The sequence below is a fragment of the Phyllobates terribilis genome, unplaced genomic scaffold (genome assembly GCF_046119375.1).
Source record: "Phyllobates terribilis strain yellow unplaced genomic scaffold, ASM4611937v1 Scaffold_8__6_contigs__length_399053987, whole genome shotgun sequence".
NCBI lineage: Eukaryota > Metazoa > Chordata > Amphibia > Anura > Dendrobatidae > Phyllobates > Phyllobates terribilis.
The window spans coordinates 300,318,122-300,462,300 of NW_027362768.1; the positions used below are offsets into that span (position 1 = coordinate 300,318,122).

The window sequence follows — 144,179 nt, forward strand, 5'->3', positions numbered from 1 at the left end:
CCATGAGGCATGTTTCACTGGTGTACCTGCAGCTGTGATGAATCCTCTAGACTTCCACAAGAGTCCAAAATCATTGCAAATTCCATGTCCATACCTAGAATCGGTATATATGTTTGCTGTTGTTCCAGCTGCCAGGTGGCAGGCTTCTGTGAGAGCTACAAGTTCAGCTTCTTGTGCAGACATGTATGGTGGTAGAGCTTCAGCCTTGAGGACTGTTAGGTCTGTTGTGACAGCATATCCCGTATGGAACTTCCCTTGAGTGTCTGCGAAACGGGATCTATCAGTCCATAGATGCAAGGCAGGGTGTGCGAGCGGATGTGCCACCATATTCTCTGGAGCAGAAGTCTCTTCCTGCAAAATTTTTATACAATCATGAGGTTCCACCAATGGACCTTCACCCTGTTCATCTTCCCCCCTAGAAGGTGGAAGCAAAGTGGCAGGGTTGATAGTCAGACATCTGGTAAATGTTATATTGGAGAGCAACAATAGGGAACACTGCAGCCGCAGGTGTCTTTGGTTGGTTAGATGTTTCGGAGATGTTTGTTGCAGAACAGCCGAGAGACCATGGCCAGCCTGTATAACTAGATCATGTCCAAGGACGATATCAGCTGACTTGTCAAGGAGGATGTGAGCAGCGTGGACCGCCTTAAGGCACGTGGGGGCAGTTCGAGCGACAGGGTCCAGGCGGGCTGAGTAGTAGCCTAAAGGCCGATACTTATGATCATAGCGTTGTGCTAGAACTCCAGAGGCATGACCTTCCGATTCAGAGACAAAGAGGTGAAATGGCTGAGTATAGTCTGGTAAGCCCAAGGCCGGGGCAGAGACAACAGCCTGTTTAAGGCGGTCAAAACATAGTCTGCGTTGGTGAGAGACACGTGGATCTTCAGCATGAAGCCAGACGGAGCCTTCGTCCTTAAGACAGTCATACAGGGGTTGCATAAGCTTTGAGGCATCCGGGATCCATTGCCTGCAGTAAGTGATGAGGCCAAGGAAAGTCTGCATAGCGGAGTAGGTGGTTGGGAAGGTGATATCCATGATGGCTTGTTTTCTTTCTTCAGTCAGATGTCTAGCACCTTGTGATATACAATGTCCGAGAAAAATGACCTTGGGCAGACACCATTGGACTTTGCCTTTCGAGACCTTACAGTTAGCTGAGTGAAGAAACCAGAGAAGGGATGTTGACATCTCTGGCAAATTCTCTTCAGTGCCGCAGAGTAAAAGATCATCCACATATTGTAGAAGAGTGACCTGAGGGTTCTCTTGAACCCATGGCTCCAGAATAGACTTCATAGAATGAATGAATTGGTTAGGAGAGTTCTGGGCTCCTTGTGGAGTCCTGGTCCATGTAAGCTGTGCTCCTTGAAAGGTAAAGGCAAAAAGAAACCACGAATCTTCATGCAAGGGTATACTGAAGAAGGCGTTGGCCAGATCTAACACTGTAAACAAGGTGGCCGTTGGAGGCACCTGAGACAAGAGGGTGTTTGGGTTGGGTACCACTGGAGTTTCTAAAATGGTAGCTGCATTGACGGCTCTGAGATCCTGAACCAACCGGTATCTTGGAGGCTCTCCCGGAGCGGTTTTCTTCTTTACAGGAAAGAGTGGTGTATTGCATGGAGATACACATCTAACAAGGACTCCTGACTCCAGGAGGGAAGCGATTTGGGTACCCAAGCTTTGTTCTTGTGCCGCCTTGAGGGGGTATTGTGGCAACCGTGGGTACCTGTGTCCAGGCTTGAGGTGTACTTGGACCGGGGGAACCTGCAGGAGGCCAACGTCCTCTGGCCCGCTGGACCACAGAGAGTGAGGGAACTGTGAGGTATCAAGAAGAGTGTGAGGTTGTATGGTCATCATCATGAGAGGGAAGGCTTTGAGAACGCAGCGATCTTCAGTCCCTTGTTCGGAATGAGGATCTCGCAGAAGAAGCTCCATACCATGGCTTCCGAAGGTAATAGTTGCCTTCATCCGCTCTAAGAGATCGGCTCCCAACAAATTAACGGGGCAAGTTTCTGAGACCAAGAATCTTGTGAGTACTCCAGTGAATGGTCCTGCAGACACAGGGACTGTGAGTGGGGAGGAAGTATGTTGGCCTTCCACCCCAACACAGGTGAGGGTATCCGGTGATAGGGATACCGAGGGAGGGAGCTGTGTGGAAGAAATGACAGATGTGGCCGCCCCAGTGTCCACCAGGAACTTTAATGGTTGATGGTCCACCTGTAAAGTGACAGTCCCACAGGCGGCCGTGGGGTGTGTAGCCGGGAAAGTGGACACTGGTTGACCGGGCCGTCATTGGCGTGGGTGAGATGGTTCACGGGAAGGTCCATGGTTGTGTGGACCGTCATGAAACGAGCGGTCATGGTACTGTCTGCGGGTTGGACAGTCTCTGAGAATGTGATTAGGGCTACCACATTCCCAACACAGTATGCGTCCTTCAGAATCACGAGATTGTCTCTTGTCTCTAGGTGGCCCCCTGTCATTTCTTCTGTCTTGTTTTCTATATGTGGGAGGAGTATCATCACCTGTGCCTTTAACCATTACCCACTTGATTCCATGTTGGTTGCCAGGGGGTGGGTAGCTTTCTTGAGCTTGATATACCATGGCAGGAGCGGCTTTCTTCTTTGGCTTAGTATCCTTTTCCATTTTTAGCATGGCTTTTTGGAAAGCTTTGACAATGTCCACCGCGTCGTTAAAAGAAGAAGAACGGATCTCGGGGCGTACCCTCAGAACCTCATCTCTGAGGGCGTCTTGTAGGCCATCTACTAGGGCCTGAACCAACAGGGCGGCCTGCGTCTTGACGTGAGGACTGTATCCGAGATCCTCAAAATGCATGCTGAGTCTTGCAGCATATCTTTCCACAGATTCATCAGGGTCTTGTTGAACATCTTGTACAGACCCAGCTTGATCTGACAAGCGATCCTGAGCCCAGACTTTTAACTGTTTCATGTATTCTAGGCCGGATTCATACGTACTAAGGGATCCTGCTTTTGTGGAATCCATGGCCTTTTCGATAGTAGGCAAGAAATATTCCTTGGCCTTCACAGATGTGATACCTGCCAAATCAGCCCAGGTTGCACCATAAATGGCTCTGGTTGTGTCCAAGCGTCTAGCATACTGCATGGGAGATTTATCGGGATCAGGAAGCTTTGAGACCAGAGTGTCTACTTGTACTGGGGTAAAGGGTTGATATTTGATCATCCCTAAAGGTCCAGGAACTTGTTGAGGACCGGGCAGCGTCGCATGTTCCTTGGTGGTGTTTGGGGTGGCAGTTAGGGAGGATTCTTCAGGCAACAGAACCGCATTAGGTATCGGTGTTGGGGAGGAGGTTGCCACTAGTAGCTTAAGGGCCAAAGGCATAGCAGCATGAACTGCTGGACTACGGACACATACAATGCGTATTGAGTCCAATCCATGGGGGAGAGTCTCCATGCCTTCCTTGAGGGCTAGTACGTGTTCCTCCATGCACGGCCCGAGTGGGTAGCCGAAAATTCCAGAAGATATAAGTGGTATCGCTAAAGTGCGTCTGGGCATATCCTGATGACTCAATTTTCCTGCATGAAGGAGTACTGAACGGATGGTAGATGTGAGAGTGGAACGTGACTCTTCGGGGTTCTGGGGGTCATAAATAGGACCCACTGCATGTATGATAACATCAGCGGGCAGTCTACCCGCACGGGTGACTAAGGTCTGGCCTTTTGAAAGCTCTCCGTTTTCGGCTAAGTGAGCCTGGCATTCTGCAGCCAGAGTGGAACCAGCAGCAAGGGCAATTTTACGAGCCAATCCTCCAACATGGCTCATACGGGTGTTTGCAGGGTTGACTATGGCCCCCACCCGATGTGTAAGGATGTCACCATAGCCTATTGACAGAGTAACAGGGCGTCCTGATGGGTCTACTAGATTCCGGGAGCGGCAGGGGTCCCAGACTTCTGAGGGGCTGGGGGGTGGTGTTCTTTCAGCAGTTGCTTGGAGCAAGGGCCGGAGTATGGGTAATGGATGTGGGGTGGAGGATGCCATAGGAGACGTATGGGATAAAGGGGGGGGCTGGAGTATCTTGAGCCCATCCCTCATCTGGCTCCGTATCGTCTTGAGTAACAGTATGTTGGCGGAGGGAGAGCAGTCTGGCCTGAAATTCTGAGGAGTTGAGGAGGATATCCCCAGGATTATGGGCGACCCCTATGGGGAACAGAGGGAGCGCCTCAGCATCGTGGACTGGAGCAGAGGGTATCACATTAGTTTCAGATGGGTGCTCTGGGACTGCGGGCTTTTCCACCCGTGCTGGCGGCTGGTAATAAGCACCGGACGGATCTAGTAGTGGATATAGGCCGGATTGGGGCTTTCCGGGCCTCCCACAACAAGTAAAAGGTGTAGTAAGATGGCCGTTGGAGGGAGGAGTTGGAGTGGGAGTGGAATTGTTCTTGGAGGCAGGAAAAGGTGTAGTAAGATGGCCGTTGGAGGGAGGAGTTGGAGTGGGAGTGGGATTGCTCTTGGAGGCAGGCTGGGCATCGTGCCATAGGCGGCCCGCCCCACAGACACAGCAGAACTCCGCCCAGGGCGGGTTCTGCTCTCCACACATACGACACGTCCATCCTTCTGATGATTTGGCGTCGGCGCCATTATAGGGTGGTGGCTGAGGGCTCGGTGTAGTGACAGGCATCAACGGGGTTACGGCCAATTTAGGGTCACATAACAAATCACATTCTGCAGCTTTCATGTATCCGAACAAAGGCTCGGCATTCTCTGTCCCCCCCGCACCATCTACTTCTTTCCAGCCCTCAACCTTTAACTCATTCGCTACTCTAAGATGTGCTTGAGCCTGGTGCAGGAGTCCTTGATCACTCAACATCCCTTTATTTTGTATAACGTATTCTTTCCACACTGAAGGCTGGAGTCTGCCCGTACTGGGTAGCCTTATCATTTTATACAAATTCCTAACATTCTTAACAGCCTTCTTGCCTTCCCGTGATTCTACTAATTGGATGACTCCCACTGCACCATCCGGCAATTTGTGAAGCCTTTCAGATTTGAACATACGCAACATTTTCTTATAGAATGCAATGATCTGTCGCGACTCAGATCACTGGTGCAGCCAACAGGTTGCCACCGGTCAGTGTAGAGCACTCCTCAATACACTGGTGAGATAGAGAGACACCTCAATCTATCTCCTTTCCTAATCTTGAATGGCGACTTTACAGTGCGACTCACCACGGCACCCTGATTACAGGTCACCACCCGTCAGTGTAGAGCACACCTCAATACACTGATGAGATAGAGAGACACCTCAATCTATCTCCTTTCCTAACCGTCAGTGTAGAGCACACCTCAATACACTGATGAGATAGAGAGACACCTCAATCTATCTCCTTTCCTAACCTTGACTTTACAGCAGTCTCTGTGGTAGACGAAGAGCACTCCTCAATTCGTCACAGATTCTTTCTCCCTTACACTTCAATTCAAGGATGGCTTGGAATCGACTATCAGTCACGGGAGGCAACTATCTAAGAAAAGTACAGTGACCGGGGGAGGAGGAGGTGGTGTGCACACGAGAACGCGCAGGCATGCGACGTCACTCGGTCTCACAGTTGCTGGTTCAGGACGTGGTGCGGGACGCCCAAGGTCTCACCACTCGACCGGTCACCCACCCAGATCCAACCTGACAATCCCACAGGAACCGCTGCGGCTGACACACAGGCAAGTGAAACATATAAAATATATCTCAACTTACCGTGTTCAATGGAGGTTGATCAGGCCTCAAATTCAGCCGCCGCGGTCACCACCAGGGAAGTCAGCAATATGGGTCCGAGAGGGCGGCGTACCGCTAGCCACGCCCCACGTTGGGCACCATTTGTCGGGGTCGTAGCGACATTCCACTCGTCCTCCAGTCACTCCAAATTAAGGCTATGAGCATGGGTCAACCATTCAAAGAATGAGTCAGACAACAAGCTGGTTCAAACTCAGAGCATGCTCAGAAGGCTACTGGCAAGCCACGATCTCAGCAATGTTCTGTCTTTATTTCCGCATGCACAAACTTAAATACACTACGTAATGGGGGGGGGGAAAGAGAGTGTTCGGGGCGGGGTAAGCCATAAATGTCTAGTATCCAGCCACTCCTGATTGGTCCACGACTCCTTAACTCAGTCTCTGGGCAGACAACAGTCAGTTGATGTTTTGGTTTCATTTCTCTGAAACAGGTGCTTGGCTGATACTGGCGCCATCTTAGCATAAGTTTCGATCTAAGTAACACGTAGCAAGGAAAGCTTATTGTTATAAGACACAAAATGGTGGTTAGTACATAAGCAAAGCGTATAAAAGTATAAAAGTATAAAAGTGGAAAAATATATATTCTTTCTTACCCTGACAAAGGTAAAATTTAATTCAAATTCCTATGACCTGCATACCCATATAGATGTCTTAGGAAGGTTAATCCTACCGATAGATTTCCTTTAAGTGAGCCTGTCAGCAGTTTTGTCAGGTGGATGGTTGTATTACCATGAAAATGAACTTTACACTAGAATTTGTGTCCACTGGACATTTTCTTACGGAGTCTGGGGCTCTCTGCACTGAACGTCCCCAACTCCTCCTCTCTGATTTTGAGCTACAGCTGTAGCAGTCTCCTGGTCCCCAGACCTCATGTCATACCTTACTTAATGAGCAGCAACAACTTGTCATAAAGCATGAAAATTAGATGTCACGTTTAAATGGAAAGAGCAGATATGATTTAAAGGGGTTGTCTATTGCTCGATAGAGGGTGGTGCGCTCCTGCTTGATTCACAGTTTTGTCCAGCGGCATTGTTGTGACACTTGTCAGAGCTGTGCACTCTCCGATGCTGTAAGAAGTAAAAAGAGAGAAAATGCTCCCTTTGTGAATCGGCAACCGCATAGGAAAGGGTCCAAGTAAGTATTGCTCACCTTTACTTGTTGTGCTGGACGGCACTACTATAGGGCACAAAATAGAGAGTTCTTCTGATCAACTGCCGCACCGACCATGAGCTCCCCACCCTCACCAGGCAGGAGCTGCACCGCTGTACGGAATAAGCACACTCTTGGAGGAGGTGTATGACGGATGGCTTCCCCGATCAGCTGCTGCACTGACCGTCAGCTCCCCACCCTCACTGGGCAGGAGCTGCACCGCTGTACTGATTAAGTACACTCTTGGAGGAGGTGTGTAACACAGGTGCCGGAATGCAACGCACAGAGACTCGAGCCGGAAGCAGTCAGGGGTTTATATAACCTCTTTATAGATATAACAATTATTTTAAAGGGGTTAGTAACAATGGAATTAACAATAACTTGGAATAACAATAAGAGATGTTTTCAGTAAATAACAGTAAAGTTCTTTGCAAAAATGTGATGCACCCAGTTGTGGGAGTCACCAAGTGAGTTCTTTCTCTATGTATATGGCCTTAATGGGGTCACCAGTTCTTCACGCTAGGCCGCAAGTCTCTACCGGATATAGTCAATCAGATCCCTTTTAGCCTCTTACGCACCAACCGGCCCCCTCCCAACCTGAAGTCCTAATCCCAACTGTCCCCGATACCGTAGGTGAAAGTTGGAAGTGACGGCCCTGTTCAGTTGCGCTGATCCTCTGCTGCTGCTGGCGCATCTCTCCTGTCGTGGTCCTCTCTCAGCTCTTCTCGGCTTGACCATTGGCGGTAGTCTCTCAGGCTTGGGGCAAGGGGGTCCAGAACTCAGCTCTTGAAAGGCGACGTTGGATCCTGAAAACCTGATCAATGCAAAACACGAGTCCTGGCTCTGGCCAACATGCATAGATCTCGGGGCTCTTCTGTGTGGGGTCTGGACCCTATCAGGATGTGTCCGGCACTTAGGCAATGCAGGCCTCCAGCTGAGGCCTGTCGCACTGGGCTCTGCGGTACCTCTGGAGCACATCTGCTCTGCACTGCAGCCTGGCGCCAAATCCTGACGTATCTTGGCATGCTGGACTTTTATATCTAGGAAATCCTTCCTGGAGGTCACCTGATCAGGCATCTGAATTTGCTCCCCCTTCAACTGTTCTAGCACAACTTGGTTCTGCTTGATTTCACCTGACCAGCAGATGGCCAACTTTCCTCACCACCGGCACATCCTGCAAGAGTTCTCCTGACGGTTCATTGCCTTCTACTACAAGTGTATGACGGATGGCTTCCCTGATTAGCTGCCGCACTGACCGCCGGTTTCACACCTTCCTGGGCAGGACCTAGAGATACAATTCAGGAGGAAAAAGGAAAAAGAAGGGAACGGATATGTTCTGGACGCTGTAATGGAGGACTCCATTGCAGCGCCAGGAACATATCCTCCCCCTTCTTTTTACTTTTTCTTACTGAGATCCTCTAAGAAGAGGCATCTTTTCCTTTGCAGAATCAGAGGAGCACATGGTCACTCTTGCCTTAGAACAGCACTTACAAACTTATGGAAAGAGCTTGTTAGTGCTGCAATTTTTACCTTAGAAACCAACAAATCCACCATCAATGTAGTCTAAGCTAGGCATTGAGCTATAAAATTAAAGTCCCTACGTTCTTACAAGTAGTTTTCAATTTTACCCATTAAAGATTAACCTGAGAAAAACCCTTTACACTCACCTTGCGTCTTTTGAAACTTCCCTGTTCACATATACACGGTCTCCAGGTGGTCTTTTCTTATTGGGCCATACCAATGGCATGTCATGTTTTAACATGTGATAACAGCATCTGAACACTGACCTTAGAAGTGATGGGTCATTCATGCTGATAGAACCACTGCAGGAACTGATTGGTTTTCTATGGCTACATGTTACTTATGACACGTCATTGCTACAGTATGAATGTTATTCTAGGTTTTTTTTAGAAAACTGTAAAAAAAATCCTTTAACACAAATTCCATGCATTCATATATGTAAACATATGTAAACATTACAAAGACATTGAGCATCATTCTATTACTGTGTATTTTTCCCAAACTTATGATAAAAATTTTTTTTTTTACAGATCAGGGATTTTTAATTGAGATTTTTTGCAAAGTTAATAGTTCAATTCCAAGACAAGAACGATATGAGATGATATTTTAGTGGTTGGTTTTGCACTCGTACAGTAGTAAAGTCAGTAGCAGTTATGAGCACAATATGCAGTTACTATTTCATGACAGAGAACCACAATTACTCTGCCGTAAAAGAGTTTTCTCATAAAAATGTTGACGGTCAAAATATTTTATATGGGAAATGACAAAACAGGTTTATTTAGCGGGATGCCACTACACCTGGATCAAAGGAGCAAAAGTGATATTTGAAGATTCAGTAAATCAGGTCAGAAAATGTTCAGAAAAGAAGCAATTTCTGCAATAGTATTGTCCTTTTCATATGCCCCTTTGTTTGAGAACACTACTTTATAAAGCCGTGGTCAACCTACATATTAGAAAGTACTCTTGAGCTAAGCACTATATGAATAACATTATAGGGACACAGTTTTGAGGGCACGGACAGATGGCGCTGCTGCCGAAGCTCTGTCCACTAGCGGCAGGCCAATGGCTGGACAATTGTGAAACAAAATTAGAAGTGCTGAGGAGGTAAGGGGAGAAATGTCACCAACACTATGTTGACTCCATAACTGTAGAGTCCAGATGTCCTCTAATATTAACATCCCGCCGGGAACAGCATGGCTGAGGAGTTGCATGCAGACTTACATCACCAAGCACAATGCCGAGCGTCGGATGGAGTGGTGCAAAGCCGCCACCAATGGACTCTGGAGGAGACGTGTTCTGTGCAGTGACGGATCACACTTCTCTATCTGGCGTCTGATAAAAGGGTCGGGGTTTGGTGAATGACAGGAGAACGTTACCAGCCCAACTGCATTGTGCTATTTATAAAGTTTGGTAGAGGACGGTGCTGTGAGGTTATTTTTCAAGGTTTGGCCTAGGCCACTTAGTTCTAGTGAAGAGAAATCTTAATGTTTCAGCATACTAAAACATTTTGGATAATTGTAGCTTTCTACTTTGTAGGAACAGTTTGGACAAGGCCCTTTTCTGTTACAGCATAAATGTACCCTTGGCAAAAAATCAAGGTTCATAAAGGCGTGTTTGGGTGAAATTGTTGTGAAGACTATGACACAGAACCCTCAATCCTATCGAACACCGTTGGGGTGAACTAGAATGGAGATTGCAAGTCAGACCCTCTCAGCCAACACCAGTGCCTGACCTCACAAATGCTCTTCTGTGTCTCAAAGTCACCTCCGAAAATCTTGCAAAAAGCCTTCCTAGAAGAGTGAAAGCTGTTGTAACTGCAAAATGGGAACCAACTCCATATTATAGTCTATAGAATTAGAATTGGATGTCATAAAAGGTCATCTAGATTGTCCCAATGGGGACAGTGCCGATAATGTCTGTAAAGCCCTATGGAATTAATGGCGCTATATAAATGAGTAAAATAAATAAATAAAAAAATGTAGTTGTAATGCTCAGGTGTCCTAACACTTTTGTACATATGGTGTATATCTAGCATGTCTCTAGTCATACCAAATGCGCGCTCAAAACAGTGTCCTTTTGCCACATGTTTGCCTTGTATATATTCCTTCTGTTATTGTACCTTTTTATTTTTCACAAAAGGTGTCAATGGCACACTTGTGCAACTGTATAGGAATCTATTTGCTCAGGTTGAGGGATATACATTCAGCAGCATCACTCTTCAAACATGCACTTTGAACATAAGCCCTGAATGTAATGTGAACCTAACGTACGGCAAAGACAAGAGCTGCGTGCACTGGAGTGTTTGTCACTGGAAAGCCGAAGTGATCAAAGAAAAATCAACTGATACTTTACAAGGGCAATTTTAATTTCATTTACTTAATTTTATATTAACAACATACATAGGGGACAATACCTTTAAATATAGGAACTGTTTCATTAAATAGTAATAATAGTTTGAATAGCATCAAGCTAGAGCTATATTATGGAATTTTCTTTTCCTAAACCTTTGGGCCATGTCGTAATAGGAGTCCTTCATTACTGTATATTAGAGCTTGGGTCCACCAGAGGATTAGCTTTAGCCTGGGTCTACCAGAGGAATAGCTTTAGCCTGGGTCCACCACAGGATTAGCTTTAGCCTGGGTCCACCAGAGGATTAGCATTAGCCTGGGTCCACCAGAGGATTAGCTTTAACCTGGGTCCACCACAGGATTAGCTTTAGCCTGGGTCCACCACAGGATTAGCTTTAGCCTGGGTCCACCAGAGGATTAGCTTTAGCCTGGGTCCACAACAGGATTAGCTTTAGCCTGGGTCCACCAGAGAATTAGCTTTAGCCTTGGTCCACCAGAGCATTAGTTTTAGCCTGAGTCCACCACAGGATTAGCTTTAGCCTGGGTCCATCAGAGGACTAGCTTTAGCCTGGGTCCACCAGAGGATGAGCTTTAGCCTGAGTCCACCAGAGGATTAGCTTTAGCCTGGATCCACCAGAGGATTAACTTTAGCCTGAGTCCACCACAGGATTAGCTTTAACCTGGGTCCATCAGAGGACTAGCTTTAGCCTGGGTCCACCAGAGGATTAGCTTTAGCCTGTGTCCACCAGAGGATTAGCTTTAGCCTGGATCCACCAGAGGATTAGCTTTAGCCTGGATCCACCAGAGGATTAGCTTTAGCCTGAGTCCACCACAGGATTAGCTTTAACCTGGGTCCACCAGAGGATTAGCATTAGCCTGGGTCCACCAGAGGATTAGCTTTAACCTGGGTCCACCACAGGATTAGCTTTAGCCTGGGTCCACCACAGGATTAGCTTTAGCCTGGGTCCACCAGAGGATTAGCTTTAGCCTGGGTCCACAACAGGATTAGCTTTAGCCTGGGTCCACCAGAGAATTAGCTTTAGCCTTGGTCCACCAGAGCATTAGTTTTAGCCTGAGTCCACCACAGGATTAGCTTTAGCCTGGGTCCATCAGAGGACTAGCTTTAGCCTGGGTCCACCAGAGGATGAGCTTTAGCCTGAGTCCACCAGAGGATTAGCTTTAGCCTGGATCCACCAGAGGATTAGCTTTAGCCTGAGTCCACCACAGGATTAGCTTTAACCTGGGTCCATCAGAGGACTAGCTTTAGCCTGGGTCCACCAGAGGATTAGCTTTAGCCTGTGTCCACCAGAGGATTAGCTTTAGCCTGGATCCACCAGAGGATTAGCTTTAGCCTGAATCCACCAGAGGATTAGCTTTAGCCTGAGTCCACCACAGGATTAGCTTTAACCTGGGTCCATCAGAGGACTAGCTTTAGCCTGGGTCCACCAGAGGATTAGCTTTAGCCTGTGTCCACCAGAGGATTAGCTTTAGCCTGGATCCACCAGAGGATTATCTTAGCCTGAGTCCACCACAGGATTAGCTTTAGCCTGGGTCCATCAGAGGACTAGCTTTAGCCTGGGTCCACCAGAGGACTAGATTTATCCTGGATCCACCAGAGGACTAGCTTTAGTCTGGGTCTACCACAGGATTAGCTTTAGCTAATCCAGGAAGTTTGATATCATTAGTCTCTACTTTTGTAGCTAAATTTATTCTAAAGGGTATGCATAAATGCTGCTATACACACTTATTAGACATCAGTTGCATAACTCTTCCCTCCCTCGGAGCCATAAAGAGATCTTGATTATTAATACGTGTATTTTTTCAACAGGGGCCGTTCGAGGATGCTTCACAGAGATGTTCTTTTAATAAAGGGAGTTGATGTATTAATAGCAGAGGTGAACAATTTGATTTGAGCTGACCTGGTCCGACTGCCATCCTCTTGCCTTGAGACATCATGATGTTGCCTATTGACTAAGCCTCACGCGATGTCATGATGCATATCTTGCCATGACGTCACATGGACTGCCAAATGCCAGAGGCCCAGTATGCTGGCTGAATAAGTGAAGACTGGCAGCCGCAGAGGACTGGATGCTGAACTTTCCTTCCCCTGATAAAGCTGGCTTGACGAGCGATACGCGTGGGGTTTCTCCACTGACATTCCTCTAGACTGCTTTGGATTCCATATTATGGGTTTGATATATTGAATACTATAGAATTAATCAAAGTTTAGTTGTTCAGGTTTATCTTTAACCATTATGCCATATTTCTTTTTTTATGGGCTATATATTGTGATTTATGTGCCTTAGTGTATTTATGCATTGTTTTTGTATGCTTTTGCATATATATGATATATAGGTATTCACATTTTATTTGCATTAATGTTTGCACTTTAATATGAGCATATATTTGCACCTTGCTAAAAGGGGTTGTCTGCTCTAAAATGAAGAGTCTGCAGTCACTCTGTGTGACTGCTGAATTGTGAATCTTCCCAGGGCACAATGTGCTGGGAGGATTCCCTGTTGTCTGCCCCGAGAACAGCAGTCAAGTATGCAATATGTATACTCCCGAGCAGAACCCGTCTAGTGGGCGCGGCCTCGCTCAATGCAAGTGTATTAAGTGAGACTGCGCCCACTAGATGGGTTCTGCCCAGGAATATGCATATCCTGGGGCAGACAATGCCCAATTCTTGCAGAGCACAGTGCCTGCACTGGGAGGATCCACAAGTCTGCAGTCACACAAGTGACTGCAGACTTTTGATTTTAGACTAGACAGCCCCTTTAATATCTTGCACTACTCTCCTATCAAACCCAAGATAGAAACAAAATGAACAATACACTATATGTGAATGTCCAAAGGTGACTGTTAAATAAAAAATACTTTCTTTATGTCTTCAAGAGGACTCTTTTCATAAAGAGAATATCCAAGCTGTAAATGTACTTCCTGAATGGATTCCCAAACTGTTCGATATAAATTGATAGGAAAAAGGAACAGCACTCAGTGCCAGGCAGCTGCTGCTGCCAAGGCAAGTGTGACATGCAGAAGTAGTGCTGTTGCAGAGTGTGACATACAGAAGTAGTGCTGTTGCAGAGAGTGACATGCAGAAGTAGTGCTGTTGCAGAGTGTGACATGCAGAAGTAGTGCTGTTGCAGAGTGTGACATGCAGAAGTAGTGCTGTTGCTTTAAAAGCATCCAGCAACTATTAGAAGTAACACAAGCACAGGAGACAGGAAGTGTTGTGCTCCAGAAGCATCCAGCAACTAGAGGGGTTAACACAGTCACAGGAGAAGGGGAGTGTTTTAGCAGAGCCACAGGGGGATTGTGGGGAAGTTGTTTACTGTCTGGCTGGAGCCAAAGAGGAAGGTGGTGTGTGTGTAGCACCCTGAGGATTCGGCTGCTACAGGGGTATTGCACCTCAACCCAGAGGTGTGATATTCCACTCCCGGGTAAGGATGGAGTGTGGATCTGAGCTCGGTAGGCTGCATGCACTACACACATCCCATTTCCGAGGAGCAGACCAACGGTACTCCCACTTAGAAATGTGCAGGTACGACCGAGTCTGTTCCTGGCTGGAGTGGGAGGGGGGTGGAACATCCCAAGTAGTGTAGGGGCAGATAGGGGGAGCAGCCTGGGTAAAGATAGGAGCTCATTGGGTGCTGGTCACCTGAGCTCACACATAGAGGGTGTATATAAGGTGGGCACCATCAAAGAACAGGGTCAGTCAGTCTTTGCAGAGGAGTCAGTCTGCCACAATCGGTCAGTCTGTCAGAGTCAGGAAGAGGAGCAGAGAAGCCCCAGAGAGAGAGAGAGGAGAAAGCAAGAAAGACCCAGAGGGGGAAACAGAAAAGGAACTCTGAGAACCCAAAGTCCATCAGCGGGTGAAGAGTTGGCAAAAGGGTACCGGATCCCAAACTGGTGGGGGCAAAAGCACACCCTAGCCAGAGACCGGAGGCCGTGGGCAGCGTCTGCCGCGGCCACCCACCACATCCACCCCGAAGGCATACCACGTGGAGGGTCAGGGAACCCAAGGCCAAGGGTCTCCCAACAGAAGGCCCGAGGGAGCTGGACCTAGGTGGATCACTAGTGGGGACGGCCAGAGGAAAGGACAGAAGGAGAGCTCAGGGTCACGCTCCGGACTTGTTTGGGGGTTTGCTGAATCCAGGACCTGGTGGACGCAGCACGGCTCGGGTGGTCACTTGAAGCTGGAGTGACCGGAACATCAGCAGTGAGTAAATACCCTAAACTGCACAACCCGACTCTGTCTTCCTTTCACATCTATGCTGCACCACCACAACCCCCATCCTCTGCACCTGACCCCCTGAGGCTATACCCCACCCGTTGGGGGTTATACCACCAAAAGCTGCACCTACACCATCAGCCTCAGCGGACCCTGCTGCAGCGGCGGCCATAGTGACCGCAATACAACGGGTGGCGTAGTCGACAATAAAGAACTTAATAACATCTGTAGGACTGCCACATACAACTGAGTTTGACACCCTGGGCACGGACCGGGTCACAGCCACTCGGAAGACTACAACTCCCATCTGATCCGGCTCCGGATATTCCCCCTAAAGAATATGGCCCAGGGGGCGCGTCAACTTTGGCGTAGTCGGCAGGATTACGTGCCCGCAACAACCGGGTACTGCGTGCCTGAAGAAAAGTTCACCGTTACCTTAAAAAGAAGTCTCCTGCCGGTTCCGGAGGGTCCCCGCCATCGGGCCCCATCACAGGTCGTTTCCCGCCGGTTGTCCGCCATTTGCAGCTTTTTCCCGCCATCCATGGAGTTTCCCGCCACTGGGAGACGATTCCCGCCATTTCTGAAGATTTCCCGCCTTGGAAGAGCGGACGCCATTATGGGCGTGCTAGAGGGTGGCAAGAGGCCACCTCCCATCGTGGGCCAGGACCGAAAATGGCGCCAAAAGTGGAAACCGCCCCCACCAACAGAGACTGTGATGCTAGAGGTGTCTGTCAGCGTGAAAGAACTGCCCCTGGAGCTGACAATCACCAAGTGGCCCCGGGACCGCCCTCGAAGGGGGAGGACTGAGAAGGAGAGAACAAAGATGGGTGTCGCTTGGAGGAGTCTGGAGCGAGCGCACCCGGAGGCAAGAAGCCTGGAGAAGAGTATCGGAGGAGCTTACCCGGAGATGGCGAGAAAGCAGAGCAGCACCGGCCCGCTGGCCAGGAGCCTGCTGGAGACAACTGAAGGAGAGCAGAGCAGCACCGACCCGTTGGTCAGGAGCCTGCTGGAAACAACGACCCCACTAGGCCTAGTGGAGGTCCTAGCACATCTCCCCCGAGACCGGGAGTGTGCACAGACCGCTCTGGAGGGCCTCGCAAGGAGGATGGCCCGAGTGCAGCGAGAGACGTTGGCAGAGTGGAGCCGTGAGATGGCCCAGCAGACCGAGACCTGTCAGCGGAGCACGCCACCCAAGACGAGGAGACAGACCGCCTCTGAGGATGGCGCAGGAGGACTGAAGGCCGGAGACGGCGCCGAGAAGGGAGCCGAACGAGTGGAGGCAGGTAAAGGGGACGTCTATACCCCAAACCGGGAAACCGCGTACCTGCCCCAGCTCCCCGTCGCAGAGCCCGAAGTCTATCCTGCCGTGCCCGTCGCTGCAACGTCACCGCCGCAGACTAGGCCTCAAACGGGAGCCGCGACCCCTGTGACGTCACACGCCTCGACCCCGAGCGTGACCAAGCAGGAAGTACCACCAGCCTGGTCGCAAGGCCTAGTACCCCCGGGCGCCGCAATACCAACAGCGCCCCCTACCTCCGCAGAGCCCCCGGCCTGGTCGCAGGGCCAAGTAGCCCAGGGCGCCGCCGTCCTTACGGTGCCCTTCACCTTCCAGATACCCCAGGCCTGGCCGCAAGGCCCGGGCAACCCGGGCGCCACCACCACCGCGCCCATAAAACCTAAAGTGCCGCATCTGGGAGAAGATCTGTTTGCCCAGCATACGTGCCCGAACGGGTCTGAAGCTAAAGGTAACCACAAAGAAAGAGCAGGAGGACGTCGTCGTTAAGTACAGCAGAGTACAAGCTGTATATAGTTGCCCGTCGGGGCACCGTGAACTGTTACTGCTGCTATCATAGTCCCCGTTGGGACCAGCATGTGTGAACTGTTACCCGTAATTCCCTAAATCCCACTGGCCGAGGACTGAGAGCGGCCACTACCCCTGTATATAGTTGCGCGTCCTAAAGCGCCCCCTACCGGTTTTATAGGAAAACCATTTGTCTAGAGAGACTGTCGCACTTTACCCGGTCACAAGTTGCACAGTGACCGGAGGAGGAGCCAGAGGCGACGAGAAAGTTTTATATGAAAAGTTTTATTAATATATATATATATGATGTTTTATATGTTTATGCAAAAATTTGTATGTTTTTGGTGTTTTGTTCTTACAGCCCGAGGACGTGCTGTGATTTACCAGGGGGGAATGTAGCACCCTGAGGATTCGGCTGCTACAGGGGTATTGCACCTCAACCCAGAGGTGTGATATTCCACTCCCGGGTAAGGATGGAGTGTGGATCTGAGCTCGGTAGGCTGCATGCACTACACACATCCCATTTCCGAGGAGCAGACCAACGGTACTCCCACTTAGAAATGTGCAGGTATGACCGAGTCTGTTCCTGGCTGGAGTGGGAGGGGGGTGGAACATCCCAAGTAGTGTAGGGGCAGATAGGGGGAGCAGCCTGGGTAAAGATAGGAGCTCATTGGGTGCTGGTCACCTGAGCTCACACATAGAGGGTGTATATAAGGTGGGCACCATCAAAGAACAGGGTCAGTCAGTCTTTGCAGAGGAGTCAGTCTGCCACAATCGGTCAGTCTGTCAGAGTCAGGAAGAGGAGCAGAGAAGCCCCAGAGAGAGAGAGAGGAGAAAGCAAGAAAGACCCAGAGGGGGAAACAGAAAAGGAACTCTGAGAACCCAAAGTCCATCAGCGGGTGAAGAGTTGGCAAAAGGGTACCGGATCCCAAACTGGTGGGGGCAAAAGCACACCCTAGCCAGAGACCGGAGGCCGTGGGCAGCGTCTGCCACGGCCACCCACCACATCCACCCCGAAGGCATACCACGTGGAGGGTCAGGGAACCCAAGGCCAAGGGTCTCCCAACAGAAGGCCCGAGGGAGCTGGACCTAGGTGGATCACTAGTGGGGACGGCCAGAGGAAAGGACAGAAGGAGAGCTCAGGGTCACGCTCCGGACTTGTTTGGGGGTTTGCTGAATCCAGGACCTGGTGGACGCAGCACGGCTCGGGTGGTCACTTGAAGCTGGAGTGACCGGAACATCAGCAGTGAGTAAATACCCTAAACTGCACAACCCGACTCTGTCTTCCTTTCACATCTATGCTGCACCACCACAACCCCCATCCTCTGCACCTGACCCCCTGAGGCTATACCCCACCCGTTGGGGGTTATACCACCAAAAGCTGCACCTACACCATCAGCCTCAGCGGACCCTGCTGCAGCGGCGGCCATAGTGACCGCAATACAACGGGTGGCGTAGTCGACAATAAAGAACTTAATAACATCTGTAGGACTGCCACATACAACTGAGTTTGACACCCTGGGCACGGACCGGGTCACAGCCACTCGGAAGACTACAACTCCCATCTGATCCGGCTCCGGATATTCCCCCTAAAGAATATGGCCCAGGGGGCGCGTCATGTGTGTTCTGTATCTGACAGAAGCGCCCCTGCTAGTGAAAAGGATTCAAGTCAGCAGTGAAGCTAAGCACAGGTCAGGTAGAGTTCCTGAACTAGCAGTGCAGAGTATTGTCAGGCAGAAGGATAAGGACTGTAAGAAATGGTGTCACAGGGATTATCTCCCTCAGCAAACCCTCCCCCCTCCTCCATCTCACTGTGCTGCAAAGAATGCTGTGTTCATTAATGTGCCTTTGCATTATAACTGTGCTGTCCTGTACTACTGAGAAGACTGTAAACTGCTGTGCTGCTAAGGAAACTGTACTGTTTGTCACTGGAGCCTGTTTCTCATAAGACTTAATTTGCACTGGCTGTGCAGCTTCTTATTAAATGCTACTGTTCTACCATTTATGAGGACTCTTGACAAGTGTGTTTGGTCAGTAAGTGAAACTACATACGTGTCTGTGCCTGAGGGTCAATACCCCTGTGTGCCTGAGAGAAGCTGCAGCATAAGGTCTATGGTCGCCCTAAGTAACGGTTCCCCCAGGATTCCAAAGAATTAATGTAACCTGTCTCGTCCCTATCTGAACCTAGCAGCGTCTGTGTAACACAAGTAGAATGCATAAAATTTGAGTGCACTAAAATGCTGAAAGTTCCATGTAATACAATCATGATATAAAATACTAGAGGAACCGTACATGCCATATCGTAAGTGGAGCAATTGCAGAGGTAGATGACTAAATAGGAAATTGATTGAAAGGGAATGCAGTGCCAAGAAATATCTCAATGGTCTACTAATCTTTATGCCCATTTCTATAAACACATAGAATAACATATTGAAGAGATATAGAAATATGAAATAAAAGACTAATAAACAAATAGAAAGGTTTTAGAAGACTGGTGGCATTTTAGAAACTTTTTGCCAAGTGATGGTATAATAACTGACTCATTAAATCAGTTGGAGTTTGGATGCTTTAATTGTAAAACATAATATAACAAGGTATCTGTTCTAGTTCACAGAAGATGGGACTTTGATCAAAGGCTTTCTTTTGCTTGCCATTTTTGAGTCAAAAAGCTAATTTTATTTTCTCTTGTAATTGCGAGCTGTATTAGGGTACATGCACATGTTGTCTTTTAGACGCTGGTGCACTCACCGAATTTTGACTGGCACAGCCGCTTCAGAAGAAGACCGTACGTTGTTTTCCTGAAGTGACTTTTCCAGCGGTTTCGCCATCGTTCTTGCAGAAACTCCATTCTTGCAGAGTATAGAGAGCAGGTGGCTTCCAAGTGAAAGCCGCCCGGAGAATGAGAAAATCACTTCTTTTAATCATTTCAGGGTTTACGAACCAATAAGTGGTTAAAAGACGCTATATAAGATGGAACATGTGCACAGCAATGTCGTCTTGACATTGCTGTGCATTATGTCAATTTATGGGTTGCTTTTGCTGTGCTTTTTCAGGCGGATACCCATAGGCTATGTGCAAACATTTTTTTTTCATTTTTGTAGCAGAAACTGAGTGGACACTCTCCAAATTTCAAAAACCTTGCGTTTCCAATCAATTTCTGCTCTGAAACCTCAGCAAAAAGACTCCTTGTGCACACACCCTTACTGTTTGGTTTTTTTTTGCATTTGTCTGAATCAGCACTGCAGGAATAGATTTAAATAGATTGACACATCTTTCTTATTTAAGGGGTTGTCCAGTCTCAAGCTACAAGTTTGCAGTCACTCTATGGGATTGCAGACTTGTGATTACTCACATCGCGTACATTGCACACTGTGAGGATTCCCAAGTGCCGGCGCCAGGAGTGTCAGGCGCATGATTGCAAGAATGTGATTTTCATACATGCAGTCATGTGCCGACTAGATGGGTGCTGCCTCTCTCATTGCAAGTGTATTGAGCAAGGTCAGATACAGTCTAGTCTGAGTGTGGCTGGAAGTATACCAGCTCCCGGCCCCGGCACTGGAGAATCCTCACAGAGAGCAGTGCGCGTCATGTGAGGATTCACAGTCTACAGTCACATAGGGTGAATGCAGACTTGTATCTTGAATAAATTCCCGTGATGTTGCCTTATATATCCCTAAATATATTATATTTTTTAATTTATCAGGTAACCAGATTATATCATTATCACTATATTCATGGTTTATAAATCTCTATTTCACTATGCCAAATTTCAGAGCGGTCATATAGACATAGGAGTATTAGTGGAGGTCTGCATTTTTGGAACTTTACTAAGACCCCCAAGGAAGAAATCACAGGTACAGTACAATCTCTGGCATATGGCTTCAAGTGGATATATCACCAAATTTAACAATACAAATTGCATGCATTATTGCATAAATATGTTAGACCTCTTGAGACTCTTTTACTTACTTAAAAAAAATCCAAATCAAAATGAGTCTATAATTCTTTATAATTATTTTTTTAATTATAAACTCATGTGTCGCCTATCTAGCCTGATTGATAGCTCTTCAGTGTTTCTCTTCCTGCTGCTGAGGTCTCACACTGCTCAGCACAAGCTGCAGCTGTCAGTCAGGCTGGGTGGGTGAGTAGAGATTGAATACACTAGGCCTCATGAGCTCTCTCACACTATAGCTGAACTCGTAAAAGGCACATTCGAATATCCGGATTATAGATTTATTCTGAAACGGATTTTCAAAGTAAATACACCATCCTCATCAGATTTAAGAGATCGATTTACTGATGTATGCAGTTTGTATTGTGAAATCTAGTAATAGATCGCCTTTATGAAACTATAATTTCTCAGTCTTGTTCCTTAAGACTCTCAAATATGGCACTGTCCACCACAATCTCCAAGTGTGTGCGATAGAGCAGGATAATTTCTTTGAACGTTCTGTGGTTGTTTTCCAGCAGCAAAATTATGGAAAATAGATGTAAGGCTTTATAAGTGATGTGCAGGATAGCAGTGAGAAGACAACAGCAGAACAGGGCTGCAGCATAGCTGCTTCAGGTGAATGTAGTCATCAGTATTTGTAAGCCAAAACCAGCTGAAATTTTCTGCCTTAAAAGTTCTGGTCCCCATTATTTTCAATGGGGTTCAGGTTCTGGTTCAAGTTCGGGGACAGTTCTGGTACCCTAACCAAACTTTGGAATAAAGTTTAGATGGGGTACCAAAACCTGAAGAAAAGGTATAATAGAAACAAGTCACCAATTCTGCATTTATCATCCACTCCTGGTTTTGGCTCCCACTCAGGGCCTGCTCTAGGTTTTTGTGGGCCCTGGGCGAAAGAGTCTCAGTGGTCCCTTTAACACATACCATGATTCATGATGCAAAGATACCATAGAGAAATATATATATATAGAACAATGCAAAGATTTCACTTACTACATTACATGAGCGATATCTATAGTAAATTCTACTATAGCTCAGAAACCGGCAAATTCTCTCAACGCACAGTGCAGACTGGACAGTATAGTCCTCCATACAGTATTATGGGCCCCATATATTGCTCCATACAGAATAATGGACCCCATAAACCGCTCCATGCAGAATACAGGTCCCCATATAATGCTTCATACAGGATACTGGCCCCCTTATACAGTAATGCTCCATACAGAATAGTGACCCCCACATAATGCCCCATGCAGGATATCACCTCTCCCCCACCATACAATGCCCCATTCAGGATGTCACCTCTCTCCCCCATATAATGCCCAATGCAGGATGTCACCTTCCCCCCCAATATAATGCCCAATGCAGGATGTCACCTCCCCCCCATATAATGCACTATGTAGGATGCCAAAACTCCCCCCATATAATTCCTCATGCAGGATGTCACCTCCCCCCATATAATGCCCCATGCAGGATGTCACCTCTCCCCCCTCATATAATGCCCCATGCAGAATTTCACCACTTCCACCTATATAATGCCCCATGCAGGATGTCACCTCCCCCCCATAAAATTCCCCATGCAGGATGTCAACTCTCCCCCCCATATAATGCCTCATGCAGGATGTCACCACTCCCGCCCATATAATGCCCCATGCAGGATGTCACCTCTCCCTCCATATAATGCCCATGCTGGATGTCACCCCCCCATATAATGCCCCATGCAGGATGTTACCTCTCCCCCCCATATAATTCCCCATGCAGGATGTCACCTCTCCCTCCCATATAATGCCCCATGCAGGATGTCACCTCTCCCCCTATATAATGGCCCATGCAGGATGTCACCTCTCCCCCCATATAATGCCCCATGCAGGATGTCACCTCTCCCCCCATATAATGCCCCATGCAGGATGTCACCTCTCCCCCCATATAATGCTCCATGCAGGAAATCACCTCTCCCCCCCATATAATGCCTCATGCAGGATGACACTTGCTCTCCCACCCATATACTGCCCCACGCAGGATGTCTCCTCTCCCCCCATATATTGCCCCATGCAGGATGTCACCTCTCCCCCCATATAATGCCTCATGCAGGATGTCACCACTCCCGCCCATATAATGCCCCATGCAGGATGTCACCTCTCCCTCCATATAATGCCCCATGCAGGATGTCACCCCCCCATATAATGCCCCATGCAGGATGTCACCTCTCCCCCCCATATAATTCCCTATGCAGGATGTCACCTCTCCCTCCCATATAATGCCCCATGCAGGATGTCACCTCTCCCCCTATATAATGGCCCATGCAGGATGTCACCTCTCCCCCCATATAATGCCCCATGCAGGATGTCACCTCTCCCCCCATATAATGCCCCATGCAGGATGTCACCTCTCCCCCCATATAATGCCCCATGCAGGATGTCACCTCTCCCCCCATATAATGCTCCATGCAGGAAATCACCTCTCCCCCCCATATAATGCCTCATGCAGGATGACACTTGCTCTCCCACCCATATACTGCCCCATGCAGGATGTCTCCTCTCCCCCCCATATATTGCCCCATGCAGGATGTCACCTCTCCCCCCATATAATACCCCATGCAGGATGTCACCTCTCTCCCCGATATAATGCCCCATGCAGGATGTCACCACTCCCCCCGATAAAATGCTCCATGCAGGATGTCACCTCTTCCCCCATATAATGCTCCATGCAGGATGTCACTTGTTCTCCCCACCATATACTGAATCATGCAGGATGTCAACTCTCCCCCCATATAATGCCCCATGCAGGATGTCACTTGGTCTCCCCCCCATATACTGCCCCATGCAGGATGTCACCTCTCCCCCCATATAATGCCCCATGCAGGAATTCACCTCTCCCCCCATATAATGCCTCATGCAGGATGTCACTTGCTCACCCCCATATACTGCTCCATGTAGAATGTCACCTCTCCCCCCCATAAAATGCCCCAATGCATGATGTCACTTGTTCTCCTCCCCCCCATATAATGCTCCATGCAGGATGTCACCTCTCCCCCCATATAATGCCCTATGCAGGATGTCACCTCTCCCCCCCGTATAATGCCCTATGCAGGATGTCTCCTCTTCCCCCATATAATGCTCCATGCAGGATGTCACTTGTTCTCCCCACCATATACTGAATCATGCAGGATGTCAACTCTCCCCCCATATAATGCCCCATGCAGGATGTCACCTCCCCCCCCATATAATGCCCCATGCAGGATGTCACCTCCCCCCCATATAATGCCCCATGCAGGATGTCACCTCTCCCCCCATATAATGCTCCATGCAGGAAATCACCTCTCCCTCCCATATAATGCCTCATGCAGGATGACACTTGCTCTCCCACCCATATACTGCCCCACGCAGGATGTCTCCTCTCCCCCCCATATATTGCCCCATGCAGGATGTCACCTCTCCCCCCATATAATACCCCATGCAGGATGTCACCTCTCTCCCCGATATAATGCTCCATGCAGGATGTCACCTCTTCCCCCATATAATGCCCCATGCAGGATGTCACCTCTTCCCCCATATAATGCCCCATGCAGGAAATCACCTCTCCCCCCCCATATAATGCCTCATGCAGGATGTCACTTGCTCTCCCCCCATATACTGCTCCATGTAGAATGTCACCTCTCCCCCCCATAAAATGCCCCAATACATGATGTCACTTGTTCTCCTCCCCCCCATATAATGCTCCATGCAGGATGTCACCTCTCCCCCCATATAATGCCCTATGCAGGATGTCACCTCTCCCCCCCGTATAATGCCCTATGCAGGATGTCTCCTCTCCCCCCATATAATGCCCCATGTAGGATGTCACTTGCTCTCCCCCCCGTATACTGCCCCATGCAGGACGTCACATCTTCCCCCCATATAATGCCCCATGCAGAATGCCACTTGTTCCCCCCCCCATATAATGCACCATGCAGGATGTCACCTCTCCCCCCATATAATACCCCATGCAAGATGTGACTTGATCCCCCCCATATAATACCCCATTCAGGATGTCACCCCCCCCATATTATGCCCCATGCAGTATATCACCTCTTCCCCCCCATATAATGCCTCATGCAGGATGTCACTTGTACTCCCCCCATATACTGCCCCATGCAGGATGTCACCCCCCCATATAATGCCCTATGCAGGATGTCACCTCTCCCCGCCATAAAATGCCCCATGCAGGATAGCACCCCCCCCATATAATGCCCCATGCAGGATGTCACCTTTTCCCCCCATATAATGCCCCATGCAGGATGCCACATCTCCTCCCCATATAATGCCCCATGCAGTTTGTCACCCCTCCCTACCATATAATGCCCCATGCAGGATAGCACCTCTCTCCCCCATATAATGCCCCATGCAGGATGTCACATCTCCTCCCCATATAATGCCCCATTCAGTTTGTCACCCCTCCCCACCATATAATGCCCCATGCAAGTTGTCACCCCCCCATATAATGTCCCATGCAGGATGTTAACTCTCCCCCCATAGAATGCCCCATGCAGGATGTCAGCTCCCCCCTCCCATATAATGCCCCATGCAGGATGTCACCTCTCCCCCCCATATACAGTACAGACCAAAAGTTTGGACACACCTTCTCATTTAAAGATTTTTCTGTATTTTCATGACTATGAAAATTGTACATTCACATTGAAGGCATCAAAACTATGAATTAACACGTGGAATTATATACTTAACAAAAAAGTGTGAAACAACTGAAAATATCTCTTATATTCTAGGTTCTTCAAAGTAGCCACCTTTTGCTTTGATGACTGCTTTGCACACTCTTGGCATTCTCTTCATGAGCTTCAAGAGGTAGTCACCGAAAATGGTCTTCCAACAATCTTGAAGGAGTTCCCAGAGATGCTTAGCACTTGTTGGCCATTTTGCCTTCACTCTGCGGGCCAGCTCACCCCAAACCATCTTGATTGGGTTCAGGTCTCGTGACTGTGGAGGACAGGTCATCTGGTGTAGCACCCCATCACTCTCCTTCTTGGTTAAATAGCCCTTACACAGCCTGGAGGTGTGTTTGGGGTCACTGTCCTGTTGAAAAATAAATGATGGTCTAACTAAACGCAAACCGGATGGAATAGCATGCCGCTGCAAGATGCTGTGGTAGCCATGCTGGTTCAGTATGCCTTCAATTTTGAATAAATCCCCAACAGTGTCACCAGCAAAGCACCCCCACACCATCACACCTCCTCCTCCATGCTTCACGGTGGGAACCAGGCATGTAGAGTCCATCCGTTCACCTTTTCTGCGTCGCACAAAGACACGGTGGTTGGAACCAAATATCTCAAATTTGGACTCATCAGACCAAAGCACAGATTTCCACTGGTCTAATGTCCATTCCTTGTGTTCTTTAGCCCAAACAAGTCTCTTCTGCTTGTTGCCTGTCCTTAGCAGTGGTTTCCTAGCAGCTATTTTACCATGAAGGCCTGCTGCACAAAGTCTCCTCTTAACAGTTGTTGTAGAGATTTGTCTGCTGCTAGAACTCTGTGTGACATTGACCTGGTCTCTAATCTGAGCTGCTGTTAACCTGCGATTTCTGAGGCTGGTGACTCGGATAAACTTATCCTCAGAAGCAGAGGTAACTCTTGGTCTTCCTTTCTTGGGGTGGTCCTCATGTGAGCCAGTTTCTTTGTAGCGCTTGATGGTTTTTGCAACTGTACTTGGGGACACTTTCAAAGTTTTCCCAATTTTTCGGACTGACTGACCTTCATTTCTTAAAGTAATGATGGCCACTCTTTTTTCTTTACTTAGCTGCTTTTTTCTTGCCATAATACAAATTCTAACAGTCTATTCAGTAGGACTATCAGCTGGGTATCCACCAGACTTCTGCCCAACACAACGGATGGTCCCAATCACATTTATAAGGCAAGAAATCCCACTTATTAAACCTGACAGGGCACACCTGTGAAGTGAAGACCATTTCCGGTGACTACCTCTTGAAGCTCATCAAGAGAATGCCAAGAGTGTGCAAAGCAGTCATCAAAGCAAAAGGTGGCTACTTTGAATAACCTAGAATATAAGACATATTTTCAGTTGTTTCATACTTTTTTGTTAAGTATATAATTCCACATGTGTTAATTCATAGTTTTGATGCCTTCAGTGTGAATGTACAATTTTCAAAGTCATGAAAATACAGAAAAATCTGTAAATGAGAAGGTGTGCCCAAACTTTTGGTCTGTACTGTAATGCCTCCTGCAGGATGTCACTTGTTCTCCCCCCTTATACTGCCCCATGCAGGATGTCACCTCCCCTCCCCATATAATGCCCCATGCAGGATGTCACTTCTTCTCCCCCTCATATAATGCAGCATGCAGGATGTCACCTCCCCCCCATATAATGCCCCATGCAGGATATCACCCCCATAACCCCATGCAGGATGTCTCATTTCCCCCCATACACTGCCCCATGCCGGATGTCACCCCTCCCCACCATATAATGCCCCATGCAGGATATCACCCACCTTATAATGCCCCATGCAGGATGTCACTTGTTCCCCCCACCCATATAATGCCCCATGTAGGATGCCACCTCACCCCCCCCCATATAATGCCCCATGCAGGGTGTCACCTCTTCCCCCCATATAATGGCCCATGCAGGATGTCACCTCCCACCCCACATAATGCCTCATGCAAGATGTCACCCCCCCTTATAATGCCCCTTGCAGGATGTCACCTCTAACCCATATAATGCCCCATGCAGGATGTCACCTCTTCCCCCATAAAATACCCCAAGCAGGATGTCACCCCTCCCCACCATATAATGCCCCATCCAGAATGTCACCTCTACCCCCATATAATGCCCCATGCAGGATGTCACCTCTCCCCCATATAATGCCCCATGCAGGATGTCACCTCTCCCCCCCATATAATTCCCCATGCAGGATGTCACCCCCCCTATAATGCCCCATGCAGGATGTTACCTCTCCCCCTCATATAATGCCCCATGAAGGATGTCACCTCTCCTCCCATATAATGCCCCATGCAGGATGTCACTTGTCCCCCCCATATAAGGCCCCATGCAGAATGTCACCTCTCCCCCCCATATAATGCCCCATCCAGAATGTCACCTCTCCCCCCCATATAATGCCCCATGAAGGATGTCACCTCTCCCCCCCATATAATGCCCCATGCAGGATGTCACCTCTCTCCCCATATAATGCCCCATTCAGGATGTCACCCCTTCCCACCATATAATTCCCCATCCAAAATGTCACCTCTCCCCCCCATATAATGCCCCATGCAGGATGTCACCTCTCCCCCCATATAATGCCCCATGCAGGATGTCACCTCTCCTCCCATATAATGCCCCATGCAGGATGTCATCTCTCCCCCCCATATAATGCCTTATGCAGGATGTCACCTCTCCCCATATAATGCCCCAAGCAGAATATCCCCCCCATATAATGCCTCATGCTGGATGTCACTTCTCCCCCCGATATAATGCCCCATGCAGGATGTCACCTCTCCCCCCCATATAATGCTCCATGCAGGATGTCACCTCTCCCCCCATATAGTGCCCCATGCAGGATGTCACCTCTCACCCCCATATAATGCCCCATGCAGGATGTCACTGGGTCTCCCCCACATATACTGACCCATGCAGGATGTCACCCCCCCATAAAATGCCCCATGCAGTATGTCACTTGTTCTCCCCAAATAATGCCCTATGCAGGATATCACCTCTCCCCCCATATAATGCCCCATGCAGGATGTCACCTCCCCCCCATATAATGCCCCATGCAGGATGTCACCTCTCCTCCCATATAATACCCCATGCAGGATGTCACCTCTCCCCCACATATACTGCCCCACGCAAGATGTCCCCTCTCCCCCCATATAATGCCTCATGCAGGATGTCACCCCTCCCCACCATATAATGCCCCATCCAGAATGTCACCTCTTCCCCCCATATAATGCCCCATGCAAGATGTCACTTGTTCTCCCCCCCCATATACTAAACCATGCAGGATGTCACCTCTCCCCCCATATAATGCCTCATGCAGGATGTCACTTGGTCCCACCCCATACACTGCCCCATGCAGGATGTCACTTGTTCTCCCTCCCCCATATAATGTCCCTTGCAGTATAGCACCTCTCCCCCCCAAATAATGCCCCATGCAGAATGTCGCCTCCCCCCATATAATGCCCCATGCAGTATAGCACCTCTCTCCCCATATAATGCCCATGCAGGATGTCACCTCTACCCCCATATAATGCCCCATGCAGGATGTCACTTGTCCCCCCCATATAATGCCCCATGCAGTATGTCAGCTCTCCCCCCATTTAATGCCCCATGTAGGATGTCATCTTTCCCCCCATTATAATGCCCCATGCAGGATATCACCTCTCCCCACCATATAATGCCCCATGCAGGATGTCACCTCTCCCCCATATAATGCCCCATGCAGGATGTTAGCTCTCCCCCCCATATAATGCTCCATGCAGGATGTCACTTCTCCCCCCTATATAATGCCCCATGCACAATGTCACTTGTTCTCCCCCAATATACTGCCCCATGCAGGATGTCACCTCCCCCCCAAATATAATGCCCCATGCAGGATGTCACCTCCCCCCATATAATACCCCTTGCAGGATGTCACCTCTCCCCCCCATATAATGCCCCATGCAGGATGTCACTTGGTCTCTCCCTCATATACTGCCCCATGCAGGATGTCACCCCCACATTAAAATGCCCCATGCAGTATGTCACTTGTTCTCCTCCCCATATAATGCCCTATGCAGGATATCACCTCTCCCCCCCATATAATGCCCTATGCAGGATATCACCTCTCCCCCCCATATAATTCCCCATGCAGGATGTCACCTCTCCCCCCATATAATGCCCCATGCAGGATGTCACCTCTCCCCCCATATAATGCCCCATGCAGGATGTCACTTGGTCTCCCCCCCATATACTGACCCATGCAGAATGTCACCCCCCCCATAAAATGCCCCATGCAGTATGTCACTTGTTCTCCTCCCCATATAATGCCCTATGCAGGATATCACCTTCCCCCCATATAATGCCCCATGCAGGATGTCACCTCTCCCCCCATATAATGCCCCATGCAGTATGTCTCATCTCCCCCCATATAATGGCCCATGCAGGATGTCACCTCTCCTCCCATATAATACCCCATGCAGGATGTCACCTCTCCCCCACATATACTGCCCCACGCAAGATGTCCCCTCTCCCCCCATATAATGCCTCTTGCAGGATGTCACCCCTCCCCACCATATAATGCCCCATGCAGAATGTCGCCTCCCCCCATATAATGCCCCATGCAGGATGTCACCTCTTCCCCCATATAATGCCCCATGCAGAATGGCACTCCCCCCCCATATAATGCCCCATGCAGGATGTCACCTCTCCCCCCATATAATGCCCCATGCAGGATGTCTCTTGTTCTCCCCCCCATATACTGAACCATGCAGGATGTCACCTCTCCCCCCATATAATGCCTCATGCAGGAAGTCACTTCGTCTCCCCCCATATACTGCCCTATGCAGGATGTCACTTGTTCCCCCCCATATAATGCCCCATGCAGTATAGCACCTCTCCCCCCCATATAATGCCCATGCAGGATGTCACCTCTACCCCCATATAATGCCCCATGCAGGATGTCCTTTGCCCCCCCATATAATGCCCCATGCAGTATGTCAGCTCTCCCCCCATTTAACGCCCCATGCAGGATGTCATCTTTCCCCCCATTATAATGCCCCATGCAGGATATCACCTCTCCCCACCATATAATGCCCCATGCAGGATGTCACCTCTCCCCCCATATAATACCCCATGCAGGATGTCACCTCTCCCCCCCATATAATGCCCCATGCAGGATGTCACTTGTTCTGCCCCACATATACTGCCCCACGCAGGATGTCACCTCCCCCCCATATAATGCCCCATGCAGGATGTCACCTCTCTCCCCATATAATGCCCCATGCAGGATGTCACCTCTCCCCCCCATATAATGCCCCATGCAGGATGTCACTTGTTCTCCCCCACATATACTGCCCCACGCAGGATGTCACCTCCCCCCCATATAATGCCCCATGCAAGATGTCACCTCTCCCCCCCCGATATAATGCCCCAATGCTGGATGTTACTTGTTCTCCCCTCCATATAATGCCTCATGCAGGATGTCACTTGTTCTCCCCCCATATAATGCCCCATGCAGGATGTCACTTGTTCTCCCCCCCATATAATGCCCCATGCAGGATAGCACTTCTCCCCCCATATAATGCCCCATGCAGGATGTCTCCACTCCCCCATATAATGCCCCATGCAGGATGTCACCTCTCCCCCTTTAAAATGCCCCATGCAGGATGTCACCTCTCCCCCCATATAATGCCCCATGCAGGATGTCTCCTCTCCCCCATATAATGCCCCATGCAGGATGTCACCTCTCCCCCCCATATAATGCCTCATGCAGGATGTCACATGTTCTCCCCCCCTATACTGTCCCATGCAGGATGTCACTTGTTCCCCTCCATATAATGCCCCATGCAGTATAGCACCTCTCCCCCCCATATAATGCCCATGCAGGATGTCACCTCTACCTCCATATAATGCCCCATGCAGGATGTCACTTGTCCCCCCCCATATAATGCCCCATGCAGGATGTCACATCTCCCCCCATTTAATGCCCCATGCAGGATGTCACCTTTCCCCCCATTATAATGCCCCATGCAGGATGTCACTTCTCCCCCATATAATGCCCCATGCAGGATGTCACTTCTCCCCCCTATATAATGCCCCATGCACAATGTCACTTGTTCTCCCCCCATATACTGCCCCATGCAGGATGTCACCTCCCCCCAAATATAATGCCCCATGCAGGATGTCACCTCTCCCCCCATACAACACCCCATGCAGGATGTCACCTCTCCCCCCCCATATAATGCCCCATGCAGGATGTCACTTGTTCTCCCCCACATATACTGCCCCACACAGGATGTCACCTCCCCCCCATATAATGCCCCATGCAGGATGTCACTTCTCCCCCCATGTAATGCCCCATGCAGGATGTCACCTCTCCCCCCGATATAATGCCCCATGCAGGATGTTAGTTGTTCTCCCCTCCATATAATGCCTCATGCAGGATGTCACTTGTTCTCCCCCCATATGCTGCCCTATGCAGGATGTCACTTCTTCTCCCCCCATATAATGCCCCATGCAGGATAGCACCTCTCTCCCCATATAATGCCCCATGCAGCATGTCACCTCTCCCCTTTTAAAATGCCCCATGCAGGATGTCTCCTCTCCCCCCTTATGATGCCCCATGCAGGATGTCTCCTCTCCCCCCATATAATGCCTCATGCAGGATGTCACATGTTCTCCCCTCCATATACTGCCCCATGCAGGATGTCACCTCCCCCCCATATAATGCCCCATGCAGGATGTCACTCATTCTCCCCCCCATATAATGCCCCATGCAGGATGTCACCCCTCCCATATAATGCCCCATGCAGGATGTCACCTCTCTCCCCCATATAATGCCCCATGCAGGATATCACCCCCCCATATAATACCCCATGCAGGATTTCACATATCCCCCCATATAATGCCCCATGCAGGATGTCAACTCTCCCCACCATATAATGCCCCATGCAGGATGGCAAATCTCCCCCCCATATAATGCCCCATCCAGGATGTCACCCCCCCACATAATGCCCCATGCAGGATGTCACCCCCCTTATAGTGCCCCATGCAGTATGTCACCCCTCCCCGCATCTGATGCCCCTTGCAGGATGTCACCTTTCTCCCCCATATAATGCCCCATGCAGGATGTCACATCTCCCCCTCCATATAATGCCCCATGCAGGATGTCACCCCTCCCCACCGTATAATGCCCCATATGCAGGATGTCACATCTCCCCCCCATATAATGCCCCTTCCAGGATGTCACCTCCTCCCCCCACATAATGCCCCATGCAGGATGTCACCCCCCACATAATGCCCCATGCAGGATGTCACTTCTCCCCCCATAAAATGCCCCATTCAGGATGTCACCTCTCACCCCCATATAATGCCCCATGCAGGATGTCACCTCTCCTCCCCCTATATAATGCCCCATGCAGGATATCACCTTCCCCCCATATAATTCCCCATGCACGATGTCACCTCTCCCCCCATATAATGCTCCATGCAGGATATCACCTCTCCCCCCCATATAATGCCCCATGCAGGATGTCACCTCTCACTCCCATATAATGTCCCATGCAGGATGTCACCTCTCCCCCCCATATAATGCCCCATGCAGAATGTCATCTCTCCCCCCATATAATGCCCCATGCAGGATGTCACCTCTCCCCCCATATAATGCCCCATGAAGGATGTCACCTCTCCCCCCCATATAATGCCCCATGCAGGATGTCACTTGTTTTCCCCCCATATAATGCCCCATGCAGGATGTCACCCCCCCCATATAATGCCCAATGCAAGATGTCACCCCCCCCCCCCCCATATAATGCCCCATGCACTGGGCCGGCTCCAGGTTTTTGTGGGCCCCGGGCGAAAGAGTCTCTGTGTGCCCCCTTAACACATACCACGCTTCATGATGCACAGATATAGCAGAGAAATATATATATATATAGTACAAGGCCAAAGATTTCACTTCTTACATTACATCACCAATATCTGTTGTAAATTCCACAACAGCTCAGGAACCGGTGAATCGCTCCATACATAATAATGGCCCCCATAAAATGCTCCATACAGGATACTGGCCCCCATATTATGCTCTGTACAGGATACTGGCCCCCTTATGCACAGGATACTGGCCCCCTTATAATGCTCCATACAGAATACTGGCTTCAAAATAATGACTCATGCAGGCTGTTCCCCCCACATAATGCCCCATGTAGTCTGTTCCCCCACATAATGCCCCATGCAGGGTGTTCCCCCCCAACATAATGCCCCATGTAGGCTGTTCCCCCCACATAATGCCCCATGCAGGATGTCACTCCCTCTTATAATGCCCCATGCAGGATGTCTTCCCTCATTTTATGTCCCATGCAGGATGTCACCTCTCCCCCTATATAATGCCCCATGCAGGATGTCACCTCTCCCCCCCATATAATGCCCCATGCAGGATGTCACCTCCCCCCATATAATGTCCCATGCAGGATGTCACCTCTTCCCCCATATAATGCCCCATGCAGGATGTCACCCCCACATATAATGCCCCATGAAGGATGTCACCTCTCCCCCCCATATAATGCCCCATGCAGGATGTTACTTGTTTCCCCCCCCCCATATAATTTCCCATGCAGGATGTCATCACCCCCTCCATATAATGTCCCATGCTTCCATACATATAAAAAAAAGTCAGATACTAACCTTGCTTCTCACCAGCTGCTGGTGCTCCAGACCCCTCACCTGCGTTGCGCAGTGTAAAGACTTTACCGCGCCTTCCGATCTGAGACGTCACAGTGTAGCAGCCGCGGAAGAGACAGGACCTGCTGCGGAGGCACAGGGAGAGATAAGCATTGTGCCGGCTGCCGGGGCCCTGAGCAAGCGAGGGGGGGGGGTGGCGGGCACTGGCACCGCACCGATAACGGGTCCCATAGTGCGCAGGGGTGCCCGACGGCGAGTGGGCCCCCCCGCCTGCTCAGGGCCCCGGCACTTGCCCGGGTGCACCAGGTGCTGACACTAGGCCTGCTACAACTCCTGAGAATAAATACTGACCGAATACTGACCAAACACTGATAGTGGAGCCGTGGCCTAAAGTATCAGTTCAGCATTTCAAATTCTCTCGACTGCCACCTAAGACTAAGTTAAAATGGATGTATTTTAGAGACAGAAAACACTGACAGGTTTTTCAAGAGGAATCCACTTAAAGGTATGCGCACATGTCACCTTCTAAACGCCGGCGTACCTGCATGGGTTTTGAAGCAGAAGACACTCACATCAGGAAAACGCTGGCAGTGTTTTTCTTTGAACGTTTTCTTTGTCGCCTGTGTAGCTGTTTTTGCAAGGGCTTTGCTATCGACATCTTTTTTTTATTTTCCATATCAAATACTGAAGAATGATCAGGTCACTTCTTTGGGCCACTTCAAGGACTTCAAAGCCTGAAGTGTTTAAAAGAAATGAAAAAAAATGGAACATATGCACAGCAAGTTATTTTGATATTGCAGTACATATGTGCATTTTTATTTTTTTAGCACTTTTTCAGGGTTAAAGGCAGATTCCACCTGAAAAACATGCTGTTTGCATATACTTTTAGGAGACACTCTTTTTTCCTTCAACATCCTTCTCAAAAATATCTGTGTGAACTCATCCTTATTGAGTATTTTGAGTATTTTCAGGATTAGACAAGAAGGACCCATTAGGCTATGTTCACACAGAGTCTGGCAAAACCAATGACTTTTTCAAGTTGGAATCGCTTCAGGGAACACGCCCTTATTGCAGAGTTTTTGGGAAAGTTATTCTTTTCCTGAAGCTTTTTTTGAAGCAGTTTTGAAGAAAGTGCTTTTTTTTTAACAGCCTTTTAATTTGACAGTGCCTAGTTTGGAGCAGATTTTGTCATGGTCCCTTACAAAGAAGCGTCATGGCCTTTTTTTCCTAATGGGCATTTTTCAAAACCTCTTCATGAAAAAATAAACCTTCCAAAAACTATATATGAATAGCCTAGTGGATTTTCCATAGAAGTGAATAAAAAGTTTTCCATGTTTTTTTAGGAGGATTTTAGAACAGATCTGTTTCAAATAATTAGTCAAAAGAACTGTGAGGACATAGCAGTATTTGGTCAGTATTGTTTCTCGGTATTCGTAAGCCAAAACCAGGAGTGGGTCAAAAATGCAAAATTGGTGACTTGTTTCTATTATACCTTTTTTCTTATTGTTCCTCACCTAGTTTTGGCTTCCAAATACTGAGGAAAAATACTGACCAAATACTGATAGTGGGGCCGTAGACTTAGGGTGTGTTACATACACGTCTTTAAGATGCCGGTGGAACTGCTGAGTTTTTCAAGGTGAAAACGTTTCAGGAAAACATTGGTGGTCATTTTCCTTAAAGCAAACCTGTCACCAAGTTTGACCGATATGAAATACGGCCACCACCTTTCAGCCCTCATTTACAGCATTCTATAATGCTGTATATAAGCCCCCGATCCGACCTGCAAGACAAGAAAATGAGCTTTTATTATACTCCCCTGGGGGGCGGTACAGTCCAATGGGTGTCACTCATCCTGGTTCGGCGCCTCCCTTCTTCTTTCGATGTCGTCCTCCTTCTTGCTTCATGTGGATGACGCATCCCTACATGATCCACACAGGATCCCCTGCATCGCTCCCCCTGCGCAAGCGTTCTACGTCTGCGCTGATGAGGGCGAAACAAAGTACTGCAGTGCGCATGCACCGGGAAAGGTCAAAGAGAACCGCCGCATGCGCACAGCAGTACTTTGCTCTGCCCTCATCAGCACAGAGAAGTAGTACGCCTGCGCAGGAGAGCGATGCCAGGGACACTGTGTGGATGACATAGGGACGCGTCATCCACATGAAGCAAGAAGGAGGATGGCATCGAAAGAAGAAGGGAGGTGCCAGACCAGGACGAGCGACACCCATTGGACCGGACCGCCCCCCAGGTGAGTATAATTAAAGCTCTTTTCCTTGTCTTGCAAGTCGGGTTGGGGGCTTATATTCAGCATTATAGAATGCTGTATATGAGGGCTGAGAGGTGGTGGCCATATCTCATATCGATCAAACCTGGTGACGGGTTCCCTTTAAGCATCTTCACCGGCGTCTATTCTGTCATTTTTCCGGTGGCTTTGCTCTATACATTCAAGTTTGTAGAGAAGGCAGCTTCCAAGCAAAGTGGCCCAACGAACGAACACGTTATTTCTTTTGACCGCTTCAATGTTTTCGAACCCTAAACCAGTTAAAAGAAGTGACAAAAGACGGAACATGTGCACTATGTTCATTTTTTACGGCGCTTTTTCAGGCGGATTTCAGGTGGAACCTACCTAAAAAAAGTTGCCGTGTGCACATTTCCTAGTAGGGACGTTTGCTATTGCAGAACATAGGACAGGTTACATTTTCTGGGAGCCTCATAATATGCATTTTTTACCACCCAAAAGACCTCGTTGAGGAGCAGATTAAAATGAAGTCACGGGTCTAAGTTGTGACCGTAGATGGCGAAAATAACAAAGATCTACTTTTTCGTAAAATATTTTAATATTAAAAGTCATTGTACATGTGCTTTATAAACCAGTTGCATAAAATAGACCAGTTATATGAAAGCTTTGCGTCTTTTAAGGCTCTATCACAGTAATTGTATCTGCTGTTACTGTTTCCCCTCATAAAAATAGTGCAAATTGTAAAAATACATAATTGGAAAAAAAAAAGGTTAGTTCGGTACAGGTCCCTGTGGATCTCTTGCAGGAGGAGTGGTGGAGGTTTAACACGGGTCTTTATAAATCTATTACAGATGCCGAGGTTCACAAAAAATACTTTGTCGTTGGAAGAGTTGTAGATCTGTGGCAGGTGTGATTGGACGTTTAGAACAAGTCCTTGAAGATCTCTCAGAGATTTTGGTGGAGATTTCGCACAAGTCTTTTTTTTTTTTTTTTTAGTTGCAATTGAATATATAGTAATAATGTATGTAAAGTCTCTGTATATATCCTTATCAACTTCTTGTAGACTTGTGTGCAGACTCTGTACAAGTCCTTGCCAATCTCTCGCGGATGTCGTTGAAGACTTTGAAGTCTATTTCAGCTCTAGATGGAATTTTATCAATATAAATCCTTGTAGATCTCTTGCAGGAGTGGATGGAGACTAATTTCTCCTTCCGTTTTCCTTATAATTTGCCAGTACTGCACATGCTCTGTCACTACTTGTCTAAGGTCCGTCATCTTTTGGAGAAGTTTAGCAAAGAGCTGAGAGGAGTCCGGGTGGTTCAACTTGAGCTGCAGTTCAAGGGATTGTAGTAAAGTGTCCTGAATATCTTCTATGGGCTTCACATTCACTAACCCAGGGCGATCTGTGTGAAGAAGAAGATAAAAAGCAATTAATCCAAGGTAAATGGTCTAATATTGATATTTGTGGCCATAAAAAAGTCATTATGCTGTACTGTAAAGGCAATAAAAGTGTCATGGAAAACAATGAAACCATTCACACCATCCATATACACAAGTACACAAGTGATAATCACATGAATTGGACTTAACCCCTTAACGCTACATGACGTATATATACACCACTATATCCAGTGTCGGACTGGGGGGGCCAAGAGCCCACCAGTAACCAACTCCAAAGTCCCACTTTTCAACTACATGCAAATGTGACATTATCCTCAATCACAAATTTATATAACAATGATCTGAGTAGATTGGTAAATGAATAAGATGCTATCTTTGTCTGTATATAGTGCCCAGTACTGCTCATACGAGGGTGATGGCCCACCAGAGGATTCTCCTGCTCTCCTGTGGGCCAGTCCAATCCTGACTGTATTTGCGAGATGAGTGGCAGGGGTGCAGAGCTCCTGACTAATCTTTAAGCCACCAGAACAATATTTTCTTTCCACCTAGACCTAGCCCTCATTCAGACATGTGATTTTTGTATACAATTGCTATCCATGTCTTTCACGGATAGCACTCGTACCTGTGATAGTCTATGGGGCCATTCACATGTTCAAATTTTTTCCTCGGACCGAAAATATTGGACACATGTCCGATTTTTATCCGAGAGTCGGATCAAAATTGGCAATGCAATTCAGTGGCTCAGTGAAAAAAAATCGGACCACACTCGGTCCACATCCGAATGCGGTCTGATTTTCACGGACTCTCAAAATGAAGAAGGTGGAGATTTTTTTTTTCATTTCTTCATGTACGAGAAAATCGGATGACACTCGGTCCAAACTCTGATCAAATTCTGCATCAGAATAATTTCTCCATTTTTCTCATACTCAAAAAAAATCGGACGTCTGAATGAGGCCTTATAATATACTCTTTTTTTAACTCAAAAGGCTTAGTATAATTTATGATACACTTAAATCATTCTGCTAAAATTAACAATCATGCTATTCACTAAAATTGTAAGTCTCCTTAAAAAAATTACCCATGGCTCCTAGTGTGCATAAATTAAAAGGAGTTGTCAATTTTTAAGGTCAAGTTTTTTTTCTTACTTAAATGTACCATGTGTATTTTGGGCTAAAAAAAATAATTTTTTAATTGGGTTTTATTAACTCCTTCACGATGCGGCCAATTTCCATTTTTGCATTTTCGTTTTTTTTCCTCTCTTTTTTTCCCAGAGTCATAACTTTTTTATTTTTCTGTCCACATAGACATATGACGGCTTTTTTTCGTGGGACTAGTTGTTCTTTTGAATGACACCATTAATTTTCTATATAATGTACTAAAAATGGGAAAAAATCCAAATGGGGAGAAATTATGAAAAAAAACAAGCAATTCTGACATTGTTTTTTGAGAACTATTTTTATAGTGTACATTTTATGGTAAAAATGACCTTGCAGTATGATTTTCCTCATCAATACAGTTATGGTGATACCAAACATATCCAGTTTTTTTATTATTTTAGTGGTGGACAAAAAAAAACAGAAATTTGAGAAAAAAAATGTTGGGGTTGTGTCGCAATTTTCTGAGACTCGTAATGTTTTTATTTTTCGGTTGATTTAGCTCGGTGATAGCTTGTTTTTTGCGGGGTAAGACAACGTTTTTATTGATAACATTTTGCGATACATATGACATTTTAATCGCTTATTGCAGCATTTTTGTGGTATTGCAGCAGCCACAAAATACCCTAATTTTTGCATTCTTGAATGTTTTTCATTTACGGTGTATACAGATCTAATCATTTTTAGATTTTGACTTTTCTGAAGGCAGTGATACCACATTTGTGTTTTTCATTCATTTATTTTTAATTAGGGCAAAGGGGCTGATTTAAACTTGTTTTTTGGATTTTTAAAATATTTTTTTAAATATATATTTTTTTACTTTTCACTGTTCTTATTAGTCCCCTTAGGGGACTTGAAGCTGCGATCGTCTAATTGCTTGTGCTATATCTAGAAATTCCACAGGATTGCTGCATATAGTAAAAATCACAATCTCCTTTGAAGCCAGGCCACAGGTTGGGTTTCAAGGAAGCTCTATAATGACAAGCATGGAGGTCGTCTACAGACTCCTTGCTATCATAGCAATCCATTGGCGATCACGTCACGGGCGCGGAGATGGAAGCATAGAATAACACCCCCCATGCCGTCGCACTTGTTAATGCCACTGTCAGAGTTTGACAGTGGCATTTACCAAGTTAACATTCAGGGGCAGAGCACCACTCCACCAGTGATTGTTAGTGGCAGGTCCTGGCTGTAATAAGCAGCCATCACCTGCTGAGTATGGGGCGGGTTCCATACTCATTAAAGGGATTGTCCACTTCTGGGGATATTTTTTTTTACTAACAGTGAATGTTCTCTTTAACAGAATAGATTCGGCCCAGATTGTTCTCAAACAGATGGAACCAGTTAAGCAATTATGTCCTGCAGCCGAGTTTCCCAACCTGTGACTCTGGGGCCATATGTAGCTATCCGGCCCCATAGCATGTGGCTCGCCAGCTGTTGGCAGCCGCAGATACTATTGTGCACTAGCATTAATAGAACTTGGCACCAGGGTCAAAACCATATCACTGGCACTTAACATTGGCGTTAAAGTCATCAATTGACTTTTTCCATATTTAGTTTTAGGTGCGGCTCTACACTGTGTACAGTCGACTCACGACCTACAAAAATGTCTCTAACCTACAGCACGAAATTTGACCAATATAAGTGGCATCTCGCCAATTAAATGAATCGTCATATTACATTGGATCAACGAGAGCAACATAGGAGAAATTTATCAAGGCTTTTGTATCAGGTTTTGGGTCATCAAAAATTGCAAATTTGGTATTTTGGGGCAAGAAAGTGCGACTTTTGGGGATTTTTGTGCTGCTTTCAGATTTATAAATTGCAACTCGTGCAAAGGGTGTGCCAAATTTATCAGAAATCAAGTGATCCTTTGATAAATTTGGAGAAAATAAACGTATTTTTGATGCGTGTATCTGGTGTTTATGTAGGCAGCTGTATTATCCGATTTTGGACATCTGTAAGATCATTAGTATCACTTAACTCTTTACTGTTGCGCTTCTATGAATTCTAAAATCACCTATCATTAAAAAAATAATCACTTCTTTGGCAGCTGTATATGTATTCGCTGTACAGCAGCTAGAATCAGTATGTCGAATCTGCATATACAGAGACATTTTCTGTTCCCCATACTTGTATCTGTTAATATTCCATTTTTTCCCAATGGCTTCCTCTTGGTATGAAGCATAGTTGTGTTTGCTCTGAGCTGATTATAAATGCCCCCTCCTATCTTTTGCTTCCATTCCCTTTTCTTTCTCATGTGGTTTTGTTAAAAAATTAAGAAACTGCAGCCGCATCCCCCTCCTATCTTTCAGCTTATCTTATTTTAAACATATTTCTTTAAACTGAGGAGCCTTTTTCCTAGAGGGCCAGCAGGCAAGAAGTGCTGGCCTACAAATTGCTGAAATGCTACACTTAAAGAGGACCAGTCACATGGTCAAAAGAGGTCAGCTTTTGCTCTTATTTTATTCTCGCTACTTGACTGAATATCCCGTTTTTTGTTTTACCTAAATCCGCTATACGGTTCCAGAGATATAGGCTTTTTTATTTAGGGGTGGTGCTCACAGGATCCTCGGGGGCATGTCTTTAGGCTGTTCTGCATAATTATCCTGTAAGCACCGCCCCCTTAGAAAAGACCAGAAGAATTAGCACTAAATAAAAACGCCCATATCTCTGGAACTGTATGTCGGATTTTAACAGAACAAAACCTGGAATACTCAGGGGAGTGGCGGCAATAAAATAAGAGGAAAAACTGGTCACTATTGATGTGGTGACAGGTCCTCTTGAAAGCAAAGCTGTCATCATATTTCACAATATAAACTGCATACATTATCGAACAGGTCTCTTAGACCTGATGATGCTGGTGTACTTTAATTTGAAAATCCATTTGAGAATAGCTGTACAATTCGGATACAAAAATGAGTCTAGCAGGACTAAAAATGCCCATTGTAATATCAAAAAGGGACATTTTAAGAAAGTATTATACAGCCATTCTGACATCGAATTTTAAAATAAATACATAAGACTCATCAGGTCTAAGAGATCAATAATGTATGTGTAGTTTGAAATCTGGAGACAGATCCGCTTCTGTATTACAAAATATATTAACTTGAATAATTAAGCAAGAATAACTAGATCCAGGGCCAGACAGAGACAGAGGAGGGTCCCTGTGTAAGACCAGCATGTGTGCCCCTTACAGTCCAATAGTTCATCATAATGCACCCATTTATGTGTTGCTTGGGAGTTGACCCCCTTACCTCTTTCCTTCTTGTTACATTACTGAGATAGAAGATCACAGTTGCCATTGATAAGATTCTATTTGGAGGTAAGGGGAAGGGAAGAGTTAGAGGCAGAGCTCCCGCCTCCTAACTACATAAAACCTTATAAGCACCAAATGTCATCTCCTATGTCGGTAATGTAAAAATCTGTCTTCACTGAACATATATTTTACCCATAAATTGAGAGTTTTGGAAATTAAAAATGTGTCTTGGCAGAGAATGAAGCAGATTTCTCTGATAAGATATATTACAAAATTGCTTATTCTCATGTGAACTATTGATATATGAAATAAAAATTGAAAAATGGTTCCTTTAAGCTAAAACTTATATAGCATGCTGGGTAGACATGCAGGTCCCCTTCGTGTTCCCCACACGTGGTCATATAAATTGTCCATTTTCATTAAAATATGAATGAAATATACTTCAAGTATTGTATGGCATGTAATAAAATGTTAATATTTTATAGTCTATAGCCTGAAAACACTCAACACTTCCTTCATCATCTACTTCTTCGTAGAGGAGTCTGGTTTGAACTTGCTGTTGTACGCTTTCTACACCTGAACAGAAGTACACCCAGTGAACTTATCCTGAAATGACTTTGCTTTCATCTGACGTTTACTAGATGGTTACACTTTAACAAATTCTCCTGAGCTACCTAACATTGATGTCATATCTCATAAAATCTACCAAGCACAGCTGGGAACCATGCCATGCACGCAAAACACCCACTGGCACAAAACAAGTCTTACCTCCGCTAAGTATGATGACAGCTACGAAAATGGCCAGGTCACTGTCATCCAATTCCAGAGCGTTAAATCTTATTGCAAATTCAAACTTGGGCTCCATAAATTCACCAAAGGGTTTCCGCAAGCTCTTGAGAAACTCTCGGGTCATGAATCCTTGGCCGTCGGCGATGAGAACCCCATCTTTATTCATGAGAGAGGCCAGCATTGTAAATATGATCTCATGGACACCATACTTTAGGAGAGTTACTTGGTCATTCAGGTCAAGATTGACAAATCCTGGAATGTTTTTGGCAAATTCAGTGATCTCCCGGACAGCTTCCACTGATCGAGATTGACATCTTTGGAAAATGCGAATGGCAACTTCCTTATTTTGCTCCATGTAAGGAGTCAAGTACTGGCTCTTGATTTGATCTTCTCCCATCATCAGTGAGTTCATATCATAGATCACCACAGGCTAAAAGAAGAAGCACAGACGTAAAAATGACTCTTGTGTCCACATAAATTAATCCACTACTATTTCCCACAGATATCTTCTGTTTAGTTATATTAATGTCTAAAGATGAGTGAACCCAAACTTAAATGTTCGGGGTTTTTACCGGACAGTTGGTGTCCGGTGTTAAACCCCGAACACGGACATCTCCTGGAAGTCCGTTGCAATGTTCAGAGTTCAGGGTGAAGTCCGGGACAGAAGAGTGAGAGAGAGATATGAAAAGTTTAGGTCCCCATTGTTTTCAATGGGGTTTGGGTTCTGGTTCAAGTTCGGGTACAGTTCTTGCACCCGAACCGAACTTTGAAATAAAGTTCGGGTCAGGTACCAGAATCCAAAATTCCACGGGTCCGCTCATCCCCATTAATGTCCTAATATTTATAGGATGGCCCATTTATGAAAACTGAGTATTGACAATGATTTGGAATGAATGTTTGTGTGAATCGTGGCCCCATGTAAAAGGCCCTTAATCCTGGATAACCCTTTTAAGGACTGAACTCATAGTTGCCGATTTATTAAGACTGGCGTTGCGCACCCCAGTCTTAAGGTATTGCCGGATTATGATATGCCAAATTCATTAAGAGGAGAATGCTACTTAAAGGGATTATCCAGGACTAAATAATTTTTTTACTACAAGCCTAAGAACTAACAAGCAGGTTGCTACCTACCTGCCCATTGTGCCTGGCGCTGATTTATGCAGGCACAGAGCTGTCCAAGACCTCTGCTGCTGGCAATTTTATGTCTTCCGCTGACATCACGCCGATAGAGCAGTGGCTTCTCATCCGTTCTGCTTTGTTGACAGGGTGTGACTTCTGGTGTCATGCTGATTGACAGTCGGCTCCCTGCTGCCTAGCTGCAGGGAGTCGGCTGTCAATTAGTATGACTTTGTCAGTCATGCATTGTCAGTAGCACCCCAGAAGAAGAGCTGCTTTGTTGACATAGAACAGCTGCATCGTTGGCAGGAGTGGTCGATGACAACTCTGAGCTGGCGCCGGGTAGAACAGAAAGGTATTTGCCCCATTAGCAACAACGTACGTATTAGTTTTTAGACCCATAGTAAAAAAAAATAATAATAATAGTCCTGGCCACCCAGAATTCGATGCATCTTCTCTGTGGCGTGTGCCTTCACTCGCCTCATATTCCGTTAAGTGACTGGAGTAGTATTTCTGGAGTAAGAAACAACAGAACTTTTACGGGCGGGTGCAGCCACGCCCCGACCCTATCTCAGTTCCTCCAATTTTGTTGCAACTGCTTCAAACTGTTGTAAAAACACCCAAAGTCGTAGAGTTGCACAAAAATGTTTCAAACTTTTCAAAGCATTTTACAACAGTTTTCTGGCGTAAAAGCTTTGATGAATCAGCCCCATAATTTATTATCATTTGGCTCTAGCCATGCAATGACCTTGGCTCTGCTTTGAACATATATCATAGTTTTTCAGATTTTCTACACATCTTAAACCGGATGCCCAAGATAGATAATGCATGGCCTTGTCTAAACTTATATCCTGTATATAATAATCTCAAACTTCCAAAACTTGTCACAGTTACTGTATATAAAAAGGAAACAACCTTCTGAAAATAATTCTGGATACGGCTAAAGCTACACGGCGACATGACATGGCAACTAATGAATTGCTATGGTGCTGCACTGCAAGCTGCGACCTCCTTGCAGGTCGTCTGCCATAGGCTTCAGTGCAACTTCCCGTGTCTTCCAGGCAATTTGGCCATTTTTTTAACAGAAAAATCACAACTCTAAAATAGTTGCATGACAGCAAATTGCAGACAAGTTGCACAAATGTGTTTTGTCGCGCGACTTTCCTGAGAATTGCTCTTGCGTGACAGGTCTCCGTGTAGCCCCAGCTACAACAGTAGAAAATACAATCATAGTAAATCATTTACACTCGTAACTCCCACTCACCGATTTATCTGTTGTCCTTCCTGTCAATATGGCTCTGGCCTTAGCTTTTGTTAAAGGGAAGGACTTGAGATATGAGTCATACAAGTGCTTGGCCAGGACTCGCTGATCAGCGCACTCTGGATTTAGCTGGTCAATGTCGCTGGAAATCTCAGCCAAAAGCTTCTCCTTCTCAGCTTGGGGCATCCGTCCAAACCTGATAGCTAAAAACAATTTTTTTTTCTGTTAATAGGAGTGAGATTATTATTAAACATTATGGAGAGTCACTGTATGGTGGTAAAACAAGAATGTGCTGTCATAAAACATGCCATAAATGCAGCTCAGCGTGTTTTTCACACAAAATCTCAAGCAAATAATGTTTATTATCGCTATATATTTATTGAACTTTGATGACCCCCATCTTAAAACTGTATGACAAATATAAGTAACTGATAAATGAGACATCTCACCATTTTATATATAAAATGTTTGGAAGAAAATACAATTTAAGCTTAGACATAACTCAATGAATATCTTTGGGATATATTTCAATATAACAAGTAGCCTTAGATATTGTTTTAAAAAGTCTGTGCAGTAAACTCAACAAATTGACAAAACTGATATTGGAGATTCTCAATGGGCTCCCTTGACTTTAATAAGGTTCTTTAGGGTTCTGATATTTTTGATGGCAAATAGATCGTTGCATTATTTTTGAAAATGTATTCTCAAGTTGTCTCTTGAGCAGCTCAGAGCTATGCAATTTCCTTGCTTCCTCATTTCTAGCAGAGTGGCTCTCTTCCTTAAGTGACAGTTCTGGTGAGTAGCAGAGCTATAGTATTAGTAGAACTATAAAGCTCAGCACAAGGTCTGCTGTAACACATTCTGCTATCAGTGGTTTGTTTTGAGTCTACACTATTTCTGTATTTACACATACAGATAACTGAGGATTTAAACAAGCACACAGCTCTGGACAGCCCAAGCCACGAGTGAGAGTCATGATTAAAAGATCTGCTTTGAAACCTGCGGGGCTGGCGATTTTGCAAGCTTTATAACAGCAGTTTGTCAGGAGCTAAGAGGGAGTAGGAAGGAGGTGAGTAGCTTACTGTTGTATAGAAATCAATTAGCTGGAGAGAGATGGATGGTATGTTAAGAGTTAAAGGGGTATTCCCATCTCCAAGATCCTATCCCAATATGTAGCAGGTGTAATAATAATAATATTAGAAAATAACTCCAATTAGAAATGTAGTATAGATTTTTTGATTCGATATGTCTCTTTCGTCATGCTCAGGCATTGAAGGACCTTAGGTATCCATGGTTACGTCCACTGATAAAGTCACAGTTAGTTAGCTATTAGTGGTCGTAACCGTGGATACCTAAGGTCCTGTACTGCCTGCACGTGAGGTAAGTGGCATAGCGAATAAAAAATACTATACTACATTTCTAATTGGAGGTATTTGCTAATATTATTATTATTACACCTACTACATATTGGGATAGGATCTTGGAGATGGGAATACTCCTTTAACCCTTCTCCTGTAACTAAACTACTGTTCACTCACATCCAGGGTTTGGGCAGGCACTAGTGGCCAGGCTCCACTGAAATCTTCTGTACACTATTAAAGATAAAAGCTCTCACTGCTGAAGAATGACAGCAGATAGAAAAAGCACATCAATTGCAAACTTGCTTATTTTCATGCTGTCTAACTAACTAAAGCAATTTAATAACTTGTGAATATACACTTTAACAGAAAAGCTGAAAGAAACCATGGCAAAATCCCCAAATAATTGAGAGAACAAAGCCTTTTTAATTGTGAAGAGAATATATTACGCAGAATAATGTTTATGTGATCCAGTCATTCTTTAACCACATAACTTAAGCAGAAGATCTCTCAAACTAAACCAGCGCAGATTAATTAGTTTCCAGTTTATATAAAATGTCACAAATTAGCTGAGCTACCTCCGCTTAAGACACAGGCATAATTTAGGGTGATTTCAATAGATATTCATTACTAGGCACACAATGATAATCAGAATAATTTGTCCCCGGTTGCAAATTTGGTTTATTACCAAAATTTGCAAACTTTCTGCTGTTTGTAATGAACCAACGAAACAAGAAAAGTTATAATAGCTCAACACAAATAATGTAGCAAGGTAGCAAGTAGTTACTTGCTACTCCTACCCACTACTGCAGTCTCAGAATTATTCAACCCCTTCAGTTCTTAGTAGAGCCCCTTTGGCTGTTATGACCTGCTGCAAACTTGATGCATAGTGAGACACCAGCTTCTGGCAGTGTTCAAAAAATTTTTTGGCCACTCCCTTATGGGCAATGACCTCCAGTTCACAATATCAGCAAGAGTATCAGGTGTCTGTCCCCCACAATCTAATGTTTGTGGCCTTTGTGATATATAGGCCATCAATTTTGTAGTCTGTGAAAACCCATTTAATATTTATTTTACAGTCTCCAAGAAGAGGACACCCCCTCTAAATTACACTTAAAATATAAAATAGCTCCTATTTGTACTGTGCTTTTTTATAGTATGGTTACGGCCTGTACATATATAAAGATGACTCTGTCCTGGATTTTGACTATTTTGATTCCAACATAGTATCTTCATTAAAGGAGTTGTTTGGGGACAATTATATTTTTTTTATCCTTTAGGACTAAAAATCATTTTTTGCATTTGGGCTTCATTAGAAATTTTACACTGTTTTGCTCTTTTTCTCCTTGCACATTCAACTTTGATGTGGTCTATGGTCATAAATCAGCTGAGAGAAGCTCAGATAAAAACAGATAAAAGATATACAAGCTCCCTGTCAGAATACATATAGAGCTCACTGATGGATACTCAGTTAACTCGTTCTGCAGCCAGCAATAGACAGTGCAACACAGAGGCTACAGAAGGCAAATGGTGCAAAATTCTTAATATTATGCAAATGAAAAAAAAAATGTTTTTTACTCTCCAAATCCATACAAAGGGTATATTCAAAAGTTATTAATTTGCTTTAGTTAGTTAGCATGAAAATAAGCAAGTTTGCAATTGATGTGCTTTTTCTATCTGCTGTCATTCTTCAGCAGTGAGAGCTTTTATCTTTCATAGTGTACAGCAGTTTTCAGTGGAGCCTGGCCACTAGTGCCTGCCCAAACCGTGGCTGAGAGTGAACAGTAGTTTAGTTACATTCCAGGAGAAGGGTTAACTCTTAACATACCATCCACCTCTCTCCAGCTAATTGATGAAAAATAACTGTTGTCCCTAAAGTTGCACAACCCCTTAAAGGTGTTGCCTACAGCAACCAATCAGATTACAATTTTTTATTTTTATAATGCAGATTGGAAAGCAGTGACCTTATTGGCTGCAACTGCTAATGATACCTCCTGAGTATTGCTGGTACCATAAATCGCCACATTTGTGAAGCAGACGCAATGGAACTGATATACCATCATCCTATTGTTTAGTAATATGACATTTCTTAACCTGAAATAATACGGATGACCTCTCCAAGATCTGTTAAACAAACAGGAAATGTTTCCCTTAAAGACAATATGAACTGCCAACCCGAAAATGTGATCTCCACAAATATGTCATGATTTATTGGTCATTTGACAACGTTGTTGCAATACCCACAGCAGAAAACAAGATTATTTTCCTACAGTTCAGGGTCGATGCCAGAAAAGCATCTCATGTGGGTCCTGGTATGATCTGTGGCATGTAGTAAACAAAATGCCGCGCTAAAACTGATCCCAGAGGCTGAAATCCAGACGAATTACCAGATATACATTATCCAATTTATTCCAATATAGGCATACAAGAATATTAGCCTTGTTTGAAGAGAACCATGTATACAATTTTGCATTAGTCTTCATTGATATGGGTGTATAGCACCCTCTGCCGACAAGCTTTTTGGAGATGGAAATTTCATTCTCCAGCAGGATTTGGCGCCTGTCCACACTGCCAAAAGTACCAATACCTGGTTTACACACAACAGTATCACTGTGCTTGATTGGCAGCAAACTCGCCTGACCTTAACCCCATAGAGAATCTATGGGGTTTTGTCAAGAGGAAGATGAGAGACACCAGATCCAACAATGCTGACGAGCTGAAGGCTGCTATCAAAGCAACCTGGGCTTCCATAACACCTCAGCAGTGCCACAGGCTGATCTCCTCCATGCCACGCCACATTGATGCAGTAATTGATGCTAAAGGAGCCCCGACCAAGTATTGAGGGCATTTACTGAACATACATTTCAGTAGGCCAACATTTCAGATTTTAAAAACATTATTCAAGCTGTTGTTATAAAGTATTCTAATTTACTGAGATAATGACTTTTGTGTTTTCATTGGCTGTAAGCCATAGTCACCAATATTAACAGAAATAAACACTTGAAATAGATCACTCTGTTTGTAATGACTCTATATAATATATGAGCTTCACTTTTTGTATTGAACTGAAATAAATTAACTTTTTGATATTTTAATTTTGTGAGATGCACCTGTACTAGGTACTTGAGGTCTTATTTATCATGGGCAATTTTTTGATATTACTAATCAGGAATGGACATACCATTGGTGCAACCTATGCAGTCGCACAGGTTCCTAAAAAGTAAGGGGGCTGCTACCACCTCCAAAACAGGTGGATTTGTGTCTTATGATGAGATATTGGACTGCAAATGGCTCATATACTGTTCTTGCACAGGGGCCTCTTCTGTCTGTGTCCGCCAATGTTACTAATTTTAGGCATTTATGAAGCTGTAGGTTCGGATCAGGAGACCCACGGTTAGTCCGGACATTGCAGTCTGTATATAGATCTTGAAATATGCCCATCTGAACAGGGAGTATAGGAGCTGCAGTCACTTTATATATACAGAGCAGCACTGCTATCAACCGACTGTGCAGGGAAATGTAACAGTCCCATTCAGATGAAGGACTGAAGTGTAGTTCCTTGAGTAAAAATAACAGATGAAAAGCAAGAAAATGTAAATTCCATAAAATCCATTATAAACAACATACTGTATATTAAAATAAATCGATCTATCTATCTATTTCCAAAGAAAAAAAGGCAGCACTACATATATAGTGGAAAAAATAGGACTTTATTAGCCCATCAAAATGGTGGCAACATCTATCTATTACCTATCTATTAACTATCCATATATCTATCTATCTATCTATCTATCTATCTGTCTATCTATCTATCTATCTATCCATATATCTATCTATCTAATATCTATCTATCATCTATCTATCTATCTATTATCTATCTATCTATCTATCTATCTCATGTCTATCTATTATCTATCATCTATCTAATATCTCTCTATCTATCTGATAGCTATCTATCTAATATCTATCTATCTATCTATCTATCTATCTATCTATCTCATGTCTATCTATTATCTATCATCTATCTAATATCTATCATCTATCTAATATCTATCATCTATCTAATATCTATCTACCTAATATCTATCATCTATCTATCTATCTATCTATCTATCAATCTATCAATCATCAATCTAATATCTTAATATCATCTATCTAATATCTATAATCTATCTATCTCATATCTATCTATCATCTATCTAATATCTCTCTATCTGATAGCTATCTATCTAATATCTATCTATCTATCTATCTATCTCATATCTATCTATTATCTATCAAATATCTATCTATCTCATATCTATCTATATTAATCTTTTATCTATTACTCTCTCTACTGTATGTATCCTTATTTTGTTATGCTTTCTATTATATCTTTATTAGTCTATGTCTATCTATAGCCTTATTTCATCTATTTATCTAATCTATCTATCTATCTATTTATCTATCGATCTATCTATCACTACAGGACACATTCTATGAAAGGCATTGAACTTATGGGTGAGGTTTATATGTATCTGAAGTTCACAAAAGTTTATCAGATGCCCCCTAGTGGTGAAATATTACTATTTTCCTAAAAAAATATGACTGCCAAAAAGTCAATTTGACCTCTTCATAAGGGTCTTGTGCAGGTCCAGAATTATTTCCGCGCTAACTAACTTTTTCTTTTCAAACTTTTCATTACAACTTTTTTATTAGCTACTGTAGCAAAGCTGGAAACATTATAAATTACCGCTATATGTCAAAATAGTCAGTACAAAGCAATATCGGTTTAGACATTTGTGTTCCTGTGTAAGATAACACATGGTACTGCACCCATTAAGAAAAAAACATTAACCTTTCAGTGAAGTCTGCTGGAATTTTTGCTGATACAAAGGGCAATTTAACCTGTACTTTTTTTTATCTGAGGTTATTTGTGTTCCTGGCATGATGTTAATGTGGAATGAATTTAAAACAAACCCATTAATACTAAATTACAGGTCTATTTATCAGCACATTTTTTTCTGGACTGGTCACACTGATTAGACACACGATGACTTTACTAGAGCTAACTCCATACGAAATGCAAACAGAAAATATTAATAACTGAAAAATTATTTATCAAGAGTCCACACCTGTTTGGTTTGCTTGAGAAATACATTCATCAGCATTTCCTCATTGGATTATATCAAATCTGACTTAAAGGGGTTTTCCAAGAATTGAAAAGAAAGGAGGAAATGGCTAAAAATAACAACAAAAAAAACTATACCTGTCTGATAAATCTGAAGCTCCAGCACACCCGCTCTTGTGCTTCCCACCCGTCTTTGTGTATCCTCCATCAGTGATAACATTCCCATCTACGCAAGTGACCGCTGCAGTTAATCAATGCCCTCAGCAGTGTACAATCCAAGAAAGCTGAGGCCAGCGAAGGGCTGCAGCAGTCATTAAGGTAGAAGAGGGCATCATCATTGCAGAAAGGTGAATTAAGATTGGTGTTAAGAAGAGAGGAGCGAACTTAAAAGTTCGGGGTTCGTACCCAACAATTAGTGTCCGGTGCTAATCGCCGAACACAGACTTCTCCCGGAAGTCTGTTGCAATGTTCTGAGTTCCGGGGAAAGTCCAGAAAGAGAGAGAGAGACAGATTTTCCAGCTCAAAAGTTCGGGTCCCCATTGTTTTCAATGGGGTTCGTGTTCTGGTATCCAAACCGAACTTTGGAATAAAGTTCCAGTCGGGTACCAGAACCCGAACTTCCACGGGTCCACTCATCCCTAAGCACAGGAGCACTGAGGCTGGATCACCATCGATTTATCAGGTCAATATGCAATAGGTTCTTTTGTCATTTTATGCCATTTCCTCAAGTTATTCCTTTTTTGTTCATTTGTCAGAAAAGACCTTTAAGACACAGAAATAATAGTAAGGGTTCCTGCAGTAAGGTCATTTTAATATATGATTGATATGTCAGAGGGATACAGAAATTTATAGGATATAATTTGTAATAGAATGTTAAAAATACCACTATTTTTAAAAGGGTTATGTGCCCCAGTTAGGGCTTATAAATGTTAAGAAGGGTAGTCCATCACAAAGGACCCACTCTATGTGCCAGGGAGGTGGTGGTGGGGGGTAAGAGTGGCTTTCACTTTAGCAGATCAGGCACATTTATCCATTCCAAGGTTGGGTCCATATATGTTTGGCTTTCAATTGCCATTTATATCTGCCATATAACAAAAACAGGTATACCGTAAGTGACCTCACCCTAAGGATGGGCATTTACTTAAGTAGCTTGAGACGTTTGGATAATTGTGGCTTCTCTCAACGATAACATCTAATTGCCGGCAAAATGGAAAGCTGAACTCCGCTTCTCTTAGGCTTCTTTCACACAGAGCATAACAGTTACATGTGGACACTTGGCTTCATGGAGCAAGTAATTTAATTTTATAGAATGCAGAATTTTGGAGGGATGGAAGGCTCCATATGACAATTACATGTACCCAGGGCAGGCACCAGCACCCGGCGAACCCAAGCAAATGCCCGGAGCTTACAGCACATGAGGGGACCACTTTGTCCAGATGTCAACTTGCAACATCGGTCAAATGTGTGCACTGCATGCATGGAGTTGATTAATGAGCTGAGTCTATACAGAGAGAGTGCTGACTGTGTTATACAGAAGACTCCTAAGAGTAATTGCTGTGAATGGACTTATCTCCAACCACAGCAATTCAGCATCTTAGATGCCTCTGCCAATTTTCCTAAAGCCCTTGGTTGTGAAGGAAGTCATTCTAAGAAGACTATTAAATTATGGAATTACTAATAATGCCAATTCTAATATCGTCTATTCACCAAGCTTTTATTATATTGCTGCAGAATTTACCCAAGGTTTGTCCATGTACCTCTATAGATTAAGCTATCGTAGTATTTACTAAGTATGAATGACTATTTTTTGTCCAAACAACTACATATGAACTGCACCACCACGATTCATTGGTTTTCTGTTACAGAAGGACAATGGGCAACCCTCAGCAGAATGTTCTTTAAGTCAGTCATTCAAAGGTCATTTATCTTCTAACTTTAAAGCTTTTAAAGGTGACAAAAGGGAGCGAGAGATCTGCTGCCGTAAAATAAATCCATAAAACGGTTGTGCACTGAGGTTTCTGACACCAGCCACGTGCATATAAAGCTGAGTTCACTCTAGCGTTATATCTTATGTATTTTTTATATATAAATAAAAGTTAACTTGCCCATACCGATTGCCAATAAGTCAATCTGTGCTCATTTAAAGGGAATGAGTTAAAGAGTAACTAAACTATCAGTTGTTTTTTTAATAACATCATCCAGTATGAAAAGTTATTAAACTTTGCAAATCACTTTATTAGACGATTTGTCTTCATTCCTGTAAAAAAATTGCATGCAAGTGGCTTCCAAACCTCTGCTTTTCCCCTACCTATTTGACTGCTTTCAGTTGCATTGATATCAGAACATACTTATTTGGAGTACAGATGATGGCAGTGATGGGTCAACACATCTGTCTGTCTCCTCCTCTGAGTGTTCTGCTTATCAGTATAATCTCCTGCAGCAGCTTATCCCCAGAATTAAGTAAACACAAGTGCTGAGCTGATCCATCACTGCCATCATCTGTACTCCAAATGAGTATATTCTAATATCAATGCAGTTAAAGGGAGGCAATTAGATTGGGGAAAAGCAGGGGGTTGGAAGCCAGTTACATTAAGTTTTTTTACAGAAATAAAGACAAATCCCCTAATAAAGTGCAAAGTTTCATAACTTTCTATGCTGATCAAAATTATTTAAAAAAAACAACTATTTTTAAAACTACATTCACCTCCAGCACCAACACCATTTCAGAGATGTCAGAGCAGGGTCTGCAAGCATTCGTGTGATATTTTTATGCATCGTTAGCACTGAAGCCAATCAGAGTCCAGTAAGAGGCAGCAGTGCTTTTATTTTATGTCAGGGGCGACAGCATTTTAATAGGGGCTGTCTAAGAAGCAGACAACTCCTCTAGGTTAAGTTCCCACGATTATTTTTTGGTGAGTTTTTGACGGTATGCATTTTCGCTGTCTAAAAAATTCAGCATCTTACAGTTTCAACAAAGTGGATGGGATTTATAGAAATCTCGCTCCCACTGTGCTTTTTTTTCACTCAGCGTAAACTGACCTGCGGTGCGTGTTTGAGATCCACAACATAGGAAAATCCACAGGTAAAAAACACAATCCACACATGACTGTATCAATAAAGCTTTTGTCAAAGCCAAACACCAGGAAGTATCAAAAACAAAGCATCCTAATTTAAAACATAATACACCAAAAAGAGACAAAAACTGTGATAAAAAACGTGTGTAAAAAAAATGTAAGTAACCTAAGCTAGCTAACAAGTGCAGAAAATCTGAAACATTAAAAGCTCACCAAATACACATCGTGGTAACGTAGCCTTAAGTGTCATCCCCCTAATTTTTTTTTTTTTTCAACAATTGAAAAAAATAAAAATATTAATGTTTTAATTTTTAAGAAAATATTTGCAAAAAATAAATAAATAATAGTATAAAATCTGAAAAAGTAGTTAAAAAGTTTTATTTTCAACTTTTAAGCACTAGGGGGAGCAGATGCTGAAATTTCGCATGAAAATCTAGTGCAGTGCTAGCTCACTTTATGACTGCAGTAAATGTGGGCGGGATCTGCTCGCATGTGTCTGACTCCTCCCCATCTGGGCATTTGCAAAAGGATAAGGGAGAATTAAAGGGGCTGTCCACTACTTTAGATTACCCCCCCCCAATGTATCCCCCCGGGCCCCTTAAGACTTTTTGTAAATACCTTCCGTTGCAGATAATGCCTGTGAGTGGCACTATCACTGGCCGCTCACAGGCATCACGTGACCCCCGGCTGGAGCCGGCTCTGACATCCGCCGATGTCATGACAAGTGTGGCAGCAGCCGGGGGTCTTTTTCTTCTTGGTTCCACGGTGGACGCTGGGCTGTGGGCAGGGTTATCCACCGCTTGACAACCGGCATCCACCGCGTGCTCTGCCTCTCCCCATTCATTGGGAAAGCACGCGGTGGATGCTGGGTGTGACGCGGGGGGGTAACCTCGCCCACAACCCAGCAGCCACCGCGGGGACCCCAGCACTGAGTCACACCTCACTTGTTTACAAGATCTAAAATATGATTTTATATTACGGTTTCCTATAATAAATGTCCTAGACTAAATTTATCAAAACAGAGAAGTAGGCCTCGTAGCTCATAGCAACCAATCACAAAGCAGCTTTTATATTTCAAACGTGGTGTAAAAAAATGAAAGTTTAGTTCTGACTGGTTGCCATTGGGAACAAGGCCTATCTTTCTGATGGACAGTTTAGGACCAATGCACTTGTAGCAAAGAATAGAAAAAAAACATGGGCAATAAGGGGAAAAATACAAGCCCTGACCATTATCACTGTGATAATATAATTGTTTATAAACCTGTTGACCAAGAAATCTAGAATTTGCTTGATTTAGCGCCCTATCTGTCATAGGCCTGAGGGGATGTATTGACATCTTCAGTCCTTGCTTGGCCTGTTTCATGTTTGCATTACTTCTCAAATGATGTTTTAAAAGCATTGTCCACTCAACAAGCCCAACCAGTTTCGCTTCTTGTCAGAACTATGAGATGAGATGAAGGAATGAGGTAATTCCTGCCAGCCTCCTCCTTTCTAGCAGGCCATTCTGGTGTGGGCTCTTACATAATGGCTCTGTTTTTTACGCCTTAGCAAGCCTTGTCACGGTCACATGCTGTTATGAACATGCACTCTGCGCTCCGGGAGGAACAAGTCCTCTCACAAATTATCAATTTAAACTTTTTAAAGTTAAACAAGAGAGAAAATTCCCAGAGCGGCAGACATGAAAGTTCAAGGTGAAAACTTTATGAAAAATTATGTACACGTACCTAACTCATTAAAAAGCATAATGTCCACGAACTCACATACTATCTACTCCTGCTAGTGGTATATATATATATATATATATATATATATATATATATATATATATAAATTTATGGCCAAAAAAAGTATATACAGTATTTATATTCCTATGAATATATATATAATATACAAATATATAGATATATACTTTTTTGTGCATATATAAATATATATATATATACAGATTTATATATATATATATACATATATATATATATATATATATATATATATATATATATATATATGCAAATAAATAGAGTATAGCAGCACAAAAGTTCAGTAAAAAAGGCGGTTTATTGCTTTCAAAACATGTGAGATATGGACAGCCCCATTTCTGCTTTTCTATTTTTCTATAGAGGTTATAAACATTTCTATAAAGATTGAAACATTGCTGTCTATGGCTCACATGTTTTGGAAGCAAAAAAAGCAACAACTTTGCACTGGATTTTTTTGGAGTGCTTGCCTTAATTTCCTTTTTTTTTGCATATATCTACTTTAATCTGCGCGTGTGCATATATACATATATATATATATATATACACTGTGTATGTATATATATATATATATATATATATGTATATATATATATATATATATATATATATATATATATATATACGCACATATTTTTGGAGTGCTGCCCTATTCTATTTTTCTTTCACGTATTTCTACTATACCATGTGTGCGTATACATATACATACTGTGTATATATATAAATATAATATAAATATACAGTATGTGTGTTTATATATATATATATATATATATATATATATATGCAAATTGCCTCTTCAGAGAAAAAGAGGACTTGTACTCTATAGCGCCACCTATTGGAAGTAGCAATCCTACAAGTCACAATCAACCCTTTAACACTTATTTTTTGGAGGGCTGATCTATTCTATTTTTTTTTTTGCACACTACTCTTATGGACTTGAGTTACCTTTTGTGGATACCGCTATGGATTCTTGCATCCATCCAGGTTGGATTTGTCTCTCATTATTTATTTTTATCATTATTTATGTTTCTATAAATGTGTGTATATATGTATAGTACTGAGCAACTAATCATCCAACTCACCATTATGTGACATCCCGACTGACAGACACTTCTGGAACCTGCAGTACTGACATTTGTTGCGACTTTTCTTGTGAATACGACAATTGAGCTCACACCGTTCATAAATTAACTTCAATCTTATTGTTCTTCTAAAGAATCCCTGTAGAGAGAAAGATTATGATTTTTAACATGTCCGTAAAAGAACAAGAAGGGTATGGTGTTTATTTTGCCTTTTGTTTTTTTTTGCTATATGTAGTTCATTATAAAACCCAGCAGCTTTGTACTTTGTATTTTCAATCAGTTTTTCACTTTTTCTGTAGATTCATGTTATTTTTTTTTTATCTTCCCCTGTACAGTGCAAAAATCAATTATTCTTTATGTGAAAAAAAATGTGTGCTATCTGTAATTTTTATGGATAGATCACAGACTCATTATAATAAAAGTGCCTTTCACACGTCCTATATTTTTGTGGACCGATTGTCCACAAAAAAAAACCAAAAACGGAGACATGTCTTACTTTGATCCATATTGCGGTTCAAATAGCTCACTGCAACTCAATATGAAGAACAATAAACCTACCTAATCGCTAGATGTACAGCAGATGTACATCAATATCTGGTGACCAAATTCCATTCGTTAGAATATTTTTTTTTTTTTTAAATAGCCGTGTCTAATTAACTAAACACTAAAAACAATTAAAGGATTTTTGCTTTTCAGCTGGAAAGTATTTTTCTGCTTTGTGCACAAATAGGAAGGTATATACCATTGTTAACCCAATATAATTATGAGCTTGTGGTCATATTTCACAATATTTTATTAGTTTATACGTGTTTCTTAGATGCAACACTGATTTTTTGTATTTTTTATTTCCTACAGCCAAGACTTTGTCTAGTGCAATCAACAGAGTAAACGAGCTGTATCTAATTTTCCAACTGTTTACAATGGAAAACTAAGCGAATTACATGAGGTCATCAGCCTAGGACCACACAAGCTTTAGCTTTGTTATTGGAAGAAGACAAAATTAAGTGACTGTGCTAATAAAGTACTGAATAATATGATGCAGGACACTAAAGGGATTTCACATCCAAATCTATTTATTTGCGAATGTAGCTCTTTCATAGACAAGTCCAGCAATACCTTTACATGGTCGGTCGCTTTTTCCGTTGCTGAGAAATCACCGATTGAATCAATATGCAAATGACTATGGTAGATCTGAAGCATCTATGCTGTGTCGCTTCAGGCAAAGGTGTAGTCAGTCAAGCAGTAGGAGGCGGCGCTGGGTGGGGTGTAGATCTGGAGTGACAGAGGCTTCAGATCTACCATAGCCATTTGTATATAAATTCAAAGGCTGGTTTCTCAGTAATGGAGCAACAGACTGGTTCTTTAATAAGTGACCATGTTAATATATAAGATCTCCAGTGTAAATTTACTTAGGTAACATGACTTTAAGGGATTCATGTTTATCACTATCATAGTTTTTATGACTATTAAAGTTTGGGCTAAACATTTCCCTAAAAGTTTTACTAAGCCCCACTGTCCTCTTTTAGGGTGCAGTCAAACAGCCGTATAAATTGGACCACAGTGCACGGACTGGCCAACGGCTCTCCGGACCAGAGCATGACATGTTGGGAGAGCTGCCGGACAGTCCGTGCACTGTGGTCCGATCTTGGTCTGATTTATACGGTCATCTGACTGTACCCTTAGTATGAAGGCGATGCCTGCGCTGGCCAAATCATGACAACCTGATAGGCAGCATAGGAAATACTACAAATGACAACCACTACAATCAGCAGCTGTAATATTTCCTATGTTGCCTGTTGGGTTCACATATGAATTTGTTGCTTTTTTCAACCTTATGCAGTTCAATGGATCAGAACTGATGCAAAAATTCATCCGATGTCCATCAGACTTTTTCAATATTTATTCCCAGGCACTTCTCTGGGGCTAGATTACAACTTTACATGAAACACTGTGATCAGGCCAAGAGACCGGCCCCTCTACCTGTCCGCCACAAAAACTGAGGCATCAAAAAGTTGGGAACGATCCCACTGCAAACAATGAAATCAGTTCCCCCATCAGTTTCCATTCTGAGTTTTATCTTAAAACATCGCAGCTCTAGTCATATGTGAACCCAGCCTTAGTGGCTCATTGCTACTTCTTTGTCGAGTGGCCAAGGCCAGCACAGGCTTCGGACGAGGCCAATATAATACATCATGGAAGTTTGGAATGGTTTCATTCAGATAAAGTAAAACTGTGTGTAGATGTGAAGCTCCATCAAACTGATCAAATGCAGAATTTTCATTTTTTTTCGGTTTCACTTTAACCAATTTGGCAAGTTTATCAACATTTTTGCCCATTATAACCAATCCCAGCTTTCTTTTTTTTTTTTTACCAAAGCAGTTTTAGAAGAAGTTTGCTGGTATGGCCACTAAAAAATAGTTTTACTGGAGACAATTTTGATAAATGTTTCTGAAATACTTTTGTAAGAAATATTTGAACAAAGAATAGTTTACAATTCAGTTATTTTGATAGAATCCCCTAAAATATTAACAAATGTTTTATTTTTACCATGGAGTTTCCAGAAATGTCTAAATAATGGTACCCAGAATATGATCATAAAATTAATATTATTAAAAAATCTAAATACAGCAAATAAAACACAAATATGTTACCTTACAGCCTTCGCAGGCATGGACCCCATAGTGGAATCCCGAGGCTTTGTCTCCACACACGCGGCATTCTATGGCAATGAAGGAGTTGGACGCCTCGTCCTGAGATTTGGTAAACGACTGTGACTTGTCTGAATAGTAAGGTGGAGAAGGAGGCTCCAATTTTATTGTGTCTGAAGTAAAAGAAAGTGGAAAAATAAATAATTGCGGGAAATAAACTATTTAGCAGGATGAAAGTTTATAAAACAGCATGGAGCAATGGAAGGTATTTTTCCTCACAGTCGATATTACTGTTTGTAAAAATCTTTTAAATACGATATGAAATCAAAATTAAGACAATAAATTAATTTCGTAGAACATTTCTACAAGTGTCAGTAAGGGTACCTCCTTTTTTTGTGTTTGTGGCTTTTTTTTTTAGAATCAAGCTCTAGGTATAGTGTTTTTTTGTGCAGTTTGTGGCATTTTTCTTCTATAAACCTATATTGTTATTTCTTCTCTGTTACATTTTGTATTGCATTTTCGTAGAACATTTCTACAAGTATCAGTAAGGGTACCTCCTTTTTTTGTGTTTGTGGCTTTTTTTTTAGAATCAAGCTCTAGATATAGTGTTTTTTTGTATGCAGTTTGTGTCATTTTTCTTCTATAAACCTATATTGTTATTTCTTCTTTGTTCAAACATTTTGTATTGCATTTTCGTTGAACATTTCTACAAGTGTCAGTAAGGGTACCTCCTTTTTTTGTGTTTGTGGCTTTTTTTTTAGACTCAAGCTCTAGGTACAGTGTTTTTTTGTGCAGTTTGTGGTATTTTTCTTCTATAAACCTTCCTATTTTGTTATTTCTTCTCTGTTTAAACATTTTGTATTGCGTTTTCTTGGTGGCTTTTATTGACATTAGATATCTTGCGATTCTAAGAGAGTAATTTTGGACTTTCATTGTATCTCAAGACATGTAATGTAATGCAACTAAAAACTGCAAACATCCATACTAAAACATAGAAATGAAGAAGATATACATGCACTATATAATACTGTGTGCCCAATGCGACGTGAACGTAGCATGGTGTATAAAAGAAAAGGATCATATAAATGGAAGTCATGGTTGACACTATGCCTACTTGTGTAGACGGGATGAAAGATGTGGAGGTTAAGTGTCAAACCGCTAGGATGGGAGGATTTATGTATATGATCCTTTTCTTTTATACATGCTATGTTCACATCGTATTGGGCGCACAATACTATATAGTGCAGGTATATCTGCTTCATTTCTATTTTAGTATCCCCACGCACAAAGGCAGTTAGTGCATTTATTCATGTAGCTTTTGGTACTTATATAGGATAGTGAAAGCGTTTGTGCATAGTAAACATATATAAATACTAAAACACATTAGGGTGAATTGGTATGCTGACAATTATACTGCGGAAAGGCACAGAAATTTCTGCAATAAAATCTGTAGTTTGTGAGTTCACCCTTAAATTAAAAAGAAAAAAAATGCAAGAAAAAAACAAGTAAAAAAATGTATATGCCTTTTTTGAGTCAAAAGAAAAAAAACAGTAGGAAAAAGTGTGTGAAATTCACCTTACAGACCACTATTCATTTAACTACAAGGATAGGGCTACACAGCAACATGTGTCGCGGGACATTTATCTCACAGGGCTGCACTGCAACATTGCAACTAATGATTTTGGCACTATGTACATTGCAATCCAACGTTTCGGCACTATTCCCTTTTCAAGGATATCTGTTTATGACGCGCCCCCTGGGACATATTCCTTTTTGAGGGGAATACCCGGCACCGGATCAGATGGGGGGTTGTAGTCTCCGAGCGGCTGTGACCCGGTCCCGTGCCCAGGGCGTCAAGCTCAGTGTGATGTGGCAGTTCTACAGATGTTACTAAAGTTCTTTTGTGTCGACTACGCCACCCGTTGTGATGCGGTCACTGTGGCCGCCGCTGCAGCAGGGTCCGCTGAGGCTGATGGTGGGTGCGCAGCTTGGTGGGATAACCCCCAACGGGAGGGGTATAGCCTCAGAGGGGACAGGCGCAGAGGATGGGGGTTGTGGTGGTGTAGTGCAGACGGCAGTGAAGACAGAGTCGGGTTGTGCAGTTAAGGGTTTTTTTACTTACTGCAGATGTTGTACTGGTCACTCCAGCTGCTAGTGACCACCCGAGCCGTGCTGCGTCCACCAGGTCCTGGATCCAGCCAACCCCCAAACAAGTCCGGAGCGTGGCCCTGAGCTCTCCCTCTGTCCTTTCTTCAGCCGTCCCCACCAGTGATTCACCTAGGTCCAGCTCCCTCGGGCCTTCTGTTGGGACACCCTTGGCCCTGGGTTCCCTGACCCTTCATGTGGTGTGCGTTCGGGGTGAATGTGGTGGGTGACCGTGACAGACACTGCCCACGGTCTCCGGTCTCTGGCTGGGGATTGTTTTTACCCCCACCAGCTTGGGTTCCGGTACCCTGATGCTGACTCCTCACCCGGTGCTCTGATTTGGGTTCTTGGGTCCCTTCTCTTCTGTGCTCTGGGTCTTTCTCTTTTCTCCTCTCTCACTCTGGGTCTTGGTCTTTCTTCTCTCCTCTCCTAACTTGTTTTCTGCAGCTGATCCTTTCTGCATCTGACTCTCTGCGTCTGACCCTGATTCTAGTTGGTGCCCACCTTATATATCCCTCTATGTGTGAGCTCAGGTGACCAGCACCCAATGAGCTCCTAACTTTACCCAGGCTGCTCCCCCTATCTGCCCCTACACTACATGGGATGTACCACCCCCCTCCCACTCCAGCCAGGAACAGACTCGGTCGTACCTGCACATTTCTAAGTGGGAGTACCGTCGGTCTGCTCCTCGGAAATGGGATGTGTGTAGTGCATGCAGCCTACCGAGCTCAGATCCACACTCCATCCTTACCCGGGAGTGGAATATCACACCTCTGGGTTGAGGTGCAATACCCCTGTAGCAGCCGGATCCTCAGGGTGCTACATTCCCCCCTGGTAAACCACAGCACGTCCTCGGGCTGCAAAGACAAAAACACCAAAACATACAAAATTTTTCATATAAACATTATAAAACATATAAAACACTATATATATATAAAACTTTTCAGATAACATTCTCGTCGTCTCTTGTTTCAGGTTCTTTCTCCTCCGGACACTGTGCAACGTGTGTCCGGGAAAAGTGCGACAGTCTCTTCGAAAAACTGGTTTTCTATAAAACCGGTAGGGGGCGCTTTAGGACGCGCAACTATATACAAGGAAAGTGGCCGCTCTCAGTCCTCGGCCAGGTATTGGGGAGGAATGACCGCTCTCAGTCCTCGGTCAGTGGGATTAAGGGGTAAACGGGTAAACAGTTCACTCATGCTGGTCCCAACGGGGACTATATATAAGTATCAACAGTTTCTTTGGTACCCGGTCGGGTAACTATTTACATCACTTGCTCTGCCGCACTCAACGGCGTCTTCCTCCTGCTCTTTGCTTATAGCTGGTTGTAACTTCAGACCCGTCCAGGCACGTATGCTGGGCGAACAGGTCCTCTCCCAGATGCGGCACTCTTGGTTTTACGGGTGCGGGCGCGGTGGTGGTGGCGCTCGGGTTGCCCAGGCCTTGCGGCCAGGCCTGGGGCACCTGGAAGGTGAAGGGCACCGTTAGGACGGCGGCGCCCTGGGCTACCTGGCCTTGCGGCCAGGCCGGAGGCTCCGCGGAGGTAGGGGGCGCTGTTGGTGATGCGACGCCCGGGAATTCTAGGCCCTGCGACCAGGCTGGTGGTACTTCCTGCTTGGTCACGCTCGGGGTCGAGGCGTGTGACGTCACAGGGGTCGCGGCGGCGGCTTCCGGTTGGGGCCTAGTCTGCGTCGGTGACATGGCGTTTTCGGGCACAGCAGGGGGACTTTCGGGCTCTGCGACGGGGAGCTGGGGCAGGTGAGCGGTGTCACGGCTTGGGGTATAGGCGTCCCCTTTACCTGCCTCCATGCGTTCGGCTCCCTTCTCGGCGCCGTCTCCGGCCTTGGGTCCTCCCGCGCCATCCTCAGAGGCGGTCTGCTTCCTCTTCCAGGGTAGCGTGCTCCGTTGACTGGTCTCTGCTTGCTGGGTCATCTCCCGGCTCCACTCCGCCAGTATCTCACGCTGTACCCGGGCCATCCTCCGTGCGAGGCCCTCCAGGGCAGTCTGCGCACACTCCCGGTCTCGGGGAAGCTGTGCTAAGATCTCCGCTAGACCTAGCGGGGTTGTGGACTCTAGCAGGCTCCTGACCATCGGGTCGGTGCTGCTCTGCTCTGCTTCCGGCAGGCTCCTGGCCAGCGGGCCGGTGCTGCTCTGCCCTCCTTCCTCGGTCTCTAGCAGACTCCTGGCCAGCGGGCCGGTGCTGTTCTGCTTTTTCTCCATCTCCGGGTGAGCTCCTCTGCTGTTTCTCTCCAGGCTTCCTGCCTCCGGGTGCGCTCGCTCCAGACCGCTCCAGGCGACACCCATCTTTTCTCTTCTCTTTCGTCTCCTCCCACTTCGAGGGCGGTCCCGGGGCAACTCGGTGACTGTCAGCTCCAGGGGTAGTTCTTTCACGCTGACAGACACCTCCAGCATCACAGTCTCTGTTGGTGGGGGCGGTTTCCACTTTTGGCGCCATTTTCTGTCCTGGCCCACGATGGGAGGTGGCCTCTTGCCCTCCTTTGGCACGCCCATAATGGCGTCCGCTGCTCTTCCAAGGCGGGAAATCTGCGGTTTTGGCGGGAAGCGTCGCCCAGTGGCGGGAAACTCTGCAGATGGCGGGAACAAGTTGGAAATGGCGGACAATCGGCGGGAAACGACTGGTGATGGAGTCCGATGGCGTGGACCCTCCGGAACCGGCGGGAGACTTCTTTCTGAGGTAAACTTGCACTTTTCTTCAGGCACGCAGTACCCGGGTGTTGCGGGCACGTAATCCTGCCGACTACGCCAAAGTTGACGCGCCCCCTGGGACATATTCCTTTTTGAGGGGAATACCCGGCACCGGATCAGATGGGGGGTTGTAGTCTCCGAGCGGCTGTGACCCGGTCCCGTGCCCAGGGCGTCAAGCTCAGTGTGATGTGGCAGTTCTACAGATGTTACTAAAGTTCTTTTGTGTCGACTACGCCACCCGTTGTGATGCGGTCACTGTGGCCGCCGCTGCAGCAGGGTCCGCTGAGGCTGATGGTGGGTGCGCAGCTTGGTGGGATAACCCCCAACGGGAGGGGTATAGCCTCAGAGGGGACAGGCGCAGAGGATGGGGGTTGTGGTGGTGTAGTGCAGACGGCAGTGAAGACAGAGTCGGGTTGTGCAGTTAAGGGTTTTTTTACTTACTGCAGATGTTGTACTGGTCACTCCAGCTGCTAGTGACCACCCGAGCCGTGCTGCGTCCACCAGGTCCTGGATCCAGCCAACCCCCAAACAAGTCCGGAGCGTGGCCCTGAGCTCTCCCTCTGTCCTTTCTTCAGCCGTCCCCACCAGTGATTCACCTAGGTCCAGCTCCCTCGGGCCTTCTGTTGGGACACCCTTGGCCCTGGGTTCCCTGACCCTTCATGTGGTGTGCCTTCGGGGTGAATGTGGTGGGTGACCGTGACAGACACTGCCCACGGTCTCCGGTCTCTGGCTGGGGATTGTTTTTACCCCCACCAGCTTGGGTTCCGGTACCCTGATGCTGACTCCTCACCCGGTGCTCTGATTTGGGTTCTTGGGTCCCTTCTCTTCTGTGCTCTGGGTCTTTCTCTTTTCTCCTCTCTCACTCTGGGTCTTGGTCTTTCTTCTCTCCTCTCCTAACTTGTTTTCTGCAGCTGATCCTTTCTGCATCTGACTCTCTGCGTCTGACCCTGATTCTAGTTGGTGCCCACCTTATATATCCCTCTATGTGTGAGCTCAGGTGACCAGCACCCAATGAGCTCCTAACTTTACCCAGGCTGCTCCCCCTATCTGCCCCTACACTACATGGGATGTACCACCCCCCTCCCACTCCAGCCAGGAACAGACTCGGTCGTACCTGCACATTTCTAAGTGGGAGTACCGTCGGTCTGCTCCTCGGAAATGGGATGTGTGTAGTGCATGCAGCCTACCGAGCTCAGATCCACACTCCATCCTTACCCGGGAGTGGAATATCACACCTCTGGGTTGAGGTGCAATACCCCTGTAGCAGCCGGATCCTCAGGGTGCTACATTTATGTGATGTTTGGCGGTATATGGGTCCACATGCTATACTATGCGGTAAGTGGTCCCATTTACCGCTGGCCATCACATAAACAGATACCCTAGAAAAAGGCATAGTGCCGAAACATTGGATTGATATTTTCTGTTATTCCCACATGTTGACTGTGAATAAAATTACACTTTAATTCAATCTCATCTCAAGTGCCATATCTTCATATCTGGGTTTATTTATCTGGGCAAATCACAGATAAGTCACAAGCAATTCTCAGTAGCATGTAACTTTCAATAAAATCCATGGCTAGTGAGTCGCCTGTGACCTGCAGCCAGAGAAAGAAAATCCAATGCATTTGGAAACACATGCAACTTTCTGTTGCAATCGCAGCAGGTCGCAGGTTGCAACGTGACACCATAGGAGATCATTAGATGCAATGTCTCAAGTGCAACTGTAATTTCAGTGTGTGCAGCTCTTGTCTTTGTACATGGATGATAGTAAGTACACACTGATCAGTCTTGCAGAAGATATGAAGAAGAAGACCATGGTGTTATGGGAGATAATTGCTCATAAGATGCATTCATGACTAGAGATGATCGAACTCGAATTTAGAAGTTCTGGGTTCGTCCAGAACATTTCTACAAGTGTCAGTATGGGTACCTCCTTTTTTTGTGTTTGTGGCTTTTTTTTAGTGTGTGCAGCTCTTGTCTTTGTACATGGATGATAGTAAGTACACACTGATCTGTCTTGCAGAAGATATGAAGAAGAAGACCATGGTGTTATGGGAGATAATCGCTCATAAGATGCATTCATGACTAGAGATGAGCGAACTCGAATTTAGAAGTTCTGGGTTCGTCCAGACTTCTCTAGGACGAGAGAGAGAAAGAGACAGAAAGAGAGACAGAGAGAAATAGAGAGAGAATTTTCAAGCTCCAAAGTTCAGGTTCCCATTGTTTTTAATGGGGTTCGGTTTCAGGTTTAAGTTCGGGTACAATTCTGGTACACGAACCGAACTTTGGTCTAAAGTTCGGGTGGGGCACCAGAAACCCGAACTTCCACGGGTCCACTCGACCCTATTCATGACCTTTGTGGGACTATCTCAAAACCAAAATGGTCATTTAACCGACATATATACTGCAGTAAAATAAATCATATATGATACAAACTTGCACTGGTGGTGATTGAAATAAACCAAAATTAGTATGCTAGTTTAGAATAAAGACACATTCAACGTATCCATCCAGTCTAGCTAATCACCCTTGTGAACCAACCATAACCATCCAGTTTTAACATTTGTCCCTTTCAAGTTACTGATGCAATTTTTAGGCCTTCAGGATATATAAGCCACCACTGTTTAAATTATCCGGTACATTATTGGGCAATTATATTGTATTACATGAAGGTAATAATTATACAAGGCTCCAGAGAACAATCACGAACATGGAATGAGTCAGCATACTTTGGCAGTCTTGTAGTTTCAGATCATACTTATAATCAGCGTCCATTTGGTCATTTCGGCACAGGAAGTTCTTATCTTCTAGAATGTCTTCATATTGAGCAGCAGAAATACTTGTAAAGTCCACTGTTGCAAATGGCTTAATGTCAAAGTCATGGGAATGGCTCTCAATGCCAGAGAGGTCTACTGAGCTCAAGCCAAAATTCATCCCCCAAAATGGCATCTCCGTGTCGACCATGATTGCTGTTGTCTCCTGAAAGAGAGAAAATAGTCTATTAAGAGACTGTGAAAAATATGTGTCATTTCGTGGCTAAACACATAGGTTTATCTTGCGTCAGACGCTCTAGTATATAATTATGGATAATTTCGTGTATAGAAGGTTGGCAGTTTTTTTTTTTATAAAACACATTGTCTTAAACACACATGAATTTGAGTTGAAAGTAGGGGGTCCTTTATTTGGGATTCTCATCTTTGAGCCAGAGAGGAAAGCAGGTAGCAAAAGTGATTCTCTTTCTGGAGGACCCGTCCTGACTCCTGTCCTGCAATGAACTGCTAGGTTTCCCACATCTTACAGTTGATTGCAAGGGGCTCAGTACAATTGAGTGGTCCAGGTAGTTCATAAGGGCAGTTACTCTGGGCCCCAAATTCTATGGGGTCGCAAAATTTTACCCTTAACCCGTCCACATTGTCTACTGCACTGAGTGGTGACAGTAAAAGCTGATTTTTAATGCTTTGCTGGCAAGAAACTGCTTTGTCCCCTTGGTTGATGCTGAAAATTTCTATGCAGAGTTCAGCAGCTGAGATGAGTTTTTCATCAGCTGCTGCACTCGGCAGAGGTAACAACAAAAATGAAGAAGATCATGGTATAAAGAAGTGAGCTTTGTCATCTCAATCACTGCCTTTGCAGAGCACAGCAGCCAATGAGAAACCTGTTTCAAATTCTCTGCTCTGCATAGGAATTTTTGGAAATGACTAGAATGACAGAGCAGCTACTAGTGTTAGGGTTAGAGCTAGGGCAAAGGTAGGGCTAGGCTTAGGGCTACAGTAATAAAATAGTTACACAAAAAACACTTAAATTAAAAATTGTATTATAAAAATGTATTATTTTTTACATTTTACGCTAAATTTTAGAAGAAAAAAAACTAGAACCAAAAGGCAAACTTTAAATACATCAGTACTTTCTTAACATACAATGCCAATGATTGGGGAATAACGGGTTCAATACTGGACTGGTAGAAGGGAGTGCTAATGGTCCACCGGTTTAAAGGGAAGAAAAATTCTTCCTTGCCCTGGTTGGTGGAAATCCATGCTACACCACTGTTTTTTTGCAATCAGGTAATTGTTAAGGAACTTTTCTAACAATAGCAGCACTCCTTTAAGTAAGTGCCCATCCTACAAATTTTACCAGTTTTCCAGTAAGTATAATCTGTATAAAAATGACTGTTGCAAAGTAAAGTATGATGTAATATCAGTGTCATTGGGGATGTCTTAAATTATTCCTGTTTGCTAAGGGAGGGTAGGATACACAGTGACAAAGACCTCAACTAATTTCTTAATATCCACTATTTCCTTCCTTTCTATTACAAGATGTAATATACTGTATGTGTCAGCTGATAAGGGAACACAGATTGCATAAAAAAAGGTATATGATATTATTACATTTTGCCTGTTTGTATAGTTAATCAGCTGATCCCAAAAATTACAATTTATCACATATCCACAGGATAGGCACCAAATGGGTCAAACAGTAGAGCAAACTTGACGTGACTCAGAAAGAGAAGCACAAAACATTTCACTGCAAATATTTTGAAAAATACTAAAATAGGAATATCTGGCATATATAGTTGCTGTATTATGGAAATAAAAGGCGATGTGCTCAATTAGCCTTGGCAGCGTCCCTCCATGATTGCCAGAGGTAGCATATTATCACATATGTTTTCCATCTCTGCCCTACACCTGGCCATAGACATGACACTTTTCCAGTAGACCATGCCAATTTCGAGTCTGTGGCAAATGCAATATAAGCTGAGCATAGTCACAGAAGCACTTCCAGTGTCCCAGCGAGGGCAATCGGCAATCAGTAACGAGCACTCCATGCAGCAAAGAGGTCACCAACCATTCAAATCTTGCACTTTACAACCCAAGTTTGTCCACATGCTACAACCCAACCTATGGACAACAAACGGAGTGATATTTCTAAATTGCTAGTAAAATAGTTTTTACTTATGTATCAAGTTCTAATTTTGCTAAGACATCTCTGGTGAAGCTGGTGAGCCACGAGCAAGGGGGCTGAAGAGCTACATGTGGCTTCAGAGCTTCTGGTTGGGAAAAATTAGCACAAAAAGGCCGATCAGAGACTTAGCTTGAAGATTGTGAATGTGAAATCTATAACAGGATCCTCTACATACCTTGTACCAATTATAATATTGGTATGCGGCTACTACATTTGCACCCCCTACAGCTACGCCTGTGAGGCTGCTCTTATATAACTTCCTGGCTATTGACAACAAAGGAAAGTGTGTTGAGTTTTAACATGAATATGGTAATATGGGCACTTTAAGGAGTCTGGCACTAATCAATGTCACTGGATATACTATAAACTGGCATGTTGGCAATGTTATAAGGTGGGCACTGTGGGCGGATCGCTCTATATCATTGCCTGCATGAACTGGAGTCAAAAAGATTACATTTTTTTCACAAGTGAAAATGAGCTTTTTGATATTTTTGACAGCTTTGCCATTTTTTCAAACAGTTACAAAGAACCAGTTACTTATCTATAATGGTAAATGCTGCCATATTGCCTAAATGAATGTCATCCTAGATGACTGCAGGAGGGGTGATAAGGGCCAGGCAGTTTAAAATTAAACACATGATCCTTTTGTTCTATGTAGGGGTGGATTAAGAGTAGCAAGAGCCCCGGGCAGTTTAGAAGGCGCGGCCCCCCCCCCCACACACACCTGATGTATCACGTGACATGTCACATGATCCCCTGTGATGGATCATGTGACAGTTCACGTGAAATTAATTTGGCACAATATTAATATATTAATTATAATATTTTTTTTTACATTAATTGTATGACTTAATATTGAGCACAATTAAGTATGCTGACATCCACTATATACAGTATGAGACCTTACACACAATATGAGCTGCCACAATCCTCCCATACACAGCAGGAGGCCGCACGTAGCCATCTATACACAGCGGGAGGCCACACGTAAACATCTACACACAGCGGAAGGCCGCACGGTGCCATCTACAGTGGTGGCCAAAAGTATTGGCAATTCTGTCAGATAATACTCAGTTTCTTCCTGAAAATGATTGCAATCACAAATTCTTTGGTATTATTATCTTCATTTAATTCGCTTGCAAGGAAAAAACACAAAAGAGAATGAAGCAAAAATCAAATCATTGATCATTTCACACAAAACTCCAAAAATGGGCCGGACAAAAGTATTGGCACCCTCAGCCTAATACTTGGTTGCGCAACCTTTTGCCAAAATAACTGCGAACAACCGCTTCCGGTAACCATCAATGAGTTTCTTACAATGCTCTGCTGGAATTGTAGACCATTCTTCTTTGGCAAACTGCTCCAGGTCCCTGATATTTGAAGGTTGCCTTCTCCAAACTGCCATTTTGAGATCTCTCCACAGGTGTTCTATGGGATTCAGGTCTGGACTCATTGCTGGCCACCTTAGAAGTCTCCAGTGCTTTCTCTCAAACCATTTTATAGTACTTTTGGAAGTGTGTTTTGGGTCATTGTCCTGCTGGAAGACCCATGACCTCTGAGGGAGACCCAGCTTTCTCACACTGGGCCCTACATTTTGCTGCAAAATTTGTTGGTAGTCTTCAGACTTCATAATGCCATGCACACGGTCAAGCAGTCCAGTGCCAGAGGCAGCAAAGCAACCCCAAAACATCAGGGAACCTCCGCCATGTTTGACTGTAGGGACCGTGTTCTTTTCTTTGAATGCCTCTTTTTTTTTCCTGTACACTCTATGTTTATGCTTTTTCCCAAAAAGCTCTACTTTTGTCTCATCTGACCAGAGAACATTCTTCCAAAACGTTTTAGGCTTTCTCAGGTAAGTTTTGGCAAACTCCAGCCTGGCTTTTTTATGTCTCGGGGTAAGAAGTGGGGTCTTCCTGGGTATCCTACCATACAGTCCCTTTTCATTCAGACGCCGACGGATAGTACGGGTTGACACTGTTGTACCCTCGGACTGCAGGGCAGCTTGAACTTGTTTGGATGTTAGTCGAGGTTCTTTATCCACCATCCGCACAATCTTGCGTTGAAATCTCTCGTCAATTTTTCTTTTCCGTCCACATCTAGGGAGGTTAGCCACAGTGCCATGGGCTTTAAACTTCTTGATGACACCGCACGGAAGACACAGGAACATTCAGGTCTTTGGAGATGGACTTGTAGCCTTGAGATTGCTCATGCTTCCTCACAATTTGGTTTCTCAAGTCCTCAGACAGTTCTTTGGTCTTCTTTCTTTTCTCCAAGCTCAATGTGGTACACACAAGGACACAGGACAGAGGTTGAGTCAACTTTAATCCATGTTAACTGGCTGCAAGTGTGATTTAGTTATTGCCAACACCTGTTAGGTGCCACAGGTAAGTTACAGGTGCTGTTAATTACACGAATTAGAGAAGCATCACGTGATTTTTCAAACAGTGCCAATACTTTTGTCCACCCCCTTTTTTAGGTTTGGTGTGGAATTATATCCAATTTGGCTTTAAGACAATTCTTTTTGTGTTTTTCATTGAAGACAAATTAAATGAAGATAATAATACCAAAGAATTTGTGATTGCAATCATTTTCAGGAAGAAACTGAGTATTATCTGACAGAATTGCAGGGGTGCCAATACTTTTGGCCACTACTGTATACACAGCGGGAGGCCGCACATAGCCATCTATACACAGCGGGAGGCCGCACGTAGCCATCTATACACAGCGGGAGGCCGCATGTAGCCATCTATACACAGCAGGGGGCCGCACGGTGCCATCTATACACAGCAGGAGGCCGCACGGTGCCATCTATACACAGCAGGAGGCCACACGTAGCCATCTATACACAGCAGGGGGCCGCACGGCACCATCTATACACAGCAGGGGGCCGCATGGTACCATCTATATACAGCAGGGGGCCGCATGGTGTCATCTATACACAGTGGGAGGCGCCCCCCAGATACAGCGGGAGGCCGCATGGCACCCCCCCAGAGACAGCGGGAGGCCGCACGACACCCCCCAGAGACAGCGGGAGGCCGCACGCAGTCACGCACACACACACAACATTTTTTTATGGACACACTGTGAAACCATAATAAATCATTATGATTCTAGGTGACACATGTCTACAGCCTATAATTCTGATATGAAAACATCTGCTGCATTCATTGTAAACTGTAAAATTGTGATAATTACTGTCATAATAATCTGTAGAAGTTTCTTCAGCTTCAAAAAAAAATAATCTTGGACTACTTTAATTTTTTTACGGACAGGGCAAAAAAAGTGCTCTATTTTTATGGACTGTCCTGGAATTTCTGGACAGTTGTCAACCTTGAGAAGTGGATGGTGGAGGTCTCTACGTCCCAAAGGTGGTGGAGGTAGTAGTAGACATGTAGCACTGTTAGGACATCACGTATTTTCTTTTAGTGTTGGCAATCTGTGAAAAGTTTTCTTACAAAGCTATTCCGAGAATTGTCGAGTAGGATCCAGAAGCTACTCCCAAGAATTTCTCTTGAGCTTAAACAACCAACTTGTTCCTCAATCCAGTGAGTCACTAAAATTGGCATTCGATACTTAAGTTTTTAACACCAATACAAGAAAAAAATAAATATTTCTGAAGTGATAACTGGACATTAATTCCACAAGAAACTGATAAACAGCTGTGGTTAGGGTTTCACCTCTGTCCCCATTGGAAAGCTATCAAATCTAATTCTTGACTGCTGGCATTTGTCATCATCAGATGCAGTATGACTGGTACAAGGAGAAATTTGGATGAGTAACTAAGTTGCTTGCATGGTGGTCAGTCTAATAACCGATGATGTGTTCATCCCTCCAAACACCAGTTGACTTTTATCCCAATTAGAACACAAGGGTGATGCCTTCCCCTTATAGACGTGAATGTAAAGTACCAAAATGATAAAATTAGATGTAACGGTAGAGTAGAAATTTTGGATGGAAATTTTATTGTTTACTATGTTCAACATCTTAATTTTTCTTTGCGCAATTATAACAAACGTATTTTTCATTAAAGGGGGCTTATGTTGATGGCCTCTCCTTACAATAAGTCATCAATATTGGATCAGTGGGATGAGATACCCGGCACGGAAGGGATCAGTTGTGGAGCTGAGCAGCACAGCGCCATCAACTGTATAGTGGTAGCGGTAGATACTGCACATCTGCCCCTATTAGAATGAATAGGGATGAATCTGCAGTACCCCACTGCAGCCACTATACAGTTAATGGACCTGTGCTGTTCTGCTCGGCAGCTGATCACATCCCACCGCCACCAGCACTGAGAACAACTGATCCGTGGGGGTGCTGGGTGTCGCACCCCCACTGCTCTGATATTGATGACCAATTCCTAACGATAGGCCATCAACATAAGAGTACTTGACAACCCCTTTAAGCAAAATCAACCACTGGCCTAAATTTAAAGAGTAACTGTCACTTTAATTGTATTCTTCATAAATCCATAGAACACATGAAAATAAGAAACTTAGTAATATCTATATATCAATCTTATCAGAGAAATCCACTTTTTTTTCTGCCCCTGAACTGATTAGTCATTCTCAAAATTCTCAAATGCAAGAGATGACAGTTGGTGCTCATAGAGTTCTATGGAGAACTGTAACCGTTGTTTCAGGAGAACTTGCAGCAGATGCTCCTCCTCTCTCCATAGAATTTTATAAGCACCAACTGTCATCTCCTATCTCCGGAATGGGAAATCTGTCTTCACTGAATACATATTCTACCCATGATTAGAGAGTGAATGATCAGTCCAGGAGGAGAAAGAAGCAGATTTCTCTGATAAGATATATTACAAAGTTGCTTCATTTCATGTGTACTATTGACTTATGAAATAAAAATTAAAACGACCCTTTATGTTATCCACAGACTTTTGCCTAGAGAGTTTAAATAGCAACAAACTGGTGACTTGTAGTCTAACCGCATGCAACTTCCTTATCGTTTTTGCTTATATTTCAACCTGCCATAGTTATAGGAACAACAAGTAGACATGCAACCCTCATGTAACACTTTCCCATGCACTGTCACTGTCACATTACAAAAGGTATCTTCAGTCTAAAGAAGCAAAGGGCGTGAGATGTACAATGATGATCTGACATACTGGTGTCACTTGGATGTTATTTCTAATTCATTGTATTATTTTACCTTTGTGGCTTATACAACGTAATACGCTGCACATTCGAGACACCAATTATAGAAAGTTCTGTTTGACAGGATGTGCGGCTCCTGAATACCTGCTGCAAACTTTTGACCTCAAAAGCTGTAACTGCAAACTTTATAGGCCATAATTATACAGAGAAGAGAAAATGTTTTGCAAATGTGAAAATCTTTCTATACTTTTATTTTCATTGCATTTTATAGGGGAGGAATTTGCTGACGGCAGACAGTACAGCTATACATCATATATGAAAAGGACAAAATGAAGGAAGGCTACTGGAAAACCAGTACTCCCGAGTCAAAATCATTCCTTATAAAGTAAGAAAAAGCCTCAGAATCAAACTTTTCAACCTCCTCTAACTTATTTAGATAGACACATATCAGGGGCAGGGGGGCACTAGTCACCAAGTAAAACGTTAAGTCCGGATCCTATTGTCTTGTGTTTCCCCATATAATGGATTCCAGCCAGCTGTATATTCAAATTTGAGTTTCAAGACAGTATTAAATGATGCTCCTATATTATGATTAAAAATATTCCACTGCAATATTTCCAGATTATTAATCCAAATATAAAAGCATGCTCTTGAAATCAGAATTTTAAAATACAGCTAGTGGGAAAGTACTACGTAGGAGAACAAATAGGACCACGCATAGGAGCTTTAAGATACCTCTTTGGCTACACATAGCATATAAACTTATAATCAGAGTGAAAATCCTGGTCTTAAGAGTTAAACAAGCCGTAATGGGACACTCAGCAGTATTTATGGGAAATTCCCCAATGATAAAAAAACCGCCTCCTTGGTGGTTTGTGATAGCCCTATTTAGTTGTCATGTTGTCATTTTCATTAGAAATTGCTTAAAGAGGTTGTCCACTACTTTTACATTGATGCCTTATCCTTAGGATAGGTCATCAATGTCTGATCGGCCGGGGTGTCGAAGGACCTGTATATATATATTAGATGGTTGGCCTCTCCTGCCATAGTCAACTGGTTTGGCAGTGATTTATCTAATGTATATGGTTTCTTTTAGAGAGTGGTCTTGGGAATTGAAGGCTCAACATCCATACTAATGGTATAAATAAGAGTTAAAGAAGTTGTCCACTACTATTTATATTGATGCCCTATCCTCAGGATAGGGCATCAATTTCTGATCGGCCGTGGTCTGACACCCGGCACCGCCGCCGATCAGCTGTTATCAGTATCGGGGCTAGGTACTGCACATCTGCCTCCTATTTATTTGAATGTGTAGTACCTCGCGGTAGCCACTACAAGTAGACGGCCCACTCCGCAAGTAAGGTGGCCGTCGCCACTGATAACAGCTGATCGGCGGGTTGCCAGGTGTTGGACCCCAGCTGATCAGACATTGATGCCCTATCATAAGGATAGGCCATCAATGTAAAAGTAGTGGACAACTTCTTTAACTCTTATCCATACCATTAGTATGGATGTTGAGCCTTCAAATCCCTGGACCACTCTCTAAACGAAACCATACACATTAGATAAATCACTACCAAACCACTTGTCTATGGCAGGAGAGGCCAACCACCTAATGTAAATATACGGGTACTTCAATACTTTTTAGATGGCAGACGTTGAATGAAAAAACAGTTGGTCATATTGAATTTCAACATGCCCAATCCTTTTATTCTTTAAAGGATTCTCCTGAATATATATAGTACATATATAAAATTAGAAATAAATTCTTAAATAACTTTAAATAGCTTTAATTAGCAAATCACAATTGTTATGTCTTTACAATTTATTAAAAATGACTGCCATCTTGTTACCGTGGCAGAATCCTGTCCTAGTAGGATAGGTCAGGCGCCTGTGAGCATGTGCAGAAGGAAGCACTGCAGCTGTGATCTGGAGCTAGCCTGGCAGTACATGGTATCTCCAGGTCACAGCAGTGAAGATCCTGCTTCACATGCTCACAGGCAAGGTTGGACTGGCCCACCAGAGAACCGGAGAATGCTCCAGTGGGCCCTGGCTTCTCCCTCAGGAGAGTTCATAGTGCAAACCTTGCAGCTGCTATGGGGCTCTTGAGTGGGGGAGAAAGGTGGGTCCTCAGAATCAAATCCTCTGGTGGGCACAATGTTATTCAGTCTGACACTGCTCACAAGCATATGTCTTAGTCACATTCTAGTAAAGGTTGGTATAACAAGAAAGTGACCATTTTTATCTTTTATAGGTATTACCTCCCTAAGCAAAATAAATATAATTAGCTAATTATTCAAAGGAATTGTCCACTACTTTTTAATTGATGGCTTATACTTAGAATAGGTTATCAATATCTGGCCAGAGTGTGCGCGACAGTCAGCATGCCCGCATATCAGATGTTACCAGCGCCGATGAAGGCCAGCGGCCAATGCTGCGAAAACACTATAGTGGCCGCGGCCGGGTACCACAGATCCACCACTTATAGATTGAAATAGAAGGGGATCTGCCACTATAGAATGTGTTCCAGCATCATCTGAGAACTTCTGGCCCCCGGTGGCGCTGGTAATATCGGACCCGCAGGTGTGCACCTCCACCGATCCTTAGGATAGGCCATCAATAAAAAAGTAGTGGCCAACCTCTTTAATGATTTTTTTTTCTTTATATATTTTTTTTTATCTTCCCTTAAATGGAGTCAACAGTCTGATAATTTCCCCATTTATAACACATATGAGATGAGTGTGCGTATGTATAGGGGATCTGGAGGAACAGATGTCGGTCTACGGTTGCATCCAAAGTTTAACCCATCTTAAATCACATTGCGTCACCAACCACGTCTGATTGTTGTTTCTTGCTGACTCTTCAAACCGTTCATTTGTTGAGCAAGTTTCTTTCGTGGTTTAGAAGGATTTTGCTTTCTTCAGCATCATGATGTCAACAACACAAATGTATTTGCAGCCAGTGCAATCGCAAAGCAAACTGCATGCTACATAATGTACATACTGTCTGCTAAGACTGCTAATATATAACTTACTCTCCTTGTACTCTATTAATTTGGCACATTGCCTAGAAATAGAATAGCTAAACATGAAACGAACACTGACCTGGCAGGTTTCCCAGATGTACATATATGTGTTCATTCATGTCTCTAAACAAAGTCAAATAACCATGATTATTGTATATGCCTAAAGGACTTTACGTAGTTGCATCCAACAATGCAACCATGCTTACCGGTCATTAGCTTGCATTTTACAGTTTTTATATAGAATTGGTAAACTTTTGTCATAAAACTACTATTAGGTTTATAAATAGTAGTCTGGAGCTGAATTCATAATTCAGCTTGTCGTTAATGGAAGAATTCGACAATTTAACCATAACATAACTAGTAGCTGAGCTACTAAAAGTTAGTTTTTCCTGCATGAAATTACAGTACTTGTATGAAGAAAGAAATAATCTAAATTGTCAGCAGCACTGGCCCTGTGTGGACACTGAAACCAACAAATAATGCAGGAAGATTTCAGCTCTGAAGCATGTAAAATTGTAAATACAGCTCTGGACTTTAATACAGGCTGGAACGCTCAGCATTCTATGGTATTTCCAAATATTAGCTGTTAAATCCACTAACTGTTGTGTTTTAAATGAAACTTGTCATCTGATTCATGCTGGCCGAACCATGGGCAGCATGCATCGGACGCTGGCTGTATTATTGTAGCCGTGTATGGTTTACTTTGAAACGCTGCAGTGTTTCAGATAGTACATATTTTGACTCGGTATGACTAGTCTGAGGCAAGTACTCCTCGGCTACTCCCGGCCCTGTTCTCCTAGACTGACAGGTCTCTTCCAATACACACATAGGGAGAGGCCTCTCACTCTTGGGGAGCAGAGCTGGGAGAACCTGTCTGGGGACCAGCCTTGGACTAGTCATCTGAGATGCATAATTTCCGGGCCGGCTTTCCAAACTATGGGCAGCATGAATCGGACGCTGGCTGTATTACTGTAGTCGTGTATGTTTTACTCTGAAACGCAGAGCTGTTCCAGAGAGTACGTACTTTGACTAGGTGTGACTAGTCCGAGGCAAGTACCCGGCGGCTTCTCTCGGCTCTGCTCTCCTAGACTGACAGTTCTCTTTATATACACACATAGGGAGAGACCTGTCAATCTAGGGGAGCAGGGAGAGGAGAAGCTGGAGACTGGCCTTGGGCAAGTCATCCGAGATGCATAGTTTCCGGGCTAGCTTTCCAAACCATCGTCAGCATGAATCGGACACTGGCTGTCCGAGGCAGTCTCCCGGCTCTGCTACCCTAGACTGACATGTATCTTTCTATACACAAACATAGGAAGAGACTTGTCACTCAAGGAGAGCAGGGAGGGGAGAAGCTGTTTGGGGACCGGCCACGTACTAGTCATCTGAGATCAGTGTCGGACTGGGGTGTCAACGGCCCACCAGTAACCAACTCCAGGGCCCCTCTTTTCAGCTGCAAATGTGACATTATCCTCAATCACAAATTTATATAACAATGAACTGGGTAGATTGTTAATGAATAATATGCTGCCTTTGTCTGTACATAGTGAGTCAAGTGTATTGAGCCAAGTACTGCTCATATAAGGGGGTGATGGCCCACTGGAGGATTCTCCTGTTCTTCTGTGGGCCAGTCCAAGCCTGTCCGAGATGCATAGTCTCCGGGCCAGCTTTCCAAAGTATGTTCTCTCTGAAACCCTGCAGCATTTCAGAGAAAAACATACACGGCTGCAAGTGACTGATTCATGCTGCCTGAGGTCCGGGCAGCTTGCATCAGATGCCAGTGTTCCCCTTTCATTAACTACATTAATAAACATGGAATTTAGAGGAATAATGCACTAAAGTAACATTCTCCGATTCAATACATGTGTTCAGCGACTGCTCATTTATTGGTTTATTGATTCCCATCCAAAGTTCACTGAGAAGAGCGCAGTTATTTGTAGCTTGCGATAACAGGTCACCTCTGTAGTCCTGCTAGGCTTGTGCAACAGTTATAACCTATGGAGGTTTTTGCACGTTGATCCTGGAATATTTTAAGTTAGTCCGGCCAAGGCCGTACCACTATACACCATTAAATGCCAACTAGGACGCCAGGAAGTGCTGAGCCCAGCTAGCCTATCTCCTTAGAATGAATAGGTACAGTCTTGAAACAGTGGCTTGTGAAAGTATTCACATCCCTTGGTATTTTTCGTGTTTTGTTACCTCATAACCTGCAATTTCACTGTTTTTTTATGGTTTGCATCAGTTCATGTAAAGAACATGCCTACAACTGTGAACATTTGGTTTTCTTTTGATTGTGAAGCAAACCACAAATAAGACAAAATAACTGAAAACTACAGTGTGCTTAGGTATTCACCTCCCTAAAGTCAGTACTTTGTAGAGCCTCCTTTGGCAGCAATTACAGCTGCAAGTCGCTTTGGATAAGTCTCTATGAGCTTTCCACATCTTGTCACTGGGTTTTTTGCCCACTCATCAAGGTAAAACTATTCCAGCTCCGTCAAGTCAGATGGTTTCCTCTGATGAATAGCAATCTACATGTCTGACCTTAGCTTAGAAATCACTGAAGTGAGCGGTGCATGCGCCGTCACCTCCCCATAGACTACTTCCAAATTCATATTTTGGAGGCTTCTACAGATTTTACATTTTGGTCCTCAGGAGCTTCAAATTATCCGTATGAAAACACTACAGATTATTAACATCATCCAGATACTCACAAGCTCTAAACACAAATACTAAAAAGGAAATCTGAGAAAGAGCCAGTCATTTCCCAAAAAAGCTCGATAACAAACAAAATCCTGTTCACTTGATTTCACATGTACATAGACAATAAGACGTCCAGGACTGGAGTCCCCCCGCTGTTACTCCTACTCAATAATGTTTTCAGAAATTATTTCAAGCTTCATGAGAAGCTCAATGTGTACAGATTATTAGGATATAACCTTTCCCTCACTTTTCTTCTTTTAGTATCCAGTTTACACGTAATTGTCCCTAAGGGAGATGGTGAACTTCCTTTATGTGAAGGAATATGGCAAGGGATCATTGAGATGACTCTAAAACAGGACCTCAAAAAGACAAATGACAAGATGGTGTGTAAGCCTACAGGAAGTACAGGGGGATAGAGAGATAGATAGATAGATAGATAGATAGATAGATAGATAGATAGATAGATAGATAGATAGATAGATAGATAGATAGATACAATTAATTGATAAAGTAGAGCTATAGATAGAATAATAAATGTCTAATAGAGTAGATAAGTAGATTAAATATGGCTATAGATATAAAATAATAAAGATATCATAGATATAAAGCATAAAAAACAAGGTTATATAGATAGAATAATAGACAGATAAAAGATTGAGATAGATAAAAGATGAGACACATTAAGACAGATAAAAGATAGATAGATAGTTGATAGAATGATAAATAAAAGCTAAATAGATAGGTAGGTAGATAGATGAAAGATAGCTATAAGTATAAATATTTAAAAGGTAGAGGGATTGAGGGAATGACAAATAAATGGCACATAAATAGATTATAGATAGAATGATAAATAGATAAAATATATAGACAGATAAAACATGTTTTACATAGAATGATAAATAGAAATAGAAATAAAATATAGATGGAAATAGATAGATAGATAAATAGATAGATAACAGATAGGCCTTGCATAAATACCCCCATTTTATTCAACACGTTACTTGGAATATTGATTACCTTTTTTATATTTTATATAGTGGCCCTCAGATTAATCAGGAGCTTGCGCCCAATATCCCACAGCGTGCCTGGTACTATTTCTTGATCGATACATAGCACAATAAATACATAATAGATAAAGATAACGAAAAGATACTATCTATTTATCTGTCCATCCATCCATTATCTACAATATCTATCGACAATATCTATTTATTTCATATCTATCTATCATCTATCTATCAACCTATCTATCTATTAATATATTTATCTATTATCTATCGATCCATATATCTATCTATTATCTATCATCTATCTATCTATCTATCTATCTATCTATCTATCTGTCTGTCTATCTATCTATCCTATCTATCTATCTATCATCCAACCATATATCTATCTATCCATATATCTAATATTACCTAATCTTGCTATCCATATATCTATCTATCTCTCTATTATCTATCTATCTATCTATCTATCTATCTATCCATATATCTATTATCTATCCTTCTATCTATCTATCTATCTATCTATCTATCCATATATCTTTCCATCCTAGAAGTCGTTCTGGATAATGTTATGTTTGTGATCACAGATGGATAGATTTATGTAAGTTAACATCAATGCACAATCTGACTTTCGTTGTGTTATCTATACTTCGTTTACAAACCTTACATTTATATCAGAGTCTACGATTCCCAAAGATCTGGATATTTTCTAACTTTGCTTTGTCACCCAACAAGTTACTCTGATGTCCTTGAACTGAGACTTAAATGGACAACAGGAAACTTAAAATGGAAGTTATTGGCTAGGGAACAGCATTAGACCCAGTGGTTATTTTAATTTTTCTTTCTGCGGGAGATAGTTTACAGGACCTGTGTGCATTTTGGGATCCCAGAAGTTCCAGAAGGAAAAATAGAAACAATTTTGAAAACCCCATAATTCCAGGAAGGAGCCCTAATGAACTGAACAGCACAGCAGAAATCGTCACATCCACACTCAAATATTCTTATTTAACTTGTCAGAAAAAAATTACAAAGATAACCAGGCTTCTGAATGTAATAAAAAAAACTACGCTATCTCAATGTTATCAACAAATTAGGTCGTTATTCACTATAATTCTGGAAGCGTAGGTCCACCAAAAAGAAACCTACTTTTGTATATTAGGAAAATTTACAGCCAAAAGTTTCATATCATACTCCAAATATCAGAAAGTGAGCAATTCTTTCACCGGAGTAGTTTGTAGACCCAGGTTCTGACATACTGCACGAAAGGGTCCCGAAAGTCCAGGAGAAGACACTACCACGGGTTATTTTTGGGAAATAATGTAATGTTGACATTGTAATTTAGGATGCCAGTAAAAGATGAAATCTACATGTTCCTTAAATTTCACAATTTTATCTAATATCGAGATTTTTTCCATATCATGATCTTTATTAAAAAAAAAAGCAAAAACTATATTCATACTCTTGTTAAGAGAAAAAAGGATTCACTAGGTCATCAGGCGATCCAGCGAGGCAACCACTATTGGATAATTAAAGTTTTAATAAAAATAAAAAAATAGAAATCTTGCAATTCTCACACCGGCCACGGGGATTTTTTAAACTGTAACTTTCTTTCGTTTCAGGAAACAACACATGTACATAGCCAAAATGGCCAGATCCTGTCCATATCTTTTGTATTGAAGCATCTTATGAGCATATGCATCATAGGTCACATCGCCTAATGAGATTTGTGGATTCTGTGTTATCAGCTGTGTATAGAGGTGCTACCTGTCATTTTAATCCTGCCTCTGATGACCTAATGAATCCTTTTACCTTGTACCATTGTTGGCCACCAGGCTTTTATTTGGAGGAGATGCCGGTGGCTCATTGGAGGGTTGCACCTCATTGGAATACCTTGTACTTATGGCTTACTATGGATTTGTGCCCTGTGTTGCACAACTCCCTAAGGTGAGAGTCAATTTCTTTCACCTATTCACTAATTTTACATAGTATTGCTACACTCAGATATGCACTGTCTCTCCCTTATTTCTTTCAGAATTTTCCTTTTCTTTTTCAAATTAGTAATCTTTCAATTTTTACACTGGCCACTGGGGCTTTTTTAGACTCATACTTCCTGTACGAGTTTTCAGCAGTCTCCTTATCATCAGAGGCAGGATTAAAATGACAGGTAGCCCCTCTATACACAGCTGATAACACAGAATCCACCAATCTCAATAGGCGATGTGACCTTTGCATATGCTCATAAGATGCTTCAAAACAAAATATATGGACAAGATCTGGCCATTTCGGCTATGTACATGTGTTGTTTCCTGAAACTGAAGTAAGTTACAGTTTAAAAAATCCGAGGTGGCCGGTATGATAATTGCGAGATTTCTATTTTTTTAGTTTAAATATTTTTATATGTAAAAAAAAATTGCCATTTTTTTTTCAAAATGTACACAAAAAAATAGATTTCCAGTGACGCGCCCCTGGGCCTGTGTCGCGCTGCGTTGCGCACGCGGGAGCTTACCCGGAGCCGGATCTCTTGAGGGTTGTAGTCTCGTGGCGGTGATCCGGTCCGTGCCCAGGGAGTCAGACTAAGTGGCGCTGTATCAGCGGTAGATGTTGGACGACTACGCCACCCGTTGAGTACAGCTAAGGAGCTGCTGCTGCAGGGCAGACCGCTGAGGCCGGTGGTAGGATTGTGCAGCGTGATAGCATAACCCCCAACGGGAGGGGTATGGCCTCAGGGCAGCCGACGTGGACGATGGGGATAGCAGGAACCACTCGGAGACGGTACGGTGTAGTTCAGGGTCTTTACTGGTGACAAAGATAGACCCTCCCAGAGTACTGGCTAGCGATTGGGGCCTGGTCAGTCCTTGAGCAGATGGGATCTCCCCTGGCCAGGCGGAGTTGTAGGCCTCCCAAACTGACTGTACTCTTCTGGCTACCTTGCTAGAGGCGGGTATAAGTAGCCCACGTCCCTGAGTGTACCGTGTGGTGCTCACCCGTATGGCCGGTGACTCGGGGCCTTCTAGTAGCTTCCGCTCCACGACGGCGGTGCTGGTCCCACGCGTGTGACCGTGCCTTCGGGTTTCTGGGCCAGAGGACCTGCAATCCCCTGCCGGATGGTTTCTGCTGCTGGATAGGAGTTAGTCCCCACAGCCTCGGACTCCGGGTCCGGTGAGAAATCTTCTCAGTCAGGGCGAGCTCTGCAGCTGCCAGCCCCTGACTCCTTGTTGCACTGCTCCTACAGAGCTCCTGTAGTTTCTTCCTATGCTGCTTCTCTTCTCTACTTCTTCTCTACTCCCTAACCCTGCCTCAGCCCTAGGTTAATATAGGGGAAGTTCTTCCCCTCCCAGGACTGGGCAGGAGGTGTGGCATGCATAGGATCCCTGACCAAGAGACCTCCCACCTGCTCTCAGACGTAATATCTCTATCACTGTGGCAACCAGACCCCTGGGGTGTCACATTCCCCCCTAGTGAAATTTAGTACTCCGGGACTAAACATATTTTTGGAAAAACATAACAAGGTATAACAATAATGATACAATAAGAAAAACACATAAAGGTGGTCACGGCATGTCCGTAACCGGGTGCAGTCTTTGAAGAAAAGCAAGGTGTCCATTTCACCAAAACAGGGAGACGTAACCAGGTAGGGGTCTGTCCTGCCCCGAGTCCTTAACAGTCTTTAGTCCGTCCTGGGTTACGCTCCAACTATGTACACAGGATTCCCGGTAAATCCACCAAAGACTCCTATAAACAACTAGAAACACATAATTATACACAAGCAACAAGAAAAACAGGTAACCACAAATAAAACAATTTATACACTTCAAATCCTCCAACGTGAGGGTAACTGGCCTCTAGTGGCCCTAGTGGACCTACGGAGCTGACTGTCTAGCCCTGAACTACAGGATGTGGGAGCTGTCAAGGGTAAACTGGGCAGCTGTCTACCGGCTCCTTGGCTCACTAGGGGTACGGCAGGCTCACTATAAGCAGAGGGTTGATCCTCCTGTTCTGCTTGTGTGGAGTCTTCTGCCTCCTGGACCGGCTGCTCTTCCAGCTCTACCTGTCGCTCCGTAGGTGCTTGGGATGCTGGTTGGAGGAAGGTGAGTACGGGTACCACAACTGCGCCATTGACTTGAGTCCAAGACCGAGGGAAGTCTCCGAGCACAGTACTAACCATGTCTTCCCTTTCTTCTACGGGTCGAGGGTCTTCTTGTTCCTCTTCAGGGTTCCGTAGCTGTTCGGGACACTTCTTCAGGTGATCCCGGGATACAATGGTCGTGGTTTCCCCTCCGTCTTTACTGATGGTACAGACCTTTGGGTTGTCGTGGCTTGAGGGCAGTACGGTGTACGGGTCCTTCTCCCACTGGTCGTCCAACTTGTGGAGCCGTCTTTTTCTCTTCAAGACCTGCTCTCCGGGTACCAGGGGAACAGCGGGAGCATACTGGTTGTAAGTTTTCTCTTGTCTTTCCCTAGCCTGACAGAGACTTCGCTCCACACTCTCCTGTACTCTCCGGTACTGCTGCTGCCTCTCTGTGTCCCAGTCTGCTTCTGGTGAAGTGTCCTTGGGTGTCAGGACTCCCATTTCCAGGTCAACAGGTAACTTACCAGGTCTCGCCCTCATTAGGTAAGCCGGGGTACAGTTGGTGGAACCTACCGGGATGTGGTTGTATAGGTCCACCAGATCGGGCAGCTTCTCAGGCCACAGACTGCGTTCTTCCAGGGGCAACGTTTTCAGAAGATCCATTACCACCTGGTTCATTTTCTCACAAAGTCCATTAGTTTGCGGATGATAGGGTGTTGTCCTTATCTTCCGGCAGCCATACAGAGTGCAGAATTCTTGGAAGACCTCCGCTTCAAAGGCAGGTCCCTGGTCTGTCAACACTTGGTCCGGGTACCCGTGTGGACGGCAGAAATGCTGCTGGAAGGCTCTAGCTGCTGTTCGAGCTGTTAAGTCCTTGACGGGGACGACAACCAAGAACCGGGAGTAGTGATCCACGATGGTTAGTGCGTAGACGTAGCCACTTCTGCTTGGGGTCAGTTTTACATGATCCAAGGCTACCGGTTCCAACGGCTGCCGGGTGACGATGGACTGCAGGGGAGTCTTCTGGCTGGCACGGTCCTTCCTTCTTAGGTTGCACGGGCCACAGTCTCTGCACCACCTCTCGATGGTTCCCCTCATGCCTACCCAGTGGAACCGCTCGCGCAGCAGGAACTCCAGCTTCTTCCATCCGAAGTGTCCAGCCCCGTCGTGGTATGCCTCCATCACCAAGGCTGCGTCTCTTCATGGCACCACTACTTGCCAGATTAGTTCATGCGTCCGGGAGTTAACCATTCTGCGGCACAACTTCCCCTTGTAAAGGAACAGTCGACTCTTCTCAGCCCATAGTTGCTTGGCTTCCTCCGGAGCGTCTGGGTCAAGGCGAGCCTCTGGCCGAGTCAGCATCTCCTTCACCAGTCGGACGGCAGGGTCACTGTCTTGCGTTTCCTCCCAGTTGTAGAGAGGCAAGGGGTTAAACGTAGCGGCTTGCTTACTCTTTACCCGATGGGAATACTGGATAGTCCCATGACGGTGGAACGCGGGGAGTTCAACTTCTTCCAGTCCCTCTGGATCTTCTCCTACGTCCGGTAGGTTTGGCATCCTGGACAGGGCGTCCGCGTTGGTATTGGAGCGTCCTGCCCGGTATTTGATTGTGAACTCGTAGTTGGACAGACGGGCCATCCATCTCTGCTCTAGGGCACCGAGTCTTGCCGTGTCCAGGTGTGTCAACGGGTTGTTATCCGTGTACACGATGAACCGGGAAGAAGCGAGGTAGTGCTTAAAGCGTTCGGTGACTGCCCACACCACTGCCAGGAACTCTAGCTTAAATGAGCTGTAATTCTCAGGGTTTCTCTCGGTGGGTCGCAGTTTTCGGCTGGCGTAAGCGATTACTCGTTCTTTCCCCTGCTGGATCTGGGACAGCACGGCTCCTAGCCCGATGTTACTTGCGTCGGTGTAGAGGATAAAGGGCTGGCTGTAATCAGGGTACGCCAGGATTTCATCCCCCGTGAGGGCCATCTTCAGCTGGCGGAAGGACTCTTCTTCTAACTTCTCCCATCTGAAGGGTGGCTTCTGGTTCTTGGCCTTCCGGGACTGGCCTATCAGGAGGTCCTGCATAGGAGCTGCCTTTTTGGTGAAACCGGGGATGAATCTGCGGTAATAGCCTACCAACCCGAGGAACTGCCGCACTTCTTTTACACTGGAGGGACTTGGCCATTCCTTAATTGCGGTGATCTTATCAGGGTCGGGAGCCACTCCGTCAGCGCTCACCACGTGTCCCAGGTACTGCACCTTTGGTTTCAGGAGGTGACACTTGGAGGGTTTCACCTTTAGGCCGTAGCTTGCCAGAGCTTCGAATACTTCCGCCAGGTGTTTCAGGTGGTCCTCATACGTCTTGGAATATACGATGACATCGTCCAGGTACAACAAGACCGTCTCGAAGTTTCTGTGGCCCAGACAGCACTCCATTAATCGTTGGAAGGTTCCTGGTGCGTTGCAGAGTCCGAACGGCATGCAGGTAAACTCGCTAAGTCCCATCGGGGTGGTGAATGCGGTCTTTTCCCGGTCCGCCTCTGCTACAGGAACCTGCCAGTACCCACTAGTGAGATCCAAGGTAGAGAAGAAGTTAGCAGATCTTAAAGCAGCCAAAGACTCCTCTATCCTTGGTAAGGGGTACGCATCCTTGTGTGTGATACGGTTGATTTTCCGGTAATCTACACACATCCTCATGGTGTTGTCTTTCTTTTTGACTAAGACTAGTGGAGCTGCCCAGGGGCTACAGCTATCCCTGATCACCCCAGCCTCCTTCATGTCTCTAAGCATCCCCTTGGCGTGTTGGTAGTGTGCAGGGGGTACGGGTCGATACCTCTCTTTTATGGGAGGATGGTCCCCCGTGGGGATGTGGTGTTCTACCCCCTTGACTCGCCCGAAGTCTAACGGGTGTTTACTAAACACTCTCTCGTACTCTTGAACCACCCGATAGACTCCCTGTTTCTGGTGTGAGGGAGTGGAGTCAGTACCCAAATGTAGTTGCTGACACCAGTCCTCCATCGTTTTCTTAGAGCCGTTACCTTCCTCCGGGGAAGATGGAGGCAAGGGTTCTACGGACTGTATGGAATCTTGATTGATGGTATACAATTTGGCTAGCGTGGCATACCGGGGCAGGTACACTTCCCTCTTCCCGATATTTATTATGCGAACGGGCACCCTCCCACGGCGTACATTGACCACCCCCCGTGCTGTCAAAATGGTGGGCCTACTGTCTGAGTAAACTGGTTCTACCATTGCCTGGTAATCTCTACCTCTCAGACCAATAGCTGCCCGGCACCAAATCATCATTTCACTTTTTGGGGGCATGGCAATAGGGAAAGGGTCACACATTCGCACGCTACCAATCTCACCACCGGAGAGTTCTAGCTGTTGCCGTCGCATCAGTGCCCGGATCTCTTTCTGGAGCACTCGCTGCTGGCCGGAGCTGGCGTTCTTGGCAACCTGCTGTAAAAGGAAAATCACCTCTGCAAGACAATTTTCAACTACATTAGTTCCTAGAGTTATCTTTGGGTGACTCTCGTGTTTGTCAATGTCTACAATGATCAGTCCCTGTGCTGCCAATTCGACTCTACCGATTTTAATGGTCACCTCTTTAAATCCAATCTGTGGCACGGGCTGACCATTGCTGGCGATGATACTCAAGTCGTCGTCAGGGTAGCGGGTGATATCCGAGTCATTCCAGTACTGCTTGAAGAGCACGTACGGGATGGTGGTGACCTGTGACCCGGTGTCCAGCAGGGCACTCATAGGAATGCCATCCAGTACCACGGGTAAGACTGGACGTCCTCCCACATATTTGTCGCGCCAGTTCGATGGGCCTGGTGATCTTTTTCCTGGGGGTTGGCCCTCTACCCCAGGTTGTGCCAGTTTAAAGGACAGTACCTTGCCATATGTCCGGGTTGATTGCAGCGGCGGCAGATGGGTCGTCCGTCCTCGTTGTATCGGTCGCTGGGTCTTCCTCTGGCCGGTGGGGTCCTCCTTGGTCGACGCCACGGAATGTCCTCCGGTCCGGATGCCAGCTGGATCTTCCCTGGAGTGGAAACCTGTAAAGACTGGACAGTTCGGGTTAGCGCAGCAACGCTTTTAGCTAGCTCTTGGACCTGATGGTGCAGGTCTGGAGCCGGGTCATTGTTCAAAGCCTGCGCATCAGCTCCCACAGGCCCTGCCGACAAGGGCGCCGCCTCCTGGTGGTAAGTGGTAGTGGGGCGTCTGTGGGTCACAACGCCACCTGGTGCCGGTTCTCGAAGCACCCGGATGGCTCTGTCCTTGAACTGTGCAAATCCCAGATGAGGGTCCTGTAAGGCCATTGCCCGTAACTGGGTTCGGTGGGCATTGCAATATAAACCCTCTATAAATTGTTCAGTCAACAGCCTGTCCTCGTCTCCCACGCCGTCAGGGTCAGTCTGCTTAATGGCTCTCAGGGCCTCTTGTTGGTTTAGGGCATAGTCCCTTATACTCTCATGTGCCCGCTGTTTGCACCCGTAGAATCTAAGCTTGATCTCGGCTGAGGTGCGGGTATCAAAGGTGTCCCTCAGCCGAGTTAGTATCCCTGCGACAGTCCTCCCCCCAGGTGGCCAGGACTTTACCTCCCTTTGGGCTGCCCCGGTTAATTGGGCCACCAGGATGCTCACTTTTTGCTCCTCTGTGAGGGGGTACACCTGGAAGAGGCTATCCAGCTTTTCTCTAAAGTCATGCAGGGTATGTGACTCCCCCGAGTACTGGGGTAGCCAGGCTGCCCCCGGGATATAGGGCATGGTGAAAGGCATGACCGCCACAGCGGTGGCGCTGGCGGGGGTTGAAGCGGTGAAGCTCTCCTCCGTATCCGACATCCTTCTCCCCCCTAGTGGACCGTGGCCTACCTTGCGATGATCCTCTTCCGTAGGCCGCGGCTCCGCAGTGGATCGTCAGGGTTGAGGACCTTCCGTCGCGCTCCTGTGACGTCGGCGTCTGCTGGGCTCCTTCCAGGACCTTACGCAACGTCCGGACGTGAGGCGGGGCTTCAGTTCTCGCGCGCTTTCGGAGTCCACGCCCCTCTTCTTCCCGCGCGGCGTCCTCAAGATGGCGTCCAATGGCGGGAAAACTCCACGTATGGCGGGAAGAAGGCTGAAGATGGCGCCGGATGGCGGGAAAACTCCACCGATGGCGGGAAGGAAGCGGGAGATGGCGCCGGATGGCGGGAATCTTCACCACAGGTAAGTTTGAACAGTCTTTTTCAGGCACGCAGTACCCGGTGGTTGCGGGCACGAGATCCTGCCGACTACGCCAAAAGCTGACGCGCCCCTGGGCCTGTGTCGCGCTGCGTTGCGCACGCGGGAGCTTACCCGGAGCCGGATCTCTTGAGGGTTGTAGTCTCGTGGCGGTGATCCGGTCCGTGCCCAGGGAGTCAGACTAAGTGGCGCTGTATCAGCGGTAGATGTTGGACGACTACGCCACCCGTTGAGTACAGCTAAGGAGCTGCTGCTGCAGGGCAGACCGCTGAGGCCGGTGGTAGGATTGTGCAGCGTGATAGCATAACCCCCAACGGGAGGGGTATGGCCTCAGGGCAGCCGACGTGGACGATGGGGGTAGCAGGAACCACTCGGAGACGGTACGGTGTAGTTCAGGGTCTTTACTGGTGACAAAGATAGACCCTCCCGGAGTACTTGCTAGCGATTGGGGCCTGGTCAGTCCTTGAGCAGATGGGATCTCCCCTGGCCAGGCGGAGTTGTAGGCCTCCCAAACTGACTGTACTCTTCTGGCTACCTTGCTAGAGGCGGGTAAAAGTAGCCCACGTCCCTGAGTGTACCGTGTGGTGGTCACCCGTATGGCCGGTGACTCGGGGCCTTCTAGTAGCTTCCGCTCCACGATGGCGGTGCTGGTCCCACGCGTGTGACCGTGCCTTCGGGTTTCTGGGCCAGAGGACCTGCAATCCCCTGCCGGATGGTTTCTGCTGCTGGATAGGAGTTAGTCCCCACAGCCTCGGACTCCGGGTCCGGTGAGAAATCTTCTCAGTCAGGGCGAGCTCTGCAGCTGCCAGCCCCTGACTCCTTGTTGCACTGCTCCTACAGAGCTCCTGTAGTTTCTTCCTATGCTGCTTCTCTTCTCTACTTCTTATCTACTCCCTAACCCTGCCTCAGCCCTAGGTTTATATAGGGAAGTTCTTCCCCTCCCAGGACTGGGCAGGAGGTGTGGCATGCATAGGATCCCTGACCAAGAGACCTCCCACCTGCTCTCAGACGTAATATCTCTATCACTGTGGCAACCAGACCCCTGGGGTGTCACACCAGCAATAGGTAATTTTCTGTTATTAGATTCCCTTTAAAGTCTCTGTAATGTTGGTAATATTTACATGCCAATCCTTGTATGCTGACATGCATAAATGGATGTAAAGTTTATCATCCAATTATTAGTTGCTTTGATATGTTGCTGTTAAGTAAAGTCTCCGCTCTTAACTTATATACAGTACATTATTATTGCAATTAACACTTAATGATTAACTGTTCATACTGTTGTCAGTGCGGTGCCCACACAAGCCATACCAAAATCACATGTGTTGTCTATGACTCTGAGATGTACTGGTTTTGGCCAAAAAATACATACAAAAATTGCTGCAAAACTGTATGTCCAATACATTTCACAAGAAGCTTGCTGGGTTATTTGCCTACTATATGTCTGAGCTAAAGGGAAGGTGTTTGTCTTCTAGCTTTTACCACTAGTGTTTGCTAAATACATCTATCTCCATCACATTTGAGTCTTTGTTCTGGTTCCCCAGAGAGGTGTGAAGCTGGAAGCCATGATTATACAGGCACTATTTGCACAGGGCAGGACGGGATCTTGCTTGTGAACTTGTATTGGTCCTGATAATGATCTGTATGGCCCATTACAGTTTCACTAGCTTGTGATTTGCTGCCCCGGACACACCTATTATCCAGTTCCTCAACCATAAAATCTGCGGCACTAACCAGTTAGATATCTTTATCGAGTTTTTTTTTTTTTTTTTTTCTTGTCAGGAGTTAATATGCTTTGTATTTATGTTCTCTTTTTATAGAATCATTTCTTCGAGTTATACATTAACTTCACTGTGGGTAGGATGTGGATGGCTTCCTGTGTTTGGCAGAGTCTAGAATTCAAGAATTTGCAGGTGAAGAGATTTCCAGGAAAAAAAGTTCATTAACTCACAAAACTTTTTTTTTTGTTTTAAATGCAACAAGAAGCATTATAAAAAACCCAAACCATATATCTGCTGAAATATTACACACTAGAAAGATTCGGATGGAGGAAACATTTTATAGTGAATTGTGCTCAATGGTAGGAAATACTGAAAAGTCAGACAGGGCGCAGTGATTTTTCTCGTAAGCACGAATTTCATCAGCGGCATCTGAGTACTGTCCAATTTTTTTCATGGACTCAAAGAATGGCATTGGTGAGTTTAACTTGGATCATAATCGGACATGTCTTCATGTTTTGGTGCGGACCACTCGATCAGAAGGAAACAAATCATAAACTATGATAGGTACGAAATCAATCTGTGAAAAATACGGATAGAACTCGTACAAGAAAGACTGGTCCTAAGGACCTCAATTTAGACAGGTTAGGTTCATATGTCGAGTAATCATCTGTTAGAACACATCCATCCGTTGATAAAAAAGTTGTACAGATACAAATTTTTTGTCCGGCTTAAAAAAAAACAACTGAATTTGAACTGGATCCGTTTTTCTTTTACTATTCAAGTCTATGGAAAACGGATCTGTTTACTAGCCATCCATTTTCTTCCATTTGAAACTGATCCAGAAAACAAAAAACGGATCCTTCTCAAATGTTTCAATGATAAAAAAATGGATCCTTTTCAAATGAAAGAAAAGCGGATTGCTGTTTCCATGGACTTCAATGTTAAAAAAACAGATCAACTTCAAATCAAGGTTTTTTTTCTAGCAGGACAAAAAAGTTGTGTCTGCACAACTTTTTAGTTAAAGGTTTGCTGCTGGATCTGTTCTAATGGATGGATACTGAACATGTGAACTTAGCCTTAGTGAATGCCAGCCCTAACTAGATTGTGTCCTATTAAAGTCGGGTTCACATCATGTCTTGGCCATAAGTTAGTGATTGGGTTATATTGGGTGATACATCTGAACCCCCTAAAAATTTGATTTGGACGAGCCATAAACTTCAAATATCAAATGAAGTCCAAAACAAGTAACTTTGGATTCTTGTTGATCTTTTTTTTAGCCGTATCAATCTTTGAAGTTGTATACAGTAGTGAAGTCTACTGAGCTATTGTTTTTGTCTTCAAAGATGGATATCTTCAGAGTCAAAAATTGCATATTTTGGACACCAATTGAAAAGTGAAGTTTAAAGGGGTTTTCCCACGAACAAAAGTTGATTTTAATTAATAGACCTTGGAATAATAATAATTTCCACAATTGGATGAGTTTAAATAAAATGTTCCTGTGCTGAGATAATCTTATAAATGTGCCCCTGCTGTGTGCTGTGTAATGGCTGTGTCTGACCGTACAGGAACATGGTCTGATCATACCACAGCTCCTGGGCAGGTGAGGAAGCAAAAGAGTATACAGACAAGACAGCAGGGGATCACAGCTAATTCTTTTTGTGAGGTAAAACATTTCTCTGCCTGTTTTTAAACAATGTTCCTGTACGGTCAGACACAGCCATTACACAGTACACAGCAGGGGCACATTTATAAGATTATCTCAGCACAGGAACATTTTATTTAAACTCATCCAATTGTGGAAATTATTATTATCCAAGATCTATTGATTAAAATGCACTTTTGTTTGTGGAGAACACCTTTAAGGCTCTGTTTGAGGCATATCCGAATCCCGTTTTCAGACAGAACCCCCAAAAGAGTCACGGACGCGTATACTTGGTCTTAAGAGGCTTTTACTGAATTAGAAAACAGAGCTGTATATGTATTTTTTTGGTTTAGCCACTATTCTGTGCCAATGAAAATGGGGTAAGAGTCTTTTTTTAAACATGCTAGATTCACAAAATAACACCTGGACTTATATGCACCGAGATATGTAAAGTTATATTATAAAAAGAGGGTACGTTACACAGATACAGTTTATAAATCATGGCTGTAAATTAGTGCTGACTTCTTCACAGAATGAGAGGGAATTTGTCACCAGGCTTTTACCCCCTAATCTAAGAGGAGTATAATGTAGAGGCAGAGACCCTGATTCCAGCGATGTGTCACTTACTGGGCTGCTTGCCATAGTTTTTAGAACTTCTTTGTTTTATCAGCAGGAGATTATCACTTGAGAACTAGCAATCCTGTTGCCAGGTAGTCCTCCAAATTAATGAGCCCTGTATAACTTGACCCTCAAAATGGATTGGCACCTTTCTGCCTATGCACAGTATACACAGAAAACTGCCAATCATTGGTGTGGGCGGGACTACAGTACAGACCAAAAGTTTGGATACACCTTCTCATTTAAAGATTTTTCAGTATTTTCATGACTATGAAATTGTACATTCACACTGAAGGCATCAAAACTATGAATTAACACATGTGGAATTATATACTTAACAAAAAAGTGTGAAACAACTGAAAATATGTCTTATATTCTAGGTTCTTCAAAGTAGCCACCTTTTGCTTTGATGACTGCTTTGCACACTCTTGGCATTCTCTTGATGAGCTTCAAGAGGTAGTCACCGGAAATGGTTTTCACTTCACAGGTGTGCCCTGTCAGGTTTAATAAGTGGGATTTCTTGCCTTATAAATGGTGTTGGGACCATCAGTTGTGTTGTGCAGAAGTCTGGTGGATTCATAGCTGATAGTCCTACTGAACAGACTGTTAGAATTTGTATTATGGCAAGAAAAAAGCAGCTAAGTAAAGAAAAACGAGTGGCCATCAATACTTTAAGAAATGAAGGTCAGTCAGTCCGAAAAATTGGGAAAACTTTGAAAGTGTCCCCAAGTGCAGTTGCAAAAACCATCAAGCGCTACAAAGAAACTGGCTCACATGAGGACCGCCCCAGGAAAGGAAGACCAAGAGCAGGTTAACAGCAGCTCAGATTAGAGACCAGGTCAATGCCACACAGAGTTCTAGCACCAGACACATCTCTTCAACAACTGTTAAGAGGAGACTTTGTGCAGCAGGCGTTCATGGTAAAATAGCTGCTAGGAAACCACTGCTAAGGACAGGCAACAAGCAGAAGAGACTTGTTTTGGTTAAAGAACACAAGGAATGGACATTAGACCAGTAGAAATCTGTGCTTTGGTCTGAGGAGTCCAAATTTGAGATCTTTGGTTCCAACCACCGTGTCTTTGTGCGACGCAGAAAAGGTGAACGGATGGACTCTACATGCCTTGTTCCCACCGTGAAGCATGGAGGAGGAGGTGTGATGGTGTGGGGGTGCTTTTCTGGTGACACTGTTGGGGATTTATTCAAAAGTTAAGGCATACTGAACCAGCATGGCTACCACAGCATCTTGCAGAGGCATGCTGTTCCATCCGGTTTGCGTTTACTTGGACCATCATTTATTTTTCAACATGACAATGACCCCAAACACAGCTCCAGGCTGTGTAAGGGCTATTTGACCATAAAGGAGAGTGATGGGGTGCTACACCAGATGACCTGGCCTCCATAGTCACCAGACCTGAACCCAATCGAGATGGTTTGGGGTGAGCTGGACCGCAGAGTGAAGGCAAAAGGGCCAACAAGTGCTAAGCATCTCTGGGAACTCCTTCAAGATTGTTGGAAGACCATTTCCGGTGACTACCTCTTGAAGCTCATCAAGATAATGCCAAGAGTGTGCAAAGCAGTCATCAAAGCAAAAGGGGGCTACTTTGAAGAACCTAGAATATAAGACATATTTTCAGCTGTTTCACACTTTTTTGTTAAGTATATAATTCCACATGTGTTAATTCATAGTTTTGATGCCTTCAGTGTGAATGTACAATTTTCATAGTCATGAAAATACAGAAAAATCTTTAAATGAGAAGGTGTGTCCAAACTTTTGGTCTGTACTGTGTATAGAATTTTCAGCATTTAGAGAACTGAAGAAGATAAATTAGGGATTTTATCAAAATTACAGCAAGCAGCCCAGTAAGTGATTCATTGCTGGAATCAGGGTTTCTGCCCCTACATCAAGCTGCTCTTAGCTGAGGTAGCAAAAACCTGGAGACAGAAGCCTGTTCTCTTTAATAGTAAGCCTGTGTCTTCCATAGCTTTGATTCTTCAGACATGACGTGAAAAATGTAACAACAGGGCCCCCAACTATCACGGCGACGGGCACAACCGTCAGGTAGGTAGCAATTACCCACTTGTTAGTGCTTAGCCACATTTTTTGTTTTTCACAAAGTCCCCGATATCCCCTTTAACTTATATAAAATACATTATCATTGCAATTAACACTTTATGATTAACTCTTCCTGCTGGTGTCAGTTGGGTGACCACACACTCCATATCAAAATCACATGTGTTGTCTCTGACCCTGAGATGTATGGGTTTTGGCCAAAAAATACCTAAAAATTGCAGCAAAACTGTACGTCCAATATGTTTCACAAGACGCTTGCTGGGTTATTTGCCTACTATATGGCTGAGCTCAAGGGAAGGTGTTTTTAATAGTACTGGTCTTCTCATATGGTTCAAAGGAATCTTTGGCCCCCCTGGGCCCACCATAGTTCTTTATATAAGATGGGCATAGGTAAAACTTCAAGCTCGGTGGAAAATTTGTAATATGGCCACCACACCACTCACAGGAACTTTGGGCATTTGTGCCTTTTTGTTGTTTTTCACCTGTTTTTAATTTGCGCTTTATTGTTCTTTGCACCTATTATTTTAAATTCTATTTTCTATGTGTTCAGCTGTTATTTTATGTTTGTGGTTCCAAGTTGTTCATCAATTGCGACTTTTTAAAAAGTCGGAAAATTTGGTGTCAAATGTTCTTCATTTTCCTCTTGAGTGATTTTATGTACACCAGAGTATTTTGATGCAAATATTGCATCAATTTTCAAAAACTGCACTAAAAAGTCGCAAAACAGGTCACAGACAAAAATAATGAGAATTTTGGACGTTGCGCAAAAATTCATAAACTGCGTGCGTCATTTTGAAGCAATACCACAAGACAGAAAGAGAAAAGTCGCTTAAAAAAATCATTTCTGTGACTACATTTAAGGAACTTGTGGCCTCCATTATTAACCAGTCACAGTCATGCATTAAATCCCATGTAGGGAAAAGGTCAATAAAGATGAAATATCAAGAATGTATCTCAATACTTTATCTTCATTGAACTTTTCCCTACAATTTATTATATTTTAATCCATTGTGAAATAAAGTCCACCTACACAATAAATGATGTCATAAATGAACTGTAGGCCCTTTAATAACAGCGTGGATGTGATGTGGTTAATGTAACTTCCCAAAGTTTTATAGAAAGGGTTCAAGTGAATATAAAACGGAAATGTCTGAGACCTGCTGGTTTCACCATTCACAAATGACGAATGAGACATTGGGCAGAAGCTGATGACTATGTGGTTTGCTAACACCTAAAAGTCACTAGGTTATTGTGCGTTAATATTTATCATAATTCATGTATTAATTAATATTGCAATTAAAGTGAAAAAAAAAAAAAGAAAAAATATTTTACTATATAAGTCATGTGGCACATAGGATATTAAACATAAAATCTGCAGCCTACATATCATATCATTTACAGACATTTTTTATAGGTCAAAAACTGAAAATCATAATGATAATTCTTACAAAAAAAACTTAAAACACAATATTATTTTTCATATAGACGTCACTGTGGCAAGCAGCTGATTTTTCTGGAAGAAGGAGTGGTGGCTGCAGAGGTGATGTAGTATTACATACCGGAGTTTCGAATATTGTCAGTTACATGACTAAGTCTTCCCTTATGCTTTAGATAGCTGTCGACCGCACTATGGTTCGGATGATCGTTTGGCCGGTAGCTATCTCACCCAACTCCTCCATACAAAGGAACGCTCGCTCTGGCAGTGGCTTATCTCTCAGAGAGCAAAAGGATGGTCAGTCCAAAATTGGACATTCCGAATCCTTATCTGCCCCGACATTCTGTTGAGGGATACATTCGATTTTAAGCCAAATCCGTCGGTATCAGCGCATTCGGCCGACTTTAATCTAATATGTATGGGGGTCGTAAAGAGAATTTGTCATCAGATTTGTGCCACCTAATCTGAGAGCAGCATAATGTAGAGAGACACTGATTCCAGGGATGTATCACTTACTGGGCTGCTTACTATAGTTTTACTAAAATCATTGCTTATTTGAAGAAGATTATCACTGGAGGACTAGCAAACCCGCTCCTATGTATTCCTCCATATTCATGAGCTCTGTATAAACCCACCCCCACCACTGATTGGCAACTTTCTGTCTATGCACAGTGTACACAGAAATCTGCCAATCACCACTGATTGGCAACTTTCTGTCTATGCACAGTGTACACAGAAATCTGCCAATCAGTGATGTGGGTGGGGTTATACAGGGCTCAGCATTCGAGAACTGGTAAATCTGCAGCAAATAGAACACTGGTTTTATCAAAACTGAAGCAAGGAGCCCAGTAAATGACACATCGCTGGAATCCTGGTCCCTGCCCATACATTATACTGGTCTTAGATGGAGCAGCAAAAACCTGCTGACAGATTCCCTTTAAGAGGACCAGCACTTCCAATTCAGGTTACTAGAAAGACAAAGATGGACAATTGCATCCGTAGGTGGATAGTTGATTAGTCTTTAAAGGACCACACCAGCGGTTCTTTTTTATTGCACCGCTCCAGTGGTGCTTTAAATGTAAGTCCCCTGCCCCGTCTGATACTCCTTTTCCGATGTTTTGATCTGTTTTCGCTGCTGCACCAGTCCGTCTCCGATGAAAAGTAGCCTGCCTGCAGCTCCAGTGGAGGACACTTTTCAATACAAGTCTATGAGAGCCCCGTTCTGGCTCTCATAGACTTTCATTGAGCGCTTGTGACGTACTTTCTGACTGCTGAAGCTACTGTCACAAGATAGTGTCGCGGGACCGGAAAGGCACCAAAAAACGGTGAAGACGCCGGAGGGAGAGTATGTGACCGGGGGCAGGGAGCTTACATTTAACGCTGAAAAAAACCCAAAATACTGGAGTGGTGCTTTAAATCCCATTGATGAGGAGGAGTGTTTCTTTAAAGAAGCCCTTTAACTTATTTTTTTCACTCAACCTGTGTATACAGTATGTGTATGTACTGTAATGTCATTGTGATAATATACTCACCTATTGCCTTCTTCTCCAGTGTCGAGCAGCTTTCTGTTCCTCTTCTCAGTGACGTCACCGCTCTTCAGAGTCTCCGGATCATTCTATGTTCTATGTGTGAGCTGAGTGACATCACCGTTCTTCAGAGTCTCCGGATCACTCTATGTTCTATGTGTGAAATGAGCGATGTCACCGCTCTTCAGAGTCTCCGGATCACTCTATGTTCTATGCGTGAGCTGAGTGACGTCACCGCTCTTCAGAGTCTCCGGATCCCTCTACGTTCTATGCGTGAGCTGAGTGACGTCACCACTCTTCAGAGTCTCCGGATCATTCTATGTTCTATGTGTGAGCTGAGTGACGTCACCGCTCTTCAGAGTCTCCGATCACTCTATGTTCTATGTGTGAGCTGAGTGACGTCACCGCTCTTCAGAGTCTCCGGATCAATCTATGCTCTATGTGTGAGCTGAGTGGCTTCACCTCTCTTCAGAGTCTCCGGATCACCCTATGTTCCATGTGTGAGCTGAGTGACGTCACTGCTCTTCAGAGTCTCCGGATCACTCTATGTTCTATGTGTGAAATGAGCGACGTCACCGCTCTTCAGAGTCTCCGGATCACTCTATGTTCTATGCTTGAGCTGAGTGATGTCACCGCTCTTCAGAGTCTCCGGATCCCTCTACGTTCTATGCGTGAGCTGAGTGACATCACCACTCTTCAGAGTCTCCGGATCACTCTATGTTCTATGTGTGAGCTGAGTGACATCACCGCTCTTCAGAGTCTCCGGATCACTCTATGTTCTATGTGTGAGCTGAGTGACGTCACCGCCCTTCAGAGTCTCCGGATCACTGTATTCTCTATGCGTGAGCTGAGGGATGTCACCGCTCTTCAGAGTCTCTGGATCACTCTATGTTCTATGTGTGAGCTGAGTGACGTCACCGCTCTTCAGAGTCTCCGGATCACTCTATGTTCTATGTGTGAGCTGAGTGACGTCACCGCTCTTCAGAGTCTCCAGATCCCTCTATGTTCTATATGTGAGCTGAGTGATGTCACCACTATTCAGAGTCTCTTGATCATTCAATGTTCTATGCGTGAACTGAGTGACGTCACTGCTCTTCAGAGTCTACGGATCACTCTACGTTTTATGCGTGAGCTGAGTGATGTCACCGCTCTTCAGAGTCTCCGGATCACTCTATGTTCTATGTGTGAGCTGAGTGACGTCACCACTCTTCAGTCTCCGGATCCCTCTATGTTCTGTATGTGATCTGAGTGATGTCACCGCTATTCAGAGTCTCTTGATCATTCAATGTACTATGCGTGAGCTGAGTGACGTCACTGCTCTTCAGAGTCTATGGATCACTCTACGTTCTATGCGTGAGCTGAGTGATGTCACCGCTCTTCAGAGTCTCCGGATCACTCTCTGTTCTATGCGTGAGCTGAGTGATGTCACCGCTCTTTAGAGTCTCCGGATCACTCTATGTTCTATGCGTGAGCTAAGTGACATCACCACTCTTCAGAGTCTCCGGATTACTCTATGTTTTATGCGTGAGCTGAGTGACGTCACCGCTCTTCAGAGTCTCCGGATCACTCTATGTTCTATGCGTGAGCTGAGTGATGTCACCGCTCTTCAGAGTCCCCGGATCACTCTATGTTCTATGCGTGAGCTGAGTGACGTCACCGCTCTTCAGAGTCTCCGGATCACTCTATGTTCTATGCGTGAGCTGAGTGACATCACCACTCTTCAGAGTCTTCGGATTACTCTATGTTCTATGCGTGAGCTGAGTGACGTCACCGCTCTTCAGAGTCTCCGGATCACTCTATGTTCTATGCGCGAGCTGAGTGACGTCACCGCTCTTCAGACTCTTCGGATCACTCTATGTTCTATGCGTGAGCTGACTGACGTCACCGCTCTTCAGAGTCTCCGGATCACTCTATGTTCTATGCGTGAACTTGAAGTTTCTTTTACAATGAAAGCCTATAGAGCCTTGTTCTGATGCTCCATAGACTTACACTGTAAAAGCCACTACCGGGTCACACAGAGCAGAGTCTGACCAGGAGAGTTTGAAGAGCGGTGACGTCACTCAGAAGAGGCACTGGACACCGAGAAGACAGCAATAGGTGAGAATATATTAAGACACACTACACTGCATACACATATTAAGTGGGAAAAATAGTTTTTGGAAGGGTTTCTTTAAGTCTGCGCATTGTAAGAATTTCCCTATCTAAGAACTGCAATAATTTTCACTCATAGACAGTCACAGACGCAGTAAGCAGAGTAACATCCATATAGTACTGTGATGCAACCCTCACTAGAAGTCACATGCAACTGGTCACACACCACACCATATGCAACGTCTGCTAGACATAAGCTGTTACCTTCTCCAAAGTATATGTACTAAAATCATATCCTGAATCCATAGTACAGTAAAGTGATACCTTTTAATTACAGGCTCATGCCAACATTATAATTATGTAAAAACTAGTATGACAGGCAAACTAATACAAATGGTTTTGGATCATGGGTTGGATAGATATTTTCCACTGAGCATATGGCATTATACGGGATAATATTGGGGGAAATATTTGAGATTTTTAGGTATGCCACTGACACTTTACAAGTGAAACACACATTGGCCTGTAAGCAGAACAATATTTCTTGGACCCAATATCAGAATTATCACTTGAGTGAAACGACCAATTAGCATTGAAGAAGTCATTCTGTTTCAGGCTTACTTATGTGATATGCTAACCTGTTGCGGTTGTGTGATACATAACAATTTTGAGGAATAAATTTAGTCACCTGCCGCAGATCTACAGGTCGCCAGACTAGTTGAGGAGTGATGAAGGAAAAATAATGTGGATTTTTCCACACTGCTTGTGAACTGGTGAAAAAGGTCCAGGATACACAAGAACTGTAATTACTGCGGTTTTATTATCGAAGCGTTTCGAAGTTGACACACTTCTTCAGGGTATAACCACAACTTCGAAACGCATCAATAATAAAACCGCAATAATTACAGTTCTTGTGTATCCTGGACCCTTTTCACCAGTTCGCCAGCAGCGCGGAAAAGTCCAGATTTTTTTCCTTCATCACTCCACAACCATAATATACACATTATTTAACATATTAATCTCTTCTGACATGCCAAGCCAAATTCCTACTTCAATACCTACAAATCCACCATTTTCAATTCTCCCAGGTTCTTGACCCAAAGAGATATAAATTACCACTTTTGAGTTTTCCTGGCACAATTTTTCCAGAGGTTAATGGTTTATCTACTTGCCACATAACTCCTTTGCTAAACTGGCACTGCCTGTAACGAGCCAACGTAGGAGAGAGATTTAGGTCCTCTCACAGACTCATAAGGTCCTCTCTCAGACTCATTAGGTCCTCTCTCAGACACATGAGGTCCTCTCCCAGACTCATTAAGTCCTCAGACTCATAAGGTCCTCTCTCAGACTCATTAGCTCCTCTCTCAGACTCATTAGGTCCTCTCTCAGACTCATTAGGTCCTCTCTCAGACTCATTAGGTCCTCTCTCAGACTCATTAGGTCCTCTCTCAGACCCATGAGGTCCTCTCTCAGACTCATGAGGTCCTCTCTCAGACTCATAAGGTCCTCTCTCAGACTCATGAGGTCCTCTCCCAGACTCATAAAGTCCTCAAACTCATAAGGTCCTCTCTCAGACTTATGGGGTCCTCTCTCAGACTCATAAGGTCCTCTCTCAGACTCATTAGGTCCTCTCTGAGACTCATGAGGTCCTCTCTGAGACTCATGAGGTCCTCTCCCGGACTCATTAAGTCCTCAGACTCATAAGGTCCTCTCTCAGACTTATGAGGTCCTCTCTCAGACTCATAAGGTCCTCTCTCAGACTCATAAGGTCCTCTCTCAAACTCATGAGGTCCTCTACCAGACCCATTAAGTCCTCAGACTCATAAGGTCCTCTCTCAGACTCATGAGGTCCTCTCTCAGACTCATGAGGTCCTCTCTCAGACTCATTAAGTCCTCAGATTCATTAGGTCCTCTCTCAGACTCATTAGGTCCTCTCTCAGACTCATTAGGTCCTCTCTCAGACTCATTAGGTCCTCTCTCAGACCCATGAGGTCCTCTCTCAGACTCATGAGGTCCTCTCTCAGACTCATAAGGTCCTCTCTCAGACTCATGAGGTCCTCTCCCAGACTCATAAAGTCCTCAAACTCATAAGGTCCTCTCTCAGACTTATGGGGTCCTCTCTCAGACTCATAAGGTCCTCTCTCAGACTCATTAGGTCCTCTCTGAGACTCATGAGGTCCTCTCTGAGACTCATGAGGTCCTCTCCCGGACTCATTAAGTCCTCAGACTCATAAGGTCCTCTCTCAGACTTATGAGGTCCTCTCTCAGACTCATAAGGTCCTCTCTCAGACTCATAAGGTCCTCTCTCAAACTCATAAGGTCCTCTACCAGACCCATTAAGTCCTCAGACTCATAAGGTCCTCTCTCAGACTTATGAGGTCCTCTCTCAGACTCATGAGGTCCTCTCTCAGACTCATAAGGTCCTCTCTCAGACTCATGAGGTCCTCTCCCAGACTCATAAAGTCCTCAAACTCATAAGGTCCTCTCTCAGACTTATGAGGTCCTCTCTCAGACTCATGAGGTCCTCTCTCAGGCTCATAAGGTCCTCTCTCAGACTCATAAGGTCCTCTCTCAGACTCATGAGGTCCTCTCCCAGACTCATAAAGTCCTCAAACTCATAAGGTCCTCTCTCAGACTTATGGGGTCCTCTCTCAGACTCATAAGGTCCTCTCTCAGACTCATTAGGTCCTCTCTGAGACTCATGAGGTCCTCTCTGAGACTCATGAGGTCCTCTCCCGGACTCATTAAGTCCTCAGACTCATAAGGTCCTCTCTCAGACTTATGAGGTCCTCTCTCAGACTCATAAGGTCCTCTCTCAGACTCATAAGGTCCTCTCTCAAACTCATGAGGTCCTCTACCAGACCCATTAAGTCCTCAGACTCATAAGGTCCTCTCTCAGACTCATGAGGTCCTCTCTCAGACTCATGAGGTCCTCTCTCAGACTCATTAAGTCCTCAGATTCATAAGGTCCTCTCTCAGACTCATGAGATCCTCTCTCAGACTCATGAGGTCCTCTCTCAGACTCATTAGGACCTCTCTCAGACTCATGAGGACCTCTCTCAGACTCATGAGGACCTCTCTCAGACTCATGAGGACCTCTCTCAGGCTCATGAGGACCTCTCTCAGACTCATTAGGACCTCTCTCAGACTCATAAGGTCCTCTCTCAGACTCATAAGGTCCTCTCTCAGACTCATTAAGACCTCTCTCAGACTCATGAGGTCCTCTCTCAGACTCAGTAGGTTCTCAGACTCATAAGGTCCTCTCTCAGACTCATGCACTTGGCAACAAATCTTTAATTGATCCATTATCATAAATAAGATGACTCCTCACTATATGGTATCTCAACCCAGAGAGATTATCAAATTGCAACTCATCCCATCCAAACATTTTTTCAAAACTGTGGCGGGGGTGGAACTTTAGCTCATATCTAGACGAATGTCTATAAATATCTACATGTTCGAAATGCTTGTTTGAAACTGTGAATGTAAGGAAGCCATATACTATATCAGTATGGAAGCATATATGTCAACAAGTATGCCATTTTTCTTATCAACGGCATTCAGGCTCAGATGGGCTATTTCCCAGACTGACGAGATAGACTCCATAGACCTACTGTACAAATGTAATGTTCACAGAAGTCTCTATAGACTCGAGGGATACTTTACTTCTATTTTGTACACACTGAGTATGTTTAGTCCATTGTTCGTCAAAAAACAGAAATTACCGTGAAAAGGTGTATGAGGTCCCTACAATTACTGGATTCAATAAGTAATTTTATATATTTATATAATAATGATAATAATAAAGATATGGGGACATCAAAATGATAAGCATAGACAGTAGAGACCTGATATCTTTCTTCTTACTGAAACATAATACAACAGATCTCAGAAGTAATTCTTTCCGGAAGAGAAGAGGCCGATTGGCAAAAGTGAAGTCCTTTTCCATTTGCTGTTTCATTCCCCTACAACCAATTCAGTAAGAGGAACCTGTTCTTCTTCTTCCCATATCACTTAGATGAGGTAAAGTGTCATTCTAAGGGCTCATTGAAATGTCAGTGATTTTTTTTTTTCAAATAAAAATGAAAATTGGAAGCTCTTGGATGGCACACGTACAACATCCGAGTGCTGTCTTTTTCTTCTCCCAGACTCATAGACTTGCATTGATTAGTTTGATACGTAAGTTGGATCAAAATTGTACATGTCTCAATGTTTTGGTGCGGATCACTCGGTCCATAAAAAACATGGACATGCGAACAGACCCTTAGACTATAATTGGTATGGGTTCTATCCATGAAACACACAGCGGCAACTCATATTAAAGAAACTGATGTCTGACTCAGGCCATCGTCTTGTTCTCTCTTCTCAAACTTGTTAACATTATACTAGCTATAGAAAGGGGGAGCCATGATTACGACTAGGGTAGGTTCACATGAATGTTTTCTCTCCATCCGAGAAGAGCGGTCCGATTATTCTGATCAGACTTTGATCAGAGTGGCATCAGTTTTTCTCAGAAGTGGAGAGAAAAAAAAAGTTTCTCCACCTTCTCCAATCTGTCAGTCCTTGAAAATTGGACACCACTTGGATGTCATCTGAGTGCGATCCGGTGTTTTTCACAGGCTCAAAGACTGGCATTGCCAATTTTGATCTGACACTTGGATCAAAATCAGACATGTCTCCAATATTTTTCTCGGATCACTCAGTCTAAGAAACAAAAGACATGTGCACAGCCCCATAGAATATCATAGGCAAGGGTACTATCCATGAAAACCACGGATAGCACTCGTCCGATGCAATCAGTCATGTACACGAGCCCTTAAACTGAGATTTAGTTACCTAGACCTGTTGAGATTCAGTTACCTATCAGTAATGGAACTCCATGAAGAAAGGGATGTGTCTAGAGATGAGCGGACTTGTGGAAGTTTGGGTTCTTTTACCAGACCTGAACTTTATTCCAAAGTTTGGTTCGGGCACCAGAACTGTATTTGAACTTGAACCAGAACCCAAACCCCATTGAAAACATTGGAAACCCGAACTATGGAGCAGGAAAATATTCATTCTCTCGCTCTCTCTTCCTGGACTTCCCTTGGAACTCCGAAAATTAAAATGGAAAAGGCCATGTTCGGAGCTTAGCACTGGACACTAACTGTCCAGTACGAACCTCAAACTTTTAAGTTCGAGTTCGCTCATCTCTAGATGCGGCCACTTCAGGGACACATTACCTTTCCAAATTTAGGGCAGCTTAGGATCACTGGCACCCCACAATTTGAGCAACACCACATTTTCTCTGTTATGTTCTGTTATATTTTAAACCACTGATCTAAACTATTAATTGAGAAAGGTAAAAAAAAGATGATAGAGTTTCGAACCCAGTACTTGGAGGAAACCTGAAGAACATCAGGAGGGAAATATTTGTCTCCCTAGTTGAATATTAATGACGTTGTTCCAAATCTGGTGGCTTTGATCTTCAGCATCCAACTAGAATGAGCATTTCATAAATCTATAATTTTTTTCGCTATATTTACCACTAAACCTTGTCAACCTCAGAAACAGGTCAAGCATGGTAATTGGGCGTTGCAAAGATAGACCATTAAGACTTTACATCCAAACTAATGTTAAAAAGTTGTATTCGGTGCCTCAAAAGGAAACACATTTAGCTGGAAATACTTGATTTTTCACTACATTTTACTGTTGGACATAAAAGTATTCATTTTCAGACTGGAGGCTAGTGGAGAGTCTTTCTTGGATGGCATGTCATAGATTCCTAGAATAAGACTAAGTGGAGTTTGGCTTTTAGCTAATGTCCACCTGTTTGCTTATTCTTCATCTAGAACAAACAGGAACCTGAATGTCAGAGAGAAAAAAACCTGCCTGACACCATAATCATTCATAGATGGCAGGAATGTGACACTACAAGCAGTCAAGTGTAAGACATCATCACAACAAGGTCCCATCGGTTTGGAGAGTGCAAAGAACAGACACTTGTACTCTCGCTGCTGTCAGAATAAAGTATCCTGGCACGGGGACGATCATTAGGACCTATTGTAACTCATAGGGCAGAACATGCACTCGTTTGACCTGAACTGCTGATAGGGTTCAAAGGATTTCTTTGGATTGATTTCAGTAGGACTCATATAACAGGGGACATGTAGTGCTCACAGTCGTCACTGATCGCTGATAACAGGGTACATGGTTTATACATGTGTATATATCGGAAAAGTTTAAAGCGCTTTATGGACTAATATCTACGATGCACTATAGTTTATATAGAGAATGGTTATGAAAAATGACCCAGCCTGGTTATGCTAAGAATGTATGATCAGGAACAATTATGCACTTATTAAATGATCATTTTATAGAATAACATTACGCAATATCTTTTCAATAAATCTTGAACATCCTTTTTATTTCTTAATACAATAAAAACTCTCTTGCAACATTCTCCCGACAGGACATGTCAGTGTCTGTTCTGATTGCAAATCGCTCAGACGCCGCACGTGGGTTCCCCAAAAATTCACTTCCTAAATCGTTTTTACATCATGTGACCCGAGAAGTGAAAACTCTGCAAAGTATTCCTGCTGATTCATGTGAAGAATGTGATATGTGACATCAAGGGGCCAAAAAAACTGAGTTAATTTATACTTCTGTGTTTGATTAGAGGCATATTTCTCATGAGATTAATAGACTAGAATGTATCCCTAAAATAATAAATAGTGCTATTTATTCCTAATTTACCAAATGTGGACACCCTCTAGTTCTTATTGCCACAGTCATATTATATCATTGCAAATGATAAAAAATGACTTTTTGTATTATTTTTTGCTATGATCAGGATAATTTATGGCATAAAATATTTGCATGTTTGGTGTTTGCCTGATCAGGTGGGGGAATTGATCTGTCTCTATATAGTTGTAAAGAATTAAATAGCATAGAGAATACTTAGAAAATGATATTCACATTATATAACTGTGAACTTTAATCTTTGTTCACTTTAGATAATCTGGCTAATCTGTCATTACAAATACATCGCCCGAGACATTACTATATTACAAAACAGGTAAACTGATACAGAGAAAACCAGTCTGCTGCAATCAGGCTGTAACCTGGACACACTACATGCCATATCAGCCCATTATACCCCAGTGCTGACGGGTATATATCACTTACTGTGGCACGGTATCACAGAAACACCCAGACCAGTAGTGACCACTCTCCTGCCCTCAATACATTACATACTGACCTGGTGAAATATCACTAGTGACCACGCTCCTGTCCTCAGCACATCATCCTGACTGATGAAAAATACTGACCAAATACTGACGTGTGAATGAGTCCTAATGATTAGTGTTGAAGCCCACAATAAGGCCTCATTCACACATAAGTATTCTGTGTGCCAAAGCCAGGAGTGGAATTTACAGAGAAAAACTATAATTGAAAGATTGACAACTGTTCTGTGTTTTGGAGACACTTTTGGTTTTGGCCAACACTGATGAAATACTGATCAAAAATACTAATGTGTGAATGAGACCTAAAAGACATATCGACCAGTATAGTACAGCTAATGACTTGCAGTAATAATAATAATAATATTTTTTATTTTAATAGTGCCAACATATTCTGCAGCACTTTACATTGTATAGGGGAATTGTATAGACAATAAAAGACATTACTGAAAAACAATAATCACGTAAATCAACAGATACCAAGATGAGTGAGGGCCCTGCTCGCAAGCTTACAGTAAATCACTTGCTCTTCATTCTCTCACCCCAGTGTATTATACACTGACATTGCATTAAGAAAAAAACATGTATAGAATGTTGAAATAACACAAGTGCAACAATGTTGCAAAATGGTAAACAAAGCCTGAAAATACAAAATAATATCGATCATGTAGCAAATACATCTATGGGATTTATACAGACAGTCATTTACTCTGGAAAGTAAAATCTGTGTGATATGATAATGTAAATTCTAGTTAAGAGGGCACTCTGATTATAATGTCAATGGGAATGTGATATCAGCAGGGGTCCTAAAGCAGGGGTCCCACTAATATTCAGGCCAATGCTGTGATCTGTGCAATTTTGGATATCAGCTGGGCTAATATTTCCCAGACCTCCATCATATATAACAGACAAGTTATTAAATAATCAGAATCCTCCTTTATATCACATGCAACAGATGGGAATTAAAGTGCACATGTATCTGTGTAATATAAGTTAGGAAGGTGAATATCACTGACCTGCAATGGTTATCAGTCAGTAGGACAAGCTGGCTATCTTGCAGCTCAGTAGTAGTCAGCCATAAGCTGGGAGGGGAGTCCAGACTGGATTTGATAGTGTCCACTTAAAGCTGCAGCTGTCACATGAAGTGAAGACACTTCAGTCTCTTTACTATTCTCTGTCACTGTGCCTCTTCCCTCTCATTAGACCCTGCCAGTACTACTGTCAAAGCTCTCCAATGTGTGTCACTCCCCTTCCCTGTGTCAGGTCCTCCCTCTCTCCACCCCAAACCCTCCTAGACTCTGGAGAGCACATTACTGACTGTCCTATCTGCCATGCACTGACCAGCAGCCCCTGATTGTGTGATCCCAATGCTTGTTGGGTGCTTTAAACAATTCCAAAATATGTCAAATAAAGCTGATTAGAAGATGCTGCCACCTACTGGCTCATAAGTTTCCTTCTTTTATCAAAGTTGATATTTATATACTGTATACCGCAGATAGAGAGATGGCAGAACACATGCCCTGGCCCCCTGGATGCTGCTTTGTCCGTGCTATTTAAATGGAGGAGGAAAGAACAGACCCCTGTCCGTAATATGATCAGAAAAAATATCTAGCAATACTTATTGATTCATAGTACATTACAGTAAAAACATCTAAAAATATACGGGGATACTGTATGGTGCATAGAGAAGATGGAGAACCTAATCGTAATATACAGCAATAAGTCTCAATTGGTCATAGTATATAAGATGTAGCTATCAGAAAATGACATAAATCATGTATATACTCAAATTTGCTTAAAGGGAAAATGTCACGTGAAAAAACGCTATTAACCTGCAGATATGGGGTTAATCTGCAGGTTAATAGTGACTGATCCTGCCCGGCGCCTGCACTTAGACCCCCACTGTCAGGAGGAAATTAACTTTATTACTCCCGGCAGTGTGGCGCTCAGTCATGGGGGCTGCCCCAGTGCGGTTTCACGGTTTAGAGATGAGCGAATATGTTCGAAAAACAATCGACAATTTCAAATTCAGCACTAATATGACACATTCGGATTCGTGATCGGACACACAAGCGTTTTTTCTTAAAATCGATAAAATTCGGTAAAAGTCGGTAAAAGTGCGGGAAATTATTGCGTTGCCACTAAAGTATTTTTTATCACTTTGGCTAGGATAGTGGTAGTGTATGATGAGCGGGGGAGACGTGTGTGATGAGGGGAAGGGGTGGAGAGAGCTCAGTGGAGCAACGTGCTTGTAATTTTTTTTTCCTGTGTGCAAATTGTGGCTAGCCAATCAGGGCGCAGGAACCATCCACAATGTCTAGACATAAGGGCTTGTGCCATTGGCTGCTGAAATCACATGTCCCTCTCTGTATAAAGAGCAGACATGTTCTTTTAGCGTCATTTTGTGAGTATAACAGGTCAGAGTGGATGCTCCTGTTCTGCTCCTGGATTTATTAGAGATTTTAGCTAGTTAGCTAGGCGGTTGCTTCTAAGTCAGATAGTTTAGATAGCTAGTGTCATGTGTGGCTGTGAATCGATCTTCCAGCAGATTTTTTTTTCTTGTGCCATTAGTGAGGTCTAGACAAAGACAGCACGGCACATTTCATAGAACTCTGTTGTGCACTGCTTCTATTGTACTCCATGCATGAGTACACCTTAAAAAATCAATTTTTTTCTGGTGCTAATGTGATACAGCACGCCATATCTCACCTTGTCATTTTGTGGTGCTGAAATTCAGCTATGTGCAGAATAAAAAAAAACTATTTTTTTTCTGTTGCTAACGTGATACTGCATGCCATATCTCACCTTGTCACTTTGTGGTGCTGAAATTCAGCTGTGTGCAGAGTAAAAAAATGTTTTTTTTCTGTTGCTAACGTGATACAGCATGCCATATCTCACCTTGTCATTTTGTGGCTCTGAAATTCAGCTGTGTGCTTAGCTGGTGCAGAGCAAAAAATATAATTTTTTGTTGCTAATAGCGTGCTCCTACCACACTATCTGAGCAACATGAGTGGGAAACAGCGAGGTAGTGGTGGAAGGGAAAATAGGTTTGATGTTCAAGGTATACGTGGGGTAGGTGGCAATGTTAGTGAAAGCACTAGGGAACCAACACTGTCATATCCTATCCAAAGACAACTGACAACTTCTATTACTGGACAGGCTACTCCACTCCTTTTGTTGGCAGCCGCAGAGTGGTACGCCTTATAGATGAAGGCCAGAAAGAGCATGTGCTACAGTGGATGACAAACGCTGCATCAAATGACCTCACCTCCTCTTCCTCCACCTCAACATCACACACAGTACACACAGAGGTGGCACCTGAATTAACCTTGCTTCCCCCCCGGGTCACAACTCTCCAACCGCCCAACTGACTGTAGGGAACCACAGATGGGACAATCTGCAGAGCTGTTCACACATTCTATGCCATGGGCATCAGAACTGTACTCCAAACAGTCACAGAGTCAAGGGGAGGAAAGCATCTGCACCGATGACCAAACTATTTTTAGGTTGGATCCAGGGCAGGATGAAGTAGGGGTCCGAGCTGCATCCTGATCCTCGTCACCAGACGTTAACCCCTGGGGGGAGGTGATCCTGATGAGACTCAGATACCTGAGGCTCACGCGGACTGTACTGTGCTGTCAGGGCAGGCAGAGGAGGAGGGTGACTCTCAGTGTGAGGAATGGGATAACACAGAGGATAATGATGAGGTTGTAAATCCAACTTGGTGTGAACCCAGAGGCATGCAGCTGAGTAGGTCATCTGTGGAGGTGGAGGAGGAGGAAGATGAGGAGGTTATGTTGCGCCCTAAGGCGCAGACACAGAGTGATGTAACCACGATGAGCACTGCATCCTTAGCCGCAACTGTGGCTGTGGCCAGCAGCGGTCACGGGTCTACAGCTCGCAGGGGCAGCAACGGTTGCCTAGCCTGGGCCTTTTTTGTCACTGCAAAGGATGAGCCAACTCACGTTATCTGTCAACTTTCCAAAAAAAAACTCAGTAAAGGGAAAAAGTGCAATAATTTGACTACTACATGCATGAACTTTCACATGCGCAATCAACATGCGTTACTCTGGCAATCTCACTGCGATAAATTGTGGCCCAGCGCACCTCAACAACCATCAGCCGCCCCATCAACCGCATCTGCTTCTTCCTCCTCCTCTGTTACCATGCCAAGTATTGTCACGCAGGTCTCCCACCCGGAACCTCTGGTTCTTTACCAGCTCCAGTCAGGCTGAGTGACAGCCCGTCAGCTCTAATGGAAGCGGACATGCCTGCTGTTTTTGACCGATCTGAGAGAACGAGCACGCCACATCTTTCTCAATCACCCATAACATCTCCGTCTGCCCTCTCTCAGCACTGCAGCCAGCCCTTGGTCCCGCAGTTGTGGTCACGTAAAAGATTGTTTCCTCTTATCCATGACAAAGCTAAGAGGTTGAACTCTGCCATCTTCAATCTGTTGGCTATGGAAATGCTGCCTTTCTGTCTGGTAGATACAGACTGTTTCCGAAAGATGATGGCTGTTTCAGTCCCCCAGTACCAGTTGCCCAGTCGCCATTACTTCTCTGAGAAAGCTGTGCCTGCGCTACACTAGAATGTCGCAGACAACATCACCTTTTCCTTGTCTAAATCTATGTGTGCCAGGGTGCATTTCACCACATACACATGGACGAGTAAGCATGGCCAAGGGCGTTACATCTCGCTGACTTGGCACTGGGTGACTCTGGTGGCTGTGGGGGCATGCGGGGAAGGAGCTGCTCCACAAATCTTGGAATCCCCAAGGCTTGCAGGACAAAAGTCTGAATTTCACACTTCCTCCACTGCTTCTGGGTCCTCCATCTCCTCTTGGGCATCCACCTCCACCTGCGCCTTCAACCTCTGCCTTAATGAGACACGCGTTCTAACAGTGCAGAGCGAATCCCCACCACCTCCGTTTTGCGCAGCCAGGGCTCACCACAATCAGGCAGAGTTAAAATTAATATGCCTTTTAGATCGCAGTCATACAGGTGAAGAGTTGTGGGCAGCTCTCAAGCTAGGGAAGGTCGTGTGCGATAAAGGTGCTAACCTGGTGGCGGCCCTACGCCAAGGCAAGCTCATACAAGTGCCTTTTATGGTTCCAATTCTCAACCTGGTTGTACAGTGATTTCTTCGCCACTATCCTGGCCTGGATGAGCTGCTGCAGAAAGCAAGGAAGCTGTGTACTCATTATCGCCGTTCGCACCCCTCAGGTCATCGACTTGCATCAATACAGAGGTCTTTGTCCATGCCAGTTAACCGGTTGATATGTGATGTGCTGACACGGTGGAATTTCACTCTGCCCATGTTGCAGCGACTGTGGCAGCAGCAATGAGCCCTGACACAGTATGTCATGACGTATGGCCTGGGCAGTATGGACGTGGGGCGTATCACGTTTACAGAGTGGGCACAGATTAAGGACCTCTGCACCCTACTAAGAAGGTTAGCGCTGACGATGCCGTCATCAACATCACTATTCTAGTCATCTACGTGACTCCTGGTTGGTTCTCCATCTACTGGGTTGGCTGTAGTGGAAGAAGTGTCAGTCTTCATTATACTAGTTCTACTCTACTGAAATGTATGCCACTTTGGTGGTGTCAGCCCCTAATTTAGGGAAATTTGAACACTCCTGGTTGGGTCTCCATCTGCTGGGTTGGCTGTAGTGGAAGAGATGTTGGTCCCCATTATACTATTTCTACTCTAGTGAAATTGATGCCACTTTGGTGGTGTCTGCCACTAATTTTTGGAAATGTGGAGACTCCTGATTGGGTCTCCATCTGCTGGATTGGCTGTAGTGGAAGAGGTGTCGGTCCTAATTATACTATTTATACTCTGGTGAAATTGATGCCACTTTGGTGGTGTCAGCCCCTAAGTTTTGGAAATGTGGAGACTCCTGGTTGGGTTTATATATCATATCATACACTAATTAATAACTTGGATTTGCTCTATTTATTTTTATTTGGTCTAAATAGTCTCAGATATATCAGTTCTTTGGACGATCACATAAGTACCCGAGATGATCTTCATATAGTTGCAGAAAGAATGCTTTTATCCCTAGACAATAGGCAGAAGAGGCTCTGTGCAAGAACAATATAAGGGCCCTTTGTAGTCCAATAGCTCATCATAATGCACAATCCCACCTGCTTTGGAGGTGGCAGTGGCCCCCTTTCCTCTTGGGCCCCAGAGCGGCTGCACAGGTTGCACCAATGGTATGTGAACCCCTGTCTCTGTACATGGATTTGGTTGAATTAAATTAGACCATAATATATAGCCCAGAGGACCGTTTATGAAAAATTTGAATATGTATATCCACACGTCTATATTAACTTTTCAATTGTTTTGCCATAATTCTATTGCATAATTAGGAAATAAAATGTTAATTTTAGGACATATGTGGCGCCCTCCTGCGCATTGGTGCCACAGAACCCAGAAGGGTGCATGGATGGACTTCTCCACAAGAGGCCCTCACACATTCACACACACCTCCACCCTACCACCTCAGACCAGCAGAGGGAGCCCTGATAGGGATATATAAAGGGAGGGTGGAGCCAGGCAGCTCAGTGCAGTTTAGTGTTGAGTTCCTGCTCTGACACAGAGAGGGACAGAGCTCAGAGTGAGCTGAGAGTGTGCTGACGCTCAGAGAGCAGCGAAGAGGCAGCACGCTGGCTGCTGTGCTTAGGCGAGCCAAGGCCTACAGCACGTGTGAAGGCCTAGTGAGGGCCTTGAGTGGGCCGAAGGTGAGAGGAGAAGGAAGAAGTAGTGAGGGGGCAGAGGAGCATACCAGGCTCACCCCGAAATATATACCAGACACCGGGTCCGCGCCTACAGGGCCCCTTTACACCCAGTAGGAACCACCGGAACCCCTGGAGGACTACAGGTCCTAGGTTTGCCAAAAGCTGACTACAGTATCAGGGCTAGGAGTCACGGAGGCCCCAGCGACCAGGGAGAGTGATCTCCAAGGAGAAGTCCCTACCACCAGGTCAGCAGGGGCAAAGAGAGACAGTAACCAAGCTAGGCCTAGCTCCAGGCAGGTCAGAAGCTTAATAAGTAAAGTCACGGATCAGGAGGCCCTATACCCGCTCACTGGGGAGAGTCCAAAAGTGCGCCCTTCACCTGGAGTACCCTGGACCGTGCCTGCAGCATCACCAGTAAAGGTACTGAAGCTTAACCCCGTGTGAGTGTCCGTCTTTCCTCCAGGACCGTCCTGCCGTCTCTCCCCTGCACCATCCATTACTCCCCACGCTGCCCTGGAGCTAGCTCTACCTGTGGAGAGCCACACCATCGCTGCTGCCGTAACACCAGCTCCAGAGGACTGCTCCGCAGCGGCGGCACCCCTTAGCCGCATTCCACAGGTGGCGTCACGAACTTTCCCAATCCCCTATAAATCTACAACCCTTTTTACTGACCGCCCTGGGTCACGGACGGGCCAGCCACCGTGAAATTCCCCAGCAGCCAGAGGCCCGGTTGCCGAGTACCCCACGGCCCTGGGGGCGCGTCATGTTTTGGCGTCACGAACAGGATTCCGTGCCTGTTGCCACCGGGTACTGTGCGCCTTAAAAAGACTGTAATACTCACTGTGGTGAAGGTTTCCCGCCATTCCCGAGATTTCCCGCCATTGTCCGCCATTTTCCTGTCGCCGCGCGGGAAGAAGAGGGGCATAACCGCGGGAATCAGAGAGGCGTAACCGCTGGAAGCACGCAAAGCCCAGGACACGCCCTGCCCCTGACGTCGAACCAGGAAGCGTCAGGTCCTGGACGGAGCCCAGAGGACGCTCTGACGTCAGACGCGAGCGACGCAAGGTCCTGTAAGAAGACCGTCGCCCGCAGAGCTGCGGCCTACCGGATGAGAAGTGAAGAAGGTAGGCTCCGGTTTACTAGGGGGGTGCAACGATGTCCGAAGCCCAGCAGAACGCCGGAGTACCGGTTAACGGCTCCACCAGCAGGGCCTGTAATCCCTGTCATACCCATGGCCCTACTGTACATCCCTGAAGCGAAGTGGCTCCCCCAGTACAGCGGCAGACCAGATACGCTGTCCGGATTTAAAAGGAGAATATGCGGTGTGCTGGACATGTACTCGATGACAGGCAAACAGAGAGCCGCTGTTGTACTTGGACAATTGACTGGTGCTGCGGAGCGGGAAGTTGAAACCTGGTCAGCCGCAGACCAAGAGTCAGTATCCGCAATATTTAAAAAGCTGCAAGCTGTGTTTGAGAACCACACTGAGACAGATCTCCGGATGAGGTTCCACCACTGTGTCCAGAAGCCTGAGGACAGTGTCCGGGACTACGCCTGGCGCTTACAGGAAGCCCTGCGGGCCCTGAAACAGGTTAGTCCAGCCAGCATACAAAATGAAAATAAAATGCTGACGGAACAGTTCATCCGGGGGTTGAGGTCCCAGGAGGAGAGTAGAACTGTACAGTGGTGGGCTTTAGACCATCCAGATGCCACCTTTGGCACCATTAAGGACATGGCTATAAAGGGTCTGCAATCCCTGGAAACATCAGATACTGCTATCCAGCGTTACCAGGGTGGGGCCACCCCAGTGCCCGCAGCGCCCACTGCTCCTTCAGTAACGGCTGAAACAAAGATGCAAACAGTGCCCCCTAGCGAGCTGGACAGCCTGAACTCTGAAATGCGTCAGTTAAGCAAAACTCTAACCACTGTCATGAGCGCCCTGCAGCTACAGACGGAGCCTGAGCCGGAGGGAAGGATCCTGCTAGCCGACAGCCCGGAGGATGTCCCCTGGATGAGGAGAAGAAGGAGAGCAACGCCACCCCGTGGAAGGATCAGCGACCAACGCCGCCCTCAAAAGGAACTCATCTGCTACCGCTGCCAGAAGGCAGGCCACACAGAGCGGAACTGTCCTTTAAACGAGCAAACCCTGGGGCCGAGGGCCGACACCCAGGAGTAGACCCCCAGGCCCATCAAACTGGTACCGCCGGTTCGTGGGAGGAAGACCTTTCCTGTCCATTGTGCTGGACGGCATCGCGACACCTGCCCTGCTGGACACAGGATCTCAGGTAACCATCATGCCTGATGTCCTCTACAAAAGGTTCTGGTCCATAGACGAACTTCACCCGCCAGATCCAAACCTTTCCGTGTATGCCTCAAATGGCCTTCCCCTTAACGTAGTCAGGGTTAAGGATGTGGCAGTGGAACTGAAGGACCAGGGACTAATTGTAGTAGCGACTAATCCTGATGATACAGACTTGTATATGGTACTTGGCACAAATATTGTTTGTAACTGTTTGGGTGAAGTGTTGTTCTTGCTCCAACAGATGGCTGACACCGCTGACACCGCCAAACCAGGGCAGAGGAGGGTGCTCCAGAAAGAGATCCGAGCCCTTATGTACCAGCAACAGGTAAAGCTAACAGGTGGTGAAATTGGTAATGTACGGGTGACAGACCCGATACCCATTGTGATCCCCCCGATGAGTGAGATGCTGATTTGGTGTAGAGCAGCAATAGGTCTCAAAGGATGGAGCTACCAGGCGGTAGTAGAGCCCCTTAGCTCGGAGCATAGACCTACACTCTTGACTGTCAGAGGGGTAGTGGATGTACGCAATGGGAGGGTGCCCGTACGCCTCCTAAACTATGGGGAGGATGAGGTTAGATTACCACGCTGCGCCACTGTTGCCAAACTGTACACAGTAGATAACAACTCCATACACACGGCGGAGTCCTTAACCTCACCAGACGAAGTGGAGGATAATGACCCGGGAACCCAGGTGGAGGATTGGTGTCAATAGCTCAATGTTGGGACAGACAGCACTCCTGCCCATCAGAAACAGGGTGTACACCGGGTGGTTCAGGAATACGAGCAGGTATTCAGTAAACACCCACTTGACTTTGGGAGGATTAAAGGGGTACAACACCATATACCCACAGGTGACCATCCACCCATCAAAGAACGTTACAGGCCCATACCATCAGCACACTACCAGAAGGCGAAGGAGATGTTGCACGTCATGAAGAAGGCAGGGGTAGTAAGGGATAGCTGTAGTCCCTGGGCAGCTCCCCTGGTCCTAGTCAGGAAAAAGGATGTAAGCATGAGAATGTGTGTAGATTACAGACAGGTAAATCGCATAACACACAAAGATGCATACCCTTTGCCCCGTATAGAGGAATCCCTGGCTGCATTAAAGTCTGCAAATTACTTCTCCACCCTTGACCTCACTAGTGGGTACTGGCAAGTAGCTGTTGCTGAGGAGGATCGGGAGAAGACGGCCTTTACTACCCTGATGGGACTCTGCAAGTTCAACAGTATACCGTTCGGACTCTGCAACGCCCCCGGAACGTTCCAGAGATTAATGGATTGCTGCCTGGGACACCGCAACTTCGAGACTGTACTGCTATACCTGGATGACGTGATAGTGTACTCCAAAACATACGAGGACCATTTGAAGCACCTGGCAGAGGTATTTGAGTCGCTGTCTCGGTATGGGATGAAGCTGAAGCCCTCCAAGTGCCACCTGCTCAAGCGAAAAGTACAGTACCTGGGGCACATCGTCAGTCCAGAAAGAGTAGCACCGGACCCGGAGAAGGTCACTGCCATCCAGAAATGGCCGGAGCCGAAGAGCCTCAAGGAGGTACGTCAGTTCCTGGGAATAGTCGGGTATTACCGGAGGTTTGTGAAGGACTATACCAAGAAAGCGGCGCCTTTGTCAGATCTCCTGGTAGGCCAGTCCGGGAGAGGCAGTGGGGTAAGGAGCAATCTGAATCCTTTGACGTGATGAAGGAGATCCTGACCGGCGAAGAGATCCTAGCCCACCCTGACTACAGCCAACCGTTCCTGCTGTATACTGATGCCAGCAACGAGGGATTAGGAGCTGTGTTAAGTCAGAAGCAGAAAGGCCGAAAGAAGGTGATCGCCTATGCAAGCAGGAAGCTCCGCCCTACCGAGAGGAACCCAGAGAACTATAGCAGCTTCAAGTTGGAGTTCCTGGCCCTGGTCTGGGCCATCACCGAGTGGTTCAAGCACTACCTAGCCTCCAATAAGTTCACTGCCTACACTGATAATAACCCCTTGCCTCATCTGGAAACAGCCAAGTTAGGAGCCACGGAACAACGATGGATGGCTCGGCTGTCAAACTACCAGTTCACCATTAAGTACCAGGCAGGCCACAAGAATGCCAACGCCGTCCAGGATGCCTCACCAGTCGGACACTGAAGAGGAAGTGGATGACCTGGAGGAGATTGAGCTACCTGCCTTCCACCGTAATGGAATGGTCCACGAGCAACGAGCCTCCAGGAGGCATCGCGGTAAGACGTTAAACCCTTTGCCTCACCACAGCTGGAAGAAGACCCAGGACAGCGACCCGTTTGTCAGCCGTATCAAAGAACTGATAACCCAGGAAGGTTCCTCCCTGGAGAAGGACGCATCTCCACAAGCCAAGCAACTGTGGAATGAGAGAAGCCGGCTGTTCATCTATAGGGAGAAGCTGTGCCGAAGGTACGTCAACCCGAGGACCCATGAGATGGTATGGCAGATCGTAGTGCCTAGGATGGACATCCAGATGGTGTTGGAGGCCTACCACGATCAAGTGGGGCATTTTGGCTGGAAGAAGCTAGAGACCCTGCTGAAAGGTCGGTTTTATTGGGTTGGAATGTGCAGTTCCATAGAGAGAGGGTGCCGGGTTTGTGGACCCTGTAGCCTCAGAAGAAAAGACTATAGCAGCCAGAAGGCACCCCTGCAGCCCATCAAGACAACTCGACCTTTGGAGATCGTTGCCTTGGATCACGTCAAGCTGTCACCCAGCAGGTCAGGATACTCCTATGCCTTGACCATGGTGGATCACTACTCCCGGTTCCTGGTGGTCGCCCCTGTCAAGGATCTGAGGGCAGAGACTGCGGCAAAGACGTTTCAGGCGTACTTCTGCAGGCCCCATGGATACCCGGAGCAGGTGCTGACAGATCAAGGCACTGCCTTTGAAGCCGAATTGTTCAAGGAGTTCTGCCATCTGTACGGGTGTAAGAAGATCCGGACTACACCGTACCACCCCCAAACCAATGGGTTATGTGAAAAGATGAATAACATCGTCATCGACCTGTTGAAGACCTTACCGCTAGAAGAAAGAAACCAGTGGCCAGACAAGCTACCTGACCTGGTAGATCTGTACAACCACATACCTGTGAGTTCCACCAATTGTACTCCAGCATATCTCATGCGAGCAAGACCCGGAAAGTTGCCCATGGACCTGGAGCTTGGAGTGGTAGAGCCAGAAGCAGTTATGTCCACTGAGGACTGGGATACAACTCGACAGGAACAGTACAAGAGAGTACAGGTCTGTGTCGAAGACAGTCTGAATAGGGTAAGAGACAAACAGGAAGCACAGTACAACAAGAGTGCACCAGCAGAAACATTAACACCTGGAGAAGTTGTGCTAAAGAGAAAAAGAAGAAACCACAAACTTGATGACCAGTGGGAGAGGGAACCCTACACTGTGTTAAATTCAAGATTTGATAACAGGAAGACCTGTTTAATTACCAAGGACGGAGGAAGAACGACTGCAACGGTATCTAGAGACCATCTGAAGTTGTGTCCAGGTCTGCTAAAGCCCCAGGAAGAAGTGCCTCTCATCGTACCGGAGGAGCCTAAAGAAGCAGTAATACATACTGAATTAGGAGATTTCCCGGCAGATTGGCCCCAACTAGGAGGAGCAGTGATAATACCTGTGATCCACTTCTACCAACAGCCAGAAGACTCTCCACTGCAAGTAAGACCTGTAAGTGCCCCAGAAGAGCCTGCTCAGGAAGAATCCCCGGAAGAAGGATCACCGGCTGAAGAAGAGCAAGAAGGCCCAGCCAATGGTACACTTGCCAGTCCCGTAGAGAGGTTAAGGCAGTCTTTCAGTCCCTCCACACCTAGAACTGACAGAATGGGAGGTAGTACAAACACCAGTACCACACGCATCCCAGTACTACGTAGGTCAACACGTAGCACGCAAGGTCAGACCCCTGTCAGATACAGAGAGTAGAAAGAGAAACTCTGACAGTATAAATAGTTGCCCCTTGGGGTATGTTATTCTTGTGTAATTTTCATGTATGTATGTATGTATTAACTTATTTTTGCCTTACAATGGACAATTTAGGTGACATGGACACTTTTCTTATTGCATTTAGTTACCCGTAAGGGTATATATAAAGGACTCGGTGGCTGAGGACTGTGTGCAGCCCAAAAACTGTTTACTTGTACATATTGCACTCCCTGGAGTGCCCTTTTTAGGTAACCACTGAAGAAAAACCTGTCTGGCGTGGCAAGGCTTGTGGTCCAACATCGGATCACCTGCACCCTGCAGCCACGCCCAGAGCCTACATGGAGGGTTTACGGACAGGTCCCTCAAGCTACCTTGTACTTTGCAGTGAAATGGACACCCTGTTAGGGGATTCACTGACAATTGCTCAAAAACTCTAACTATTGTACATATATTTATTATTTATTACGCTTTTGTTACTTGTAACATTCAAGCAAAGTGCCTCCCATAAAGGGAAGAAAAGTTATTACTGTTTAACCTGTTTATGAAAAATTGCTTCAGTCCAGGAGTACTGAGTTTTACTAGGGGGGAATGTGGCGCCCTGCTGCGCATTGGTGCCACAGAACCCAGAAGGGTGCATGGATGGACTTCTCCACAAGAGGCCCTCACTCATTCACACACCTCCACCCTACCACCTCAGACCAGCAGAGGGAGCCCTGATAGGGATATATAAAGGGAGGGTGAAGCCAGGCAGCTCAGTGCAGTTTAGTGTTGAGTTCCTGCTCAGACACAGAGAGGGACAGAGCTCAGAGTGAGCTGAGAGCGTGCTGACGCGAAGAGGCAGCACGCTGGCTGCTGTGCTTAGTCGAGCCAAGGCCTACAGCACGTGTGAAGGCCTAGTGAGGGCCGTGAGTGGGCCAAAGGCGAGAGGAGAAGGAAGAAGTAGTGAGGGGGCAGAGGAGCATACCAGGCTCACCCCGAGATATATACCGGACACCGGGTCCGCGCCTACAGGGCCCCTTTACACCAAGTAGGAACCACCGGAACCCCTGGAGGACTACAGGTCCCAGGTTTGCCAAAAGCTGACTACAGTATCAGGGCTAGGAGTCACGGAGGCCCCAGCGACCAGGGAAAGTGATCTCCAAAGAGAAGGCCCTACCACCAGGTCAGCAGGTGCAAAGAGAGACAGTAACCAAGCTAGGCCTAGCTCCAGGCAGGTCAGAAGCTTAATAAGTAAAGTCAAGGATCAGGAGGCCCTTTACCCTCTCACTGGGGAGAGTCCAAAAGTGCACCCTTCACCTGGAGTACCCTGGACTGTGCCTGCAGCATCACCAGTAAAGGTACTGAAGCTTAACCCCGTGTGAGTGTCCGTCTTTCCTCCTGGACCGTCCTGCCGTCTTTCCCCTGCACCATCCATTACTCCCCACGCTGCCCTGGAGCTAGCTCTTCCTGTGGAGAGCCACACCATCCCTGCTGCCGTAACACCAGCTTCAGAGGACTGCTCCGCAGCGGCGGCACCCCTTAGCCGCATTCCACAGGTGGCGTCACGAACTTTCCCAATACCCTATAAATCTACCCCCCTTTTTACTGACCGCCCTGGGTCACGGACGGGCCAGCCACCGTGAAATTCCCCAGCAGCCAGAGGCCCGGTTGCCGAGTACCCCACGGCCCTGGGGGCGTGTCACATATATAACACCATTCTTGTTATAAGGGCTCACATGACCGTAGATTCTCTCATGTGAGAGAATTAGATCGATTATGTAAATTGCACTCTGATCAAACTCTGAGTGTCAGCATAGTTGTGATCAGATTCTCTCAGATGAAAGAATCGAATCACACTGTGAGGAGCAAATGGAGAACAAATTTTCTCCATCTTCTCCACTTTGTGAGTCCGTGGAAATCGGACTGCACACGGATGTCATCCGAGTGCAGTCCGATACTTTCCACGCATCCATAGACTTGAATGGGTGCGTGCGTTCTGATTTGTGCAGTAACTCACAGCATCCTGCGATTTTTTTCCTCACGACGAATCAGTATGAGAAAAAACACTGATCAGCACTGATCCATATAATAACATTGATCCGGGTGCTATCCAATAAAACATCAGATAGCACTCGTCCAATGTATACACTCGTGCTTAGTAATACTAAGCATTTCTGATTTTTATAACACCCCTTCTCAGTGCCAGAATGGGACTCAAATTCAGCCCTGGCAATTGAAAGCACAGTATATGTGCTCCATGCTGTGCCTCCATATAGTAACAGTTTCCCCTCGGTGCCTCTCTATAATAATAGTGGCCCCTCCGGTGCCTCCACAAAATAATAGCACCCCTATTGTGCTTCCATATGCAGTAGCTATATTCCCCTCCTATGCCTCCGTATAATAATTGTTCACCCTTTGTGCTTCCAACTAGTAATAAAGCCTCCCTTTGTGCCCTCATAACGTAAGATGCCCCCTATTTGCAGCCATATAGCAGTAGTTTCCTTTTTGTGACTCCATATAGTAATAGTATCCCCCTCTGTGCCTCCCTATAGTAATAGTGGAACCCTGTGCCCCCCTATAGTAATAGTGCCGCCCTGTGCCCCCAATATAGTAGCAGTGCCTCTATATACTAATAGTACTCCCCCTGTGATTCCATATAGTAATAGTGCGACCCTGTGCCCCCCTATAGTAATAGTGCCACCCTGTGCCCCAGTATAGTAGTAGCAGCCAGCCCTCGGTCCCACAGTTGTGGTCACGTAAAAGATTGTTTCCGCCTAAATATGACAAAGCTAAGAGGTTGAACTCCGCCATCTTCAATCTGTTGGCCAGGTAAATGCTACCTTTCCGCTTGGTGGATACAGCTGATGGCCATCAAGTAAGCTGTGCCTGCGCTACACCAGCATATATCGCAGACAACATCACCCATTCCTTGAAAAGAATCTATGTCTGTCAGGGTGTTCAGACCTTCAGGGGGGGCCAAAACCTGCCAAGACAGCTTAAATTAGGGGCCGACACCAGGAAAAGTGGCATCAATTGACCCAGAGTACAAATAGTATAATTGCGCAGCATGGATGCCTGGGACAGGGCTTGGACCACCATTACTGTCTTAAACATTGATCAGTAACAGCTGGATGAGTGACAGGTGTAGGCCTGGTACTCTGAGAGCCCTGCGAAATTCAGGAAACTCACATGAAGGAGGCCCAACTTGGAGTCCAAACATTTCTAAAAATTAGGGGCAGATGTAGTAGAGACGAGAGAGCCTTTAAGAGAACTATTACATGATGCTTCAAAGATGGAGAGAGACTGCCATCTGCTGGCCAGACACAGTCAGGCGGAACCAAGATATACAAGGGAAGTTGAAGAGAGAGCAGATTTAGACGCTGGACCTGATCAGGTGACTTCCAGGAAGGAGTTCCGGGAGATAAGAGGCCAGCGCGCCAGATCTGAAACGTGTTCCCTGTGTGCTGAGAAGCCCCGCGTGGCGGGCCTAAGCCAGGGGCCTGTGAGGTGCCACAGCCGGGCGCAGGTGGAAGAGCTCCGGATCCCTTACAGATGTGACCTGAGTGCTGTGCCTGCTGAGGAGACTTGGAACCTGCTTGCGGTGCTGAGTGAGTTCGCGGAACCCGACGTCGCCCGCCGACAGACCAGGTCTGAACCCCCCTACCCAAGGCTTGAAAGATTGCCTCCAACAGCCAAGCAGAGAGGAGTTGAGAGATGGCTGCCCCAGAAAAGTCATGTCAGTGAAAGCAGAGGAGCTGCATACGTCAACAGGGCCGTCACTTCTACTGTTCATTCACGGTACTGGGGCCAATTGGGTTTAGGTACTCAGGTTGGGAGGGGAACGGTTGGGGTTAAAGAAGCTCAACGTGATCTAATCGAATTTGTCTGGAAAAGACTTTCGGCCTAGCGGGAATAACCGGTGACACCCGCTAGGGCCATATGCAGAGTTAAAGAACTCACGTGGTGTCTCCCATGATTGAGGGCACCACATTACTTTGAGAGACTTCGTATTTTGCTAATATTTCAAATTACTGTTCATTACCCTTTTTGTCAATCCCTTGTTCAGAATACCTGTTATATATATATATATATAAAAAGTTTATATTCATCTCTGACTGTTCTCGCCTTGTGTCTCTGTGCGTTGCATTCCGGCACCTGCATTACATTTGGCGTAATCGGCAGGATGCAACATTCAGACACAGAGATGGCGGAGCAGCCTGTGACTGGGTCCAGCCGGAGCCATATACCCCTGGGGGCAATGCTCAGCCATCTTCCCAAGTTCACAGGGGATGGCATGTCACTGTGGGACTGGGTAGAAAGACTGAGAAGTATGCTACGTATTTATCCCCTCGATCCCTTAGCCCAGGCGGAACTGGCCCTCCTAACCCTTGATGGAGAGGCCCGGCAGACTTGATGTACCGCCCACCTGGGGACCGTGACACCGTGGACAAAGTGATAAAAATTCTAGAGGACATGCACGGTGACACCACAGATCTGGGACACTTGCGCCTACGGTTGTTTCAGCGGGTCCAAGGGGAAAATGAGACCATAAATCAGTATGTTAATGCATTACAGGAAGTGACGGCCCATATCACTAAGAAGGCTCGAGATGGGAACCGAGGACTGGGACCATTGGATGAAGTGTTGCGTGACCAACTGATTGCTGGCTTGAAAGATCCTTCCCTGAGGCAGATCTTGAAGGAGCGGCTGCGTTTGAGCCCTGATCTGGGCTTCCTGGAGGTAGGGGCTGAAGTTAGAGTCCTGGAGAAAGAAGTTCCTGTTCTCAAAGCTACAGTTAGAAGTCATGAGGCTATTGCCCCTGGATTCACCAACCAAGAGCCTGATTGGATACGGGAAATACGTCAGGAAATTCGAGATATTCAGGGTGAGTTGAACGCTATTAGAAAGACCCCTGCTGTGCCCTTGCCGATGGACCGTACTGCCCAACGCGGACGGAGACCAGAGCGAGAAAGGCGTTCCTACCCGGCCTCAGCACGGCATGTACCCGACCTATCGGTAGAACGAGGACCAGAGTGTTGGACCTGCGGCGGTAGGGGGCATATCTCCAAAGACTGTCCCAACCGAGAAAGGAGGAGGAGGGGACAGCCGTTAAACTAAAATGCCCCACAGTTGTGGAGCATACCGTGGGGTCTCAAGCTTCAGAGAGTGGGAGAGGGAGCTCTGAAGACATTGTCTCCGAGAGGCCTATTATCTGGGCTGAATTTAATGGGCAGCGGATCCGCTGTCTAATGGACACCGGGTCTCAAGTGACTACTATGCCTGAGACGTACTTCCAAAGTCACTTTCCTGAACTTGCTCGTTCCAGGCGGGAACCCACTGTCAAACTGGTGGCGGCTAATCAACTACCTATCCCAGTAGCGGGAGTAGTATGGATGTCCGTTCGGACATGTGGAAAGGACCTCGATCGGAAAGGGATCGTACTGACCACAGGGCCCGGAGGCGATGGGCCCATTGTAATCCTGGGCATGAATGTGCTGAAGGAGGTCGGACAGTTCCTGGCTGAGGGCTGTAACAAAAACAACTGGACCCGCGCCACTCGAGACCCAGCTAACAAGAAAGTATTCCAGCATCTCGTGCGGGTCAGTCAAATTCAAAAATTTCCCCCTACCTCTCAGTACCTTGTTATGGTATCGATGCCACCCGAAGCCACAATGACACTGCCAGTGGGACAGACAGTACTCACTTTACCGGTGCTGGCACATGTGTCCTTAGAGGGCGTGGACATTCAAATTGAACCAATGGAGGGAGAGGAAGCACCCTCTGGACTCCTGGTTGCTCGGACCCTGGCCACCGTGCGGCATGGTCGAGTGCCCGTGCGTTGCATCAATCTAAGTGGCACGAGTTTACAGTTGTTGCCCCGACAAGAGGTGGCGCGAGTGTGTATAATGCCAGAGGCCCTTACCAGAGCTGACGCTATAGGGCTGGCACCTGTGGAAGGAGAGCCATGGACCCTGGAGGTGTCCCTCAACAGCCAAGGGAATGGAAGAGAACCGTTGGCTGGGCGCCACCTCTTGAAGAAAATGGAGGCTAATCTTACTGAGTTTTCTGCTGTGCAAGTAAGGCAGATCGAACAACTTCTACAGCGATATCAGGGAGTGTTTGCACAACATGAAGACGATTTCGGGTGCACTCGGGACATTCAGCACGAAATACCCACCGGAAATACTGCTCCCATTCGAGAGAGATATTGGCAGATCCCGCCTCAGATGTACCAGGAGATGAAAGAGCTTTTAGCTCACATGTTGCGGAACGGCGTGATCCGCGAAAGTCAGAGTCATTGGGCGGCTCCGATCGTGCTTGTCCAGAAGAAGGATGGTACCCTGAGATTCTGTGTAGACTATCGGAAGCTGAATGCCTGTACAGTACGGGACTCCTATCCACTCCCCCGAATTGAAGAGTCTCTATCTGCGCTGGGAAGCGCCAAGTTCTTCTCCTCCCTCGACCTGGCCAGTGGCTATTGGCAGGTCCCAGTAGCTGAGAAGGATTGTCTGAAGACAGCTTTTGTTCTCCCTATGGGCCTATTTGAGTTCAATCGGATGCCGTTCGGGCTAACAAATGCGCCGGGAACCTTCCAAAGACTGATGGAGAGATGCTTGGGGGACCTCAACTTTGAAGCCACTTTAATATATCTGGACGATATAATTATCTATTCCGCTACATTTGAAGATCATCTCCGCCGACTGGAACAAGTGTTAGAACGGCTTCAAAGGCACAGCCTGAAAATTAAGCCTCGTAAGTGTCGTCTCTTCAAGCGAGAAATTGAATATCTGGGGCACACTGTGTCCAGTGCAGGAGTGCACCCCACTGCGGAGAAAGTAGCTGCCGTGCAGAAGTGGCCCACACCCGCCAATCTAAGAGAACTGAGGGCATTCCTGGGGCTCGCTGGATACTACCGCAGATTCATTAAAGACTTCGCTAAGATTGTGATGCCGCTCAATGACTTGCTGAGAGGAACAGCTGGGGGAGCCAAGCGGCAGCCCATTCAGTGGGGCCCACGACAAGAAGAGGCATTCCGAGCATTGAAAATGGCGCTAACGGATGCCCCAATTCTGGCCTACACTGACTTTTCACAGCCTTTTATGTTGTACACTGATGGAAGCTTGCATGGACTGGGAGCAGTGCTGGCTCAAGTGCAAGGAGGAAAAGAGCGAGTGATCGCGTATGCCAGCAGGTCGCTCCGAGATACGGAGAAGAATCCGGACAACTACAGTTCGTTTAAGCTGGAGCTACTGGCACTGGTGTGGGCCATGACCGAGAAATTTGCTGAGTACTTGTCAGGGTCAGAAGTGCAAGTGCGGACAGATAACAACCCTTTGGCCCACTTGGAGAACGCCAAACTGGGCGCGTTAGAACAGCGGTGGGTCGCAAGGATGTCCAAATACCAGTATAAAATCACCTATCGGTCCAAGGCCCTGAACACTCATGCAGATGCCCTGTCCCGGGTCACTCAGACGGGACCGAAGAGGGACAGAGATGAGGAGCTCGAAGGCGACGATATCCCGGATTTCAGCCAGTTTGCCGCTGCTGTGGTCGATGCCCAGGAGACCAGAGTGGAGCCGAGGCCCACTCAAATTCTGGGCCGTTCAAGAGACGAATGGATACATCTGCAACAATCCGACCCAGAGTTGGCAAAGCTGAGAGAATGGGTCACCCTTAGTCAAAGACCCGATCAGGAAGCCAGAGCCGCTTCACTTCCAACTACCCTACAAATCCTAGGCCAGTGGGAGAAGCTCTTCCTGAAGGATGGCTTGCTATGCCGAAGAATCCAGCTGCCTCGAGAGTTTGATGTTACCTGGCAGGTAGTGGTTCCAGGAGCGCTGGTAACGCAGCTAGCCCAAGAAGCTCATAGAAGAGGTGCTCACTTCGGTGTAGAAAAGACCTTTTGGTGGTTGCAATGGCTGGTGTATTGGCCTCAACTGCGGCAAGTAGTCAAGGGGGTCTGCCGAACATGTCGCCAGTGTGAGTTGAACAAGCCCCCGGAACAAAGAGCTCCCATTCAGACCATCCGAACTTCTGCCCCCTTGGAAGTCCTGATGATTGACTACCTGATGATAGGAACCTCATACAATGGTTATGGACACTGTTTAGTCATGACTGATCACTTCACCAAGTTCGCAGTAGTGACACCTACCAAAGACCAGACAGCAGACGCCGCAGCTAAGGCCATCTGTCAGGATTTCATCCGGATTTATGGGTGCCCGAAGCGAATACATTCTGACCAGGGGGCCTGCTTCCAAGGACGAGTGATGGATGAGCTATACCGCATCTATGGGATCGACCGATCCCGAACAACGCCCTACCACCCTCAAGGGAACGGCGCATGCGAGCGCTTAAACCGATCCCTGTTGCAAATGTTGCGAACGCTGGAAGCGGACAAAAAAATGAAGTGGCCCGAATTTGTGTCCGAGCTGGTGTGGGTGTATAATAATCGAGTTCATGCGACTACTGGCTACACCCCTTACATGTTGCTGTTTGGAAGAAGTGGGCGAGAAATTACTGAACTGGAGCTAGACTCAGAAGACTCCGGCCCGGGCAGTAGCCCAAGTACCTGGATTGGAGAACACCAGCGTCGGCTCCATACAGTGAAAAGATTGGTTGCTCAGAAGTTTCAGGAAGTAGAGCATGCAGATCGGCCCCCGACTGCAGGTGGATCACTCCAGCCAGGAGACCGAGTACTGGTAAGGGTCAAACGATTTGGGAGTAAACTGGACCATTGGTGGTAGGCGATACCATATCGGATGGTGAAGAAGGTTCACCCAGACAACCCAGTCTACGAGGTTAGGCCCGAAGGGGATGACGCCGCGACACCTAGGGTGTTGCACCGCAATATGCTGCGACCTTGTTCCTCTGAAGTAGAAGCCTGTAACGGAGTTGGGCCCTCAAACGAATTGGCTGAAGTGCCACATAGAGGAACCTTGGGGGATGAAGAAGGATGGGCCACAATGCAGTTGGGCCCGTCAGAACCGTCGATGCCAACCCCGAGTGGAACCCAGAATGAGTCGAGAAATGACTTGCAATCCCCAGTGGTTGATTCATCGGATATCCCGGAGTCACCTCCGCAGGAGAAGCCCCGCAGAACTGAGTGGGCTAATGCCGGAATTCCTCCTAACCGGTATGCTCAAGAAGAGTTTATCTGGTCTCAAATCCAACAGAAAACGCAGGAGTGTGCCCAACTCCTGTCTGAACTTGCACTGCCTGGAAAGAGACATCAATTCTGCAAGAAATCCACTCGCCCGAGGACTGGCGAACAAAAAGGAGGGAGGAATGTAGTAGAGACGAGAGAGCCTTTAAGAGAACTATTACATGATGCTTCAAAGATGGAGAGAGACTGCTATCTGCTGGCCAGACTCAGTCAGGCGGAACCAAGATATACAAGGGAAGTTGAAGAGAGAGCAGATTTAGACGCTGGACCTGATCAAGTGACTTCCAGGAAGGAGTTCCGGGAGATAAGAGACCAGCGCGCCAGACCTGAGGAGTTTTTGGCGCCAAGCAGCAGAGAGGATCAGACGTGTTCCCTGCGTGCTGAGAAGCCCCGCGTGGCGGGCCTAAGCCAGAGGCCTGTGAGGTGCCACAGCTGGGTGCCGGTGGAAGAGCTCCGGATCCCTTACAGATGTGACCCGAGTGCTGTGCCTGCTGAGGAGACTTGGAACCTGCTTGCGGTGCTGAGTGAGTTCGCGGAACCCGATGTCGCCCACCGACAGACCAGGTCTGTACCCCCCTACCCAAGGCTTGAGAGATTGCCTCCAACAGCCAAGCAGAGAGGAGTTGAGAGACAGCTGCCCCAGGAAAGTCACGCCAGTGAAAGCCGAGGAGCTGCATACGTCAACAGGGCCGTCACTTCTACTGTTCACTCACGGTACTGGGGCCAATTGGGTTTAGGTACTCAGGTTGGGAGGGGAACGGTTGGGGCTAAAGAAGCTCAACGTGATCTAATTGAATTTGTCCGGAAAAGACTTTTGGCCTAGCGGGAATAACTGGTGACTCCCGCTAGGGCCATATGCAGAGTTAAAGAACTCATGTGGTGTCTCCCATGATTGAGGGCAGCACATTACTTTGAGAGACTTTGTATTTTGCTAATATTTCAAATTACTGTTCATTACCATTTTTGCCAATCCCTTGTACAGAATACCTGTTATATATATATATATATATATATATATATATAAACTGTTTATATTCATCTCTGACTGTTCTCGCCTTGTGTCTCTGTGCGTTGCATTCCGGCACCTGCATTACACAGACACCAGGAATAGTGGCATCAATTGACCCACAGTAGAAATTTTAAAATGGCACAGCAGCAGTCAGGCATGGGCCATGCATGAGGTGTCAGGGTCTGGGCCACCATGGACAGGTGTAGGCCTGCTGTGCTGGGAGCCCTGAAACTGTTATGGATCCGGATGGTGGAACCACTGTGCCATGGTACAAGAGGGAACGGAGGGGCGTAATTAGGGACCACACCTTGGCTATATTGCGGCTTAGACGACTCTGTGAACCAAGAAGGACCAAGAAGGTGGACCAGGTGCTACTCAGGGACCGACCTCGTGTGAGAGCAGGCGACTCCCACGGGACTTATGGCAACACCAACTGGTACTGCAGACAGGCAGGTAGATGAGCACGGCTGGTAGGTAGGTAGGCCGACTCGGCTCGTAGGCAGGCTGGCGGGCACGGCTGGCGTGCACGGCTGATAAACAGGCTGGCGGGCACGGCTGATAGACAGGTTGGCGGGCACGGCTGATAGACAGGCTGGCGGGCAGCACTGGGACCTGAGGGCTGGAGGGAGTTTTAGCACATAAACTTCAACATTGCACAGGCACCTCCGTTTTAGGGGAGGTGCCTTAAGCACAGCACACGGGGATCTGCGCGCAGTGCGCGCACCCCGGGCAGACACAGCTTGCGAGACATGAGGAGGAGGCGCGGTGGACACAGGACTGGGGCTACGGCGGTAAAGGGATCGGCGTCTCTGGCGGGCAGGATGCAGAGACGTCAGCGGTACAGATACCTCATGCAACAGCTCAAACTGCTTTTCTGCTCAGCCACACTCAGGTGGCACAAATATTAGCTTCGTAGACTACTATTATTAGAAAAATTTAAGAATAGTAGCACAGGTAGTTGACTGAAAGTAAATGCAGGCCTGTCGGTCTGAGAGCCCTACTGCTACAGGCAACACACATGAAGGAGATCCAACTTGGAGTCCAAAAATTTCAAAAAATTAGGGGCAGACACCACCAAAGTGGCATCAATTTCCCCAGAGTAGAAATAGTATAATGGGGCTCCGACACAGGGCCGACTCCAGGTTTTTCTGGGCCGCGGGCGAAAGAGCCTCAGTGGGCCCCTTTAACACATACCACGATTCATGATGCACAGATACAGCAGAGAAATATACTGTACATATAGTACAATGCAAAGATTTCACTTCTTACATTACATGAGTGATATCTATTGTAAATTCCACAATAGCTCAGAAACTGGCGAATCGCTCCACACAGAATACTGGCCCCCATAAAATGCTCCATACAGTATACTGGCCCCCATAAAATGCTCCATACAGAATACTGGCCCCCATAAAATGCTCCATACGGAATACTGGCCTCCATATAACGCTCCATACGGAATACTTGCCCCCATATAACGCTCCATACAGAATACTGGCCCCCATATACCGCTCCATACAGAATACTGGCCACCATAAAACGCTCCGTACAGGATACTGGCCCCCATATAATGCTCCGTACAGGATACTGGTCCCCTTATAACGCTCCATACAGGATATTGGCCCTCATGTAATGCTTCATGCAGTCTGTTCCCCCCACATAATGCCCCATGCAGACTGTTCCCCCCCTTATAATGCTCCATGCAGTATGTCACCCCCCATATAATGCCCCATGCAGGATGTCACCCCCCATATAATGCCCCATGCAGGATGTCACTCCCCCCATATAATGCTCCATGCAGGATATCACTTCCCCCCCCATATAATGCCCCATGCAGGATGTCTCTCCCCATATAATGGCCCATGCAGGATGTCACTCCCCATATAATGCCCCATGCAGGATGTCACTTCTCCCCCCCATATAATGCCCTATGCAGGATGTCACCCCCCCATATAATGCCCCATGCAGGATGTCCCTTCCCCCCCCATATAATGCCCCATGCAGGATGTCCCTTTCCCCCCCATATAATGCCCCATGCACGATGTCCCTTTCCCGCCCATATAATGTCACATGCAGGATGTCCCTTTCCCCCCCATATAATGTCCCATGCAGGATGTCCCTTCCCCCCCATATAATGCCCCATGCAGGTGATGCGCCCCCTGGGCCGTGGGGTACTCGGTAGCCGGGCCGGTCGGTGCTGGGGGTGTCACAGTGGTGGTGACCCGGTCCGTGACCCAGGGAAGTCAATGAAAGGGGAATAAAGAAAAGTTGAATTAAAGTTTTGTATATATAATATTCGTGACGCCACCTGTGGTATGCGGCTATATGGGGCCGCCGCAGCGGTGCAGATCCTCTGGAGCTGATGATGACACAGCATAGTTGGTTCAGTTCTCCACAGGCAGAGCATAGCTCCAGGGCAGGAAGTGGTGATTTTATAGATGTTGCTGGTGTAGTGAAATGCAGGTGATGGCGCAGATAATGACCAGTCCACAACTTAATGGCGGTTTCCTCTTATCTTTACTTGCGGTTATTAGGCAGACCGGGGCACAGGTACTAACTGGTAGTGGAGGTCCGGACGGCCTGGAAGCAAGTTGGGAATCCACCTCGCCAGGTGAAGTTGTAGGCCTTCCCTCTGCGCTAGTCTCTTTTGTCCTGCTGCTCGTAGCAGTGCTGTGGCCCTCGACCCTGAGTAAAACGTCTTTGTGCTCATCCGTATGGCAGGCAGCTGGGGCCTTCTTTACGTGTTGCTCCCACGTGGCAGGGCTGGGCCCTGTGATGCTGCTGAGCCTCTGGGCGTCTGATGGGGCCAGGAGACCTGCAGTCTCCTGCCCTCCGGTTTCTGCTGCTGGGCCTTCAGTGCCCCACAACCTCAGACTCCGGGGTCCGGTTCTTCTGCGCTTCCCTCTGGGGTGAGCTGACTTACAGCTCCACTCCCCAGGACCTTCCTCGTCGCTATCCTGTCTTCAACTCCTCTCACTAACTCTTACTAACCCCGCCTGCAGATTCCAGTTGCTAAGGGGAGGTGCTCCCCTTTCTGGTCTGGAGCCAGGAAAGTGTTGTATGCTTGTATACCTGATTAGGGGACCCCTCCTTGCTTCCAGGCATGACATCACCCCTTGTGAGGGAGGCAATGCCACTGTGGCAACCGGACCCCTGGGGTGCCACATTCCCGCCTAGTTAAATTCAGTACTCCCAGACAGGATACCTTTTTGAATTAACAATAACAATAACAATTCACATTACAAATAGTTTATAAAGTCAAAAATTACAAAAACCCAACCAAAAATTGGTAGCAGTCCCTTCGGCGCTTAGTCTTTATGCCACAATCCGGAGATTGTCTTTTTCCAGATAACTGAAGTTTGGTTGGTGGGTGTGTATCGTCCCTGGGCGTGGCTTCAGGGCACTCTTTCGGTGGGCCTGGTTTTCGGCCACGCCTGCGGTTTATTTTCAAGGCCAATTATTAACTATATTCAACATTGTCCTGACCACACCTAGTCCTGTGGTCCAATTGTCCATAAGTTTAACAACTATATATATCCAGGATTATTTAAGGGTTACAACTATATAACATACATTTTTATTCTCTTACACTTTAGTTTATCCTGCAGGCTGGGAGCTGACCTTTACTACTACGGGTTGATCTACGTAGTACATTTGTTGTCACTGACCTACTCTGATCCCTAGTGTCTACCGCTGTTGTGGTGGGCTCAGTGTGGACTACATTACGATTAGTCTGAGGTAACACCGGTAAGCTTGGTAGTCTTCTACGAATTCTTTGACTCACCATGGGTATGACAAGGTCACCGCTATCAGAGGGTAGATTCTCCTGATCCGCTGCAGATGAAGCATCTGTTTCTGGGGCAGATTGGTCTTCCAGATGTTCTGGAGCCTCTGCAGCTTCCGGTGAGGCCGCTTGGAGAAAGGTCAGGACAGGTACCACGATTGCTTGCTTCACCTGCGTCCAAGACCGGGGTAATGCTCCAAGGACTGTTTGGAGCATTTCTTCCACCTTTTCTGTGGGCTGAGGGCTGTCTTGGTCTTCTTCTTTGCGTTTCAACTGTTCAGGGCATATTTTCAAGTGGTCTCTTGAGACTGCCGCTGAAGTTTCCCCTCCATCTTAACTGATGAGGCACACTTTGGTGTTATCGAAATTCGAGGGTAGGACGGTGTATGGCTCAATCTCCCACTGGTCATCTAATTTTTGCACTCGTCTTTTCCTCTTAAGTAACTGTTCTCCATGTGATAAGGGAACGGCAGGTGCGTGCTGATTATAAGTTTTCTCTTGCTTCTGTCTCGCCTGGGACAAACTTTTCTCCACACATTCTTGCACCTTGCGGTATTGTTGCTGCTGTTCGGTATCCCAATCCGCATCTGGTGATGTCGTCTCTGGTGTTAAAACTCCCATGTCTAAGTCAATGGGTAGCTTACGAGGTCTTGCTGTCATCAGATAAGTGGGTGTACAGTTGGTGGAGTTCACCGGGATGTGGTTATATAGGTCCACCAGATCTGGTAACTTCTCTGGCCACAGGCTACGTTCTTCAAGGGGCAACGTCTTCAACAGGTCTATTACCACCTGGTTCATCTTCTCGCACAACCCATTGGTCTGGGGATGATACGGTGTCATCCTTATTTTCTTGCAGCCGTACAAGTTACAGAATTCCTGAAACACTTCTGCTTCAAAGGCTGGACCTTGGTCAGTAAGCACTCATTCAGGGTAACCGTGCGGGCGACAAAAGTGTTGTTGAAACGCTTTGGCTGCTGTCTGAGCCGTCTGATCTTTCACTGGCACTACTACCAAGAACCGGGAGTAGTGGTCTACTATGGTGAGAGCATAGATTTAGCCTGACCGACTTGGGGCTAGCTTCACGTGGTCCAAGGCTACCAGTTCAAGTGGTTGTTTGGTGATTATGGGCTGCAGGGAAGCCCTCTGGCTATCACGGTCTTTCCGTCTCAGGTTGCATGGACCACATTCTCGACACCATCTCTCGATTGCTTTCCTCATGCCAGCCCAGTAGAATCGCTCACGTAGTAGGACTTCCAACTTCTTCCACCCGAAGTGTCCTGCTCCATCATGGTACGCTTCTAAGACCATTGGTGCATCCCGCCTCGGGACTACCACCTGCCAGACCAGTTTGTGTGTCTGACGCGCCCCCTGGGCCGCGTGGGGAACCCGGAACTGGGCCTTTTGTGGGATGCTGGGGGTTGTAGTCTCCGCGTGGCGGTGACCCAGTCCCGTGGCTCAGGGTGGTCAAGCCAGTGGCAGTCTTTATAGGGTTTTTTGTGGTTTAATGTCCGACTACGCCACCCGTGGATTGCGGTCAATAAGAACCGCCACTGCTGAACCGACCTCTGAGGCTGATGTTGTAAGGGCAGCAGAGTGTGGTATGACTCTCCACGGGAAGAGTTTAGCCTCAGGGCAATGTGGAGCGATGATGGTGGTTGTGGTGCGGGGCGTCCCAGTACTAGTAGCGCTGACGCGGTGAGAAAGCACAGAGACAAGGTGTTGCAGTTCAGGTTCTTTACTCACAGTTCTCATCCAGGTCACTTGTGCACAGATAGGACCGCCCGAGCCGTGCTGCATCCACCAGGCAGGGGGCTCGATCAACCCCCAGGCAATTCCTGAGTGTGGCACAGGACTCCCTTCTATCCTTTCGTCAGCCATGCCCCACCAGTGACACTACCTCTGTCCAGCTGCCTCGGGTCTTCACTTGGGAGGCTGGGTGTCCACTTCCCTGACCCTATGTGGTGTGCCTTTCTAGTAGGTGTAGTGAGGGGTCGCACCAGTAAATGGTCACGACCGCCGGTCCTTGGCTGAGGATTAGTCGCCTCCACCAACTTGGGATCCGGTACCCTGTTCTGCCAACCCCTCACCCGCAATCTCCTGGGTCCTTAGGGTTCCTTCTGCTTCCGTGTCTCTGGGCCTCTCTTGGTGTTCTGTTCCTTCTTACTTTCCTTTCTGTTCCTTTCTGTTTCCGTTCCTCTCCTCTGGCTCTGGCCTCCACTCCAGGCCTGCCTCGTGGAGCTGGGCCCAGACTGAGCCACAGCTCCCTGTCAGCCCTCTCTGGCTGAACTCCTTCTCTTCTCCAACTCTCTGCACTCTCTCTGCCTTGAACTAAGATGGTGCCCACCTTTTATACCTCCTTCTCTATGTATGAGCCCAGGTGACTTGCAACCAATGGGCTCCTACCTATGCCCAGAAACCGTCCCCTCCTGCTCCTACATCACTGGGTTTTCCTCCCCCCACCCCACTCCAGCCAGGGACATGTTCTCTCGTGCCTGCATTACTGTACTAATGGGAGCACTGTTGAGCTGTCCCCCGGAAATGGGGTGTGTGTGATGCATGCAGCTAACTGAGTCCCGGTCCACACACCATCCTTACCCGGGAGTGGGATATCACACCTCTGGTTGAGGTGCAATACCTCTGTAGCGACCGAACCCTCGGGGCGCTACATTCCCCCCCGGTAAACCACAGCACGTCCTCGGGCTGGAAAAGAGCAAAGACAAATCAAAAACATACAAACATTTTTTAGAATGCATTCGTATATAAGACAATAACCATTTAACCCCTCCCTTTATGGGAGTCACTTTTCTCCTCTAACGTCACTGGTACACTTTTCTCTTTTAACAAATATTACAAGACTTTCTTCACACATGTAAAATACCATAAAACTCTTTTAGCAGCATATAAAACGTTTCAGTATAAAACATTCTTTAGTAAAACATATTCTTGGGTACTGGCCGCGATGCAACTTGCGACCAGGTGTTCTTTCTTCTTAAAGGTGCAACAGTCCAGTAAATTTGTCTTGAGGTAGACGTTGCAGTCTTTTTATAAAACCAGTAGGGGGCGCTTTAGGAAGCGCAACTATTTACAGGATGGCCGCTCTCAGTCCTCGGCCAGGTAGGGAAGGGGATGGCTGTTCTCAGTCCCCAGCCAGATAAGGGAAAAGGGATGGCTGTTCTCAGTCCCCAGCCAGATTAGGGAAATAGGGGGGGGTAACTTTCACACAGTCACCATCAGTTCTTATACCCTGACGGGTAACTATATACATTTGTGCGCTGCCACTTTTCATTAGCGGTGTCCTCCTTGCGCACCTTCTTCCGGGTAGTCTTCAGGCCCGTCCTGGCCCTCTGGGTACTCGGGGTCCGAGTAGTACTGCTCCTCCTCTCCTACCACTCTATGGACGTGGAGGGCGTACAGTCCTTTTGCACCCTTGTGCCGGGTGTAGGTGACCACGTCGCCAGGATATAAATCTCGTCCGCGATGTCCCTCTGGCAGGTGGCTCTCGACGTCCCTGCGGGTCACAAAGACGTCGTCGGTGGTTTCAGGGTCCTTGATGAAGCCCCAGCCGCGATCCATCTGAAACTTCACCACGGTCCCGGTGACTCTGGGACCGCTGGCAGCTCGGGGTTTCTGTCGGGCTCTTCTCTTCTGCTCCGCACTCCGTGCTTGGAGCCGCTCCTCCCTGACACGCCGCTCCCGTCGCTCCCTCTCAAATGTCGCCAATTGCTGGCGGCAGGACTCCAGTTGATGGGCTGTGTCCGCCCAGGTTTCCTGGGTGAACCACATCAGGTTTTCTCCAGTGGGGTCCCACTCGAACTGGGCGTCCTCCAGTGAGGGATGGCTTATCTCTCTGGGCTCCGGAGCTGGTATCAGGGGTTCGCGCGGGGGCTGGTCTCTCCATTGGCGGCTGCTGATCAGGTCGGCCGGCCATACCAGGGGCAGTCCGTCCGGGCCGGTGTGCTGGGCGAATAGATCCGCGCCCAGGGGCAGTATGGCAGGGGGCCCCAGTGGGGGAGCAGCGCCCGGGGGCACTCGGCCTTGCGACCAGGCCGGTGGTCGCCTGCTGGTCGTGCCCGGGAGTGGCACCGTTAAGGAAGGGGGCGCTCGTGTGACAGTGACGCCCGGGTGCACTAGGCCTTGCGACCCGGCCTGTGACGTCTCTCTCTTTATTGCACCCGGGGATAAAGGGCACGGGGCGGGGCGCGACAGCAGTGCTTGCAGCCTGAGGCCTAGCTGGTAGCGGCGGAGGCGTGGTGACAGGTGCGGTTCCCGGGGCTTCGGGCCCTGCAACGGGAGGCTGAGGTATGCTCGCGGTTTCAGGGCTGGGGGTGGTGACGTCCCCGTTACTTGCCTCGGTTGTTGCGGTCTCCTCCGTGGCGTCGTCCCCGGACTCCGGTCCACCTTCACCGCCCTCGGAGGCAGGCGTGCGGCTGGGTGGTGGTAGCGCCTCCTGCGGTCGGGTCACGGCTTGCTGGGCCAACTCCTCCTTCCACCCGGCGATCACGTCCCGCTGCGCCCGGACCATCCTCCGGTCCAGGTTTTCTAGCGCGGCTTGCGCACGCTCCGGGTCTCTGGGGAGCTGTGCCAGCAACTCTGTTAGGCAGCATGGTGGCTCAGCCTGCAGCAGGCTATGGGCCAGGGTGTTGGTGGGGTGCGGTGCTTCTTCCATTCCCGGGTGCGGCCTGTCCAGACTGATCCAGACTGCACCCTGCCCCACAGTTTTCTTTCCTGTCTGCCCCCATTGGGGGTGGTCTCAGGGCCATCTGCTGACAATCACCTTCAGGGGCAGCCCCCTCACGTTGATGGACATCTCTACAGCCGCACTCATGGCTGTTGGGGGCCGGCTCCTTCTTTGGCGCCATTCTGGGACCTGGCCCACGATGGGAGGTGGCTTCCTGCTGTCTTTTGGCGTGCACATTATGGCGTCCGTTCTGCTGGGGCGGGCGCCATTTTTCAACACAGTCAATTTTGATTAAACAGTCTCTTTTTTTTCAGGCGCGCAATACCCATTTGTGGCGGGTTGGTAACGATCCTGCCGACTACGCCAAAATTTGACGCACCCCCTGTGCCGCGTCTGGAACCCAGAACCGGGCCTTTTGTGGGATGCTGGGGGTTGTAGTCTCCGCGTGGCGGTGACCCGGTCCCGTGGCTCAGGGTGGTCAAACCAGTGGCAGTCTTTATAGGGTTTTTTGTGGTTTAATGTCCGACTACGCCACCCGTGGATTGCGGTCAATAAGAACCGACGCTGCTGAACCGACCTCTGAGGCTGATGTTGTAAGGGCAGCAGAGTGTGGTATGACTCCCCACGGGAAGAGTTTAGCCTCAGGGCAATGTGGAGCGATGATGGTGGTTGTGGTGCGGGGCGTCCCAGTACTAGTAGTGCTGACGCGGTGAGAAAGCACAGAGACAAGGTGTTGCAGTTCAGGTTCTTTACTCACAGTTCTCATCCAGGTCACTTGTGCACAGATAGGACCGCCCGAGCCGTGCTGCGTCCACCAGGCAGGGGGCTCGATCAACCCCCAGGCAATTCCGGAGTGTGGCACAGGACTCCCTTCTATCCTTTCGTCAGCCGTGCCCCACCAGTGACACTACCTCTGTCCAGCTGCCTCGGGTCTTCTCTTGGGAGGCTGGGTGTCCACTTCCCTGACCCTTTGTGGTGTGCCTTTCTAGTAGGTGTAGTGAGGGGTCGCACCAGTAAATGGTCACGACCGCCGGTCCTTGGCTGAGGATTAGTCGCCTCCACCAACTTGGGATCTGGTACTCTGTTCTGCCAACCCCTCACCCGCAATCTCCTGGGTCCTTAGGGTTCCTTCTGCTTCCGTGTCTATGGGCCTCTCTTGGTGTTCTGTTCCTTCTTACTTTCCTTTCTGTTCCTTTCTGTTTCTGTTCCTCTCCTCTGGCTCTGGCCTCCACTCCAGGCCTGCCTCGTGGAGCTGGGCCCAGACTGAGCCACAGCTCCCTGTCAGCCCTCTCTGGCTGAACTCCTTCTCTTCTCCAACTCTCTGCACTCTCTCTGCCTTGAACTAAGATGGTGCCCACCTTTTATACCTCCCTCTCTATGTATGAGCCCAGGTGACTTGCAACCAATGGGCTCCTACCTATGCCCAGAAACTGTCCCCTCCTGCTCCTACATCACTGGGTTTTCCTCTCCCCTCCCCACTCCAGCCAGGGACTTGTTCTGTCATGCCTGCATTACTGTACTAATGGGAGCACCGTTGAGCTGTCCCCCGGAAATGGGGTGTGTGTGATGCATGCAGCTAACTGAGTCCCGGTCCACACACCATCCTTACCCGGGAGTGGGATATCACACCTCTGGTTGAGGTGCAATACCTCTGTAGCGACCGAACCCTCGGGGCGCTACATGTCCGGGAGTTGATGCTACTTCGACACAGCTTTCCCTCGTAGATGAACAGCTTGTCCTTCTCCTTCCACAACTGTTGGGTCTCCTGTGGAGCATCTGGATCAGGGTGCGAGTCAGCTTGTGTCAGAAACTCCTTTACCAGGCGGACAGCCGGGTCGCTATCCTGCGTCTCTGCCCATCCATGGTGGGGCAATGGGTTAAACGTGGCCTCTCTGTTGGCAGAGCACTTGTCCCTCACACAGTGGGAGCACTGGGTCACCCCGTGACGATGGAAAGTGGGTAGCTCTATCTCCTCCAGCTATTCCGGGTCTTCTCCCCCATCTGGCAAGTTGGGCATCCTGGACAGCGCATCAGCATTAGTGTTTTTATTCCCCGCCCCATACTTGATGGTAAACTCGTAGTTAGACATTCGAGCCATCCATCGTTGTTCTAGGGCACCAAGCTTTGCAGTCTCCAGGTGCGTCAGCCGGTTGTTGTCCATGAAGACTGTAAATTTGGAGGAGGCGAGGTAGTGTTTGAAGCGCTCTGTTATAGCCCAGACTATGGCTAAAAACTCCAACTTGAAGGAACTATAGTTGTCGGGGTTCCTTTCTGTGGGCCGGAGCTTCCTGCTGGCGTAGGCAATCACTCTCTCTCTGCCTTGCTGTACCTGGGACAGCACCACTCCCAATCCCACGTTGCTGGCATCCGTATGGAGTATAAAGGATTGGCCATAGTCGGGGTAGGCCAGGACTTCGTCTCCAGTAAGAGTCACTTTCAGTCGAGTGAAGGATTCTTCTTCTGTTTTACTCCACTTGAACGGAGGATTCGGGTTCTTGGCCTTCTTGGACTGGCCCACTAGGAGGTCCTGCATGGGTGCCGCTATCTTGGTGAAACCCTTGATGAATCTCTTGTAGTAGCCTACCAGCCCGAGGAACTGCCACACTTCCTTGATAGTGGAGGGTCTTGGCCAGTCCTTGATCACGGTGACTTTTTCAGGGTCTGGTGCTACACCTTCAGCGCTTACCACATGACCTAGGTACTGCACCTTGGGCTTCAACAGGTGGCACTTGGACGGCTTTACCTTCAGGCCAAAACCAGATAGGGCTTCGAACACCTCGGCCAGGTGCTCCAGGTAATCTTCATATGTCTTTGAGTAGATAATTACATCATCTAGGTACAGCAGGACAGTTTCAAAGGTTTTGTGTCCTAGGCAACACTCCATTAACTGCTGGAAGGTTCCTGGGGCGTTGCTGAGCCTGAATGGCATGCAGTTGAAT

At 46.1% G+C, this 144,179-nt stretch overlaps 1 protein-coding gene across 1 annotated transcript; it reads right to left on the reverse strand.

The window, feature by feature from the left end:
* Window positions 1-37,304: 37,304 nt before the first annotated feature.
* Window positions 37,305-110,922, reverse strand: PPARG (peroxisome proliferator activated receptor gamma). The gene is made up of 7 exons (XM_073644497.1): window positions 110,656-110,922; window positions 67,958-68,207; window positions 60,381-60,550; window positions 57,730-57,868; window positions 45,349-45,548; window positions 42,948-43,398; window positions 37,305-37,768 (listed from the first exon to the last, which is right to left on the reverse strand). Exons 2-7 carry the CDS (start codon window positions 68,190-68,192, stop codon window positions 37,521-37,523), a joined length of 1,443 nt encoding a protein of 480 aa, XP_073500598.1. The 5' UTR covers window positions 68,193-68,207; window positions 110,656-110,922; the 3' UTR covers window positions 37,305-37,520.
* Between the last annotated feature and the right edge of the window lie 33,257 nt (window positions 110,923-144,179).

What these genes read in the sequence shown, in the direction of transcription:
- PPARG (XM_073644497.1), bottom strand. Translation starts at nt 68,192, where the DNA reads ATGGTCGACACGGAGATGCCATTTTGGGGGATGAATTTTGGCTTGAGC. An exon ending in ATGCCTGCGAAGGCTGTAAG is followed by an intron (nt 57,869 to 60,380) that starts GTAACATATTTG and finishes TTCTCTCTACAG; the next exon opens with GGATTCTTTAGAAGAACAAT. An exon ending in AGTCGGGATGTCACATAATG is followed by an intron (nt 45,549 to 57,729) that starts GTGAGTTGGATG and finishes AATTGTTTTTAG; the next exon opens with CTATCAGGTTTGGACGGATG.